The sequence below is a fragment of the Euprymna scolopes genome, chromosome 3 (assembly GCF_053919585.1).
Source record: "Euprymna scolopes isolate OS-2025 chromosome 3, ASM5391958v1, whole genome shotgun sequence".
NCBI classification, from domain to species: Eukaryota; Metazoa; Mollusca; class Cephalopoda; order Sepiida; family Sepiolidae; genus Euprymna; species Euprymna scolopes.
In genome coordinates, this window is record NC_136484.1 from 27,497,382 (window position 1) to 27,641,560 (window position 144,179).

Here is a 144,179-nt window from a genome sequence, read left to right on the forward strand (position 1 = left end):
AACGGATATAACGATAGTGATGATGAGGGAGAGAAGACATTTATACAGTTCTGGAATACTTGGGACTTCATATATATATATATATATATATATATATATATATATATATATATATATATATATATATATATATATATATATACTGACTGGAGATGTATGCGAGTTCTTAAAACAGAGGTGGGGAGATGAATAATCCTCGATGGGTTACACAATGTTCATTGTAGATAATGATTATAACAATTACCTTTTCTGTTGTAACTGAATGACATCACGAGACAACACGTACAAAACATGATGATGACCTCTTTATTTATCTGATCGACCATCATATATATGTTGTCATAGCCCTAGTGATAAGTTCACAAAAATGACAGATGGTTATCGCCAATACAGGGGATGCATATTGACCTTAGTCTTGAAACTATAGGTAATAGAAAAACGGTAATCAGGAAGAGAGTGCTTAGAAAGAAGATGAACAGAAAGGTGTATTACAATGAAATATCCAAACATCGAATTGATGGAGATTACTAGACCATTGTTTTATTCTTATAAAATGTAGTCAGTGTAAAAAGTATTAAGACTTAGATCATACCATTGTACCGCTTAGCTCTTTTTGTGACAATGCTATCTTATTAACTCATATCCTAGAATAGTAAAATCACGAAAAACACTCGTCTAGCTGAAAACACTATCAATAATTTCCCCCACTCTTTATCTGTCCCTAAACCTAAACGTAGATTCAATGAACAACGTTTCGTTCTTAGAACTGCACGCCTGTTGAGGTATCTTCCGTTTGCCAGCTTTCCAGCTGACTACAATATGGTTGTCTTCAAGTGCACCGTAAACAGGTTCTTGATGAGCTGTTCCACTTAAGTTAACAAATTTACCAAATTTCCATTACTAACAATAATATATTGTCCAATTTCTACTGTACACTCTTTAACCCTTATCCTCGTGTGGCCTCTTGGCCTTGATAAGTGGTTATATCTGTGTGAAATATAAAAAAATAAATTAATCCTCACTATCAGATTTTTCGGTAATATACTCACCCTTTGAGAAAAATATCGTGAGAATATTTCCAACCTAGTTTCACAAAATACATAATGTAGCCCTCTTTTCGGAATGTTTTCTTTGATTCATCTGATTTTGGCTTTTCAATTTGGGTTCGTGTTTCTAGGTTTGTGAATGAGAAGCTCTGAATATCTTGTTCCAGTCCACTGATTATATGACGTGGGTGATGAGGCAGAACCGTAAACGAGTGGTGAAAATCATCTTGAATTATGTTTTTGAATTTATGAGATGAGGGTTGATTATTCTTATTATTGATTTTTCAGACTACTGTCTTCATACTGAATCTTAGTTTCACAACGTTTCGGTCGATATCACCCGCGACCTTCTACAAGTGCATTTTTCTGTCGAACTTAGGAATCTTTATGTCGAACTCGGGAATCTGCATGAAATTTCGCAAGGCTCAGTAATGTAGTTGATAAAGTGCGTGGTAAAATTCAGCTGTAAGTTACATTCTTCTGGAGGTTGAATGTTCAATCGAACGACATTCAAAAATACAAGTGCGAATTATTTTGGACTTCCACCCAGTCATGGCTGACGTAACACGAGCATGCTATCTCCACAAAGGGTTCAGTTCGAAATTCCGCGCAGATTCCAGAGTTCAACAGAGATTCCCGATTTATATAGAGAGATTCCCGAGTTTGACAGAAACATATACAAGTCGGAGATTAAATCGAGACCGATACGCTATGAAAATAACATTAAAATAATAACAGTAGTCCGAAGAATCCAATTAATACGAATAGCTTTGACTTACTTCATCGACGCCATAAAGATGTAAAAAAATAATACATATATATATATATATATATATATATATATATATATATATATATATATATATATATATATATATATACGATAACTTAATTTAATCACATAAATTAATATACGAAAGTATAAATCTATGCGTAAACTTGAAGTATTTACTTCATCGACGCCATAAAGATGTAAAAAAATAATATATATATATATATATATATATATATATATATATATATACGATAACTTAATTTAATCACATAAATTAATATACGAAAGTATAAATTTATGCGTAAACTTGAAGTATTTACTTAAACAGTGCTCAATACGTAGGTAGAGCTAGGTAGTAAGTTATAAATAATATATGGCAATTGAGCTTAATTGTCATATATATTTTATACCTTACTACTATATATATATATATATATATATATATATATATATATATATATATAGGGTGTCTACAAAGTCTGGTTACATTATATAGCCAGACTTTGTGGAAGCATCCTGTAGATTATGAAGCCAGACTTTGTGGGCACCCTGTATATATATATATACACACGTGTGTGTGTGTATGTATATATGTATATATATACATATGTATGTGTGTGTAGATAGATAGATACATAACTGTAATATGCATTTTTACAAAAACGTTTAATATTACAAATATTAGCAGGTTCATAACAACTAATTATTGATTCAACATTTAACTAAAATAAAAATGATTAGAATAAACATGTGGATCACATTTCTAATGCCTCTAATCAAGAAAATCCATGCATTTGTGTAAATTTTGTATTCGCATTTGTTTACTGCCACAAATAGGCGTTTTTGACATATGGATCTACCATTCAGTAGTTAGTAGTCGACCAAAAGTATAATGCAGGAAAATATCGACTGTGATGTGTGCGTGCGCGTGCGCGTGCGCGTGTGTGTGGTAATAGACATTTTTAGATGTTTTTCAAGTAAACACAAATGATGGAAATTATTCGTGTTTTGCTAAATTAAGGTGATGATAACAAACGCATAGATTTAAAACAATAAAACACATTCAAAGCCACGTAGCAATTACACCAAATTTATTTTTTCTATTTCAAATATAAATAGGGAGGGAGGAGTTGTAGACGTAGCCATTTTGCATCCACATTTTTCACAGTAAAATTCCAGGTTATTGCTCACATTACCTCCATTTTTTTTTTTAATTTTTTTACTTATTAAATTTAGTTGGAGTAGGTTCATAAACTTTTTGAGTGTGAGGAGGGAATAGCGATTCAGTGAAATAAAATATCGACCGTGACGGAGGAAGGGTGTAACTTTTTTTTTTAATTCAGTTAAAGGGTTACGGTTAGGGTTAGGCTTAAATGATGAAAAATATTCGTGTTTAGCTAAATAAAAATGATGATAAATAGATCTAAAAGAGTAAAAAAAAAGAAAAAAAAACAAGAAAAAAAAACAACAGCAACAATAACAAAACACGTAAAACATTCCAAACCACGTAGAATCTACTCCAGTTTATTTTTTTGTTTTGTTTTCTATTTCAAATATCAATGTGGGGCGACATTATTATTTAGAAACTCATTCTAAATATGGAAGGGGGATTTTATTAAATATTCTGTACTTTCACATAATAATTTAATAGATAAAAGATAGGGTAAAAATTAAATTTAACTTGAAAATCCTATCTAAAAATAGTACATGCATAAACTGCAGGAATACTACACAGATAAAAATACAAAAATGTAATCGCCCTAAAAAGAAGAATCTGCTTTTTTTAGGCACAGCAGTAGAGACTCACCCTAATTATTTATGTTTTAATTATTTTTTAACAAAGCAACACGTACCCTACTCACCAAAACATTATGACCTAAATTAACTCACCCATACAGCACAAAATATAATTTCGCTCAACATTGATAAAAAAGAAGTTGGAAGCTTCAATCGATTAAAAAATACACTTAACACATTAAACAAAAACTAGGAATACATCCAATTTAGAGACGATATATTTGATACGGTTTCTTTTTCAAATTATGATTATTTTGCATAAATAAAATTCAGACAGCCAAGTAAAGTTGAACTATTTTTTTCTTCTGTGAATATGAAGTTATCCGTACGGAAACAATTTAACTTTTAGTAAATGTTGCATCAGTCTAGATAGATTTCCCTTATTTTTACTTTTTCGTAAATGATATTTTTTGTATTTATATTAAATGGATCTTTAAGTAAACGCTTCCCAGAGAAAATTCAAATAGCCTCAGCACAGAGGGATGAAATGCTAGTGGAAGTAAAATTAATCTTTCGTTAACTTTTTTATTTACTTATTTTTTGAAAAGGGGAATAAAAATTTAAATTAATTCGTCGTAGTTAAAAGACATCGTTTTATCACTGTGTTTCTCGAGTTAGTTGTTCTTGTTATTGCAGCTTTTAAATGAATAAACTTACTTCCATTTTATTATTATATAAATAAAATGAACTCATTTCTCCCCCTCTGAATTTGACCTTAATAGGATTAAAAATCAGGACATTTCATGCGAATGTAATATGCACGAACTGCAGCACAATATCACTGGTGTGTTATAGGCCTATTATCTATCCACTTCCTCGATAATCTTAGATCCCTATATTTTTTCAGCTGAGAGTTCCCTGCCAAAATCGGTTAAAATCAGTGGAAGTTGTAAAATATTTTCTCTCTATTACATTCATGCCCCCCCCCGTGACCACTTAACACCGTTGCGGATACGTCCACACGGGAATTTACGAGGAAACACCGGTTAGAGTTCTTATTATTTAAAAGCTGTCAGTTTTAGCAAGTAATTAAAACTTAATTAGATTTAAAATAAATTAAGCAAATTAACTTTAACTTAAAATAATATCCCTAAATAGAAAAATTAAAACAATTCTCTTTCTAATATCCGTAGAACCAATTATTAAAATTCATTTTATTTAATATAATATGTAAATAAGATTACTTCTGAAATGTAGATTACTTTGAATAAATATTATATATAGGTCTGATGGAATAAAAATGCATAAAGTTCATTTTCAGTATTAAAATTAATTTGTGAAGTAGTGTACCTTTTGTATTAGGTTGGTGCAAAAATACTGTCATTTTTTTGACGTTATATATATATATATATATATATATATATATATATATATATGACATTATTTTTGCACCAACCTAATACATATTAATCAAATTGTGAACAAACAAACAGACAGGAATACAACTTTATTATAATACGGAAATTTAATGGAACATACTACACAATATTTTATATTAACTATTTTTTTTCTCATTTTTTATTTTACAGGACTTTTTGTCCGGCCCCACGCAACAAACAACGGTTCTGAGCTGAAGGCCCATCAAAATATGGAATCTCTGGTAAAAACTGGAACGAAAGGTTTTCTCACTCTGACAACCATTCAAGGAATTTTATCGAGGCCGTCGCATAGTAACAACTACGGTAATTACGTGAAGGCTAGCTATCCGAGTAGAAGTCTCTTTTTGATTGAAGAGATACAAAACTGGTCCGAGAAGATAAAGACCGGTCATAATATGCACAAAGTATTACCACTTATGCGCCAATGGTCATCACCTGCCAACATGAGGTCGGCAAGTTCTCATCATTCCAGAACGAGTAGCAATTTGGAAAACGATAGAGCAAGCTATGTTATAGCTTCCGGTACACCTGAAACCACAACAAATATGGCTGTTCCCGCCAGAAAACATGTTAACGTGAAGGAAAATGAAAATGTCGTTTTGATGAAAATGGGAGAGGAAGATGATGTGTTTGCTTTAGACACGCCCCCTGGATTGGGTGTGATACATCGACCCCGGAGAAGTCGATCAACCTCCGCCGAATCGAGTTACATTTCAGTGAATGGTCATTTTGCTAAATGTAAAGATTCAACTGGTAAAATTGTATATTTCCCCCTGTCTGCAACCGGACTTTTCATCCAGATAAACAATCACCCGACAAATAAGAAAAAGCTGTCACTGACTGTACCCGAGTTGCTCAACAGTGATACACTTCCCCCAATCATCACGTTTGTTTACGGGAAGAAAATGCGATTACTTATGGCTTCTGGATTCTTGAAGCCCAAACGCGTGGAGGAACACCGATCGGTCCTTGCTTGCTCCTTAGGCAAAACGTCCTTTGTGTTTTTTGAAATACCATTAGCATCGCCAATGAAATTCTGTTTGTCGCTAAATAAATCCCTATTGAACTCACCGCGTATCCGAAGTGCTTGGCGTCTCTGCGCAAACAAAGGCAATGAATTTGCCACCGACATGAAAGTTATTATCAATTTATCTACTAAACACCGGCGAAAAGACATTAAACCAAGCGGCTCCGAGAGCTTAAGTAAACTCGAAGATATTGCTGAAGAGGATTCTTCAGACATAGATGAGGCTGACTGCAAAAACAGCAATCAAGACGTAGACCAGCTCTCGAAGGAATATGCTGAAATGTCACTAGAAGGAACAATATATATTTAGATAAAAAAGGGTTCGTGATTGATGTAGCGAACGTTGTTATATGAACCGCGACCGCTGATATGTTATTGTCCGATTCCATTTCGTATGGACAAGAGTTGAAGTTGTGGATGACTGGTATACTCATGAAGAAGGAGACTACGACCATTTTCACTTAATATATATTTTTATTTCACTAAACCGTGAGTGGATCAATTTGCCCTTGAGTTGATTTTGGCTAGATAATTCAAAATCTTGCTGGATCATGTATTACGTGTTCATTCACTAAACTTTCTTCAACAACTGAAAATCTACCTTTAAATCTCTTATTATCTTCCTTAAAAATTAAATCTGACCAATCTCCGTACATGGGTCAACAGGTGAATTCAAGAGAAATTCCTGTGAAACATCTAATAACTCAAACAATATCCACGTTAACCATCCGCGTATTAAAACAAAGCAATATATTTGTAATCCGATCATGGAATACCGATTTCAAATCATGTCAGATTGTGCTTAATATTTTACTAATATTTGTAAGAAAGATATGACGCCATAAAATAATGACTTGTCAACTAATCGGATGTAAATTATACATTTACATATATTTAACCACAAAGTATGTATAAATGCATTTTCTTTCTGAAGAATATATATATATATATATATATATATATATATATATATATATATATATATATATATAGTAATTTATAAAATATATATGGCGATTAAGCTACAATGAATATTCGGCGTTTCATCCACTCTAGGATTCCTCAGGCTTATGCGTAAAATACTTACTAGCTCTACCTACGTATTAGCACTTTTGAAGTAAATACTTAAAGTTTACGCATAAATCTATACTTTCGTATATTAATTTTATGTGAGTAAATGAAATAGTTATATATATATATATATATATATATATATATATATATATATATATATATATATATATAAGGGGGGTGCTAGGCATATCATTTGAAACCGTTACTTCATAATAGAAAAAATAAAACACTTGAAAACAGGGTAATGATGTATCGTTTTATAAAAATGGAAATGGAAATTATTTTTATGTAATAAAAAATATTTACAGCATTACTAGCTTTTCAAACGTTTGGTACAGATTTTACATCTAGTCTAATTCTTGAGACTTGTAAATCTTAAGTAAGTGTAGCACATTGTAACGCCAAGAGATTTTGTTAAAAGTTACGAAAAGGCCTAATTAATGACCGGCTGTCGTTTCAGTTTTGGACCCCCCTCTTCCTCACTTCTTTTCTTTCTTTTTATTTCATCATTTCAGCTTTTATTTATTTTTTTTTTGTTTTTATTTGAAATTATTATAGTCTTTCTTCTCTATTTCTTAATTTCCTATTTTAATAACCTTTTTGCATTTTATTATATATTTTTTATATAAATTATTTAGATTCCTCTAATTTTTTACACATTCTCCTCCGGCTTTTGTTTATAACTTATCCGCTCCATCTCGCTTTCTTGTTACCTCTCACTCCCCCCTTCCTCTGCAACCCAACTAGGATCCCTTCTCTACTCGGGTATTCTCTCTCAACTAAATTGTTCCTCTTCTCTCTACCCAATTAATATATACTACGACTGTAAGTCAATCACTTAAGTCAACTACAGATTTAGTTCGTTTCGTTCGATGAGACCCATCCTGGGTTGAAATAAATTTATAATGAAATTGGACCGTTTGTGTTGGATTTTTTCTTTTTACCTGTATGTATGCTCTGCTCAGAATTGGCCTCTTATACAAATTTCCTACAGCAATTACCTGATTTATTTTTGACCACACACACACGCACACAAACGCACACATATACACACACACTATATATATATATATATATATATATATATATATATATATATATATATATATATATATATATATATACTAGCATTTCAGCCCGGCTTTGGTCGGGCCCTATGTACTGTTCATAACTTGCCTTACGTGTGAATTCACTTTATGTAATATTTCAAATGTTTAGACCAAAATTTGTCTGAGTAATTTGGTAGAGACCACAGAGGTCAATTTTTTTAAAATTTGACACCAATTTTGACCCATTAGCATTTATCATTTTGGTCTCAAATCAAAATCAAAAGTTTTACCCATGTCCATTTTAAATGGATAGTACAAGTCAAGGATCCGTCACTTGACACTCAGATCAACAGGTGAGGGGCCGGGGACCGGCCCAGCACCTGTTGGACTGAGGTACACCGCCTGGGTAATACCTAGGAGGTTCGCCCTCCCAGGCCTTGCCACCGGGCTTTCCGGTGGGGCAAGTTTATTGCTTGTTGCCTGAGGCGCCCCGACCAGGGAATGCCGACGGGGTTACTCAGGCAATTTTTAAAATTGCAGGAGTGCCCCTCCTTTAGGGGAGCCTGCTAGGTTACCACTTTCCGGCCTTGTGCCACATTTTGCTGAGTGGACAGCAAATAAATATAACCCATGTCCAATTAACCTACATCTAAAATTTTAAGTCTTTAGACCCAAAATGGGTGGGGGAATTTGGTAGAATCTACAAAGGTCAACTCTTTAAACTTTGACCTTTTGGCAACGAAATTTTCGCCCCCAAACTGATTTAAATGCTTGCCCTCTCTCTGAATACCCTTTATGTAAAATTTCAAATGTTTAGACCGGAAATTGTCTGAGTAATTTGGTAGAGACCGCAGTGGTCAAATTTTTAAAACTTTGACCCCAATTTTGACCCCTTAATATTTATTTATTTGTGCTCAAATCAAATTTAAAGTTTGATCCATGTCCAAGTAACCTACATTTAAAATTTCAAGTGTTTTGACCCAAAATTGGCGGAGGTGTTTGGTAGAGTTTTCAAAGGTCAAATCGTTGAACTTTGACCCCATTGCCAGCCAAATTTCTGGGCGAAAACCGATTAAAAAGATTTTCCCAAATCTCAATACTCCTTATGTCAAATCTTGAGACTCTAGACCGGAAATCGACAGAGTTATTGGGAAGGGAAATATACACAGACACAGTCTGACGAAGTTACTGGATCGTTGATACGATTCGGTAGCGGAAACATGTGTAACAAAACGAATCAAACGGTAATAAATTAATATATATATATATATATATATATATATATATATATATATATATATATATATATCTGCTCTGTAAAAATATTGAGCACCTTCTTGAAGTTTTACTATTTACCAGTTCTGCTATATATATATATATATATATATATATATATATATATATATATATATGTTATATATATATATATATATATATATATATATATATATATATATATATATAAACTTATTAAAATAATTAACCAATTCAAAAAATATACACGTTAAGAAATTACATACATTGTTCAAAATCGGTTAGATTAATCTATTACTGACGATGAATCCAGAAGGTTTGGAAAGTACTCAAACTTACGATAAGTATGGTGGTTACATCAGTCAGTTCCTACCAGAAGTGAAGACCGTTATTCGGAAGTTGGAGAAGATGAAAAATATAATTAATAATAAACAACAACAACAACAACAACAACAACAACAACAACAACGACGACGACGACGACGACGACGACGACAAAAAAAAAAAAATAAATAAAAAAAAATAAACGTTTATCTTGTTGCATATTTATATAGGATTCTTGCATATGAGCAAAAATCACTCCGCTGAAATATACCTTTTATATTTTCGATTTTTCTAGTAATCATTTTAGTTTCGAAATTAGAAAGATTAATAAATGTTTAAGACGTATCCTTCGATTCTTTGTTGAATCATGTTCAGTTGAAAAAATCAATAAACAAAAAACTCGCGAAAAAAAAAACTAGCAAGAACGCCATCTGTAAGATAGAGGTCGTAAAACGTCATCAATAAACAGGTGTTGCTTCTAAAAGAGAGCTTTAGACTTTATGTTCCAGTAGCGATAGAATTAGCGTCTACAGATAAATCGTATTGATATAAAAAATTGAAAATATTGGTAGCAGTTTCTTATGTCATGTGGTTTACTGTAGGATGCTGGGTTTAAATAAAGATACGTTCGAGTATTTTTAATTTTTTACTATTAGTTTTGGATTATTTCTTAGGAAAATCGAATAAGAAATAAAATATAATATAATCCATTAGAAAGCATCTGTTGTGTTTAATAAGGTTTCCGGGCTACATACAATAATAGACACATATATAACAATAATATACTTTCAAATAAATATTAACCATTATTTTTATACATGCGAACACCATTACTTCATTCTTCTGCAATCGTAAATGTGGGAAGTGATAATTACTGCAGGTCTGGAGATTTGAACCCAGTAACAAAGCCACCTTTACCTTTTTCTGCTAGAATATTTACGTCGTCTGTCAGAAATTAAGATTTAAGGATATAAACAACCGTATATATATATATATATATATAATTATTTTATGTATACACAAATTATTATTGTAATGGTATATAATATTTTATGCATTAATTTTCAGTATTTACATCAACACTGTTCAATATATATATATATATATATATATATATATATATATATATATATATATATATATATATATATATATATATACTAGCAAAAGTACCCGTCGTTGACTGGGTTCAAAAACAGCCTACAGAAAATTGACTCTGATTTATGAAAGTATGAGAAAATGGACTCTGATTTATGAAAGAATGATAGGTTATGAAAAGGAAGGGTTGTAAAGAGATAACTTCGAATTTGGGGGTATCAAAACCAAAGCAAAATATGATGAAAGTAAAAATAAAATAGACAAACCCCATAATTTATTATACCAAAGCTGTTCACACTGAAACACTTATCACAATATTCTGTGGATCTATATTTAAAAACCTTGTTAAACTTTGTTACATATTTCCATTCTATGGAGGTCAGGCGCGAACGGACACGCCATAATTTTATTATACCATATTTCTTCAAACTGAAACATAATTGTCAAAGTATACTTACGCAGATAGATATGAAAAGTATTTATTAAAGTTTGTGCCTATTTCCATTCCATGATCGATGACTTCCAGGATCGATGACTTCTCAATCCCACTTTCTGACCCTGGTGTCAGTTCTTGTAGAGGGAGAGAACTAAATGCCATTGGCTACATATGTGCATACATGTTTCTGCAATGGTTCGTTTTAGAGACATTACTTCATCAGGCCGTGAGGTTGACTTTATGTATATACATACATATATATATATATATTGACCGTTTTTTTTTTTTGCTCAGCATACACCTCCAAAAACCAGGGTAACTACAGGCACCCATGCTAGTATATATATATATATATATATATATATATATATATATATATATATATATACTACTTTTTTATTTAACTTTGACCCCTATTATGACCCCTTAACATTTATTGTTTTGAGCTCAAATCAAGTTTTTAAGTTAGATTCATGTCGAAGGAACCTATATCTAAAATTTCAAGTGTTTAAATCCAAAATTGGCAGAGGACTTTGGTAGAGTTCTCAAAGGTCAAATCGTTAAACTTTGACTCCTTAACAGCCAACTATCTGGGCGAAAACTGATTACAACCATTTTCCCAAATCTCCATACCCTGTATATCAAATTTCCAGTCTGTAGATTGAAAATTGACAGAGTTATTGTGTAAGAAAATGTACACAGACAGACAGATACTTTCGCTTATATATATATATATATATATATATATATATATATATATATATATATATATATATGTATGTGTGTGTGTGTATGTATATATATATATAAAGAGAGAGAGAGAGAGAGAGAGAGAGAGAGAGAGAGAGAGAAAAGGAAATGTTTAAAGACAATTTTACATGCTCCAATATTTTTCCCGCCTTCTACACAGTGTCTTGTTCTATATCTTCTAAGTGATTCAGCCGCTTTTTTGATAATGAATTTCATCCAAGATTCCCGTCTCCCGATTAAAATCGGCTTCTGTCATATTGATTATTACTAGGGCTAGGACAACAGCGTATTCCTTTCATATTGTTTTGACTCTCGAGTGTGTATCCGTTGATATATTACATGCTTTTATATAGAGTGATGTAGTTCTCGGTTGATTAACTGTGTCTAACTGTATCGGATATATACTCGAGAGTCAAAACGATGATAAGAATATTCTGTTGTCATGGTCCTAATTATTACGCATTAAATGTTGGTCAATATTCAAAGATGACAAACTCTACATCATCATATTGTAAAAACCAATTTCATTCGGATTATTCGGACTACTGTTCTCATTTTACAGATTATTCAACTGCAGATTATCGAACCATACACATCTTTATGTCAAACTCGGGTATCGATACTAAATATCGAACGGAACACTTTTTTTTTTATCTATGACGTAGATAATTCTTATTTTGCCAGCCATAAGCAGGTAGAAGTTCAAAGTAAGTAATTATTATTTTAGTGTTTGTTAGCGCCGCCTCTTCTGAGAATATCGTCCAAGATGAGAGTAATAGTTTCAATAATACAACTTATAAATCCCCATAAAACAACTGGGAAACACGAATTTAATTGTTTTCCTTTAACTGATTCCCCCATAAAAAGAAATAATTGCTGTATGGTTGAGTGATTTTGATAGAAGACGTTGGCAATCTATTTAGCGATGCTAATCTTCCGAATTCGTAACGTTAGCCATAATTACTTTACGTTATATTGCTTGGACGTAGTTTCGCATTTTCTTGTTTACTGGGGTATTGATTTTAAATCCTTGTTTGGCCGTCCACTAATTTAAAATATGAGATTTGCTTGAAATAATTAATTTTACTCGCATATAATTTTTTTTGTGTGTGTGGGGGGGGGGGGTATAAATATATGTTCAACTGCAATCGAGGAACACTGCTGAATCTCACGATATTAAAAAGAAAGACTATTTACTGACACACACAAAATTAAAATCTCACTCCTATATGAATAAAAAAATGATTGATTAAATACATCACAGTTATGACTAATAAGATTTTTTGTACTGACACGTAATATGCATAACATCAACTAATATAACTAGCAACACGCCGCTTGCGAACTTAATAAAAAGAAATATTGTAATTGAATATTCAAAGAGATAGTTTACTTAACTGCGATAAACATGTATTATGACGAACAATATACGACATAATCACATTGACACATCGGTTCTCGCTAGATCACCGAAGTTAAACAACGGTGATCCCAGTCAGTACCAGATGAGTAACTATTTGGGAATATCAGGCGCCGTATGTAGGAAGACGTTGACACATTTTTTCAACAACTACAAAAACATATCATCTCTCCTGATCAGGGTATATATGCGACTGGAAACGCTTGCGAATTTGATATTCCCACGAAATTTACTTCTTCGGAGAAAGTCGGTGCAACCCGGCGAAGATGATTGCCGCTGGCATGGCATAGCTGGCATCTGATCAACCATAACTTTAAAAATAATCTTAAAAACAATGTTTAAATATTGTCAAAAATTAAGAGAAAATCGCTTTTCTAAAAATAAATAAGATTATTAAACTATGTGCTCTTACAAAAAAAAAAAAACTTTAAAAATACTGCAGTTGCCTTTCTTATTGAGTAAAAAAGACGCATAGCGACACCATTCGTCATGAAATAGTAAAACGTAGTTTGGAATTTTATAAAAATGTAAATATTCATTTCATGTAATCAAGGTAAGATTTCAGTTTTTATATAAAACTGAAATCTTACCTTGATTACATGAAATGAATATTTACATTTTTATAAAATTCCAAACTACGTTTTACTATTTCATGACGAATGGTGTCGCTATGCGTCTTTTTTACTCAATAAGAAAGGCAACTGCAGTATTTTTAAAGTTTTTTTTTTTTAGATAACTAATAGCTAGATAACTAAAATTATTCTGAAAACGCATGATTTAGCAGCGACCATTATTACAGACGTTAATACCTGAGCTATAAAGACATGTTTGCTGAAAGGCTAAAAATTAAAACATGAATCAATAGCTAATACGTTATGCATGTATATTCGTAATTTTTCGACTCTCACCTGACAAATTCCATTTTTTTTATTTATCACACTTTTGCATCGATTTTTCCAGGCTAAAACCCAAATATAAAGTTTCGGATAGGTTCAATACCCTATGCATTAACTTTCATGTCTGTAGACAAAAAACTGATGGAGGAGTTTGGTAGGCAACATTTTTTAAACAAATATATATAGAAAGAGGTTTGTGTTTACTATAACCTTTTTACGCAAATATTACGCAAGTATAAATCATGTAGAATATCTGCATGAATATAATTACACATAATAGTTAACTAAAGATGATCACCCCATAAGAAAACCGAAAAAAACTAAAAGGGAATTAATTAAAACGAATATTGAAAAGAATATGCAAATTAGCTTGGTCTTTTGCAGATGAATGCAATTCCACCACCCATGTATAACAAAGTTGTATTTTCTTTTTAAATATATAGAAAAAAGGGGTTTTAATATGAATATCAATACATAAAAATATAAGCGTATAGATATGGGTAATTCAATATATAATAGGAGTTTTTCGGTATAAAGTCTTCTAATACAGGTAGAAGCTTACTATAATTTTAATTTTCAACGTAGTCTCTCAGCAATGCCACACACTTTTTCCATTTGTGTACACGTTTTTGTATTCCCTCAGCATAAAAACTTTTGAACTGGACTTCATCGTCGCTTTCAAACTTAGTGCCTCTCGTGAATGCAGGTAAAATTCCGAAGGGGCAATATCGAGGCTAAATTAGCAATTCCCAGCTCGACTCGTTGATGGTCTGCACCATTTAGTCTGCTGTGTGGGGCATTGCGTTGTCATGATGTAATATAACTCCTTCTGAAAGATGACACCCTGCGTTTGTTCTTTATGTTTTCTTTGATCTGCCTCAATAGTTCAGAGTAGTCAGCATTGTTAGCAAGGAATGACATTCTTCCTTTCTCAAGAAATGAAATGGTTATTGGGCCTTGTATATCCACCAAAAACCGTGAACCTGATCTTCCTCGACCGCTAGGACTCGCATTTTTTCTTCACCAGAGAGCCTACATGCTTTCACTCCTTGGACTGCCGTTTCGACTCAGGCTCATAGTGCCACACTTATGTGTCGTTACATGTCATCACCTTCTTCAGAAACTCATCACCATTCTTCTTATAGCGAAAGAGACACAGCTGGGATAACTCGACCCTCCTCCGTTTGTACTCTGCAGTAAGCATCATTGGCACTAACCAGCAGCTGACTTTCGAGTAGCCACGTTCATCATGGACAATTTTGTGTGCTGTCTCAGATAATCTCAAAATTCTTCCACTGTTTTTCTTCTGATTGGCGCCATTGACTGATTCGATTACTCCAGGAAACGTCCCAGACCTGTTTCCTCTTTAATACTGCTCCGTCCTTCTTTAAACAATTTAGCTCAACTCTAGACATTTGTTCGGCTGAAACATTCCCCATATACAGTTGACATTCTTCTACGAATTTCAACTGGTTTGCAACCTTTCAGCAAGCAAAAACTTGATAATTGACCGCTATTCAATCATGGAGTATGCTTCTTGGTCGGCCATCTTTATTAATTGCAAAAACTCTCAAAGTATTTCTTGAACAGAAATGAAATCCATGTGAAAAAAAAAAACAAACAAAAAATTAACAAAGTAAACTCAAATATGTATTAGACGTCCTTATACAAAAAAAAATCACGTTATTTATTAATGCCATCGTATGTAGATGCCAATCATCGTTTTTTGTCTCTGTGAATCGTTTTCATGCTGATGCATTTAATATTCTCTGTAGTTAATACGATATCGAATTTTAGGCTGTGGAATATCAGCATATTGATAGGCGATCACGAAATCAATAAAGGTATTCATTTAAAAATCATGTCTTTTTTTAAAATAATTTGTGAAAAGTTTTTTTTGTTTTAACTTTTTCAGTGTTATAATATGCCAAAAATACGATTCCTGTATAAACGCAATTTATGTTAATATGTTTACTTTCTGTATTTATTAGATTATCCTTTGTTAATAATTGTTAATAATATTGTTTTAAGAAATTTGTTGTTCAGAAAAGGTGATTGTATGACAAAATGGTACCTAACTACAATATTATATATATATATATATACGTGTGTGTGTGTATATATATATATATACGTGTGTGTGTTTTAATGTGTCGGTTCTGATTTATGTGTGGGTGTGTATATGTGCATGTGTATGGGTGTGCATGCGAGTGTACCTTGCATTTCATGTTTTTGTGTGCTGGTATTAGTGTTATATATTCGTTATCATTGAGAGTTTTCACTGGAGTTATCATTGACGGGCACGATTTAAGTTTGGGTGTATACACTATATAACATCAAAAGATTCCGTGTGCGTATGATTGTCTCTAATATAAATGGTTGTCTGTTTGATTATCATAAAGGGAATCGTGTGTGTGACATGTATTTTCAGAACCTACCTCTGCTTCTTCGATGTTGGACCATCTGGAAATTTCTCATCCTGGAGGGAGACTTGATACCTGTTTGACGAAGATTTATCACTCCAAGACGATGAATGGGTTTTATAGTTTTTATTCCACTTTCCCCAGAGGTCCTGCAGGAGGTGGAAGTGAAATCGGCTTGTGTGGGTTCTTCTTCACACACGTCAGCGTTCGTCTCCCCCTCCCCATTTAAATGGGGGGGAGACAACAGAAAACCGTCCGTCTTCTTCAAAGCTCAAATCAAATCTCCCCGATCTGCTGATCACGTCATTCATACGTAATCTGGTCAGCTGACCTTCGGTTCTGGTAAACGTGTCTACCTCCACGTTTACTCACCTCTCTCTCTCTCTCTCTCTCTCTCTCTCTGTAACATTCCTTCCCCCTTTTTTTATCAAAATGTATGGCGAAGGCATACATTTTCTACTTCCCACATTTACTAAGAATGGGATATATATGCTCACCCCACTGGCAAAGAAAACTGTCATACCTTTATTCAATATACTAAGTAAAATAATATCAACAAATAATACCATGTGGCGCTAAACCTTGCGCCCTCGAAGGTCAACAACTCCCTGTGACTCCATGGTCTCTTCATAATTTAAATCAGAATTTCGGAAGCATCCTTTACTCCCGTCGACACTACGCGTGATCGATAAATTCTTGGCAATCAACCGAATAATAAAATCGAGGTCCATCTGCCTCTTCAAAACGGACTATCATCGTCCTTGGCTCTACAGATCAGCTTTTCTTCCCATAGGTAGCACACACAAAAATTTTTTTTTCCATCCCAAGCCTTATCCTATTCATCATACGCCTACTCTTATTACTAGTATTTTGTGGGAAACAAAAAACCTCTTAACATTCCATATGGTGGGTAGCCTTCTATTTTCCTAAGTACTTGCATACATATTTCATTCATCTTCTCTTGAGCGATTCGTCACATAATGGCCACGTCAGCCATTGCACCCCCTCTTCCCCTTACACCATGTCAGAGGGCATTTCATTTGCTCCCTGAAGTTGATTACAACTAGATCCGCTCACGCTAGACAGAATACATTCCGTTTACTACTATGTCAGAAAAAACTTTTTTTTTCCAAAGTCGGTAAGCGTAACCTGCCTTGAAGACACATAGCTTAGCTTCACGGAAAATATCGGATTTCCACACATGAAGTACTCAAACTTGCTCCATGTTGATTCTACTCGAAATCAATAGAAATCACGGTAAAAAAAAAATTCGAATAATTTCTCGAGAATAATGAAATTAATAACTACCCATGTAATTCAACACCTCTCCAACATTCTAACATGCTTGCCACAGAAATTAAATTCCATTCACGCCCCACTTTTTTCTTTCATTTCTTCATATAGTTTATTTAACCCTATATTTATCTTTTTTTTCTACCTTACTTATGTGGTCAAAACGTCACTCATGTCGAATAGAACATTTATTCTACTTTTCGAAAATTGAAATTAATACCGACTGAACCTTTGACTCTTCCGAAACTTTTTTTTTTAATTATTTATTACACTGTTTAAATCTTATTTCTTTCTCTTTTTCTCTATTTTATTATTACTATTATGATTATTAATTAATTAATTAACACGTTCTTTCTTTTATTAATCATTCTTTCAATAGACCCCACAAGCAAAGATTTCACCTCCCCATTCTGCGAAAAAAAATACATGTCAAAGAACAAGAAAATTCTGCCAATACCGTTTGACAACACATCAATTACATAAAAATAATAAATTAAAAAATACAAAAATATCCTATAAGCAATCACAAAGTCCCATCTCACTAACAACAAAATTCCAAATAACAAAACACAGATTCGTGGAAACCCATTTGACCACGTCATCAACTAGGTCGTCTGCATAGTGCATCATCTTTTACCATTCCACAGAATTCAAAATTAAAGAAAAAATCACAGTCGTTTACAAAAAATACCTAGACATTTACAATTAAAATACAGTCGTTTCTAAAATAAAATAAAACGACTCACTTATAAAGTCTCAGACAATCCTAACACTCGATGGAACTAAAATTGTCCATGTCAGAAAAAAAAATTCCTAAGAAATAAAATCGTACAATTAGTGAAAAAGGAAAAAAATCACATTTCAGAACCTATCCATTGTTTTTCATCAAAAGTACTCATTGTTTTTCCTTAAAAGTTACACTTAGTTCACAGTTTAAAAATGCAACAAAAATATTCATAACACATATTTGTGATTGACGCGTTTATCTTTTGGTAAAGGCTCATTCCTGACGCACACTTACTACAGTCATATGTTCTATTTCTTTTTTTTTTCTTTCTGGTTTTCTCACTGGCTGTTGTTAAAAATTTACAGAATAAGGCCATTCTTTGTTTTTCCCTTCTAATTTCGACATTAAGTGATATTTTTCTTCGTTCATAACGAGCTAATTCCTAATACGATAAACATTTTTTTAACTATTTTCTATATATAAATTTTTACATCTGTGTGTCTGTATGTCTTCCTTTTCTTTCTTCGTGAAAAGGTTGTACGCGTGTATTGCTTTTCTTTTTTTTTCTAATTATTTTTCTAATTCGTCTAGTATTTTAATGGACCCTACGTTGTGTGTGTGTTGATTTGTATTTTTTTTCTACTGTTCTTTCTTTTTCTTTTTTTTCCATACATTTTATTGTTTTTCTTGTCCTTTTTTTTTCTTTTTTTCCCCGTGGCAACCGAAGTCCTCTTTTTTTCTTCTTTTAAACCCACCCTTGCTAGGTGGTCTAGTCAGTTACGGCTCCAAATTGAATATGTTATATATTCGTTATCATTGAGAGTTCTCACTGGAGTTATCATTGAGGGGCACGATTTAAGTTTGGGTGTATACACTGTATAACATCAAAAGATTCCGTGTGCGTATGATTGTCTCTAATATAAATGGTTGTCTGTTTGATTATCATAAAGGGAATCGTGTGTGTGACATGTATTTTCAGAACCTACCTCTGCTTCTTCGATGTTGGACCATCTGGAAATTTCTCATCCTGGAGGGAGACTTGATACCTGTTTGACGAAGATTTATCACTCCAAGACGATGAATGGGTTTTATAGTTTTTATTCCACTTTCCCCAGAGGTCCTGCAGGAGGTGGAAGTGAAATCGGCTTGTGTGGGTTCTTCTTCACACACGTCAGCGTTCGTCTCCCCCCTCCCCAGTGAAGGGGGGAGACAACAGAAAACCGTCCGTCTTCTTCAAAGCTCAAATCAAATCTCCCCGATCTGCTGATCACGTCATTCATACGTAATCTGGTCAGCTGACCTTCGGTTCTGGTAAACGTGTCTACCTCCACGTTTACTCACCTCTCTCTCTCTCTCTCTCTCTCTCTCTCTCTCTCTCTCTCTCTCTGTAACATTAGGTTCTGTTCAGTTCAGGAGTGAATTTGGTGATGAAGTTTTTTTCCTGTGTAAGTAAATAAAAATAATTATCTGTTTGTAAGATTGGCATTATTTTGAAACTGTTTCCACTGCATGTGTGTACGTGTTTTGAAACATAGAGGTGTCTGTTATCTGCAATTTTGATGTTGCTCTTATGTAAGGCCACTCTATTGCTGAAATTTTTGGTGGCGCCTATGTAGGATTTGTTGCATGTTGTGCATCTTAGTTCATATACTATATTTCTGGAGGTGCAATTTAGATCCTTTTTTATTTTGAATCTTTGTGCTGGGTTTTTGAATGTGTATGTGTTACCTTCTATTATTATGTCACATACTCCACATCGCGGTTTGTTGCATTTTGTAACTCATTTTGTAGTATGTGGGACGAGTTTTGAGGAAGTTAGGATGTGTTTTAAGTTTTTGGGTTGGCGTTTGCTTTTTATTATTTTTGTTGTTTTAAGTATGTTGTTTAGTTTGTCGTTCTGATTGAGGAGGATAAGGTTTTTTGTTATCTGTGTGAATAGTTCTGGGTTGTTTGTGTTGTGTGTGGAGACGTATGCTAGAATTTGTTCTTTGTTGTGTTCTTTTGGGGTTCTTAGTTGGTCTATTGGAATTTTTTCAGCCAGTTCAATACCTTTCTGTATTAGTGGTAGTGGGTATCCTCTTTTCCGCAGTGTTATTTGTAGTTCATTCAGTCTAGTTGAACGGAGGTGTCTGTCTGTTACTATGGTGCAGACTCTACGTGCTAGGGAATAGGGTATTGATTTTAGACAGTTTTTAGGATGGTGGCTTTTGAAGTGGAGGTATTTTTGAGTGTCTGTGGGTTTGTGGGAGATGTCTGTGATTATGTTGTTGTTTTTTATTGTTACTAGGATATCTAGGAAAGGTAGTTCTGTGGGGCTTTGTTCTAGTGTGAAGTTTATTTTTGGGTGTAGATTTTGTAGTAAAGTGTGGAGTTCTTTGATATCTCAATGAAAAACCAAGACACGGAATAATAAAATAATGTTAAAAAATACACATTGTTGGTGACTACTCCCTTATTTAAATATACATCTTTCTTTCGTTGGAATTTATTAACCCATTTTATATATATATATATATATATATATATATATCTACTAATTAATGTAACTAATATTTATATATCTACTAATTAATGTAACTAATATATATATATATATTTAGAAATTTGTTGCTCAGAAAAGGTGATTGTATGACAAAATGGTACCTAACTACAATATTATATATATATATATATACTAATTAATGAATATATATATACCTACTAATCAATGCAGCTATTATATATATATAACTTATATATATATATATATATATATATATATATATATGTGTGTGTGTGTGTAGGCTCATAAGGTGTACATGTGTAAACTTTTTAAAAAATCGGCCCAATAGCTTTGGAGCCTATAGGGAACGAACTCTCACACACAAAGTGCCTTTTATATATAAGTAGATAGACAGATAGAAGATTATATATATATATATATATATATATACACTCATTCACATACATTATTACTGTTTCGGTGTATCACTGTTCATCAATTCGGCTAGACCAGCAACTACCTCATGTTCGGACTGAAACTCAACCGCCAATATCTTTCCAAACGTAACGTCTTCTATTTTTTACTTAATAAGTTGAAGAGCTACGAAAACGGAAGTTGTAACATTAAAACGCATTAAGACGAGCGACTTTTTGTGCTTCAGAATTTAATTTTGTACTTAGTAACCACCAAATTCTATGCAGCTTTTCCAAGGATGAATAACAGCTGTACAATGGCGCCCTGGGTACGCTTTATCATACAGAGGTCGTTTCAAAAGTAAAGACTCCGATTTTTATCTTTACTCAAAATGTTGAAGAGCCACGAAGATAGGAGTGATACCATTAAAATAAACGATATTAAGTACTCCAGAATCTATTTTTCTACATAGTCACCACCATTCTCAGTGTACTTTTGCCAGAAATTCAATGACGAATCTTTGCTCTTGACGCACGTCCATTACATGGAATGCTTCTTAGAGTTTTACACCGTTAATATCGTAAACAGGGACAAAACTTTTCAAACATTATGCCATTCAAAAATAGCCACTCTTCAGACGACAAAATACACTACTTATACATATAAGAAAATTCTTCTAATCTTTATTTAAGATAGCAAACAGTTGGACATACCTCCGTCCAACTTTTCTATGTTTTATTGTTTAATTATTTTCCGTTAGTCATGAAATTTATAAATCGTTCCGTTTTCGTATTTCTACTTTTTAAATTATATTTCAATCAATTACCACTCTTAATATTACAATAAATCAGTGTGTGCTTTTATTTAAGTAATTGATTTTTCTCCAAATTATCTATTTCATTGTTTTTTTTCTAAATACTAAACTATACTCTCAAATTCTATTCTATATATGACCCAACTATATTCTCTTCAGTTGACTTTGCTTAATATCTTATTTCGTAAGATGAAATTGTAATTAAAAGGTTAATTTAAAAAATATTAATTAAAACTCATTTTTATTCCATACTCATGTCATTAATTTAAAATTTATGTTTTCAATTTTTATCCATATATAAGTATTCTAATACTTTTATTTTCCTCTTCAATAACATTCTTAAATGCTTCACATTGTAAGGAAGATAACCATGTTTAATAAATTTTTATCAATTAGCCAATTTCTCTAAGCTTTTTAGGCACTTCTATCTTAATATTTTGACTTATATATATATATATATATATATATATATATATATATATATATATATAAATAATTTGAGACTGCTATTTTTCAGAGGTAGGGTAACCAGTGAAATATAACGGGATCAATACAAGAGTACTCAATACGGAAGTAGAGCAAGTTACACTTTCATTTCTTCTTTAGATAAGCAGTAATTTGTTGCTACACTGTAATGAGTTTCGGTCTTCTAGTATTTAATAACTATATATACAGTGCCGGCAAAAAAAGTCCGCACTTATAATTTTTTCAAAATCTGCAAATTTGATGTAACTGTTTAAACAACCTATACCTCATTTTATTTGCCTTATATTCCTCTATACTTTGACCTCTTTATATTTGACTTTTAATTGAAGTATTCTAGTGTTCACGCCAATAAAAAAAATAACTTCAAATTGAGGAGGCAAAAAGAAAGTCCGCAGCAAAAAATTCGCTTAAAACCAGCTTAAATTCTCGCCCATAAGTCAGTTTAAAATATCCATCAACAGGCCATAAACCATCTCTAATCGTAATTGTTGTTGTTCCAGGTTATACAACGTAATATTTAGTCCATATGCCACGACTTTCTCTTAGTGATTGTCAAGAGCTCATTAATCTCCACCTTTTTGGTTTATCCAATCGAGAAATCAACCGCAGATTGAAATGTAATGAGAAACTGGTACGAAAAACTGCAGAAAAGCACCAAAACACCGGCAGTGTTTGTGATGCTTCTAAATCTGGTCGTACTAGAGTTACTTCTAACAGGGAAGACGATGCTATCAAGATCTGCAGCCTAAGAAACAGATTTGAAACGGCCCCCCAAATCCAACAACAGTGCAATCTTGTTAAAAAGTGCTCTATTTCTACTGTCAAGAACAGATTAAAGGAATTTAATTTGCGAGGATATGTTGCAAGACTCAAGCCAATGTTTTCTGTAAAGAACAGAAAGCGCTGTCTGGACTTTGTCAGATGCAATGAAGATCATGGCTCTTCATATTGGTGAAAAGTGCTTTTTAGCGACGAAAGCAAGTTCAATAGGCTAGTCAGTGATGTTAGGCAGTACGTCCGTCGGAGGAAAGACGAAGAATTTAATCATAGGTGCTCAGTTTCAACGCTGCAAGGTGGTGGAGGTTCAGTTTTGGTGTGGGGCATTATTAGTACCAATGGTCCAGGTCCTATAGTTCGCTTGCAAGGTCGTATTAATTCGAACAAGTACGTTAATATGTTGACTGAGCATTTTCTACCCTACTTTGATCGGAATTTGGATGATAATCCCATCTTCATGCAGGATAATACTCCCATTCACACCGCGGGCAATGTCAAGAGGCTCCTGGAAGAGCATAATATTCTCGTGTTTGGATTGGTCTGCACAATCTCCATGCCCCAATCCTATCGAAAACATATGGCATTCCATCAAGCAACAGCTATGAAATGGTAAAATCTGAAATTTGGAAGAACTTTGGACAAAAATTAAAGAAAAGTGGGATGCCATTTCTCCGGAGTATTGTAACAGTCTAATTCAAGGAATTCCCAAAAGATTGCAGGCTGTCAAATTGCAGAAGGGCTATGTTACTAAACATTTACTAGTTCATTGTGTTCCTCTTGTATTTGTGTTGCATTTATGTCCTAAAGTTACATTTAAATAACAATTTTCCATTGTGTGCATTTTCTTTGTGCCTCCTCAATTTGAAGTTATTTTTTTAAATTGACGTGAACACAAGAATATTTCAATTAAAAGTCAAATATAAACAGGGAAAATTATAGAAGAATAAAAAGGCCAATCAACTGAGATATAGTTTGTTTAAACAGTTACATTAAATTTAGCTTAAATTTGCAGTTTTTGAAAAAAATTACAAGTACGGACAGTATTTTTGCCGCCTGTATATATATATATATATATATATATATATATATATATATACATGCATATATAAATATATATATAAGACAAATAACATGTATCTCTCCCTCCCCCCCCCCTCTCTCTCTCTCTCTCTCTATATATATATATATATATATATATATATATATATATATATATATATATATATATATAAAGCTGAATGTCTTGTGTGTGTGTCTGGTCACGAATAGGCTCCTATATGGTTGACTATTTTAAAAAACTGATTACATATAATGATAGAAGATGTATCGAGACATAGTAATGGGTATGTTTTATCTGGCAGAACAGTGGTTCATTAAAATTGTGGGATCTGCGTTCGCGCCTGGTCCACAAAGTATGGAAATAAAAAATCAAAAAATTAAAAAACCGTTTACAAGTGTTTTTGATATAGATGTACATAAGAATACTTTGATAAGTATGTTTTAACTTAAATAGGGATGGTATAATAAAATTGTGAGGTCTGTGTTCGCGCCTGGCCTCCATAGAATGAAAATAGGCACAAACTTTAATAAAGACTTTTCATATCTATCTGCGTAAGTATACTTTGATAATTATGTTTCAGTTTGAAGAAATATGGTACAATAAAATTATGGGGTGTTCGTTCGCGCCTGACCTCGAAAGAATGGAAATATGTCACAAAGTTTAACAAGGTTTTTTAATATAGATCCACAGAATATTGTCATAAGTGTTTCAGTGTGAACAGGTATGGTATAATAAATTATGGGGTTTATCTATTTTATTTTTACTTTCATCATATTTTATTTGGTTTTGATGCCCTAAATTCGAAGCTATCTTTTTACAACCCTTCCTTTTCATAACCTATCAGACTTTTATAAATCAGAGTTCATTTTCTGTAGGCTGTTTTTGAACCCAGTCAACGACGGGTACTTTTGCTAGTATGTATATATATATATATATATATATATATATATATATATATATATACATATACAGAGAGAGAGAGAGAGAGAGAGAGAGAGAGAGAGAGAGAGAGAGAGAGAGAGAGAGAGAGAGAGAAACTCGTAGGCAAATTGAATATGGAAATGCTCATATCTTTGCTTCAATGGGGCAGAACTACATAAAAAAAATTGCAGGTTTTTTTTAAGATTATGATACTATTCTATGGTGATAATTTTATGATAATTGGTGAAAAAAAACCCTATATTTTCAAACCAATAATATATCCCAAATTTGCCTACATTTGTATATATAGTGTCCTGGCAGACCAGCTTCATTTTTACTGCTTAAGGATGAATTTTGCTCGGCCTTTTTTGCTTGGTTTTCTACTCTGTGGCTTTGCCAGGCCACTAAGACACACACACACATACACACACACATAAACACACATACACACATATACACACATACACACATACACACATACACACATAGACATATACACACATACACACACATATATGTATACTGGCGACTCTTACGGTAAGTTAACTCTGAATGAGTCATCGCTTTAGATTTTGAAATATTTGATTATGTCTTCTCATAACTTTCAAGAGTGGACATTCTTTTAACACATAATAAACTACCGATATTGGAAATACCAGTACATTAATAATTTATTTTTGTCATATCACGATAAATTGAATATTCGTTATGCGCGCCTATGCACCCGCGCTTGAATACTTTCATTATTTTTCTCTTAAAATGCATAAAAAATGTTTTATGCAGCGAATAACCTCTGCATAATGTGATCAAACACTTACACACACACACACACACACACACACACACACACACACACACACACACACACACACGCACAAAAAAAACACACACACACACGAACCTCCAAATACAATCCTGATATTATCATATTTTATGAAGATTCTATTGTTAGCATTGGTTTCCCTGATATTTTTCTAGTCAGAATTCTTTCTTGAAAGATATTGGGTACTTATGGGAGGGACCAGGAGAAGGTTGTCAACATCCTAACAGAAAGCGACTTTTGTGAAATGAATTGGATTCGAACTTGAAACATCCAGGTCGTCAGTTCTTGTCGCTATCCACTTGACCACCGTCACGTCCCGTACATTGCTCACTACAGACTCGTCGTATTCAAGTTCAATATCAACAAATACTTGTAAAGCAGTCCTCTTTAGTAATCATATTATGATCGTTCCATCTATCCATCATTTCTAATCCTCTCATAATAGTATTCATAATCCATCTGACAATCTCAATAACCGTTATACTGGATTGTTTTTTGGTCTTGATAAGTGATCACTCATTAATATATAAAAAAACCCTTATCATCTATAATATAAATCTCACCTGTCTGTTTAAATGTATGTATGTATGTATGCCTAAAACTTTCGACAGAGGCCACGGATTTACACGAGATACATATCGATTTGGAGCTCGACCCTTCTGACGACAAATATAAAAAATTGGCTAAAAACATTTATTCCTTCATCCTCAACTATGCACTTTTCTACAAGAAGGGGGTCGCTTTTTCGCCGATATTTTCGAAAGTCATCCCCTCTTTTCGATTGACTAGCCTTAATTTAAGTCTTCGCCACTTCCGGTTAGGCGATGGAAGCAACGGCAAAAACGTCACGTTTTTTTCACGTTCTTTCATCCTTCGCGGTACGGGGTCGAGCCTACCTACCTAATACCACCTTTTTTTTTTTTGCTCAATACACACCTCCAAACCTCCGGGAACCCAGGCTAGTTACGTATATACGTGATTTTAATCAAAATTATTTAATGTGATCTCATTCAAATTTACGTTTTGTTTCCATTTACCATTAAAACGTTGGGTTTCAATACTGTTTTCCGTATTTAATCGTACATTCTTCGTAATGAACAGCTGGAATGGAGAAAATCTTAGATGTTATCATCAGTAGATCTCTGGAGCAGCTAAGCTCTGAACAAACAAACAGTCAGTACCAGGAAAGGTGAAGAAATCCTCAGAAAATAGAAAGAGATGTTGCTATAGCCAATCTTCCTGGAAAAGGAGAAGAAAGAGTGGGAGTTGAACGTTGGAGAGCAACAAGTTTTGGAGAGAGCTACCGAGGCATTTCGGACGAGAAAGCCTGTCTGGCCGATTTGGTTTCTTAGGGATTCTCAGCCAAGGGGATTTATATAGTGACATATGTTTCGGTCTGAACAAGCAAAGATTCAATGCTACAAATCTGTCATTCACCTTAGTAAATGGGCACCAAGGGTAAATTAAAAAAAAAATATCTATTATTATTTTTTTAAAAACTGGATTACAGGTTTTGCTTGACGTAAAGACTCCTCATTATAGCGCCAACTGTAGAATCAACAAACGGCCTTAGCACGGAACAACGAAAGAGACAATCACAAAATCTGAGTACACATGGTGCAATGAGTTAGTACTGTACATCATCTCACAGATAATCCGACGTTTGCAGCTGGCAAAACTATTGACACTCAAACCACGCCAAATATCCAATCTACACTAAATTTGGACATCTCTAAATCCTCGAACACAAAGCAAAAAGCTTTAATCTTTGTCTTAGACACACTAAAATTAAACAAAATATTTTCTTTTTTTTCTTTCTCTATATCCATGTGGGCTAATACCATCATCTTACACTTTATTTGCATACATATTGGTATATGCATACATGCATACACCAATATAATCTTTGTTTGTATGCAGGCACATAGCTGGAGTGTGACAGATACGAGCAGAGCTGAGTTTTTTCTAATAACGATTATATCAGTTTTGTTTAATTATTTGTGCCTATTATACTCCCGTCTTCTTACGGTGTAATGTTCATAAATATTGATATGTTTTTCCCGTATTCAACCAGGATTGTTGTTAGTTAACCTTATTTGGATTATTCGGACTACTGTTCCATCATTAAGTGTTATTCTCACAACGTTTCGGTCGATGTAACTTCCGACATTTTAAGGTATATATTGTCAAACTCGAATCTTCCTGTTAAACTCGGGAATCTCTACGGAATTTCGGACGGAACGTTTTATTTAATCCCCCGAGGTTGCATGCCCTCGCTCCGTCATTCATAATTGGGTCGAAGTCTTTAGTAATTCGCAATCGCTCTGAAGATTGAACCTTCAACTTCCAGAAGCGTGTCAGTTATAAACTGAAATTACTTAGTACTTTATCCGTTACGCCGCTAATCCTTGTTGTTGAATTAGATGTGTATTGTGCATGTCGATGTATGTACTTAAATATGATGAATTAGTGATTTTTATCCTATTTTTTTTAAAATTAATAAACGGATATAAAATTTAACTTTAAGCATGACGAATGTAAAAATTAAGTAGGTAAGAAACATCAGCTTATATTAAATATTGAAGTTGCGTCAACTCATACTCATTTGGGGATTTAAGTTTACACGGAAAATGTTGGCACGTAAATAAGATGATTCTCTGTGCAGTGTCTCGGAGAGGGGGGGTCAGCATTGAAGACATAAGATATTATTGAATTGTATAGTTTATAATTTGTTGGTCGCATTGCCATAAGGTTGGTGCAACAATAATGTCGTTTTTTGACGTTAAACTTCAAAAGATCATAACTCCTTTCATAATAAACTTTATTAATCGAAATAAAACCATTAGAGTCGACACATTTTTACCAATGAGAAACAAGCTTATTTATCCCTTTAGTATAGAAATCTGGAGTTCTGGAAGCGATGACGTCAACGAAGGCCGATTCGGCATCATCTCGGCTTTTGAAGCATTTTTCACACAGGAAATTGTCGAAAAGTCATAAAGGTGGGCGAGAGGTCCGGTGAATATGGCGGATGAGACAGAGTCTCGTAGCCCAATTCCTTCAGCTTCTTCAAGGTTAATTGAGACACTTGTTGGCAAGCGTCATCCTGGAAGAGAATTGGTTCCTTCATATTGATCAATCTCGCGCACATTGGTGCATTTCGTCAATTTGTCGGCAGTACTTCGCCATAATCGTTTCACTCGAATTCAATAAGCTGTGATAGATGAGACCGGGCGCAGAGCACCAAACAGTTATCATAACCGTTTTTTGTGCAATTTCGGTTTCTGGTAGTGTTGTAGAGCGTCTCCAGCATCCAACCACTGTCGCCGGTTATCGTAGAGGGTCCACTTCTCATCACACCTCAAATCAGCTCGAGAAATGGGTCGTTTTTGTTGCACAGAAGGAGCGTAGAAAACACCTTACAACAACGATTTTTTATCATCATTAAATTCGTGCGGCACTCATATATACAACTTTTTTGACTTCCCTATTTGCTTTAAATGGAGAACGTTGAGTGACCAACCTTGAGTTCAACAGCAACTTCTCGTGTGGTTTTGCGAGGATTAGCTTCAATTAAGACTTTCAAATTAAATTTGATTCATACTTTTATTTCGTGCTTGTTTTAATTTTATTTTCATTCTAATTAATTTTTGTTATTATATTTTCCACACTAATATTTATATTTTTTGTTACATTTATTTTTTCATACATATTCAAATAATGCTTTTGGCCGTTTTTTGTTTCAAATAAACTTTCAAAAAGTTTTCCTGATTAAATAAAGCAATGAAAACCTTTTGCGTATGCTCTTTTTAGGGAGCAACCATTAAATTAAAACCTGTTTACGCAGAGTCCACGTTCCCCGTGAAGTACCTGCTTTATTATTGTTGTTGCTATTATTATTATTATTATTATTATTATTATTATTATTATTATTATTATTTTTATTATTATTATTATTATTATTATTATTATTATTTTTATTATTATTATTATTATTATTATTATTATTATTATTATTATTATTATAATAATAATAATAATAATAATAACATTAATAATAATAATAATAATAATAATAATAATAATAATAATAATAATAATAATAATAATGATAATGATAATAATAATAATAATAATAATAATAATAATAATAATAATAACAGTGCTTGTGCAGTGTACGCATCATGCTATATTTTAGATAGGATTTTCAAATTAAATTTTATGGTATTTTTTTTTTTCATAAAATCGTTAGGTGAAAGTGCAGAATAGTTAAAAAGCCCCCAAATAAAATGTTATACAACAAACAAACAAATAAAAACTTTTAAGTTTTAAATATATTTCAAAGAAAATAACACCCGGTGCTAAAATATTGAATTCATCGATCGTTTTAGTTAAAAACAAAAACAAAAACAAAACAAAAAAAGCAACAAAAGAAACCGTCGTGAAAAATGCTTCTAAATTAAAATGTTTGGAAATACCCAATGAAAAGTTTTATTTATTATTAAAAGAACGGACTGAAAAATATTCTAATACAAAAACTGTTTGTTTTGCAGTAAAAAAATAAATGAAATGAAATATTCGACTTCCTTCAATAGACATAAAATTAAAAAAAACAATCCACTTACTGTTATATTTTGTTGGATTAAAGTTATCCCAATAATGGATATAATTGGATAATTATCCCAAGAATGCATATAATTATACAAATGAAGAATTGTTTTTCTCTTTAGGAGAATAAAAAACATGCACAATCTAAGGCAACGAAAACTATTTTTATGGCTATGTAGTTGAACACCGGAAACTTTATTTACTTCATTCGTACCTACATGTTTATCTGGTAATGACGTCACGCTGTCATGTTAATTGGCCTACTCTCTCGGTAGCCGTGTCAAGAGCCGCGGGGCTATATACCAGAAATTGTATTTAAATTATAAATGACCAAAAAATATCCTTGGATTATGCAGACGACACCACAATCTATGGCAATGCTTCTAAGGCCAACAATGATCAAGATATTTCTGATTCTTTCTCTTCTGATCTTGAACACGTGGTGCAATGGGGAAAAAGATGGCTTGTTAATTTTAATGAATCGAAAAGCAAGCTTCTCTTCTTTCATCATCATCGCTGTATTCGCCATCACTCCCCAGATGAAATGATTGGCTTCCGTCTTGGTAACGCTCCATGTCTTCTGGGTCTGATCTTTACTCCTGGACTGAAATGGAACATGTGTATTAAATCTGTAACTAAGATCGCTAGAAAAATGGTTGAATCATTCCACTGCTCCAGTAGGTATCTCACCACTGATGCAATTCTCTATCTGTATAACAGCCAGGTACACCCTAAAATGGAGTATTGTTGCCCCATCTGGGCATGAGCTGTTTTCCGGTTGAATATAATATGGTAACTTTCAAATCCAATATAAACCAAATCTTTTTAAACAGTCTCCATAAATAATCAAATTCTACACAATCTACACTATTAACGATTATTACACTACCGCCTTACATTCATTAACCCTTATCCTCGAGTGGCCTTCGGACCATGATAAGTCGTGACTCTCAAGTAACAAAAAAAAAAAAATACAAAAAATATGTTTGTATAATAATTTTTTTTGTGTGATTTATTTTAATTTAAAGTTCACCGCTTCTAAAAAAATGTATACGTGATTTGTTTTCACACATGAATTTTTACATCAATTTTTATCATATTAGACAGTGTTTATATTATTTAATTGGAATTCATTGTTGAGATGAGTATTATTTATTAATTTATTTATTGCGGACTATTATCCTCATCTTTCTTAGTTGTTTCAAGAGGTTTCGGCCAACTGTTCTGGCCTTCGTCAGGTGGTAACCGCGACGGGATAGGAACTCCGAATCTCCTTACTACATTCTCAGCGATTACTGCTACCCACAGCGTTTGTAGTTTTACCACGTTTTGGCCAAGTAAGCCTCTGGCCGGCTTTGGGTAGGATCGAAACCGCTATCTTCAGACAATTCTCACCAGGGGCCACTTCGCAGTGATAGTGACGGAATTTGATGAGTGACATTATCATTATTATTTTTTATTTTTATTTTTTTGCCAACCGGGCAAATACTTCCTCATACTATATAATAATCAATTGAGGAATGATTCTATAATAATACATACGCAATCTGCGTAAATTAAGAGATTATGTTTAAGCGTATTGTACGACCGGGCAACGCTGAGCTGCAAGCTAGCTAAAATATAAAATTTATTTGAATGCCACCTTAAACTGTTTATTTAAGCAAGAGGTAACCAAGTTGTGGACAATTCCGACGGTCAGATGATTTTGGTCGGTTCGCAAGTTAAAATAAAAAAAAAAACATGAAGGAAAAAGGAAACAGGCGAAAAATAAAGAAAGCCATTATCAAGATTAATACATCTATATATCAATAGGATAACGTGTGCGTTATTTTGTGTATCATGCTTACATCTTTTTTCTTCTGAGTGGCTGTTGTCTAATTGTTATGACATTCTATTTCTTGTAATGGACAAAACAGGGGAGGGTAGAGCAGTTGCACGAGATATATCTAAGGCTTTTGACAGGATATGGCACGATAGTCTTCTCACGAAATCAGATCATACGATATCAGTGGACGAATACTTAACATAATAATTAACATAAATGACGATTCCAGGTTGTCCTCGACGGTCGTTCATCTAAACAATATAATATAAATGCGGGTGTACCTCAGGAGTTTATCCTTGGACATTTATTATTCCTAATAATCATGAATGACCTCCCTTATAAAATTGTCTCTGGGATGGATGTATTTGCTCTATAACAGGCGTGAGAGGAAAAAAAATGAACACATATCTAAGGAAATGGCAGAAACACTAGCGAAAGACTTCCAATCTGTAGTTAAATGGTGACAAAAATGGATGGTCACATTCAATGCTGCCAAGACTAAGCTTGTTTCCTTCAACAACTACAAGAAACCTTCCCAACCACAAATAGCAATGGCTAAAGATACATTACCTAAAAAGTACTTCTTTCACACTTCTCGACTTAACGTTCATAAGGAACATGAGTTGGAGCAGATACATTGAGAGCATTGCTAGGGTTACTACTACCGTGCTAGAAAGTTACTTACGCTTGAAAGTATCCTGTACGTTTACAAGGCCACTATTCGCCCATGTATGGAGTATTCTTGTCACATTTTGGCTGGTGTATCTGCCCCTCGACAAGGTTCAAAAGAGAGTTGCCAACCTGATAGGTCCTGAACTGTCGTCTAAGTTTCAACTTCTGTCCCATCGACGAAATGTTGTGCCCCTCTGCCTATTCTACAAGTATTTTAATGGTGGCTGTTCTGAAAAAGTGCAATCCCTTATACTCACTCGACGTAAATACCTTTGACAAACCCGACAAGCAGCAAAATCCCACCCCTAAATAGTAGAGATTCCTAATTTGTAAGAAAGCCTTTTACTCTTATAGTTTAATCCCCAGAGCTGATGGACTTAGTAATATCTCTTCTCCGGGTCTATGGTTTTCCAACTGTACTGACATGCAGAAGTTCAAGTGTAATGTGAACAGTCATCTTGCTGTTAAGCTCCCTACATAGTATCCATGCAACTTATGTTCCCGATAGTAGCCCCTTACATCAAAGTGGCAATGTGCATTGTTTGGGTTGAAATAATAATGTTACCAAGAATTCTTTATAAGTTTTAGTTTCGGTTTCGATTATAGCCATCTTTATGTTTTTATAAATAACTTTACCTAAAATTCTTCATAAGTATTGGTTTTGGTTTCGATTATAGCTGAAGGAACTCATATTATATATATATATATATATATATATATATATATATATATATATATATATATATATATGTTCTTCCTAAGTTTTGCTTTCAGTTTCTATTCAAGCTGATGCACCCAAGTCATATGCATATATATTTTATTTTTGAAATCAAAACTTTATAATATGTAAGAATCGATAGAAAATTGACTCTATAATAATATATACGAAATATACATACATTGAAATATCATATTTAAGCGTATTTTACGATCGGGCTACGTCAGGCGTCCCTATCAGCTTGGATAAATACTTTTGCAGTTTTAACAAAAGAGCTACAATAATATCAAGGCGTCTCAATTAACGCTTCACATTTACAGAATGCTAACATCAAAATATTACATATGAAATAGTTCGTTGGGGAATTTCTACAGATCTCGTTAGTCAGAATCATTACATGAAATATTATTAGACTTGTAGTAAAAAAAGTATTTTTCATATAAGTATTTTGAATATAATTAATACAGGGTTTGAAGAGTAATACTGTTCTACATCTTAAACTGTATTCAAGCCGGATAACACCATTTATAGTTCAACAGTTCTTTTTGTTCCAAATCAGAAAACTTGTTCTATATTTTCATTTGATCGGTAGTCAGCTAACAATTTAGACTGGCAAAGTTTCTTTTTATCGGTTTTATTGGCCGCCTCTTCTTTTAAGAGAGTTAAAAAAGCCGTCGATCAACTTGTCAACCTGGAATGCAAAACCCACGCAAAAATAGAGAAATTTTGGAAAAGAATGATATTAAATACCTAAGGGAAAGTAAAGTTGCTTTAGCAACTTTATTTTATTCGAGTTTCGGTTTCTTTAAAATCACACGGTCATGAAAAAGGCTTTCTAATTTATTCTGACCTTCCATACTTAAAAAGATATCCAACTCTCATCAGAAAATCCTTGTCTGATTAAACAAATGTTGTTATACACTAAGTTCCCGTCTTTCTATTTGTTATAAGATTTTTCAAATTTTGGAATGTAGTTTTTGTCCGAGAATTACATTTTACAATCATTTTGTAATCGTTTTTGATTTCGAGTTAATTTAAGTTAATTTCTACTTTATTTTCGTTTCGATGAAATAAAATGTCGAATTAAGAAAAATAAATCTTTTCAGCAACCCTCCTTTTTGGCTATTGTTCATAAGCTTTTTCAACGATGTATTATAAATCATGCTGAACATTTGTAAAACGTTGATTTTTATTGAAAAAATCTAGTTATTTTTATTAAATATTTTAATATAAAATTTAAAATATTGAATAATTATCGTTACTTTTACTGAATGTTTAAATATAAAATTAAACTATTAATTAATTATTGTTATTTTTATTGAATGTTTAAATAAAAAATTTAAGATATTGAATGATTATTGTTATTTTTATTGAATGTTTAAATATAAATTTAAAATATTGAATAATTATTTTTATTTTTGTTGAATGTTTAAATATAAAATTTAAAATATTGAATAATTATTGTTATTTTTATTGAATGTTTATATATAAAATTTAAAATATTGAATACTTATTGTTATTTTTATTAAATCTTTTAATATAGAATTTAAAACATTTATTAATTATTGTTTTTTTATAAAATCATTTAAAATTAAATAAAAACAAAAAAAACATTAGAGAAAATACAATGTATTAAAATAATGAAAACTGCAGAAATATTAAAGAAAACCCTTGAATGTGGAGACTAACACCACACATAAAATACACACAAACTGGACACAGAAACGACTGCAGAAACAAACACAAAGAAACATCACATCGAATCACGAAAACTGAAACTGTATAATTGAAAAATACCGCTGCCCTTTTTTTTCTTTTTAAGTGCCACCATAAACGGGCACCACACCAAATAATGAGAGCCAAGGAGGATGGAAAGAGCGAGGAGAGGAAGCACTAAGCTGATCTCCGCCGGATGAGTTCAAAGAAGACTGGGACCTTGAGGAGGCCTATTACCACGCAAATTGGTCGCCGCTAACGGGAAATCAATGGTAAGCGGTTGTTGCGTTAACGCAAATTCCTTTGCAAAGGTTATCGAAAGAGGTGTAGAGTACTAAAAATGTGGGGAGACTTGTTGTCTCTTAAACTGCAGGGAAAACCACAAGTTCTTCTCAAAGAGCAATCTTTGATGATGGCTTGTGTGAATACTCCTAATGAGTAAATAATAATAATAATAATAATAATAATAATAATAATAATAATAATAATAATGAAACGGTATAATTGTAAGATAGCGCCCCTTTTTATTGTTGTTTATGTGTCACTATAAACAGGCACCGCAATAAATAAGTGAGGATGATCAAGGAGGATGGAAAGACCGAGGAGAGAAAGCACTAACCAGACCTTCGCTAGTTTAGCGCAAAAAGTACTGAGGCCTTGGGGAGGCATATTTTCACACAATTTCAGTGAAGACCGATGGTCGCTGCCAAATAGAAATCAATGGTAAGCAGCTGTTGCGATAGTGCATATTCTTTTGCAAAGGTTATCGAAGGACGTGGATAGTACTGGAAATCTGGGAAGACTTGTTGTCACTCAGACTCCAGTTAAAACCCCACAAGTTGTTCTCAAAAAGAAATATTGGATGATAGCCTGTGACTACTCCTAGTGAGTAAATAATAATAATAATAATAATAATAATAATAATAATAATAATAATAATAATAATAATAATGCAATAAATATGAACATCTGAGAATAGGAAGGACTGTTCTGATAAAGCCAGGTTGTGTGGTATACCTCTAGAAACCGTGTCACACATTATTAGTGCGAATTCTATACTTGCTTAAAAAGAATACAAAGGTCGCCATGACAAAGTGTGTACAAATCTGCACTGGAATTTGTGCCAAAAGTTTGGAATCCAAGTGACGTACAAATGGCACCAACATCATCGAGAAGGAGTAGTGGAAAATGAGAACGTAAAGATTCTCTGGGACTTCATGATTCAGTTTTTACCGAGAGATAACTCACAGGAAACAAAAAATATTGTAGTTTTGAACAAAAAGATCAATGAATGCCAAAATAATGTATGTGGCTTGCCAAAACGACATCAACTTAACAGACAAGAAGAATGAAAAACTATGGAACCATCAGAAACTGAAGGTGGAGATTGCTAGATTGTGAAATAAGAAAACTTCCATCTTACCAATAATCATAGGTGCGTTTGGATCAATTCCTGATAATCTTATGAAAAAGCTGAACTCCTTGGGAATCAAATACAACCTCACTATACTCCAAAATTAACTGACTATCCTCGCTAGCTTTAACGTAAGAGCCCGCTCTTGAGGGGGGGGGCAACAGTGTAAAACATCACAACACTGTGAAGTTAATAGAATAAATATGATAATAATTATAATAATAATTTACTGCCACTGTCTATGATTTCTTACGAATAGTTTAGTAATATAACTAGAAAAATATCACGTGCAAACAAAGCATACTTTTGGTCCCTCGGAAAAAGGAGGTTGGACCTGTAAATTCACCCTTGTCCGTTCGTCTGTTCGTCTGTCCGCACTTCTTTAAATAACTACGTCTTGGAATTTTTTGAAATTTTGCACAAACATTAAACATAATATGAGTAAAAAAATAACAGAACGGATTTTCCGGGAAAACTCCGGTTGCCCCACTAGGGGTGCCTTTCTGGTTAAATGGCTAAAATTTAAACTTTTGTGCTTATTAAAAAAAATCGATGCCTTGGATTTTTATAAAACTTTCTGAAAAGTTGTAACTAACTGATCTCTATATAATTTTGTTTGTCTATACTTAGCGAGAACTCTTGGGTGTGCCCCAGGGTCTCTTTTAGGGCTAATAAAAACACTCCATTTTTGGGACTATTTTACGATATTTGTCCAAAATTTTCTGTGTATGTCTATTTAGCAGTTTTGTATTGTGCTGAACTCAAATTTAAATATGTAAGGCCTTGTGGACTTTTGGAGCAAAATGGATGGGGGGGGGGTGACTTAGCCATTTCTATTTTTGCATGGTACAGAACTATATACGGCATAATCACGTTGACACACCGGTTCCCGTCAGATCACCGAAATTAAGCAACATTGAGCCTGGTCATTACTAAAATGGGTGACCAATTTGGGAAGTCGTGGTGATATATGTAGGAGGACGTCGACACCTTCCTGCAAAAAGTTGCAAAAACCTAACGTCGTTATCTCCCCTAAAGGGGATATATATGCGACTGGGGACCGCTTGTGAATTTCATACTCCCATGAAATTTCCTCCTTCGGAGGAAGCCGGTTAAACCCTGAATAGGGTTGGTGCTGACTGCACACATAGTCAGAACTCAAATTTACATATGTTAAGGCCTAAAACTGCACGTTTTGTTCATTTTCACCAGGATTTGTCTCCTGAGGACTTTTGGAGCTAAATGTAAGGGTGGGGGGGAAAGAATGCTGAACTTAGTCATTTTTTTATGCCTCGTTCACTGTGCACAGGGGACCATGCATGTTTCACTTGTTTTTATTATTTTTGACGAAGGAGGTACACTAGTATCTATATAATAAACAGGTTAACATAATGTGTAAAAATATCATAAAGCTGAATGGGAATAAAAATGCTGAATCACAAATATTGATTCTCACATGAAACAGCGTCGTTATTGCATTCGAAATATTTATTACCAACTGAAAGTTAGTCACATTAAATACATTAGAAGAATTTCGTTGCTTTCAAGAATTACAATTTATTCTAAAGTCGTCGAATGAGACTTTTATTTATTTTTTTTAACCGAAAAAACTGAATTTTTTTTCAAGCTTTAAACAATTATTCATATTACGTTTCTGAATTTTTTAGATGAGGATTGATTATTTGTATTATTCTGGATTCTTCAAACTACTGTTACCATCTTGAATGCCATTTTCACAACTTTTCAGTCAATGTCCGCAAGAACCCGTGACGTAATGGATAAAGTACTTGGTAAAATTCAGTTGTCAAGTTATACTCTCCTGGAGGTTGGAGGTTCAATCTATTAGCGCGGGCGATATTCAAAATACAATTGCGAATAACTGATAATTTCTACCCAGTCATGGCTGACGGAACGAGAGCATGCTACCTCATGGATAAAGTAAAATGGTTCTGTTCGAAATTCCGTGTAGATTCTCGAATTCGACAGAAATATTCTTGAGTTTAACAAGATACAAATGAAAAAGGTCGGAGGTTACAAAAACCAAAAACGTTGTGTAAATAACATTCAAAATGAGAACAGTAGTCCGAAGAAAATAAATAATACGAATTCAAAGGCCACTCAAGGTATGGGTGAATCGATATCTGCTACCCTTATTTCACCCCAAACAAGGCACAGTGTTACTTTGACGTAAGGAAATACCATTTGGGACAAAAGTTATAGGAATACGTTTGTAGGGAGGTGATCCTAAGACAGGTAAAATTAATTCACCGAACATTTTCCCATCACTTTTTTGTCTTCTTATGAAACATTAAATGCCCCGCCCTTTTTATTTATTTTTGTTTACTTGCCTCCCCCGCAAGAGGTCAGTTTTTAATGTAGAGGGAAACCAGCTCTCCAAAAAGTGTCAGTCTGGTCAGTAACAAAAATAAAAAAATGTAACAGTCATGAAGGAGTTCTCCTCCATTAACTGCGACCAAAAAATGAACTGCAGTATCAGAACAGATTGTACACTTTGATCTTGGCTCGAAGGAAACCATATCGCTGGATCTGTTATTTAATTATTTATTAAAATCCATAACATAATTTTGAGTTTATAAAGTATTTAAAGCTATGAGGTCTTAAGAAAAAAAATATTACTGGGAATGTTGGTTAATTAGTGTCTAATGATGACAGATTAATTTTAATGCAAATCTGAAATACTTGAATTTTTAAATGGAAGATTGTACCCATATTATGATCATAATTAAAATATAGAGAATATTTATGAATTAATGTCAAATATCTATTGTTAAAATTTCACAAAGATCAGAGGTTTACGAAGGCCTTCCACTTCTTTCTTTGTCTCTTTAGCATAAAAGTAAATTAGACGACATATAGCTTATATTACCTATCATTACGCGTTCAAAAATTAATTCCAAATGATCGGTTAATTAGTTTAGGAGTGATTCATATAATACAAATATATAAACATATACACATACCCAACTTTATATATAGGTATAGATTTTATGCCTTTATAGGTGTCAAAATGATTATTTTTCTCTGATAATTATCCGTTGCGTAAGATACTACCCCTCACCTCACCCCTCCACCACTACTCAATCTTTTTCAAACTTTTTTACACTTATATTTTTCAAACTTTCTTTTTATATTTTGCCTAGCACATTTCACAACCCTACAAACTACTCTAAGTATATCTACCATACCTTACCTCTGTCCTGGATTTAATCATGAATTGTGTATTCTACAACGGCTCCAGTATTGAAGCTTTCAGAAGTGTACATCTATCCATTAGTTGTTATTACTCGAACTCAGAGTGGTAGTATCCGCCAGATTATGATCCTTGGTTTAACTTGAATCTATCATTTGCAGATTATTTATTTATTAAACGAACTAATCTATTAATATTTACTAGCGGGACTTGTGGAAATTCCACAGGGAACTCATTCATATGTAATATATTGATGTTGCTATTCGGGAGATGTTCATGTTTATGAAGCTCTGATATTATTGTAGCTCTTTTGTTAAAACTGCAAAAGTATTTATCTAAGCTAGCAGAGACATCCGGCGAAGCTTGGTCGAAAATGACGCTTAAATATGATATTTTAATTCTTGCAGATTTTGTATATATTATTATAGAGTTAATGTTCTATCGATTTTTATATATTATAAAGTTGCGATTTCAAAAATAAAAAACTATATCCATATGAATTAGGTGCATTAGCTTGGATCGAAACTGAAATAAAAAAACATGTATATATATATATATATATATATATATATATATATATATATATATATAATTTGAGTTTTTCTAGCCATAATCGAAACCGAAACCAAATCTTATGAAGAATTCTTGGTAAAATTATTTTATAAAAAAAAAAAAATAGGTGATTTAAGTGCCATCAGCTATAGTCGAAACCGAAACCAAAACTTATGAAGAATTCTTGGTAAAATTATTTATGACAAGAAATAGAAGAACATAACAATTAAACGACCCGGATGTAAGCGTGACACACAAAAGAGCATATGCGCTATCATATTAATATATAGGTGTGTCAGTTTTGGTTTTCTGTGTCGTGCATACTTATTAGAGCTATGACAATAGAATATTCTTTTCATTGTTTTGACTCTCAAGTATATATCCGAGAAAGTTAGACACAGTTAATCAATCGAGAACCACATCACTCTATATGAAAGCATATAAGATATCAACAGATACACACTCGAGATTCAAAACAATGGAAAAGAATATGCTGTTGTCATAGTCCTAATATTTATACACCCGTTGTCGTCGCCGGGAACTCTTCATCGATTAAAAATGCAATCGTTTGGAAGCCGATGTTTTGTTTTTAAGAATGTTTATTAATTAGAAAGAAACAATCATAGAGAAACTAGAGTGATATACTGTTGTTTTAAAGTAACGGATTACTTGCGCGTGTGCACGAGCAAGATAGATCGATAGAAAGATAGATGGAGAAAGAGAAAAAGAGAGAAAGAGAGAAAGAGAGAGAGAGAGAAAGAAAATTAGGAATACTTATAGATTGTCTTGTTACGTTAGTGGCATTGTGCACCTCATTCAGGGTTGACACCTTTTAGCTAACCCTTTTGTATGAAGTATCGCCAGGAAGAGAAAGGTCATCTCTGTCTGAAAGTCTTGAGATTTCATCGATTTCCGTTTATAAAGTTACCTATGACTCCTAGGTGTCACTGAAACTTTTCAATTCAAATAATAGCAAATGTTATGCAACATTTGTAGATATTAAGAACTTGAAGCATAACAATCTTCTACTAACTTTACTGAATTCGGAATTGCGTAACTACAAAATATTGATTGAAATAATTGGTTTCTGAAATTAAATTTACAAAGCAAATTTGTTATTGATCACAGTGAATTAGACAAGAAAAGGCGCTTATAACAATGAAAAACTAAACAAACAAAATAAAAATAAAATAAAATAAAATGTGCCAATTTTACAGCCTTGTCCTTTATCTATTAAAGGGAGATCACCCATTAGATATTTTTGGCGTCATGTCCATCACCTCTAACCTACACCACGCATGTACGGTTATCTCATCCATAAGAGACAAAGAAAATCTTTTTTAAAGGAATCTTTCTATGGTGTCACTATCATGCGGTAGAAGGAATTCAGTTGTGCCCCAGGGGTTGATCGTTAAGTCTTCATTGTTCTTGATTGTGTAATGTTGAATTAACTTGAAATAGGGCGTTTTGACTTTACTGTTAGTGTGAGAAATCTCGTATTTATTCATTTATATATACACTAGCAGGGTGATTCTACGTTGCCCGGGATTGAATAATGATCAACAAATGTTTCACACTCCCATATTTTTATCATCATCGAAATCGGTGAAATCTCCCATTTTTTAACCAAATTGATTGCCTGCTCTAGTTGGGGACACATCGCGTTTCACCGCGAGGAAGCTTCACATACTTCCCTGCAGTGACTTAGTCCACAATACACTGTAGTTTATATTACACTGTAGAGAATCTACTGTTGATTCTATAAAATTATTTTTTTATATATATAATGGATTGAATTAAAGCTTAAAATGCAAAAGTCAATTATAATGCGTCAGTTGTGCTCTAAATAGAAACATTTATTTCGAACACGCTCCTGTCATATCAAAGAACATACTGTTGATTTTATATGTCAAACCTTACTGCTTGTGCGGTAAAAAAAATCTCAAATGCGCTTGTGAAGTTAGGCTGCGTAAGGTATGACCTTGAGGGAAAATCGCCTGTTCCTTCTGACATCCGATTATTTCGATTATCGGTTATCAATACTTATTGAAGACATTCAGATGCAAAACCTATCTAAGAACATTGCAAGGCACATAAAGTACTTTCATGTAAAATTTCATAAAAATCGTTCAAGTATTTAAATTTTGATAGTAAAGTTCCACTTACGGTTTTAATTTTCTTTCTCTTATATATATATATATATATATATATATATATATATATATATATATATATATATATATACTAGCAAATCCGGCTAGTTTTGCTCGGGCTCTATGTAATGTTCATAACTTTATGTGTATATGTATATATTAAAAACTGTGCATATGTACGGTAATGCCTTTCTATGTAATAGGCTTCCTTAACAACCATAGAAAAAAGTTAGTAGAGACCGCAGACGTCAATTTTTTTTTAAATGTTGACCCCAATTATGACCCCTTTACATTTATTGTTTTGGGTTCAAATTAAATTAAATTGTTTGACCCATGTCCAAGTAACCTACATCTAAAATTTCAAGTGTTTAAACCCAAAATTGTCGGAGGAGTTTGGTACAGTCTGCAAAGGTTTAGTCTGTAAAGTTTGACCTCTTGCCAGCCAAATTTTTGTCCAAAGATTGCTTAAAAAGCTTGCTGTTGGTCTGATTAGCCTTTTTGTAAAATTTCAAAGGTTTAGACCCAAAATCAATACTTTGCTAGAGAAAGCAAAGGTAAAATCTTTTGAACATTGACACATTGGAAGACAAATTTTCAGAAAAAAAAAACGATTAAATAGCTTGCCTATGTCTGAATATTCATTATGTAAAATTTCAAATGTTTAGACCGACAATTGGCTAAGTAATTTGGTAGAGACCGCAGAGGTCAATTTTTTTCAACTTTGATCCCAATTATGACCTCTTAATATTTATTGTTTTGGGCTCAAATCAATTAGAAAGTTAAATCCATTTTCAAGTAGTCTATATTTAAAGTTTCAAGTGTTTTGACCCAAAATTGGCGGAGGATTTGGGTAGAGTTCTCAAAGGTCAAATCGTTGAACTTTTACCCCTTAACAGACAATTTTCTGACCGAAAACCAATTAAAAATATATTCCCAAATCTCAATACCCCTTATGTACAAATCTCGAATCTGTAGACCGAAAATTGACAGAGTTATTTAGTAGGGAAGTGTACACATACATACAGACAAACAGACAGACACACGCAGATATTTTCATTTATATATATAAGTTTTGTGGTTAAATTTTAAATTTTGAAAAAAAAACAACATATAGACACATATATTCGAATTAAGAATTTATTGTTTGACAAAAGGAATATATAGAAGGGGTTATGTTAATTTCCTTAATCAATGGATTTTCAATAATGGCTCATATCATCAGAGGAAAATCACCCTGAAATTGTTACTTCAAGTAATATCTATCAGGATCTTCATCTGAATGCTATCAGTGTCTTATCTTGCTTATCATTTATATCTATATCTATATATCTATATATATATATATATATATATATATATATATATATATATGCAAGTACATATATATATACAAGTATATATACACGCAAGTATATATATATATATATATATATATATATATATATAAATATATCCCTGTTTTTTTTTACCAAATATACCTCCTAATATATATATATATATATATATACATATATATATATATGCAAGTACATATATATATATATACACGCAAGTATATGCCAGTATATATATATATATTATATATATACACACACACACACACACACATATATATATATATATATATATATATATATATATATTAGGAGGTATATTTGGTAAAAAACAGGGATATATATATATATATATATATATATATATATATATATATATATACAACACAAGTTGAATTCATAGAGAGAAGGCAAGGAAGGGTGAGAGTAGCAAATAGTTATATGCAATAACTTGTTACTCAAGATTAAAATAGCAAATTGTATGAGTGAAAGTATATGAAAATTAATATTTAAGACTCGTTATACTTAATAATTTCTTAAACTTGCTCGGGTGTTGCCAGTGCAAAATTATATTGAAACAATTATACTAGCAGAACCCGTGGAAATTCCACGATAATTGAAAATTTTAAAAACACTTTATGAATAAAATGAATTAAAATAAAACAAATAACGGCGAATTTAAAACCACTTTTTAGCAAATTCTTTTTTTTTTTAACCTTTTAAAGCTGAAAAGAATTGATTTTAAAAATTTACATTTTTAATGCAGATTCAACAAAGCCAATTTAAAGCAGTTAACAGACACCTATGTTTTTTTTCAAAAATTTAGAGAGGAAATGGTTTCATTGATTTTTAACTGATAAAAATCGACTATTAAGGGAGGTAATTCATTTCTCGTTAATTAATGTTTACCATGATGATTTTTCTGTGACACTGGACATACAAACAAGTAAATAATTATTTAGATGTTTTACTTCGGTTTTAAATCTAGTTGAGATTAATATAAAACATATATACATAATATATTATGTTGTAATATCTATTATAATTAATCAACGTGTGTTTCCACAAAGCTATTGTTCTGTATATTGCAATCAAACAAAATTCATACAGTGATTAAGTTATGTTTACAAAACATATTTTAATTTTTATTAGCCGTAATTTGCAATTAACTGAACAAGTCTCCCATCTCTCACTTTCAAGTCCAATGTAAACAAGTTGTTTGGACCGTCCTCTTAGATAATCAACTTAAAAAAGTGCCACTATTACTGACTATCACTGTTGTCTCACTGGCCACCTCAAACTTATTAGCCTTTTCATTGAGTAGCCTTCGACCCTTGATAAGTGAGGACCCTGAGGCTAATTGAGTATTTGTTGGTTTGCAGGAGTTGGGATCGAAGAGTGTGTAGTCTTTTGATGGCCTCATCTTAGATACTCACGTTCCCTGGGTAAGTGGGAATAGAGACTTTGAGCAGTGGTGAGAGGACCCGAAAGATTTTATGAAGCGGTCCTTATACACTTGAGACGATTGATCGTATTTGTGTAGTTTGGCATCGACATTGTCTCCCTATACACATCCGTACCAGCACGATCAACCGAACCAGCGCACTCAACTGTAGACCTCATCACGAACTGCATCCCTGACAACAATCTCTACAGTTTTGACCTCAGTACTACCGACATACACCAGCTACTATGCGTAATAATAAACAATACACATTTCAAGTTTAAACAGCAAGCATACAAACAAATATCAGGTTTACCCATGGGATGCAGCCTTTCCGGGATACTCGCCATTATATATATGAACAGGCTGGAACAACGTGCTTTGCGAAACTGTTACTCCAGCATATTCTTCATAAGTTATGTGGACGGCATCCTTATCCTCTCATCGTCACGAGAAGAAACCAACAAAATTCTCACCACTTTGAAAAACGTTGACCCGTGCATAAAGTTCACCCCCACAGATCTAGACCCCTTTCACTTCTAGTCTTCCCTCTTAATATTACCGAAACAGGACACATACACACAAAATTCTATAGGAAGATCGCATGGTGGGCCATCTTTATAATGTACAAATCTGCTCTCCCTACCAAAGTTAAAAGAGTATATGCTATGAATGAAGCTAATCGCATCCTTAGCAAATGCACTAGTAACATAGACTAGGCTACCTCTATTAGACTTTTTCAGGAAACACTCAGACAGAACGTATACACTCCACACACAAAACACCAATCCAAGACACCTCGAAAACAACAATAATAAATACACTCGAACACCTGCTTCTTAAAAACAACCACACTTCAACGATAGAATAACATCAGCCACATCCAATTCACCCACTCCAGACCAACACTGAGACAACACTCATCTAGGAAATCAACCGACAACGATTCATGCACTCTACCAAATTTCCCCGTCAATAACATAGAATCATGTAAATTCACCTATTCAGTATATCAAATAAAATATACGGTATGAGGTGAGTTCTATATCGGCAGACACAGACATACGCATAAAAGAACATATTACAACAAAGGCGTTCCCATTTTCTTCCTTTCTAACAAACACAACTTCACCAAGCGCATACAAATAAAAAAAATACTAAACACAGAAAGAAACCAAATTAATCTGAGACTTAAAGAATCACTACTAATAAAGAAATATAACCCAAATAAACAACAAAGCGGAACTAAACTGCAGCTTCCTTATATTTACATAAAGACACCTAATATGCATTCACTTCTTGTAACAATAAACAAATAATTCTATTATGATCGTAAGAACTAATCAATAATAACATAAAATAAATTAACAATAAAATAAATTAACATATAAATAAAGAACTAGAATAAACAAAGAAATTATTATAAAAATAAATAAATAAACAAATAAAGATGTAATACAATACACAAATTAATTCATAAATTAATTAAATAAATATATATATATATATGTGTGCATATATTTGTATATACACATCTGTGTGTATATATATATATATATATATGCATATACATATGTATGGATATATACGTATGCGAGCATGCGTGCACTTGTATGAATTAGCAAGGGAACCAATCTAACAACACGTAATTATCTTCCTATAAACTATTCTCATTATACAAGACGGATATTTTTTTTATTACATTTTCACCCCAAACAATGCACTGTGCCACTTTGATGTAGGGGCCTACTACCAATGACTTAAGTTGCAGGGATACTATGTAGGAAGCTGAGCAGCAAGATGTGAACTTCTGCATGTCAGTACAGTTGGGAAAGCAATAAAACGGAGCGAAAATCTAGCAGTTCTAGGAAAGAAACTATTAGAGTAGAAGGCTTTCTTACATCTAGTGATCTCTACTATGTAGGGGTGGGACTTTGATGCTTGTCGGGTTTGTCGGAGGTATTTACATCGAGGGGGTATAAGGGCTAGTAGTTCATCGGGGTATTTACCATTAAAATACTTGTAAACAGGCAGCGGGATGCAACATTTCGTCGATGGGACAGAAGTTGAAGCTTAGATGACAGTTCAGGACCGATCAGGTTGACGACTCTCTTTTGAACTCTGTCCAGGAGTGAGAGATTAGTAGTAGATGTATCAGCCCAAATGTGACAACAATACTCCATACATGGGAGAATGGTAGACTTGTAGAGGTATAAGATACTTTCCCGTGTAAGTAACTTTCTAGAACAGTAGAGATAGCCTTGGCACTGCTCTTAATGTATCTGTTCCGACTCATGTTCCCTGTGAACGTTAAGCCGAGAAGTTTGGACGAAGTACTTTCAGGTAATGTATCATTAGCCATGGCTATTGGTAGCTGAGAAGGTTTCCTGTAATTATTGACGGAAACAAGTTGAGTCTTAGCAGTATTGAGTGTGACCATACATTTTTGTCCCCATTCCACTACAGATTGGAGGTCTTCCTATACTGTTTCTGCCATTGCCTTAGATATGTGTTCATTCGTTTTCCCCTTGTGTCTGTCATAGAGAACACAGCCGGCATTAACAATGCCAAGTACACATTTGTAAGCGTAATACGGAACAACTAATCCTTTATATGCATAAAAAAGGGGAACCAGCTACAATGATACTTAATATTCATCACAATTCGTATTCTAGAAATTGATTTGATAGCTCGACTGCGTGACTGATTTCCGGCCACCGATACAAAAAATAAACAATAAATAAATAACCGACAAAGGAAACTCCCCGAACAGTTGCCGACGTTTTTTTTCTCTCTCCTGACGCGGATATTTTAATCTGGAAAATTCGATATGTAAAGACCTACCATCTTTTACGAGACATTATGTTGGTAAATAAACATAATATAATTGAAAATTATTAGAATTTCTTTCAATACTGCCATACTCGTGCCCACGGTGTTTCCCACAAACTGCATTGTCATGGCCTTCAAACGGAATTCCTTTAATATATATATATATATATATATATATATATATATATATATATATATATATATATATATATATATATATATATAGTGCTTTTAAAATGATACACGTAAAACCCCTAAAGGCCCATTCCGCCAATAAACTCATCAGAAGTTGATTATTGGTATAACACAGAAATCCAAAACCGAATTAAATTGTAACAAAAGAGCAAACACTCGGGGATATACGAGCAAAAAGAACACCGAATACGTTTTATTTTATTTTTATTTTTTACTCGTATACTCCCAAGCATTTACTCTTTCGTGAGAATTTAATTCGGTTTATTTTGATGAAGTGTTTACTTAAGGGGGCGGTTCATTAGGAATTTGTTTACGTTGGACTTGAACACATCCAAGTTGTAGTTCGGTGGGAAGCAGGCAGACGGAACAGAGTTCCACAGGCGTGTAGTTCTAAGAAAGAAGCTTTGTTCATGGAATCCACGTTTTGATTTAGGCACAGATAAAGAGTGGGGGAAATTTTTCACAGTGGGTTCAGCTAGAGGGGTGTTTTTCGTGAAAGATTGGCGAGGGGGGACCAGAGATTGGAGTTCAGACGAGCACCTGCCATGGAAATAACGATAAAACAAGGATAGGCTCGCAACGTCTCTTCTGTGGGAGAGAGGTTGCATGGTAGAGAAAAGGGCATCCCCCACTAAGCCACGAAGTCTATTTTGTACTCTGTCAAGGCTGGATAGGCTGTTTTTAGCAGCTCCTGCCCAGATATGGCAGCAGTATTCCATCCTTGGACGTACTTGGCTTTTATATAGATAGAGAATTGCATCAGGTTATTTAGTATTTGTCTCTTCGAAGTCCAAAATATAATATTAATTTCATTAGTTGTACTATTGTACTACTTTTTAACACGTGAATCAATAGTGGCAGTGTAGTATCTGGTCTATTATTATGATACTTACCTCTCAGCCATTACCTCTTCCTTTTAATGTGGTACTATAGTATCATTTCTGTTGTCATTCGATCATCCTCCTAGGCATTGCCTTCTCTTTAGATGGATCGTATAGTATGTTCTGTGTTCATAAGACTGTTCTTCCAAGCATTTCCTCCTTCTTCTTCAGAAGAGAATAGTATATGTCGTTCGTCATGACATCATTTTCCTAGACAGTAAATCCTTTATTTCTAGAAAGAGTGGTGTAGTACCTGTCTGTGATTTGTCCAGATATAAATCGAGTCTAATTCGAGGATATTTACATTATCCTATGTTCAGATTTGGAGTATTGTATTTTATTAGTATGTCAACACTCTGGGTTGTTTTTGTTGCAAACTGTCTTAATAATATATTCTGACAAGATTAAAATTGATAATTAAAATATAAACACATTAGATTTTGTGCTCGTTAAAATAGACGAAGGGTATAGTCTTTTGATTTAGAATAAGTGCGTTATGCCAAATTACTGGTGTAATATGGTTAAATTTGTGTTCATTTGTACATTAAATACTAATCCTTATTTATCACTAGCAATGCATTGGACGTATACCATAATACCTAATTCTCTGCACCTTATCATAGTTAATGTCTATACAAAATTTCAGCTAAGTCGGCCTATTAGTTTCCAAGAAAAAGTGAAGGGAACAGCCAGACAGACTAAGAGAAATATAACATATCAATCAAATTTTTATTTATTTATTTTTTTTTAAATTACATATTCGCCCCAAACAAGGCAATTGCCGCTTTAGTGTAGGAGGGCTACTATCAGGGGCAACAACTACTGGGATACTATGTTGGGATTTGGGCAGCAAGATGTCGGTTCACGTTACACTTGAACTCCTGCATGTCAGTACAGTTGGGGAAGCAGGGACCTGGAATGGAATTCCAGAGTCTAGCGGTTCTGGGGAAGAAACTACTGGAGTAGAAAGATCTTTTACATCTAGGGATCTCTACTGTGTGTGGGTGGGATTTAGCTGCCTGTCGGGTGTTGAGGGTGTCTACGTCGTGGGGGCACAAGTGTCTGCAGTTCGCTAGAGCATTCACCATTAAAATACTTGTAGAACAGGCAGAGAGATGCAACATTTCGTCGATGGGACAGAGACTGAAGCTTAAATGCCAGTTCAGGGCATATCAGATTGGCGACTCTCTTTTGAACCTTGTCTAGGAGCAAGAGACTAGTAGCAGATGCACCAGCCCAAATGTGACAGCAATATTCTATACATGGGCGAATGGTGGCCTTATTGAGGTACATGATACTTTCGGGTGTTAGTAATTTTCTAGCACGGTAGAGAGAGCCTACCTTCTTCGCAGCGGCCCTGGCAATGCTTTCAATGTAATTGTTCCAACTCATGTTTCCTGTGAACGTTAGGCCAAGCAGTTTGAAATATGTACTCTCAGATAAAGAGTCACTGGTCATTGCTATGGGTGGCAGAGAAAGTTTCCTGTAATTATTGAAGGAAACCAGTTTAGTCTTGGCAGCATTGAATGTGACCATCCATTTTTGTCCCCACTCCACTACAGATTGGAGGTCATCCTCTAGTGTTATGCCATTTCTTTAGATATGTGTTCATTTGTTTTCCTGTCGTGCCTGTTATAGAGTGTGGTGTCATCAAATGTAAAATAATATATATAAATATATATTTATAAATAATATATATATATATATATATATATATATATAGTATATATATATATATATATAGTAATTACATAATTATATATATATATATATATATATAGTAATTACTATATATATATATAGTAATTACTATATATATATATATATATATATATAGTATAGTATATATATATATATATATATAGTATATATATATATATATATATATATATATAGTAATTACTATATATATATATATATATATAGTATATATATATATATTATATATATAGTATATATATATATATATATATATATATAGTAATTACTATATTACCAACTAGCTCTACCTACGTATGGAGCACTTTTAAAGTAAATACTTAAAGTTTACGCATAAATTTATACTTTCGTATATTAATTTTATGTGAGTACATGAAGTAGTTATATATATGTGTATATATATATATATATATATATATATATATATATATATATATATATATATATATATGTATATACACGCTGAAACATTATTATTCATATATTTACACATTTTCTCACTCATTTAAAAAGTCTAATCACAAAAACATCATTTTCTAGCTCTTTAACCTTTTTGGCGAGCATTAAAATCTAGTATCTGTTCTCCACAATGTTAACATCATTTGACGCAGGAAGTTTCATGTTAAAATTACAAATTTAATGCTATTTTTGTTAAAGCTCTATCGTTTTTTTGTTTTTCTTTAAATAAAAATCTCTTTAAAAAACTATATTAATAATTACTAGCAAAACTCGTAGAAATTCCACGGTAGTTGAAAATTTTAAAACACATTATAAATAAAATAAATAAAAAATAAAATAAAACAAATAACGACAAATTCAAAACAATTTTTAGCAAATTATTTTAAAACAATTTAAAAAGATTTGATTAAAAAATTTCGATATAGATTTTTTCAATGAAAATTCATAAATTATAAAGGAACGGATGTCAATTCACTTTCATATTTTTAAATTTTAAAAAGAAACTATTCTAAAAAATTACAGTATCCTCTCAACATGGCAGTTTTTTAAATTATAAAATAAAATAGACAGCTGAACACACACACACACACACACACACACACTCTCTCTCTCTCTCTCTCTCTCTCTCTCTCTCTCTCTATCCATCTATTTCTTAAACTGTACACTGCGGATATTTTCTATTCTTAAACCGCAAAGAGACAACCATTTAAAAGTAATTTAATTTAGAGAGAACATGGTTTTAATAACTTTCAACTGATAAAGAACGACTATAAAGGGAGGTAATTCGTTTCTCATTAAGTAATATTTGCGATGATGGTGGTTCTGTTTGCCACAATGGAAGTATGGGCAAGTAAATTAATATTTAGATAATAAAAGTACTACAAATGGACTAATTGCACATATACAATAGTATTCATAGTACCAATTATAAATGCATATTACATGATACTAATTTATTAGAAAGTTTTTAAAAAGTACATATGCAAATGAGCCATATCGAGTTTGATCGGAGTTTAAGAATATATATATATATATATATATATATATATGTAGTGCCCCAGGGATCTATCCTTGGTCCTCTGCTGTTCCTGATATTCATAAATGACCTCCCCGACAAAACTGCCTCTGAGATGGGTATATATGCTGATGACACCACACTCTATAGCAGGCACGACAGGAAAACAAATGAACATATATCTAAAGTAATGGCAGAAACACTAGAGGATGACCTCAAATCAGTAGTGGAATGGGGACAAAAATGGATGGTAACGTTCAATGCCACCAAGACAAAACTGGTTTCATTCAATAATTACAAGAAACCTTCTCTACCACCTATAGCAATGGCCAACAACTCTTTAGCTGAGAGTACGTCTTTCAAGCTCCTTGGCCTAACGTTCACAGGAAACATGAGCTGGAACAATTACATCGAGGGCATTGCCAGGGCCGCTGCGAGGAAGGTGGGCTCTCTCTACCGTGCTAGAAAACTTCTAACACCCGAAAGTATCATGTACCTCTATAAGGCCACTATTCGCCCATGTATGGAGTATTGCTGTCATATTTGGGCCGGTGCATCGGCTACTAGTCTCTCGCTCCTTGACAGGGTTCAAAAGAGAGTCGCAAATCTGATAGGCCCTAAACTGGCATCAAAACTTCAGCCTCTGTCCCATCGTCGAAACGTTGCATCCCTCTGCCTGTTCTACAAGTATTATAATGGTGAATGCTCTGAAGAACTGCAAGCACTTGTGCCCCCACGACGTGAACACCCTCGACAGACCCGACAAGCTACACAATCCCACCCCCACACTGTAGAGATCCCTAGATGTAAAAGATCCTTCTACTCCAGTAGTTTCTTCCCCAGAACTGCTAGACTTTGGAATTCCATTCCAGGTCACTGCTTCCCCAACTGTACTGACATGCATAAGTTCAAGTGCAACGTGAACCAACATCTCGCTGCCCTAATCCCTACATAGTACCCCAGTAGATGTTTCCCTTGATAGTAGCCCCCTACATTAAAGTGGCAATGTGCCTTGTTTGGGGTGAAAATGTAATAAAAAAAAAAAAAAAAAAAAAAAAATATATATATATATATATATATATATATATATACGATATAAGCGAGAGTTGATTTGAAGTCATAGAGACATTATCAGTCATTCTTTAGATTTATTATTTTCATTTGTAAAAGAAGAAATAAAATTGAAAAAAATACTTTATATATAAAATATACTATATCTCTACAATTATATAAATGCAACTTTGTCTGTATGTGTGTCAGTTCGTTTCTTTATAGACTCCGAAACGGCTTAACACATTTTCTTTAAAATTTACAGAACTTTAGTATATAAGTCTGGGAGTGATCTTCATTAGGTTTGTCTCAGAATACCCCCGATAATTACCGATAATCGATAATCGAAACCGTTATTTTAATTTATCTATCATCGGTGAAGCTATTTTTTCCATGTTGTCGTTTATCAACTATGATAGAACAACGGGCTGTGTAAATTCTACTGTGGGTAAGTTGATAGCGTGGTCTGTAGTTTCAAACTCCGCACGTAAACTTCTTAATGTTTTCTTTTCGTTAAGTGAAAAGAAGTTTATATAAAATAAATTTATAAAAGAAACAGTAGGTTCTCTAGAGTGCAATGTAGAATGACATATTTTTGACTAAGTTACTGCATGGAGGCATGTGAAGCTTTCTCCCGAGTGATTTTACGAATTTCGATGACAATACAAATTTAGGAGTGTCAAATATTCGTTGATCATCATTCAATCCAGGACAACATCAGGTCTCCCTGCTAGTTATATATACATACATAGCCACATACGAACTCATGAGAAATATAAGATATGATTACTATGCTAACGTAACTTAAAATATTAATCAATGTGTAATATACTTTTAGAATAGAGCATTGCTTTAGAATATATTTCGTATACTCAGGAATATTATGATTCATCAAATTTTAATTGACATTTGTCATAAGCAATAATATAAATGAATTTACTTCAAGTTTGCATACCGAAGAAATGAGATCACGTACACCTACGTATAATGAACAGTACGTTTAACATAAGAACAAATGTATACGTCCATTGCATATCACGGTGTATTCATACTTACTTTTTTGTATGTGGAAATAGTTCGATTGGTTGAACAAGATAGAGTAATAGGCGTACAATGATTCCCAGGACACACACACACACACACACACACACACACACGCACACAGACATAAACACACGAACAAACACTCACATGATCACACACGCGCACACAAATGCAGAGAAGAAACGAGAAAAACACAAGCATACACAGACAAATGTGTATGCAAAAACAATATTGAAAAAAAAAAACTCTCGTAAAAGCATACTCACAACAAAACTTACATGTCTACTGGAGAGAACTTGAATTCCTACTTAGGGAGAACTTGAATGCAGATCAGACACTTTCTCTGAGTGTCTAAAGTCTCTCTGTGCAGGAATTTGTCAGGACAACCTGGCATAAGGATACTTTCCCTGAAAGTAGATCCTGGCTAAATATTTTAAATAACAAAATATTGGCCACCAAAATAATATCCCCGCGGTATGGCCAACCTACACTGGCTTTTAAGAGAAACGGTGTCCCTTCTTCGAGTGATGTTATCTCACGTAACAACCCTAAGCTGGATACACCAAACTAGATTAATTATTGTCCTATAATCCATTAAGACCAAGAAACTACAAAAAAGATATACTATAACCTATTTAAGTTGTCGATTGGGGAGAAAGAAAATGTGTTCTCAACTAACTCAGTGTTTGAGCGGTAAAAAAAGAATTAATGGAATATTCGAATATCTGTGTATCTCATATAGAGATCAAGTGTTAGTCCCAGACGGGGGGGGGCTTTACATTCCTAAGAACTACGATTGAAGTTAAATGAAACACCCAGGAAGAAACAAAGATTGCACTGAAAGGGGCAGTTAGAATCTTAAAAGTATCTCTCAGTTGGAATGTATGAGATAGCGAATGAATGCCTGGGATCCAGTAGGATGCCCCATCACAAGCCTAGGCAACCTAATGTTTTGATGCAAAACCATTTTAGCGATTATTTATGATACTGTTCGCCAAAACAAAGTATGCAGATATCTATATTAAAAACGTTTCAGCCTGAAAGAGGGATAAACAACTGGGAACATCAAATGGACAGGCAACAGTGTTCTATGATAAAGACATAGAGGCGAGTAGATTCATAAAAGAGACGCCATCAAATCAGACATTGACATCAGGAACCAGCATGAAAAGACTGTACATCATTGATGTAATCATCTCGAATATCTATGGCCTCAATAGAACCGAACGCAGAAAGCTAAGTAAATATCAAGACATCAAAAATACTTAAAGTTAAAATGATCCCTGTGAGAAAGAAATATCAGATCAGTTATGGTAGAGGCAACCGGTGTAATGTAAAAACGCTAACAAACATCAATCCCTATATAATGTAGAGAAGTACGGATAGCAGCCATTAAAAAGACATCTATCTTTAAAAGAGTCTTCGGATAGATAGATAGATAGATAGATAGATAAAGAGAGAGTGTGTTGATTTAGGCAGCATATTTTCATTTAATAAGTCTTATAATATAGCACCTAACATTTCCGTTTAACTGATAAAGGAAATTAACCGTTAGCTCCAAAAAGCCACTCCTTGATCTTTTCAAACTAACTGGGCTAAAATAATAATAAAACCACCAAAATACATATACGTAAATACAAACCTACAGGACCATAAGACAAACGCGCGCATGCAAATACACAAATACTCGCAGATGTACTTTCGATGCACACGTAATATATTTCAACATTAAATTAATAAAATATTTAAGTAATACTTGAAATGAATTAAACGCAATAGATTCTCTTATTTACCCCCTTTAATATTCGTTAGTTTTTAATTGGTTTGGTTTGTCGATTTGTGTATTTAAACCATTACTTTTATTAAATTTAATGTTGAAACACAATTCATATTGCAAACAATTCATTGTATCTAATTACTTTAATTATCAGTAGTTTTACTATTACCAAGGCAAAATTATGCTTTCAAATTTTCTCAATTATATGCGTTACATTACAAATTTTCTTGCCTTACAAATTCTCTCGCAATTGAATACAATACATCATGTTACATTATGTTGTTCGAAAAAAACTTCTATTTGAACATGTCTTTTTTTTATCAAATCAGTATTTGCTAATTTAAAAGCATTTAGTTTTTTTTTTAATTATGGAAGACCTTAATGACTTATTATCGCGCATATTTCTCCATTTTAGCTGAACACTAGTTTAATGATATTTATCTAGTAGTGACAATTTTATGCATCTATAATATATATCTCAATGACTTACCATAGAGTTTTCATGTGTTAATTTTTACACTATACTTCTCTTCGCCTCTTCTGTTGGAGGCTTCACGGATTTTTTTCTTAAAAATTTTGGAGCGATTGCCAGGATTGATTATATATATATATATATATATATATATATATATATATATATATATATATATATATATATATATATATATACTGTGTAAGCAAAATCAAGACATTCAAAAAAGGTGTTGATGGCAACAAAAAGTGTATTTAATTTTACGTTACAATTGTTTCCATGCCCGGTCGACAATTTCAAACATTATATCGTTTGAAAATTATCAAAAAAAAACAGCACTACTTCAGACTTTATGAATAAAAACACTCTTGACAATAGAACATTGTTTGAAGCAAAAGAAAAAGAAAGAAAAATTCCCTTAACGGAAAAAGCATGTGAGAAACATTTACCCTTGCGGTAACCTCCGCGTAAAGCCCATTTAAATATTAATATATCACCTAATTTTCGTATCCTTATTTAAGAACAAAGTCATAAGAAGTTTTCACAAAAAACCCTTAGCCATTTTATATTTTTTTTTGTATATCCCATTCGTTCCTAAATTAAATTTCACTATTTCTTTATTTCACATAATTATTTTTTTATAAAGAATTTTTTAATTTTTATTTCTGTATTTATAATATGGCCATAACAACCTAGCATTAACGTTATGGTTAATTTTAGTTTCGTATTAGTGGCAAGTTATGTTTACAAATTTTCGTTATTTTGGTACTTAGATTTAAGACCATTTTAGGTTCAATGTTTAATTGAATATGCGAATAAAAAGACTGCATTACATATATAAATCCTTACACATCATTTCGAGTAAAGGATTCTAATCTATTTATCATTATTTAATGTTGTAAAATTCATTATCATTCTAATTAAATATGTTTTCATATCGTTACTAAAAAAACAATAACGAAGGGAAATAATCCAATTATGTTGTTAATTGCTAATAGTTAATTCTGTTGGAAAAGAGTCAATTTTATTTCCCATAAAAGCTAAAAGGAGATAATTCAGGCCGTTTGATGTTTTCGTTCTAGTGATTACTAGAAAGCGTCTATGATTTAATAATTAATTTAATCAAGCAGATCCAGAACGTGCTACGATAACTTATTTAACAAATTAAATATATAAATTATATTTTTAATCTTAAAAACTGTTTTTCCCCCATGGATTTTACCCACATCTGTTATTAATCCACTAACAACTTAGGTTGCTCATGTCTTCAAAGCCAAGATTATAATTTGTGTGTTGTATTCTTGGGTATCTAAAAAAATGGTATATGTCCTCTAATTATTATTCTGACAGCAAAACCACCCAATAGCTACAAATGTGTTTCACTCTGATGAGAAGATGTCTGCCCCTGCATTTATGAGTAAAAACATTTAGAACAAAGAATAAAGTAAGTAAATAAATAAACCAGCATGGATTCTGCAAACTTAAGGTGCCAGATGACAAAATCAATTAAATTAATTTCCAGTCCCCAAATTGCTAATTTAATTTTTTTTTTTAAATAATTGCTAGTTTATTGTTAAGTTGTTTTATTGGTTTGAAGAGGGTATCACTTATTTCACCATCAATACTGCTACAGATGAATACAAAAAATGTTCACCTTTATGGAAAAAATTATATTCTTAGATGAGCTTTATTTATATTTCTTACCCAGTTTAGAATAGTAGAACCTATATTTACATGTTAGATTTGGATCCTTCATATAGATTATATCATTCCCAGCTGTTTAACTCTACATTAAAGTTTAATCCTAGCATCCGAGGATCCTAATTTTTGTAAAAAGTTATACCTCAGTTACATTTAAGGCGTGATAGCAGAAACCTATTCCTGTGGAGACATCCCTGTATGGCATCTAGTCTTTTATGCAAAATTTTCTCTTTAGAATTCACTATGTAAAAGGCTTCCAATAAACATAGATTGCACCTTTTTGATTTCCCAGGGCTATACTTCCTCCTCTGTCCAAATGTAATTGCAGAATACCTGGGAATTTTCCGTTGGGTGGGAAATGTCTAACCTCGGAAATAGTGTATAAATGTGAGATAAAAACCGACACCACTAAGAAGATATATCTGGGGACCACGGGAAGTGTGTTTAAGGAGAGATACAGAAACCACGTAGTATCGTTTAAAAAGGAACCTGAGATAGAAACTAATAGAGTTGGCGCTAACGATAGCAGGGGGAGGGTACAAGAATCACCATTAAAAATAAAAACAAAAAGAGGAATACAACTGCATTAGGTGATTGGGTTAGGGAACTTAATAGAAATAATGAAGATTTTGAATTAAAATGGGCAGTTTTTTAGTGCATTGTTATAAGTATTCTTGTATCTATTGAATATTTCTCATTGGACAAGTTATTATTTATTCTACGTTTGATTGATTTTAGTATATGCTTAGAGGGTGGTTGGTTGGAGTGTGGGTAAATATATGTGGAATTTGCGTTTTCTTTAATGTATGGTTTGTAGGTATTGGTAGGCAAATTAAAGCTTACGTCCAGAAAGTTGACTTGTTTAATATTGCTGGTAATTTCTAACTTAAGGTGTATAATTTTCATAGCCTTATGTATTTTTCTTCTAAGTCCGTCACATTTTATGCTTGTGGCGTCCTTAACTATCACCAGGCCGTCGTCTCTTTAGAAGCCTATATCCTCCATTTTTATATCGCTATTTTAGGTGATGCTATGCAGTATAAATAGTTCAACTAGGTCTGTGGCTCTGCTGAGTCCAGGGACCTATGGCTAAATCAAAGAAGCCATTTAGGCTCTTGATTACTATATCAATATCACTGTCTGAGACACGAGTGGAGTTTTTGGCAAAGATACTTTGTGATCGACGGGTAGTAATCCATGATGTCGAATTGCACGAAGAAACATTTTTCTTCTTAGTAATATTGGTGAACCATTTGATCGAGTTCAAGGTGTTAATCGATTGGTTGAAGTTGTATTTTCTTTTAATTTTGAGGTTGATTTTTTTCACAATTTTCTTGCTGATTTTGCTAATTTTCGGTCTAATGGAGTTGATTAATCTGATTGCTGTTTTTCTCAGGAAGTTGGACTTGTGATCTTTCAGTAAGATGTATGCTTCATTTTCCTTGAGTTTACTAATTCTGCTGCTGATATGCAGATCTTCTGTAATTTCTCTGTTCTCATTGGTGATGATGTTAGGCTTTTGGTAGTTTTTAGTTAAGTTTTTTATCATTAGGTCTCAGTATTGTTGTTGGTTAAGGTAATAGAAATTACTAGTTTATCAGCTTTTAGTATGTTTGTATAATAAACAAACTATATACCAGCTTTGTCCTGCATCTAGCTTTACTAATCACGCGAGTCTCATTTGATTTACATCTAGGAAACCAATCGATACAACAACTACATACATATATATGTGTGTGTGTCTACGCCTATATTTTTATTATCACTACTGATTCATACTAAGATAGCGTTTCGCTCGTAATATATTTTAGATTAATCTGAATTTATAGGTAGTAGCCTCATAGTTGGTGCGAAACAATATGAATATAGCCACCAATTTGAGAACATTATTTATTTATTAAAAGTCGCTATTTAAATACACCTGTTCGCCTTCGCTTCGATACACTTATAAGGCATCGTACATTTTCATTTGTGCGTGGGTGTATTTTAATTTTCTTTGCTTTGCTTTTATGTCCCGTTTCCATTTAAATACATTTATTTCATTAAAGTGTCTCGCCATATAAAATCGTATTCCATATGAATAGCAATGCGTATGCATCGATATGATACGATTTCTTGACTTGCTTCATTCTCTGCTTGTCATTGGTTAGTCTGAGGCGTTTTAGAATTAGGTACTCACAAGAATTACCACCTAATAGCTGAGAATATTCATCGTGAAAGTGGTTCTATGTATCTGAAAGAACTCTTCATCGATATCCATTTGACTTCTTCTCATACACACGTGGGTGCATATAAGGAAATATATAGGAGAGAACTTGAATGCCTGCTAGACACTATCCTCTCGTGCCTAAGGTCTCTCTGTACAAAAGTTTGCCAGGAAAACCTGAAATAAGGATACATTTTTCTACAAGTAAATGCTGATTAAATATTCAAAATCATATAGTATTCGTGGCCAAATAAGATCTCCACCAGACAAAGGGAATTCTTGTCCTTGAATCCATTAAGACCAATAGACCACCATAAAGTATACTACAACTTATTTAAATGGTCAATTGAGAAGAGGAAAATTATCTTCCCAACTTTTTTACTAATTCAGTGTTTGATAAGTTTAGGAGAATTTTAATGGAATATTCAAATATCTATGCATCTCAAATAAGGATTAAGTGCTAGTCTTAGGAATGGGTCCCTTGATTTCTGAAAACTTCAAATAAAGTAAAATGAAATAACACAAGGTAGACACTGTACTCGCGTGTATGTAGTCTTTCTTTACAAGTACCTTAAATAATCCAATTTACCAAATTTCCGCTAGTAATGATATCGTCCCAATGACTATTGTACACTCTTTAACCTTTCTCGAGTGGCCTCTTGGACTTGATAAGTGATGACTCCTATGTAAAAAAAGTTTGTTGGCATAAGGATACTTTTCCCTACAAGGAAACCATGATTGAATTTTCAAAATATCATAGTAAATAAGATCTCTTCAGTATGGCTAACCAACATAAGCTTTTACGAGAAATGGTGCACCTTCTCCAAGCGATGTTATCTAATATTAACAGCACGATTCTGAATACTCTATCAGATAAATATTTGTTCTGGAATCCAGTAAGACGAAAAGACTACGAGAAAGATATATTATAACTAGGACTATGGCAACAGCATATTCTTTTCATTGTTTTTTCTCTTGAGTATATATCCGACCCAGTTAGACACAACCGAGGATCACATCACTCTATAAAAAAACGTATAAGATATCATTGGATATATACCTGAGAATCAAAACAAGGAAAAGAATATGCTGTTGTCATATCCCTAATTATAACATACTTAAATGGTCAACTGGAAAATTATGTTCTCTACTTCTTTACTAACTCAGTGTTTGAAATGTAAAGAGAACTTTAATAAAATATTCGAACATGTGTCTCATATAGAAATCAAGTGAATATGGACCTTTTATAACTTAAAACTTGGAAGTAAAATGAAACACTACAAAAAATGGAGCAATATTTTGTATGTATTCTTATATTTAAGCCTTATATTTAAGACGAATATTATAATATTATTTGTGTTGGTGAAACTTTTAAAAACTATTTTCTTAAGTCTAATAAAATAAAAAGAAAATTGTGTTTTATTATCTACAAGGACCTGTGGCGTAACGGATAAAGTACCTGGTAAAATCCAGTTGTAAGTAATACTCTTATGTAGGTTGAAGACTCAATTTCCAGTGCGGACGACACTAAGAGTACAATTGCGAATTACTTAAAACTTCTACCTGGTCATGGCTGACAGAACGAGAGCATGCTACCCCGTGGACTAAATAAAGGGTTTCGTTCGAAATGTCGTGTAACTTCTCGAGTTCGACAGAAAAATCCCCTAGTTCGACAGAAAGATTCCCGAGTTCAGCAAGATACATCTTAAGAAGGTCGCAGGTTACATCAGACGAAACATTGTGCGAATTTTACAAGAACACTAATCCGAATAATCCCTATATTTTTAACATTATTTTCGCAGTTCAACTCTTAAAATTATTTGATTTTTATGTCTCTTTGGGTATAATTAAAAAGGTATGTTATCAATTCAACCGTTATGCAATTCAGCGTTATATATAACGCAATGAAGGTTACCTAAGAATGATAAATCTTCTATTGTGTAAGGTCTTATTATTTTTTAAATAACATCGAAATAGAAAATGGATAAAAAGGTTGATATGCTGTAAACAAAAACAACTCGTTACCATATACAATACAAATAATCAGAATACTTTTTAGTAAAAATAAGGAAGTTCATCCGCTCAGGTGAAATAATATTGTGCAATGTTGGAGGTTTATGTTCTTCGAGTGCTGTGCTCACCAGGTTTTAACTCATTGCTGAAATAAAATATTGCTTTTTAATCAGAAACATAAAAGTTTTAAGCAATTTGAGCTTGAATTCCAATTCTGTTGTATGTTTGTATTTTGCCTGATAAAAGGCCAATTGATGGGCTGAAAAAAAAATTAGTCGTTTCAGTTATGGATATAAATAAAAGCTTTAGAAACCAGTCGCTTTACTAGTAATTAATGTAGTCTATAATTAAAGTTTTTTCATTTTTTATTTACATTTTTTTTAAATATTTCTATTGCATATAAAATAATGTCTTAAAGATCAATAATTTAAAAAATATTATTAACTAACAGATCCTACCCGGCATTTATTGTGATCATCTTATTTAATCATGTTTGGCGATATCACGTATTCTTGTATGACACCAACCGTAACGACACACACACACACACACACACACACACACACACACACACACACACACACACACACACACACACACATATTTAAACAAACATTATTAAATACTAGCACACAGAAACTGAGACATGTGCATGCAAGGATTATGTTTTTTTCTAAACAGTTTGCTAGTAAAAAAATTACTCGAGCTGAGATCGAAACAAAACCTAAAGCCAGTGAGTTAAATACGGGTACAATTGTACCAGCTTGACACGATTTTTAAAAAGTGATTTCAAACCTATTTATTCTTAACATAAGAAATCTGTAATGTGAACTATTCACGCATGCGCAGTCGTAAAACAGTTAGCAAACAGTTAAAAATCCGATGACCCTCCCCACCAATTTCTCAATTTTGACCCCTTAGGCGCCCTTTTTCCAGGTGATAACTGATTAAAAAGTCTTTCACAAGTCTGAATAGCCTATATACTAATTTTCAACTTTGTAGATAAAAATTCTTTGATTATACGGGTTGAGAATTGTCCTCGCACACACACTTACTTTTATAGATATATAGATAACGGGGCTGTTGTTTAATTATATATATATATATATATATATATATATATATATATATATATATATATATATATATATATATATATATATATATATATATCACGTTGTTGCATAAGTTCCCGCCGTTTCATATAAAATTCTTGTTCTAAAACTGGTTTTGATATTTGGTAACGTGTTATACAGGATGCCCCCCCCACAAACGGGTCCCAACTCTAATTAGGCCCTGTTTCTTAGTGTTTTGACCGAATGAAATGAAACTTTGGTCATAACTAGTTTATTATATTCAAAACATCACATCAAAACACTAGGGTCTTTGGTCTTTTTTTCTCCGTTGACTGTAAAATGCTCAGAAAAACAATCGAATGCCCTCTGTTTTTTTTTGTGTCACCCTGTATATCATCAGAAAGCACGTATTCTGTTCTACAAGATAATAGTCAACGTTTTTGCTTATATAATTTTTCTCGTTTTTCAGAACCGTCAAATGCATTGTGAAGTTGATGAAATATATTTTCGACACCTTCTTTAATCAAGCTCAAAAAGCAAGTGAAGTGACCAAGGATATTTTGTACATGGAGAAAACACGATAGCTGAGAGAACTTTTCGAGATTGGTTTACTAGATTCAAACACAGTAATTTTGACCTTAATAACACTCCTCGTTCCGGAAAACCAATCAAGATAGATAAAGACCAACTCAGGTTTTTTGAAGGAAGATGGCCATCAGACATGTAGAGAATTAGGCGAAAAGATGAAGTGTGATTTTGCGACAATTTTACACCACCTTCAGTCAATGGGATTCACACAAAAACTTAGAACTTGAGTCCCACACGAACTTTTGCTGTTAAAATTCTTGGATCTTCTTTATATAAACCGCAGGAACTCATGCAACAACCTAATATATATATATATATATATATATATATATATATATATATATATATATATATATATATATATATATATATAACGGTGACCATTATCTTGTGAGGTAATATTACACTCTCATCGCATATCCCTATCTTAGGTCTTTATGAGTGTTGTTTCGTTTGTTTCGTTTCTGGTGGCCCCTTCCTTATCCATCTATTTTATTTATAAAATCAATTCATTTATTTCATTCTTTGCTTTTTTTTATCCGTTCATTTGTTTCTCGTTTTCAATTTATTTAATTATTAATTTATTCGTTTATTCATAAGATATATGTCAATATGATCAAATTAACATTTAGTGAACAGATATAAAGGCTTATTTATATGATGCAAATAAAGGTGGGATACTTGGAGTTATATTTTCCACTCTTCCGTGGTGTGTGAAGTGGTTACAGCGGCAAAGGTTTTTATATCTATATATAAACCTCATTTCAATGATTGTCATTTTTTCATTATGGTTGTTTATCTTTTCCTCAATACTAGAATAGAAATATATTTCATAAATTTATATTCTTTATGATAAAGATGAGTATTCCAGACCATATACATGCAAACAGGTACATAATAGCACACATTTATTTATATTATTGATATATTTCGTGCCCAAATCGCTCAAGTTAGAGTACTTAGTTATCGTTTGGGACCAATTATATGGTTGGTTTCCTTTTGTAACGCTGCTTTACGATAATACCTCTCGTAGGAATATATCAACATTCCAATTAGAAGCGTGCAAGACCCATAGATTGTTTTTGTTAATCGTTTTTCGATGTTTAATTATTAAGTATGCAAAGTGCACTCACCTTTATCTAGTTATTGGCATATTGTGTTTCTATTCGTTTGGCTTAGTATTTAACGGTAGCGCTTGATATGGTGTTGAGGGATAACGAGAGGATAGCCCCTTCCTTAATTTAGCTAAGTAATTTATGCTAGCATATTCTTCGATGCTTTTCGGTGAGTATAGTTATAAATTAAAGGTGTGTCGGTTTTTAGTAAGAATAATTAATCATTTTGGTGTGTCGGGACTACTTTGTATCCTTTCAACTCTTCCCGTGGTTTATTAATTGAGATATTAGGAGTGAATGGTTATGAATTGTAGTATTACTACTATGAGAGGATCACTATTCGTTTTGTTTTTACATCTTATTTAAAGCGTAGCCTCGAAAGCGTTTGCAGCTTATAGCCGATTCTATATTTGCATTTAATAATTTATCATGGTCCTTAAAACTAATAATCTCATTTTTCTCTACTAAACATATATAACAGGTTGAAGTTTATGAGCTATACATTTAGCCTTCCTAAATATTTTCCATTCGACTAAAGATGTTTTGTTCGCCTCGATTAACTTCCAGTAGTGTACCGAGAGTGTGATGTCCTTTATTATACATTAACAGTGCATGACCGTAGAAGAAATAAGTGTTTAAGGTCATTGAGGTTCTACCTATGTAGAATTTTTCTTTTTACTGGGTTTTCTACGGTACATATTCTAGCCTGGTATACCACTAAAGACGTGAGTAAATTATTGTTTAGTGGACATTCGGTTGGTCTTTGGTAATTGCAAATCATTCTGTTATCACTATTATTAGTATCCGTAGTTGAATTATTTCTCCTTAATATTTTATTATTGTGCTTTTTTATGATACTTTCTTGGTTTCCAGTAGAGATGTAGCAAAGTTTATCAAATATTTTCAATGAAATTAATGGATAATGAAGTCGTAACAAGAAAAAAATAAAACCATAAAGACCTCAGATGGGGAAGTAACGGCGATAAGAGAATAATATTACTTCAGATCAAAGCGAAAACTTCGGCCAATAATCAACCGCAAAGTTAAAATAATATCAATACCTTATCGCTGCAACAGCTTGACCACACATGATCGTACTTCCCCCTTCTTCCTTCACCACCCACCCCTACTCCTTTTCTTCCACACATCTCCCTCCAAAACCTCTACTGCTCACATTCCCAAACTATACACCCCACCTGCTTTCAGAACGTAAACCAGTGTTATAAGGAGAAATAATATTTTATGTATCGATTTTCAGTATTTACTTAAACATTCATCCATAAGTGAGCAGAACTAGGAGTAAGTTATGAAAATATATATCGGAACTTAGCTACACAATCCATACTGTTATAAAATGTGTCTTATCTAATTGTGTATTCTACTCTTATATAACGGTTTATTTAACGGACTATATAAATATATGTATCTACGTTGTTCTTAGTATAACGGACTATTGTCCTCGCCCCTAAATGTCTTAATGGCCAGTGACTCATGGTCATGTGGAGATCTCGACAATCATCCTGTCACAGCTATAACGCGCTTTGCCATTAGGAGATAAATACTTTTTCTTATAACAATACGAGAACATTTTCTTATCCCTCCCGTCAAATCTACGCGAATTCGTGAAGAAAAATCCTACGAAAAACATGCATAACTGACTGGGCATCAGCTTTGGGAAATGGATTTCTCCAACGCAGACGTATGAGAATAATGGCAGTGACGTCATTGGTAGGCAAATCACTCAGATAAAGTAGTAAGGGGGAAAGTAACAGAATAATGATGTAACAAGATACCTTATAATTTTTTAGAATGAATCAATATGATAGAAAGTATTGTGTATAATTAGAAGCCGACCACTAAAAGTTTTAAGTAAATGTGTTTTGCTGTAGGTCCCCAAAAGTAGTCTAAAACATCTAAAGAAGTAAAATAAGGTGAAAATTAGACAAAACTCTTATTAGTAGTAACAACCATGGGGGAGAGAGCGTCAGAGGAGATATCGAAACTGTCGTCGAATTTTACGGTAAGGCGAAGGGCGCATGTGATATATATATATATTTTTTTTTTGGCAGTCAATATTAATGGTGAGGTGGGTTAACTCATATCTCCGCAGAATGCCATAGGGTGCCGAAGAGGAATTCCGGCCGAATAAAATTATGACAACTATATATATATATATATATATATATATATATATATATATATATATATATATATATATATAGTCTTGGGAGTTTTAACCTTTAAAACTATACAAAAATTTCATTTTTATCATTCGTTAGAAAACTATTTAGTCAGTAAGTCATTTATTAACCTTCAATCAGTGCATCAACTTGCTCTCTCGAATTCACTATAGTACCAATGAAATTTAAGGGATCATCAGTTGTTTAACATGAAACACTTTTTCGGGGATTTAAAAAGAAAACAGTATATTACATCATGGCTCCCCAGCAGTGTTGATCAAACACACCCTCCCTTAATCTTAAGACGAAGACATGTTACAAATATTAGATCTAGTTTCCTATTCTCAATTAATTTATCTAACCTATTCATGTTATAGAATAACCTGTGAGATTCATCTTTTCCAAATTCAAAATGGATATATTTTTTAATCTACCAGTCTTGTATTTATAAGATTATGACACACACACACACACACACACACACACACACACACACACACACACACATATATATATATATATATATATATATATATATATATATAATAGTAATAATATCTGGGTCCTGGATATGACTATATCAAGTGGTGAGGCCCCAGCTTGCGGGATTTGGGGAGTGTGGATCCACCCTTTAATTGCCATTGCTCCCAGGTCCACTCTGACCCGGAGTGGTAATACCTGTTAGGGTCTCAACTATGGGTTAAATAGAAACCGACTTGAAAACAACAAATATATTCTATTAAAAAATTTTTCTTCAAAATCTTTGGATTCGGCATTAAATAACTTGAAAAGGGTTGATATGCCGTAAAACAAAACCAACCGACCAACCAACTAATAATATCTGGCTTTTTACTCATCCCGAAGCTGTGTGAAATCTAATTGTAGAAATAGTGAGTAGTAGAAAAATGTAAGAATTTATTTTTTTGAAAAATGGTAAGAAAGAGGTATTGTATAGAGCTTCCCGGGAAACACTGATTGTGAATAACACTAGTGACCTTGCTAGGCTAAGAAGAGAAATATTGTTTAGGTAAAATAAGTTTAGCTGAAAGTTTATTATGTAAATAATATTAAGTGATATGTTTATCGATTTACATGTAGTTAGCTATAAACATATGAATGTAGAAATCCAAAACAATAATTGATAAGTGACATTGATCACGCCACATTTATATAGGTGAGCGGAGGTCACGTAAGAAGACATGTCCTTTAATCGTAAGAGAGAAAACAAGAAGTTTTAGTCAGTCAAGGAGTATTCAAAAAAATCAGTGGGACGTGAGAGAACCTGCTCCAAACTCAGCCTAGCCTTTCGTTTTTGTTCTGTGTTTTTCTTTCTCTTTTTTCGTTGCATTCTATTTCATATCTTTTTAAATTCCTTTCTTAGCTCTTTTGTGTGTGTGTTTGTGTGTGTGTGTGTTTGTGTGTGTGTGTGTTTTCATTATAGATTTATTTTGCCTATTTTTCTTCTTTGCATCTAGTATAAAATGCGACCCCTATTTTTTTTTCGTTGTGTTTATATATTTTTTCTTTGCGTCTGGTTCCACATGATATCTATTTTTTTCGTTCTATCTATATTTTTTCTCCGTTTGTTTGTTTTATTCTCTTTTTTAACCTGTGGTAACCAGGTTCCTTTCTAAATCTGCGACTTGAGGTTACAGAAGTTCACGCGGCAACCAAATGTTATAATGTGCGTGTTTTTTCCAACTGTGTATTTAACTGCTTATTTAACGTCTTATTTAACGGACTATACAAATATATGTATCTACGTTGTTCTTAGTATAACGGACTATTGTCTCTAAATGTCTTAACGGCCCGTAACTCATCTAGTGGTGTTGGTGCGTGTCAGAACATATAATGCACGTAATATGACAACAACAATGTTTCTGCTGCTGGTCGCTTCTGGGGATTCGCCGACCGTCATTGCGGGAGCTGAAAATAGTGTAAAGGAAACGGTTCAAGGCAGGGACCCAAAGTGAATGTGTGTTTTCGTATATATTCGTTATTCACTCCCAGGCGTTTCGTCACAGCAGAATTGGAGTAAACGACGATCTTGTGGGGTTTATTTTTCATCTCCCTCATGGGAAGACCCTCTTAAAAAATTTTGCTTGTTTGTTCACAAATCCAACTCAAGTCAGTTCCGGAAACACTGATACGTAACATCCGGTTGCCATTCGGATACTTCCGGTGCAAACTGATCGGTCAACCAAGTTTGATACATGTTACAATATAACCTTTTGACCCTTTCTGCACCTGCATTCTCGCTCAACTTATTGTTTCTCATGATTCAATCTCTGTTATTTACTCCGCCAGACAGATAGATAGATAGATAACTGGATAAATGCGTTCTACTTGGCGTTTACCTTACAATACCTACCTTTGGCGTTGAAACGTGGACAATCCTGTATAGCTTAATTGCCATATATATATATATATGCACATATATATATTTCAATCCTGGCTTAAGGCGGTTGCCTGTCTAGCCGCACTAATGAGCTGTGAAACAGCGAAACAGTACTGTATGTGGATGGCTATAATGCTCCCTATCTTGGGTTGAGCATATTGGGAAGTGATATAAAAAATGCCACTAGCGTATTAAGCGACGCTCTTTGTGTAAACAAATCGAGCAGAGGCATTTGGACGATGTCAAAACATCGTTAATTCATTACCCACACAGCAGCAGACGTATAGCGCAATAGTGAGAAGCCTTGACTGTCATTTGGGCGGTCGGGGTTCGATCCCGGCTTTAGGCAATTATCTGTTTAGCCGCACTAATGAGCTGTGAAACAGCGAAAAAGTACCGTATGTGGATGACTATATATATATATATATATATATATATATATATATATATATATATATATATATATATATATATATACGTATTTATTGGAAAAATCGAATGTATCAAAAATCCAATCCAATCATACGTTGAGATTAACTTGGTCCTTTTTATCAAAAGTTTTTGTAAAAATGACTGAGAACTGTTAAAATATCTTTTTGGTAGGATATCTAAGATACAATAGAATAAGGGTAAACAGAAGAAAACGCAAAGAGAATGGAAGGGAAAATCTCATGGTATTTGAAAGTAAATCAAAAAGTAATATTGCCATTAAAAAAAAGAGAAGAGGGAGAAAAGAACAAAATACCTATTTATCTCTTTTCTTTTGATTTTAATTTTATTTTTTCCGCTGATTTTTTCCTCTCATCTTTTGCAAAACGTTCACGGCAATTTCTAAATTTAAAACAACAGATGTTACGTTTCTAATTTTTTGAGATGAGGATTGGTTATTCGTATGATTTGGATTCTTCGGGCTACGGTTCTCATCTTTTGTGTTATCTTTACAACGTTTCAGTCGATGTAAACTCCGGCCTTTTTAGGTGTACCTTGTCGAACTCGTGAATCTTTCAGTAAGGGCGACACTCAAATTCCAATTGCGAATTACTTAGGAAATCCATCCAGTCATGGCTGACTAAAAGAGAGTATGTTACCTTTGTGGATTAAATAAAACGGTTCCGTATGCAATTCCGTGCAGATTCCTGAGTTCAACAAAAAAAATTACCGAGTTTGACAAGATACGTGTGAAGAAGCTTGGAGCTTACATTGATCGAAAGTTTGTGAAAATAATATTCAAGACGAGAACAGTAGTTCGAAGAATCCAAATAATACAAACTTTACTAAATGATCCGGAACTGAATTGTACAAACGGAACGATTTTGAACCGAATGCCGATAGCCGCAAAGACTAACCACTGACATTTTACAAAAAAATCCAAAAAATTAATTCTCAACACCTTCCATACTGCTGAAGAATAGAAAGGCGACCTTGGGTTTCATTTCACTATATTAGTCGTCATCACAATATGTCATTTAGTCCTCACATTCCATGAGCAATATTTCTGACAAAGGGGGAATAACTGTCTATTTCTAATATGATGAGATCTAAAGTTCTAGACAACTACATAATTGTCATCTTTACAAACTAATAAATATAATAATATGTATATATCTATCCGAGTTATCTACCCTTAAGTATTGTTTGAATTTAGCGTGGGTTAACTTTGAAAATTTAGAATTTAATCAATAAGGTTCCACTTGTTTTTATCTTTTATATCAGTTACCAGATAATGAATATATTCACACATATCTATATGTGACTTAACAAAATAACATCTTAAGTTATTGATGAGAACAACGCGTGGTTTAACACACATGGTTTACCGGTATTCTCTTATTTTCGTAAATTATGTTTTTTAAAAGAACTTACGATTGGTTAGTGGATCTAATTAAACTTTACTACTCTCTTTTGTTGTTATAAATAATTTAGAAACAACATCTCATTGAGTTTTGTTTGATAATATTTATTAATTTTATTTTTAATTTTATTTTTAACTAGAATATTTATACAAACCTTGGAAGTATAGAGTCAACCCTTTTCCAATATTAAACATTAGCGACTTATAAACTTGAAGAAGGTCGAAAGTTACATCGATCAAAACGTTGTTCAAATAATTCTCTAGATGAAAAAAAATTAGTAGGATTGATACAAATAATGCAAACTACTAAATATAACATTCTTAAAAAATGCTACATCTGCATCTTTACAAACATTCAACTGTACAGCTTTTCTTAAAAACTACACAACTCTTTCTTCACAAATTATTAACTTCGGAAGTTTTCTGGAAAATTAAATAAATTCTCATTGACAAAAACACTAAATGCAATTGTCTTGTACCTACCATAATTGCATACTATACACACAGTGTTTGGATTTATCTGGGCCCAACTCTTTTCGTGATCTACATTAATGATCTCCCAAAACACATACTTAAATCATTCGTTGACATATATGCTGATGACACGACCATCTATGGCAACACATCAAATGACGTAAATGACAAAGTTCTCTCTGATTCTCTCTCTCCTCTGATCTTGAGCGCGTGGTTACAGTGGGTGAAGAGGTGGCTGGTTACTTTTAATGCATCTAAAACCAAGCTCCTATCTTCACATCATCAACGCTCTGATCCCCATCTGGCATCAATTGAAATGGGTGGCTCTCGTCTAGGGGAGGCTCATTGTTTTGATAAGCTTTTGGGATTGACCTTTTACTCCTGATCTGAAATGGAACACGTACATCAAATCTGTTGTCAAGGTTGCTGGAAAAAAATGGAGGATCCTTCTACTGCTGCAGAAGATATCTCACTGCTGATGCAATTCTCTATCTATATAAAAGCCAAGTACGTCAAAGGATGGAGTACCACTGCCACATCTGAACAGGAGCTGCTAAAACAGCCTATCCTGCCTTGACAGAGTACAAAATAGACTAGTGGGTTATTCGCTTTTCTCTTCTCTGCAACTTCTCTCCTACAGAAGAGCCGTTGCGAGCATTTTTGTTTTATCGTTATTTCCATGGGAAGTGCTCGTCTTAGCTCCAATCCCTGGTCCTCTCTCGCCAATCTTTCAAGAAAAACACCCATCTAGCTTAAACCACTGTCAATAATTTTCCCCATTCTTTATCTGTGCCTAAATCAAAATGTAGATTCCATGAACAAAACTTCTTTCTTAGAAGTGCACGCCTATGGAACTCTCTTCCGTTTGCCTGTTTCCCACCTGACTGCAACTTGGATGTCTTCGAGTCTAACATAAACAAATTCCTGATAAACCGCCCCCTTAAGTAAGGCACTTTATCAAATCTCCATTACTAACGATTGCTACGATATTATCCCATTGATTACTGTACACGCAATAACCCTTATCCCCGAGTGGCTTCCGGGCCTTGATAATTGGTAACAACAATGTAAAAAATAATTGCGATAAAAAACTGTCACTTGAAAAGATTTGATTGAATATCTGGAAAAATTGAACATAACTGGATTGTGTGAAGTTACGGTTATCTCTCTATTTATGCATTGTGTTATAAGCTATTTATCGGTCTCTTAACTTATCATCACACTTCGATAACGGAGGTAAACAAAACAAAAACCAAATCTGAGCTAAGAGTATAATGTGCATTTATTTATGTTCACAAGTAAATAACGGCTAAATTTAACACATGTCACGAATTTCTATGAGATACAAAAAAGTGTACTTACAGATGTATGTGAGTGTCAGGTCAGATCTACTTTCTTACCTGCTGCAATACTATGTCAACGAGGACTACATGTTTCAATTGTCCTGTTGTCGACAATTAAACTGCGTCGCAGTAGACATAACTTAGCTTTTATTAGCAACACAATAAATAAGGGTTGCCAAAAGAGTGAATGAAACTTATGGGATACAACAGCCATCCATACTGCTGAAGAATAGAAAGTGGACACTGGGTCTGATTTTATCTTATTTTGTCCTTTAGTCCTCACATTCCATGAATAATATTTCTGACAAAGTGGGAATAATTACTGTTTTATGGGCCCACTGTTGTTTTACAGTCAGTTACATGTGGAATTTACCAATCGTTTCATAATATTTATCATGATTCAGCTGTCAATCTATAGACTTCATTAACCTTTATCAACGAATGTTTTCTTGGATTTGATAAGTTGTGACACAGTATTCAATCACGTTAACACACCGGCTCTCGCTAGATCTCCGCAGTTAAGCAACATTGAGCCGGGTCAGTAACAGATGGGTCACCAATTCAAGAATATCAGATGTGTGACCAGTTTGGGAATATCAGGTGCTTTATGTAAAGGGGGCGTCGACACGTGTCTGCAATAGTTGTAAAAACCTAACGAGGATAAACATGCAACTGGGGAGCGCTCGTGAATTTCATACTCCCATGAAACTTCCTCTTTCGGAGGATACCCGTTAAAGCGCATTAGGGTTAATGCCGCAGCGATATCTCAAAAACAAAAACGTGGTGAGGAGATGAAAGTATATTCTTGAGTTTTGGACAAATGAATGTATAAAACAAGGAGAACAAGATTAGGACAAACATCTAAAGTAGCAGTAAAGATGAAGTCGACTTGTGAATTACGCATTTTATATCAATGACTACACGTCTAAATCAACCAATGCTTGACTGACCCGTTGCCATGTCATCGGGGTCTCCATGCACCCAAAACAAAATTTGTGAACAAAAACAAGCCATATAATATTGCTAATGTAACAACTCCTTAAAGTAAAATGCTTATTTCCTCTTTTTTACAGAAAGCGCTTCAGCTAAGGCATAAAGGCACTTGATGTAAGAAGCTAAAAATACTGTTCCAACGTAAGAAACTAGCAAAAGGTATGTGTTAGACGGATAAATTTTGAGCCAGAAAACAGCAATTCTTCCCACTTTTCCAGAAAGATCACTCATGATGACTAAAGAACAAAATAAGGGAAGCAAGAGTTAAAAGGCAGCCGAATGTAAACCAAAGATTTACTTCCAATTCTCCTCGTTCTATATGATTTTTTTTCAAAATATCAAATGCCAGCAGACATGTGACATGCCATTTGTCATGCTATTTATTTTAAAAGATGGTGCAATAAGGTTCATGTATCAAAATTTAGAAAACTTATGAAACAAATTTGTGTATTAGAAATGACCGAGATTTAAAAAAAAGTTTTTAAATAATTAATGTCTATCAAATGGGTGCGTTCGGAGATAAAAATGCTATTTCAGGCCTAAGCGGAACCAACTAACGTGAAGAAATAACCTGTTATAGACATATAGAAATTGCCATTTCGAGCAAAAACTTAACAGACGAACAGAGAGACAGTACCTCCTCGAGAAATGTCTGAGCACGTCTAAAATTAAACGCATTTATTCAGTCTGCATTATCTCAAACTGAAAAGCAGAAGACCAACTTCGGATAAAAAATAGGGAAATGTACACAGACACACAGACACACAGATACACAGACACGTTCACTTTTTTCTATCTATATATATCTATAAAAGTGAACGTGTCTGTGTATCTGTGTATCTGTGTGTCTGTGTACATTTCCCTGCGCAATAACTCTGTCAATTTTAAGTCTACAGACTCGAAATTTGATATACAGGGTACTGAGATTTGGGAAAATCTTTGTAATCCATGTTCGGCCAAAAATTTGGCTGTTAAGGGGACAAAATTCAACGATTTGACCTTTGAGAACTCTACCAAACTCCTCCGACAATTTTTGGTCTAAACACTTTAAATTTAGATATAGGTTCTAACTTTATAACTTGATTTGAGCCCAAAACAATAAATTTTAAAGGGTCATAATAGGGGTCAAAGTTTAAAAAATTGACCGCTTTTTTTTTTGCTGAACATACACCTCCAAACACCCGGGCGACGCCGGGCTGAAATGCTAGTACGTATATATTTTTGTTGCATCTATAAAAGTGAAAGTGTCTGTCTGTGTACATTTCTCTACGTAGTAACACTATCAATGTTTAGTCTACAGACTCGAAATTTGATATACAGGGTACTGAGATTTGGGAAAATCGATATGATCGGTTTTTGGCCAGATATTTGTCGATTAAGGGGTTAAAGTTCAACGATTTGACCTTTGAGAACTCTACCAAACTCCTCTAAAAAATTTGGGTCTACGCACTTGAAATTTTAGATATAGGTTCCTTGGACATGGATCTAACTTAATAACTTGATTTGAGCCACAAACAATAAATTTTAAGGGGTCATAATAGGGGTCAAAGTTAAAAAAAAATTGACCTCTGCGGTCTCTTCAAAATTACTCATACAATTTCTGGTCTAAATATTTGAAATTTTACATAAAGGGTATTCAGAGATAGAGCAAGCTTTTTTATCAGTTTGAGTCGAAAATATTTAGTTACCAATATATAAATGTATGTATGTATCTATGTATGTATGTTTGCATGTCTGCCTTAAACTTTGAATAGAGGCGACGGATTTTATCAAGATCAGTATCGTTTAACAGTTTGACCTTTCATACGACAAATATCGAAAAATTGGCTAAAAACATTAATATCTTCTCTTTCAACTAGGCACTTTTCTACAGGGGGGGTCACTTTTTTCGCCGATATTTTTGAAAGTCATCCTCTCCTTTAGATTGTCTAGCCTTAATTTTAAAAAATGTCGCTTCCGGTTTGGCGGTGGTCGTCACAGCATAAACGTTAGGTTTTACTCCGTTCTTTTCCTCCTCTGCGGTACGGGTTCGAACCTGCCTTCCTACTACCACTTTTTTTTTTGCTCAACATACACATCCAAAAACCCGGGCAACGCCGGTCTGAAATGCTAGTATATCTATAAAAGTGAACGTGTCTGTGTGTCTGTCTGTGTGTCTGTGTACATTTCCTTATGCAATAACTCTGTCAATTTTTCAGTCTACAGCCTCGAAATTTGATATACAGGGTACTGAGATTTGGGAAAATCTTTGTAATCCATGTTCGGCCAAAAATTTGGCTGTTAAGGGGACAAAATTAAACGATTTGACCTTTGAGAACTCTACCACACTCCTCCAATAATTTTTGGTCTAAACACTTTAAATTTTAGATATAGGTTCTAAATTAATAACTTGATTTGAGCCCAAAACAATAAATTTTAAAGGGTCATAATAGGGGTCAAAGTTTAAAAAATTGACCGCTTTTTTTTGCTGAAAAAACACCCGGGCGACGCCGGGCTGAAATGCTAGTACGTATATATTTTTGTTGCATCTATAAAAGTGAAAGTGTCCGTCTGTCTGTGTACATTTCTCTACGTAGTAACACTATCAATTTTTAGTCTACAGACTCGATATTTGATATACAGGGTACTGAGATTTGGGAAAATCGATGTGATCGGTTTTCGGCCAGAAATTTCGCTGTTAAGGGGTATAAGTTCAACGATTTGACCTTTGAGAACTCTACCAAACTCCTCCTACAATTTTGAGTGTAAACACTTGAAATTTTAGATATAGGTTCCTTGGACATGGATCTAACTTAATAACTTAATTTGAGTCTAAAACAATAAATTTTAAGGGGGTATAATAGGGTTCAAAGCTAAAGAAATTGACCTTTTTTTTCTCAGCATACAGCTACAAACACCCGAACATCACTGGGCCGAAATGCTAGTATATCTATAAAAGTGAACGTGTCTGTTTGTTTGTGTGTGTGTGTGTACATTTCCCTACGCAATAACTCTGTCAATTTTTAGTCTACAGACTCGAAATTTGATATACAGGGTACTGAGATTTGGGAAAATCGATGTGATCGATTTTCGGCCAGAAATTTCGCTGTTAAGGGGTCACAGTTCAACGATTTTACCTTTGAGAACTCTACCAAACTCCTCCGACAATTCTGGGTGTAAACACTTGAAATTTTAGATATAGATTCATTGAACGTGGATCTAACTTAAGTTATTACTTAATTTGAGTTCAAAACAATAAATTTTAAGGGGTCATAATAGGGGTCAAAGTTTAAAAAAATTGACCGCTTTTTTTTCTTGCTCAACATACACCTCCAAATGCTAGTAGATATATAGACTTGAAAAAAATCGATTTTATTAAATAGCGGTATCTTAGTTAATGTTTCTAGCGAGAGAATAGTTATAAGTATTCTATTTAAAATTGTTATTTAATAAATTTTAAACAATAATTATATTGATAATATATTTAATCATATTAATAAATTTCTAGCTTGAAAAAATAATTCCGAGTAGATAGAAAAATATTTGGCTTTTATTTTTTTTTAAATATTCCAAAAAAACAAACAAATAAAAAACACTTACGAAAACCTGAAAAGATTTCATTTGTTTGTTTTTATTATTCTTTAAACAGCTATACAGAAATCGGTAAATTTTTACGATGTGACCAAGCGTCGTTTAACAACTAAAAAAAAAAAATAAAGATTTATTACCCCCCTCTAAATACCAGAATTTACACTTTTTTCCTTTTTCCACGTTAAACTCATCAAAATTAAACTCCTTAACTTTCTAATAAAAAAGGTAAATTTTTACGACGTGACACAGAGTCGTTTAACCCCTAAAAAAATGAAGACCTACTTTGTTTTTGGCTTAATACGTTTAAACAGCCTAATATGAAATAAATTTTGAAAAAGAAAAGAAAATTAACATTTTAGAATGGGGGATGCTACTATATATTAATCGTTCTGCCTACTTGGCTATTTTTTTTTTTTTTTGTGATCGTACGGGCATTCACTGCCATTTTATTGAAACAAAAGTTGTAATGATTTATTTTTAATTATTTATTTATTTTTTTGGAGGGGGGAGTTTTCTTTCCAGTGCTCAATATGTGGAGAATAGTTTCTTCTCTTTGTAGCCCTTCTGTCGAAATATCTGGTGGAGAGAGTATCACGTACTTCTTTTTTTTTTGTGGCGATTACATTTACATGTTTTTATCCGTTCTTTTAATTTTGGAATTGTTGTGGGGGTATCCACGTTGCCCATGATGAAAATGATTAGTATAGCAGGTGTGTCCCAAACGAACTTCATGTCAACCCAGGCAATGCCGGGTACACATGCTAGTATATATATTATTTAGTGGTTTATTTTCCTTTCTGTTCGATACGAGCGCGTCTTAACTCGGGGAGTGTATGAGACACAGCCGTTCTACTTTTGAGCATCACGTGAAACTGGCCCGTTGATCGAGGCATGAAATGCTGAAATCATTAAAGGTCCAGTTTTGAGTCCATTGAACTGTTCAATTAAATGCAATGCAAATAATAGCGCCTCAGATCAGTAAGATGGTTCGATATGCGAAAAGAAAAACCCAAAACGTAGAAAAGTGAGCCCCGAAACGGTGCATATTCTCTCCTGACGACCCAAAATTATCTGTATACCGGAATGGATTACCTCACAACGAAGAAAACGATAAACTTTATTATATAAACGTATACAGGTAGAGGTAATACGGCATAATTATGTTGATACACCGGTTCCCGTTAAATCACCGAAGTTAAGCAACGTTGGGTGATTATTTTGGAATTCCAGATTCTGTATGTGCTCTCTGCTTATCTCAGCATTGTTTCTTGTTTACTTGACGTCCTAGACTTTTCCTTGCCATTGGAATCTAGCAGTGCTGATTCAGGAGAGATGTTATTGGAGATTGCGGAACCGTTGATTCACAATTTCACGTGCAGCTACGCTTTCGAGACTGAATGGAGGCTTTCACAGGGAGAGGTAGGCTCCGGAATGGTGCGTATTCTCTACTGATTACTGGTCATTATTTGGAGACCTGAATGAAATACCACACAAGTTAAAACATCTAATAAACTTGATTATATAATACCTGCAAGGTAAGCTGTTCATTCCAAGCAACAATATCTTCTATAAGCCGTTCGCCTCATTGCGAGTTTCTACTACTGTTCCGATAGCAAATATTCTATGATCTAGCAAGAACTGGCATGGACTCACAAGGGAAATTTTAATGCATGCGAAAATATTTTAATTTTTACAATCAAACAATCAAAGACTGCCTTTGAGAATAAAAACATCGATTTTTGACGAAGGAACAGTTTTGTTATTTTTACTCAGTTGCTTGTTTGTTGTATAATTGTGGAGTTGATGTTTTATTCTTGTGATATGGCCGACTTTTATTTTACATCTGTATTTACAATAGTATTCGTTGTAAGTGTTGAACTTTGGATTTTCAGGATGTGTACCATCTTTTTAGTGATGATCTTGTTCATAAAATGCATAAAATTACTTGGCTCGGCGATACAGAATCCGACTTTATATCTGAACTTAAAAGAACATTACTGAGAATACTATAATTGAAAAGTCAAAAATCCGGTTGTCTTTAAAACTAATTTACTTAAATGTAAAACATTCACTATCAAATTACATGAACATTTCGTCATAAGAAATTACTAAAAGGAAAAGAAAGAATTCTGTTTTTCAAACATTGAATTATTTTTCCAATGAAAAATTACATCATTACTTTATTTTGAAGTACGTTTTAATAAAGATATTTTACAAAATATTGTCCCAAATGCTCTTAAACACTTGCAAAAATCCAAAATTTTACTCAATAATTTATTTTAATCAATAACAAATAATAATAAAAAAAATAAAATAACAATCCTCAAAATAAAGACCATCATTTTCCAAGACTTTCTGCCATCGATCTGCAATCTTTCGGATTTGGTCAAAGTATTATTGAATAGACTTCGAATCAACGAATTCTTGACACGCTGCCCCAGTTTCATAAAACGACGCGAATCGGCAGCCTTTCACAAAGTGTTGCATTTAGCATTGGTGAGTTTGTGCGGATGTTGACGCGAATTTGTTTTAATAAAATCATGTTGCTTCAAGTGTCGGTAAATTGTCGATTTGCCAATTCCAAGCTCATCAGCCAATTCTCGAGTGCTCGATGAAGGCATAATGTCCAACCCGGTTTGCAAGTCTCCATCATCCAACTTTCACAACTGTCCCGAACGAGGCCTATCTTCAAGACTCATGTCGCCAGAACCGAAACGCTTGTACCAATTAAAGATCATCGCATATGCAATTGTTCCTTCACTTTCGACAGCACAAATCTCTTCTGCGGAATTCCTGGCTGAAGGACCTCGCTTCCAGCAGTAACGAATCAAAACTAGCAGCTCAATTTTATCACTTGCCATCTGGAATAGAAAGATAAAGGTCACTATAATAACATAAACGCGAAAAACAATTTAAAATTGCATAAAAATTCGATGTTTCGCAAGTTTTTATGAACTTTTGGGGAAACAATTAAACATTTCATCTTTCTAATTATTTTTGAGATGACGATTAATAATTCGAATTATCTGGATTATTCGGATTACTATTCTCATCCACAACGCAACAGATAAAGTAGTAAGTAAAAATCAGTAGTAAATGACACTCTTCTGGAAGTTGAAAATTCAATCCTCAGTGCAGCCGATACGAATAATACAATTGCAATTTACTTAATACCTTTATAGCTGACGGAATAAGAACATTCTATCGTCGTGAATTGAATAAAAGGGTTCCGTTCTAAATTCTGTGCAGATTCCCGAATTCGACAGAAAATTTCCCGAGTTCAACAAGAGACAGCGTTAACATGTCGGAGGTTAAATCGACCGAAATGTTGTGATAATAACAGTTGAGTTAGAATATTGTCTGAATAATCCAAATAATGCAATTGTATATCTATTAAACACAGGTTTATATTAAAAAGATATGTTTCTTACTATTTTGCTTCCTAGCAAAATCTTTCTTAAACTTTCAGCGCCCGATACAATAGTAGTCTCGAAATACGTTTCCTTTTCACCGTCCGTAAGAAATAATATATCTATATATTAATACGATAGCGTGTGTGTTATTTTTTGTGTCACGCTTACATCCGGGTTCTTTAATTGTTATGTACTTCCATTTATTGTCATAACTAATTTTACCAAGAATTCTTCATAAGTTTTGGTTTCGGTCTCGATTATAGGTGATGCCACTTAAGTCATATATGTTTTTTTATAAATAATTTTACCAAGTTTTTTTAATAAGATTTGGTTTCGGTTTCAATTATAACTGATGGCACTCCAGTAATCTATATTTTATAAATAATTTTATCAAGAATTATTCATAAGTTTTGGTTTCGGTTTTGGTTATGACTGAAGAAAATCAAGTTATATATATATATATATATATATATATATATATATATATATATATATATATATATATATGCATATATTTTTTTCATAAGTTTTTATTTCGGTTTCGATTCAAGCTAATGCACCTAAGTCATATGGATATATTTTTTCATTTTTGAAATCGCAACTTTATCTCTATCTATCTATCTATCTATCTATCTATCTATTTATCTATCTTCTCTTCTCTTTTCTATCTCTTCTCTTCTATATAAATAAAATTAACTCATTTTCCCGTGCGAATTTGACCTTACTATGATTAAAAATCAAGACATTACATGCAAATGTAATGTGCACAAACTGTAGCACAGGATCTTAGGTGTGTTATAAGCCTATTATCCTTACACTTCCTCGATAACCGTACATTCCTATATTTTTCCCGGTGAGAGTTCACTGCCAAAACCGCTTAGAATCACTGGAAGTTGTAAAATCTTTTCTCTCTATTAAATTCCTACTACTCCTGCTACTACTTAACACCGCTGAGAACGCGTCTACAAGGAACAGTAGGAATAAACACCGGTTTGGTATCGTAAAGTGTTATTAAAGCCATTTTTATCCTTTTTTCCTCTATTTTTTTTTCGCTTCTCTCCCATAAAAAAAAGAGTTACGGCCCGATTACCATTATCTTTTTGCTTATCTGCTCCCCCCTTAAACGTGCAACGCAAACTGCGTGACTATTCGGATTTTACTTCCGGTTTTCACAACTCTAACCGCTGAATCTGACTATGAGCTTTGCTTATTAGTACTTCCCACTAAAAAAACATATTATTACATAAACAAACAATTTCTTAGTTACCATTTATTATTCGAATGCAACGATACCGTGATATTACTTGCATTTTACTTAAAAAAACAAAACAAAAAAAAATTAATAAATAAACGCGCTAAACGTCCGATTAAGATTAGATTATTTTGTTTTGTTTTGCATTTCTTTCTTCCGCGAGACTACTAAGTTTATACTTCCGGTTTTGACGACTCCAACCGAGGAATCTAACTATGAGCTTCATTTATTACCGCTTTCAACTACACAATTTTTTTAAAACTAACAGCTCCTTTTTACAAATTACTATTACAACGCAACCATATCGTGAAATTACTTGCATTACACTTGAAAATCAAAAACAAAAACAATACCATTAACTGCGCGACTACTCGGTTCTTACTTCCGGTTTGGACGACTCTAACCGACGATTCTAACTATGCGCATTTACTATTTAATTTTATTATTTACATATTTAGATCGTTTAATTACTTGCATTCAAATTAAGAAACAAAAACAAAATAAAGAACTTGATAAAGGTCTGATTAAGATCAGAAAATTATGATTGCTTCTTCGTTGTTAAGAATTCTGTACGTGTTTAAATTAACATTTATTAATGCTTCTTCTTCATTAACGAAATTACATTTGCTACATACTGAGTTTCCCACAACTTTTCCGTCAAACTCTTTCTATTTAATGTAACGTTTAATCGGTTCGAAAAACAGTCTTTACCTGTATCTTTCAAACATACAACTGCTGGCGGACACCGTTGATTACGTTACGTTCGCGAAAGTCAGTTCAAACTAAAAGACTCTGACATTGTTTTATATAGTTTTTAACTTATTTACCAAAACTTAGCATATTCAACAGAGTCCGTGACCATTTGTCTTCTCCAAATACAGACATAAACACTGTGTTCTTCGAAATGATTAAACATTTTACATTAAATAAAAACACTAAAATATCTAACCATTACGTACTGCAAGAGTACCACTTCTTACATTTTCGCATTTTTTTTTGTGGGAGTCGATTGCTGTACTAAGAATATAAGAAACATGCATTTTCTCTTTTAATTAGATTTTTCCATTACACCAAATTGAGCCACAGCAACGCATGGCATGGTAAAGCTAATAATATATAAAAATCGATAGAACATAAACTCTATAATTATATACGCAATCTGCAAGAATTAAAATATCATATTTAAGCGTAGTTTACGACCGGGCTTTGTCGGGCGTTCGTGCCAGCTTAGATAAATATATTTGCAGTTTTAACAAAAAAGCTACAATAATATCAGAGCGTCTCCATTTACACTGAGCATCTACAGAATGCCAACATCAATATATTACATATGAATAGGTCTCGCTAGTTAATTCATATGATACATTTAATTATTTAAACCACAATTATCGCATGTCACGTCATTATTCCAAATGATTCGCATCTATTTTGCAAAAAGTTACTTATGGAAAGCTTGTCTTATACAGGTGTTTATTTTAGAGGCGACGAACTTTAAATCGACTCTGATTGCCGATTCAACAACTATTGGTTATTTTGCATTCAGCTTTGTCAATTTTTCATAAAGAAACCGACACCCGAGAATCATTTTTTTTTTACATAGGCATCACCACTTATCAAGGCCAAAAGGCCACTCAAGGATAAGGGTTAAAGAGTGTACAGTAGACATTGGACAATATAGTAATCATTAGTAATGAAAATTTGGTAAATTTGATAACTTATATAGAACAGCTCATCAAGAACTTATTTACGTTAGACTTGAACACAACCATATTGTAGTCAGCCGGAAAGCAGGAAAACGGAAGACAATTCCACAGGCGTGCAGTTCTAAGAAAGAAGCTTTGTTCATGGAATCTACGTTTAGGTTTAGGCACAGATAAAGAGTGGGGGGAATTATTGACAGTGTGTACAGCTAGACGAGTGTTTCTTGTGACAGTTTGGCGAGGGGGACCATAGATTGAAACCCAGTTAAACACCTTCCATGAAAATAACGATACATCAGAGACAAACTCGCAACATCTCTTCTGTGAGATAGAGGTTGCAAGGAAGAGAAAAGGATATCTCCTGCAAATCGTAACTGGTACAATCAATTTACTAAGACTGTCAATTGTTCATTTCAATCTAATCATTGCAATCTAATTCAGTAATTGTTCATATACCAATAAATTTAAGCCAGATAAAAGAGAGATGGTTTAAAACGTAGGCTTATATAATTCAGTAATTGTTCATATACCAATAAATTTAAGCCAAATAAAAGAGAGATGGCTTAAAACGTAAGCTACAAAATTATCGTATTTCATAATTGAGCATTCATATACTGTTTTAACAAAAACCAAGATTTAAAACAATGGGTTGATAGCAATAAAAAGTGTATTTCATTCTTATGTACAATTGTTTCAAGACTATTTGGACGAATTCAAACAATATGTCGTTTGAAAAGTTTCACACAAACAGCCTTTCTTCAGACTTATTAAATAAAAACATTTAAACAATAAAACATTAAGGAAAAGAAACATTTCCTTTATAAGGAAAGGCAAACAAACGAGAACAATTTTCCTTTGTCGCATCTTTGATGTTGTATTGTTAGTGTTTTTTTTAATTTAATATGTCCGAAGAAAGGCCGTTCGTAAATTATTCTCTTTGCGGATATGTAAAGTTCTATGTCTACTTTGATATCAAATCAGAAATATTAGATATCTTGGAAAACATTCGACGCGTTATTTCCAAAGTATAATCTAATTTTATGCGTGGACTTTGTGAAAAGTGGATCTCTAGATTACATCATATTTACGCGAGCCGCGGGACTATATTCCAACAGTTGTATTTAAATTATAGTTGAAAAAAAAAAAATATTGGAATAAATCACCTATTTATATAATACAAATAATTTTTCTGTGAATTATATTAATTTCATTTACATTTTATGCGGATGTGCGAGTATTATTTTTGAAATAATATTCTTCTTTACAATATTGTAAGGTTTCTTTGGCCACGAAGCAACAAATCTATGAAACTGTTAATTCACGGTTACATAATCTAAATTACATATCTCATATTTGCATAACAACAATATATTACCTTAGATGAAATTCGACATTAAATTACATCTTTAAGCATAAATTACAGTTCAATTGTTACTTTATTTCGATTCAAATGACTGTGATTGCCCAATATGATCAATATACTTGCTGCGTGCCACTAATATGCTTAGTAAAGAAAAGATAAACAATATGTTAGCAATAATAATTTCCTTTGAACATCCTTTTAATTAAACGAAGTATTTTTACTTAACTACGGGAAGTGGAGTTTACCGACGCGGTGTTCCCTTATACTAAGTCATTTAATAAAGTGTAACCCGTAATGCATAGAAATGTATATTTATTAAGTTATATATATATATATATATATATATATATATATATATATATATATATATATATATATATATATATATATACACCGTTTTAACAAAAACCAAGACTTCAAAAAATGGGTTGATAGCAATAAAAAGTGTTGTTAGTTACAGTTGTTTCAAGACCATTTGGACAAATTCAAACAATATGTCGTTTGAAAATTTTCACACGAACAGTCTTTCTTTAGACTTATTAAATAAAAAAAACACTAACAATATAACATCAAAGAGGCGACAGAGGTAAAGTGTTCTCGCTTGTTTGCTTTTCCTTATAAAGGAAATGTTTCTTTTCCTTAATGTTTTATTGTTAAAATGTTTTTATTTAATAAGTCTGAAGAAAGGCTGTTTGTGTGAAAATTTTCAAACGACATATTGTTTGAATTTGTCCAAATAGTCTTGAAACAATTGTAACTAAGAATGAAATACACTTTTTATTGCTATCAACCCATTTTTTTTAAATCTTGGTTTTTGTTAAAAAAATATGAATGCTCAATTATGAAATACGATAATTTTGTAGCTTACGTTTTAAGCCATCTCTCTTTTATTTGGCTTAAATTTATTGGTATATGAACAATTCTTAATTATATAAACCTAGTATAATTCGGAATGCTACAAATTAGCTTATATATATGTGTGTATATATATATATGTATATATATATATATGTATGTGTCTGTGTGTATATAATAGTAGCGGGGATTACAAAAGATCTTACAGTGTTTTAGCAAACTAAACACCATATGTATATATGAATACAGGTGTAAACATTAATCCCAGGCATTAGCCTGATAAATCCTCAGTGGGATGTGTTATTTAATTTACATTTACCATAATTGCGCCGTTTATGTCAAATAGAATTTAATTAGATAGAGAAAAACATTTTAAGAAAAATAAAACGTAACATAATAAGCAACAGTTTAAACGATCTCTACTTTTTTTCTCTACTGACCTTCGAGGTAAAAGGTAAAGGTAAAAGTTAATTGGGACCGCGATTTATACAGATGTGATCTCGTCATTTCAGAAAGAACATGAGAGTGACTGGTCTTTCAGAAGATGAAAATCGTTGCAATAGACGAAGAGGGAGAAAAAGACAACCATATAAAAAGAGAAGGCAAGAAACAATAACATTTGTGAGAAAAATGGCGGAAGATTAGGAGAGTAGAAAAGTATAAGCGGTTTTGGGAAAATGGTTAAAAGCAGATATAGTTGAAATATGATAGGAAAGAAATACAATAAATAAACGATAATGAAAAAGAAAATGAAAACTAGAAATATAAAAGAAGCTCTCTCTCTCTTTACATATATATATATATATATATATATATATATATATATATATATATATAACGTTCTCCCCTTGATTCTTTGACGTTTAGCTAAATCGTTTTGACCATGTTTTGAAGATATCTTCATCACCTAGTAGTTACAGAATCCAGTTGATTTCTCAAACCGGTTCAGGACATTATGGAAGTTAATGCATCGATCATCTAAAATCTTAATAATAATTTTTTTGCTAACAAATAAAGGGGGCCATATTATCTTCATTCAGCAAGCCGTGCTAATCTTGGATCTAAATTGTGGTAACATGCATCATCAAGGCTGAAATAAAGAAAACCGCTCTTTTCTTAAAACAATGAAAGCGGCAATTTTTGCTCAGCGGTACTGGATTATCAATAAAATATTTACAAATTTCAATTAGATTACACATTACTTGTGCGAAGGTATCAACTTCGAAAATAAGTTCGTAGCTCAAACTCTCATTAGCGAATTTAATAGAGTTAATTTTAGACTGATGCGAATTGCGTTGTCTGTTTACAGTATTCTCTCGGCATCCATCTCCTTTTGCCCTTTCCCGCCGTCTGTCTCAGACAGGTGAGATCAAGATGGTATCATATTCAGCGCAACTATCATATTCATCAGTCGCTAACTTTTCAAAACCGTTTAAATATATTTCACAATAAAAATTTCAGGTTAAATGCTCACTCCATATCATGTTTATATGTTAATTGTTCTAAAGCAGATGTTTCTCTTCAGTATTCTAGTTTTCATGGTAAAATTCAGATTCATAATTAAATTAGAAATGTATCTTTCTTTACTCGATTGCTTAATTCTTTTCCTTTGAAGTGAGGAACTGAATTTCCCCACATCATTTAGCTCATGAAAACTACCAACAAGGCTGGATTTTGACATTTACATGGATAGAATGTACATGGAACACTCATGTGTTTTTGCTCAATTTGAACAAGCTTAATAGAATTCAATACGACATTAACATGAAATGTTTCAAACTCGTCAAAACATGTTTAGTTTATGTCGCTCTGTATAATATGTATCGGGCGTCTTTTAGCATGAAATAAAAATGGAAGAAGGAAAGATATTTAGCTAGTATCGCCTGTAGCGGGGATTGTAGTGGCGCAACGGATAAAGTGTTCAGTTATAATCAAGTCTAACTGATAGTCCTTTGGCGTTTGTAGGTTCAATCTTTACAATATAGGATAATAGCTAAAATAAATATAAAACTTACTTAAGATATTTACCCAGTCATGGCTGACAGAACGAAATCAATATATACCCGTGGACATAATACAGGGTTGAGTTCCAAATTCCGTATAATTTCCTGAGTTCGATATAACGATTCTCAAATTTGATACGGCACAACTGAAGAAGGGCGGAGTTCACAATGGCCGAATCACTATGAGAATAACATCCAACATAATAGCATCATTCTGAAAATTTCAAATAATTTAAATTCTTATTTCTTAATAAAAAAATATTTTTTGCGTGTTTTTTGGCGTGGGTGGGTATGAATAAACTGAAAGTATTTCTGAAAATTCCGGAATAGCAGAGGAACAGACTGCTTTTAGACTAGGGAAAATAACTAGAGACCAAATACTCAACATAAAAATGATATTTGAGAAGAACAGGGAGGTAGAAACAGATGTTTATCTCTGTTTCATTGATTATAAAACAGCTTTCGACACATTGGTACAAGAAGTCCTTTGGAATGTGATGGCAGCTATAGTATTTCCCAAATACATAATTGATCTCATCAGAACCCTATATATCTTCCAGAAAGCAACAATAAGAGCAGCTCACGGGATGACAGACTTTTGAAATTGGCATCCCACCTTTTTAATATATATCCCTAACAAGTAATGCGAGAAGCACTCGAACATCACTCAGCAGGAATCAAAACTGGTAGAAGAACAATCAACAACCTGATATGCGCTGACGATGTAGTTATAATTGTAACATGTATGCAGGAACTACAAGACTAAACCAACAAAGTAAAAGTTGCCAGCGAAGCAGCAGGACTCTTCCTCAACGTCAATAAAACAAAAGGTAATGAAAGTAACACAGCCACCAAATGATGCAAACCAATTGTAGAAATCAAAATGTTGAAAATGTAGAAGACTTCAACTACCTGGGTGCAGTTTTCACAAATAGAGAAAACTCGAACAACTACCTAGGTGCATTTTTCACAAACCAAAGAAGACGACGTATTGCAATGGCAAAGACAACAATGATTGCTCTTACTAATATCTGGAAAGACAGATCCATTTCATAACACACAAAGAAAACACTCCTGCAAGCTTTGGTATTCTCAATAACAACATACGGGTCTTGAAGAAAGTCGACAAGAGGAAAATTTTGCTTTTGAACTGTGGTGTTACCGTAGGCTTGTTCGTGTAAGCTGGGCGGACAAACGCACAAGCAAATGGGTTTTGGAGGAGATTGGACTATGCCAATGATCGCTGGACAACATCAATGAAAGGGAATTGCAATTTTTGGGATCTGTGGCCAGAACAGACGGCCTAACAAAAGATCTGCTCTTTGGTACAACCCCTGGCAAAAGAGGACGTGGAAGACCAAAAACAAGAATGTCAAACAATGTGAAGCACGTACATTAGCATGACTAAGTTACTCAGAATGGCACAGAACCGGAGTCAATGGCGAAGATTCGTGAAATATGCCACATGTAACTAGGACTATGACAACAGCATATTCTTTCCGTTGTTTTGACTCTCAGGTATATATTCGTTGATATCTTATGTTTTTATGTAGAGTGATGTGATTCTCGGTTGATTAATTGTGTCTAACTGTGTCGAATATATACTTGAGAGTCAAAAGCAATGAAAAGAATATGCTGTTGTCACAGCCTTACTAATAACCATTCCGTCAAAGAGAGAGGGATACAAAAAGAGAGAGAGATATCCGAGTTTGTAAAGTAAACATTTTCACACTATTAAATATACTTAATCAGCACATTACCACATTTTACACAGTTTATTCTTAATCTGTTTAATCTTAAGTAACATATATTTATATATCTAGATATTTATAATTTACTTCCGCCATCGACGATAAGAGGCTTGCATTGAGCACAATGCTATGTGGAATTGTTGACTTTTACAATCAAGATGTTTTAGATAAAAAATTTTCAATACCAAAATGAACTATAAATAATCTGTCTTCATTATTCGTTGGAGAGAGAATAAAAAAGAGTTCGTTGATTTCCAACCGTTTGTAGAAATTTATTTATTTTTATTAATGACGAGCCTAGCATGTATTGACAAAATATCTATATTAACAAAAGTATGAACAGAGACATAAAATTTGTAACCAAACTTTAAAAAAAAACAGAATTTAAAAGTTTTATATCGACAATTAGAAAACCAGCATCCCCCCTCCCAGCTCAGTTAAGATGTAGAAACCAGCATAGAGAAACATAGAAAGACTCTGAGAAAGACTTGAAAACCAGCACTGCACAAACTTCGAAAGAGATAATATAATTTCTCGCAATGTATACAGGAACGGAGAAATAAAAATAGAATCCGAAATTTTAAAGCAGGGCTAACTTTACAAAATCGGAAAACAAGTTTACTATGAGTAAAACATTTGTTGCCGTGAATATGAACGCCAAAAATATTAGACACAAAATTCCACTTGATAATGAAAGATAATTTATCCCGCATAAAATCGGCAGACAAATTTCAATTACTTAAAATAAATCGACCACAGAACATAACTAGTAAAACTTAAAACTTTTAAGTGATTGCTATGCTAACGGGTTATCTATAATAAAAAAATAACTAAAAGATTTTTCATGAATCGATGTCTAAATCTGAATGGGCAAGAAATAGTTATTTGATTTATGGAATTTGTCAATAAAGAAGTTTTATTATAGCATAAAGTAACATCATATAAAAAACAAAAAAATAATGCTTAAACGATTTAAAACTAAGAAGACAACTATTATTTGCAGTGTAGGAAATAACAAAAAGAACTGAGTCGTTTAGCAGAAAATTAGCGTTTTAAGTAAAACAGAATGTAATGCTTGGGTAAGTCCCACAATTTATATAAAAAAATCCAAAATTCGTGCGTGTGCTGATTATTCAATTGGATTAAACTGTTGTTTAAAAATCTTACAGTTACCTATTATCTAGAACATGCGGTATGTCCGCAAAATTAAATAGAGAATAATATTCAGAAAACACGATTTATCGGATGCATATCTGAAAGTAAAACTGGAGGAGAAATGTACAAAATTATTAACTTTAAACGCAGGGAGGTTTATACACATTTTACAGACTATTTTTTTTTTACATAAAAATCAAGAATATTTCAACAGATAATGGACGCCATGTTGATTTTTCAGTAGCATACAATATTTTGATAAAAAACTAAAACCGAGTATAACCGTCATTACCGACAGATAAGATCGACTAACTATGTTTAGGTAGCGGCTAGTAGGTAATAGTCAAAACAACGGACATAATAGGCAATGTTGTTGTAGGTTTAACTTATGAATTCGACACTATTTTTTCAACTGAATAAATATGTTAAAATCAGTTAAAACACAAAACATATCTAGATAGGTAGAAAGTAACTTATATTGCATTTGGTAATATTCATTTTTTATGTATTTGAACCTTTTTACCCCTTTTTATCCTTTTTAGGCTTATCTGCTAACTCCCTCAAATATTCACATATATTTATCGGATAAAGTTGAAAATTCCATGTTATATTTTTCTTAGGTTTGAAAATCGTAAAACAAAGAATGTTTTACATCAGAAATTTTCAATTTTTTGTTTTCATAATAAATATAGGTTTGCATTAAGCATTTCAAAATATTTTAATTGGGTGTATTTTTTCAAAGACGTTTTGTCTTGAGAACGAAAGCGTAACTGTTACACGGTGGGTAACTGCCATATTTTATCCTCGAGTTTTAATAGTTATAACTTCATTTGTTTTGTTGACATATATTTGATTACGTTAATTTTTTTGGTTGTCTGTATGTTATTATACTGTAGCTGTAAAGGTAGGTAACTAATATAGGAATTAATTGTAGAAAAAATGCTCTATTCCATCATCGAAATTTGAATAGTTTTTGGTTTAGTTTTTATAATTGTAAAAATAAATAATTTTTACATGAGAATTTTTAAAATTCTTTTTTTTATTAGTAAATATAAGTTTTTTATTGAGTATTTCCAAATATTTTACAATTACGTGTATTTTTTCAAACACATCGTGTCTTGAGAACGAAAACGTAACTTTGATTTTTCTCTAAGTCCGATTTAAAAAGCAATATTTCTGCACTAGTAACATTTATTGTTGTTTGTATTTAGATTTTTTGTTTGAATTAAATTTGTTTCATTCTTTATTTTTTGTATTTTATTCTTTACACACACGCATATATATATATATATATATATATATATATATATATATATATATATATATATATAGAGAGAGAGAGAGAGAGAGAGAGAGAGATACTATGCACACATCAATATAATATATATACTCTATATATACACACTCTCTCTATATCTGGCCAAAATGGCGGAAGGAACGATGCTGGTGCCTTCCACAATTTTGGACTATACTTTTGTTTTCTTTTTGAGAAGAGGAGGAGTTCGCCGAAATTAATCAAAGTTCCATACCACTAACTGACTTTATATATCCCGGACAAACCAGCAACTTGGTTTGCTGATGTTTGTATAGTGAGAGGATGAATGAGAAATGAATGAGTAAGTAGACATTTCTCGACCGTTTTTGCTACACGACTATACCTGTCTATTTGTTTGTTTATTTTTCTTTTCTTTTCCTTTCTTCTTTTCGGTTTTCTGCATTGCTCTCACCTTTTATAAACTTTCACGTATCTATAATATATATATATATATATATATATATATATATATATATATATATATATATATATATATATATATTACATTGCTTGATTTGTTTCTGTTTATTTTCATTTGAATAAATATGTAAAAATTGTTTTCAAATTGTTCGCAATAATAATAAATGAATTTTAGTTTTTGGAATCCATGATAAACCGCGATGTTTATCTTTTAACGCAGGGACAACGTACAACTTTATTTTTTTAAAATTAATTCTTATTTTTCCCTTTTTTTGAGTATAAATCGTGTTCGTTACTTTACTCTATTTTAATATATTTACAAACATGTTTTCATCCTTTTTTTTTCCAAAAAAAACTACAGTCTGACTGCATGACAGACCTTGATTTTGCCTACTATGCGTTACGTCATTTTTCAGTTAACAGGGTTTGTCTCTCGGTCTCGAAACTAGATTTTTGCCAGGGTTTACTCCAATGTATCCACAAAATATAAAAATATACGCTTTTAATAACATAAGTAAATATATTGTTAAAATTAAATACCAAGTTCAATTTAATAAAGTTATTGCAGAACAATAAAATAAATTATTTATTTTATTTTATTTTGTATTAATTGAACTATTGTTCTCATCTTGGGTTTTTTTTCACAGCGTCTCGGTCTATATAACCTCCGACCATCCTCAGGTGCTGGAGGTTATTGGTGAATAGTGAAAAAATGTTTGGCTTATTTGCTTTCCCAACGAACACTACCGTTAGAAATTTAAAATTCAAATAGCGCCAAGTCTTTTGTTTTATATTAATAACTCCGGATCCATTCTGTTTTTTTGATATGATGAATTTATATTTTTGAGATGAGGAATTACAATTATTTTTTTGTATTATTTGGACTATGATTCTCATCTTGTTATTTGTTTTTTTTGTTTTGTTTTTTTTAAATAAATGATTAGCTGTCAAAAATGAAGTAAAATCAGGACAAATTTTTATCTCCTTTTCTTAATGGTATTTTCTTAAACGGTGATATCGCTGTCACCAGAGAAGAATATTAAAAGATTTCCATACGGAATATTCTGTAATAATCAGGATCAAAATCATTATGACGAGTTACGTTTATTAACTTTGCACAATATTGTTTAAAATATAAATCAGAATTTAATATTGCCTCCGGCGTTATGGGGAAAAGAGTAATTACTGGGGGGGGGGCAGGCCCATTACATCTTGGGCGTCGATGTGTTAGATTCAGCATCCTATTTTAGATTTAAGCCGTATGGTCTGTGTAAACGATGAAACTGTAAAAGAGTGGAACGTAATGGAAATGACGGTTCTACGATGACAATGCAAAGACCACAGAACGAATGAGTAATGCGCTGATCTTAGCACAGGACTATGTGATATGAAATAATGTTTGATGATAATGGGGAGGGGGGCGTGTTGTTTAAAAAATAAACGAGGATTAAATGTTGTCTAGCATAACAATAGAGAAGAAATTAAAGATTTTGTACCGGAATACCTCCGATAAGTATCGAAAATCGATAAGCGAAAAAAATCCCATAAAAGAAGGAATAGTTCGATTTTGACTAAAGTTTACATTTTTATACAGCTTAAAATCACAAATGCATTAGAGAAATTTTACTACCGCACAAACAGAAGGGCTCGGAGTTTAAAATCAACAGAAGGTTCTTTTAGAAAACAGAGGCACGTTCGAAATAAATCTTTCCGTTTAGGGCACAATTCAACCATGATATTAAACTTGTGCATTTTAAAATTTAATTCAAGTCATATAAAAATAATCTTATAAAATCAATAGCAGGTTCTCTACAGTGCAATGTAAAATACACTGTATTGTGGACTAAGTCATTGCGGGGAGATATGTGAAGCTTTCTCCATATTCACCGCGATGGATTCCCGACTAGAGCAAGCAATCAATCGATTTGATTGACAATGGGTGATTTCACCGATTTCGATTACAATAAAAGTATAGGAAGTGTTGAACATTCGTTGAACTTTATTAAATCCCTGGCAACGTCGGATCTCTCTGCTAGTTTCTTATGCAGTTGTTTTTGAAAATGGCACTAAATTTATAGCTAAAGAATTGCGATTTTTACAAAGATATTTCGATTAGATAGGTGACAATAGCTCCATTCTATCCAAGATCTAATTGTCAACCGAAGGCTAAGCAGATAATTTTACGCGATTGTTTAAGAAAATCAGATGGGAATGAAACTTCATACAAATTATTACAACAGTCTCTGTGAATGTATCGAATAACTTCGAACCTGGGCACAGATTCAGTCACGTGACCAGCTGAACTTATAGTCGCAATAACAACTCGATCGTATTTGATAAATTGATACGTAACAAAATCAAATAGTTTTTAAAATATAATGCCGATACAAAGCACGTATTTGCATATTATCACGGTGGAAATGTTATTTGAGAAAGAAAATGGAAGACTAATGTATATCATTCAAATCCCAAATGGCTTATGACAAACTGCTGTAAGCAGATTGGAGAGACGTGTACATCTAAACGAGTAATCGATATGAAGGTAATTTCTTACTTGTTTAACGTACAAAGAATTCGGATGACACCAAAACAACAGCGCACTTTAAAGCGTAAAAGATATATGCACATTTGAACATTGATCAAGACAGTTATTATTTTATTTGAATTCATAATTTCAGTAATTCGTTGTAGACAACTATTTAAAGCGCATATTTAAAAATAAATATCTACCGATATTGTACTTATATTGATACAGAAGAGTGCGTTCATACCTTTCTGAAATATAGTAGCGTATAAGTGAACGTAGTCAGACTCGAACCTCACTCGTCAACTTTTCAGATTATTGCTCTTAACATAATGTAAAGATAATGCGGGGTTATTTTACATATTGACTCGAAAAATTAGTCCAAATTTCAAGTATATCACAAATAGATATCAAATGCAACCGATCTGGAAAAGATTTAGTGGTTTTGCTAACTTTAAAACATTTTTCGGTTAAAAAACAAAGCGTCTAGCGTTTATGTGAGAAAAAAAATGGCCGCGAGTTGGCTCGTAAAATTCCAAGTTTTGAAAATGATTTAAAACTAAAAAAATATACAAAATACTGTTAGAAACCCATGCAATATATGTTACCGTGATATATATTGGGTGAGTTTCTAATAGTATTTTGAATAAAGGTAAGGTTTTATACATGGTGATATTGGTGCTTTATACCTGGTGATATTGGTGCTTTATACCTGGTGATATTGAATGTGTTACTATTAGTTACTGACAAAAACGGTTGCATGCGATGCGTATGTTTTAGATTTGTGGAAAATCAAATGTCAAACAAGACTTAACCTTTCGTATTAAAACTTTAAAAATGCAAACTTATGTATATTTTTTGGCTTTGTTGAATATTATTTTCAAGAAATGATTAGTTTTATTCGGAATCTACGTGGCGCCATCTTGAATTTCATATTTGCGTCTGTAATCCCCATTTCGGTGAATTCATGACTATGAAGACTATAGAATATTTCAAATATAAACTATTGTCATATTGACTATATGTTCATACAATTTCATATTGTTCATTACCTTCTGTGGGTTACTGTGGTGAACAACGTAGTAATTGGCAAATTGTGTTATATAGTCATATCTGATCACGCAAACATACTATCTTTATTTTGTCTCAAACGAAAACGAATTATTTGTTGAGTTACAATAACCACATAAACAAATTCTTTGGTTTTATATATTTATTATTATTTTCTAGATTCAAATAAAACATTGTGCGTGGTGTTGATAATCATTTCCTTATCTGCTTAAACAATATCTATTTAACATGAAAAATTTCTCTTACATGAATAGACTATAATTCCAAGCTAGAATTGCCAGAAACTTGGATATATATATATATATATGTCGATGTATGTGTTCACGAGTATTAGTATCTGTATGTGCGCATGCGCTTGCATGTATGCGTGGAGGTGCAGGTGTGTCTGAATCAATATGCGCATATAGGCCCGTGTATACGCCTTCTTGGGGGTATGGGTGTCGACGTGTGTATGTATCTGCGTATGAGCGCATCCATGCTTACGCATAGTACCCAATTTAGCACCTTAAGGAAAATTTGACGTCAGCGGGAGCGGCGCGGGTGTCTATGCATGCATGCGCGCATATGTACATATATTTGCACGCCCGGGCGGATATGTATGTGTACATGTGAACGTTTCTTTAAGTATATATGTGTGTACGTGCGCATGTGTGTGCTCGCGCGCGCGGCCGCTAGCTAACCTTCTCCAAACAATTAACAACAAATAAAAACCAAATGAATAAACCGAATCATAGCCCCCCCCCCTCCGAACCTAAGCGAACACCCAACAGGTCAAGAAATACTTATCAAGAAATCATCTCGCCAACGAGAAGCCAAAAACTTTAACATTAAGACTCGAATTTTAAAGTAACCCCCTCCTCCTACCCCCACATATCCCCTTCCCCCTCCATGTATCCCTATGCCCTCAGCCACACCAGAAATGAACTTCCCAGACCCTCCCCCACAAGGTCCTTAAACTCCCAAACTAAAACATTACCGACATACCAAACACCCCCCTTTCCTCCTTGTTCCATTCCTCTTTTCTCCGCTCTTCTCACACCCCTCCCCTGACATCATTCACTCTTTCATCCCATCATAACAAACATTTCTGTAAAAGTCTGAGGAAGCTACAGACGGCAAAAAAAACGGCCGGATAGCTGAAACAATAATGTAAAGATACGGTAATAAAAAATAAAACGCATATTTACTCTATAACAGTATTGAGTATTGAAGAAGGCTCAGGAGATCCAGCAGTTTGCTGACTCTGGGGACACCAGAAGATTCTTTGAAGCCACAAAAGTGGTATACGGCCCCAGCTACCGTTCTCTGACCCCCCTTCGGTCTAAGGATGGGCTCACGCTGCTCAAAGGAAAGAGAGAAATAACAAATAGATGGAAAGAGCATTACAAGGATCTTCTGAACAGGGACACCACTCCAGAGATGGAGGCCCTTGAAAAACTCCCCCAACAGCCCATAATTGAGAGCATGGGAGAACCACCCAGTCTGGAAGAGGTGCGGGGTGCAATTAGGAAGATGAAAAACAATGAGGCGGCTGGTTCTGACGGCATCCCAGCAGAAATCCTGAAGAAAGGCGGGCCTGATCTTCTCAGACACATCCATGACCTGCTGCTCAAAATATGGGAACAAGAGAAAATCCCTGCACAACTTAGAGATGCCCTAGTTGTCTCCATCTTTAAGAAGGGAGACAAGGCAAACTGTGGGAACTACCGGGGCATTTCTCTCCTCTCTACCACAGGGAAAGCCCTAGCTCGGGTTTTGGCCAACAGGCTTACACCCCTTGCAGAAACCATCCTTCCCGAGTCCCAAAGTGGCTTTCGACCAAATAGAGGCACGATGGACATGATCTTCACTGCTCGTCAACTCCAAGAAAAGTGCAGGGAGCAAAATTTACCATTATACATGGCTTTTATAGACCTTACTAAAGCCTTTGACTCTGTGAACCGTCAAGCCCTTTGGCTGGTTCTTGCAAGGTTTGGATGCCCAGAGAGGTACATTCGGGTACTGAGACTGCTGCATGACAATATGTCAGCTACAGTCCTCAGTAATAGTGGAGATGAAACAGAGCCCTTCAGGGTTGACACGGGAGTGAAACAGGGATGTGTCATTGCCCCAACCCTGTTCTCCATCTTCATTACTGCTATCCTCCATCTTACGGACAAACATCTTCCCCATGGAGTTCGGATTATGTACAGAACCGACGGCCGACTTTTTAACATCAACAGATTTAGGGCCAAAGGTCGAACGAACACCATATCCATTATGGAGCTACAGTATGCAGACGATAACGCCCTTGTAGCCCTCTCAGAAGAGGACCTACAGTGTACACTGGTTGCCTTCACGAGGGCGTACAAACAGCTAGGACTAACAATTAATATAAAAAAAACCCAAATCCTCCATCAATCACCACCAAACAGTACTCCAGTCTCACCCCCAAACATCTCCATTGACAACGCTAGACTGGAAAATGTGGACCACTTCCCATACCTAGGCAGCATCCTATCATCAAAAGCCGACATAGATGATGAAATACAACACCGTCTCAGCTGTGCCAGTGGGGCTTTCTCAAGGCTAAGGAAGAGAGTATTTGAGAACCGTGACCTTCTGGCAAAGACCAAAATCATGGTATATAAAGCTGTCTTGCTGCCCACTCTTCTCTATGGATCGGAGACCTGGACCACATACAGGAGGCACGTAAAAACCCTGGAGACGTACCACCAAAGATGCCTCCGAAAAATCCTCAGAATTAGTTGGAAGGACCGACGCACCAACACCAGCGTCCTGAGTGAGGCTGACATTCCCACTATCACCGCTACTGTTGCTCAACGCCAGCTCAGATGGACTGGTCATGTTGTCCGAATGCCGGATCTCTGCCTCCCAAAACAGATTTTCTACTCTCAGCTTGTTGAGGGAAAGCGTGCCCAGGGTGGCCAAAAGATGAGGTATAAGGACAACATCAAAGCAAATCTAAAGCGGTTTCACATCGACCTTAAGACATGGGAGGACGTGGCTGGGAGCAGGTTGGCATGGAGGAGCGCTGTCCACAAAGGTGCTGCGCTTTATAGTAGTGACCTAAATAAAGCTGCTGAGGATAAACACAAGCACAGAAAGGACAGATTATTAACCAGACACACCCAACCCCACCCCACCACCACTACCTTTATCTGCCCAAATTGCACAAGACAAATTGGGTCTAGGATTGGGCTCTATGCTCACCTGAGGACCCACAGAAGCCACAACGGAGGACAGTCTTACTCGGACACGAGTGACCGCCGATGATGATGACACTTGCGAAAATACGTCGTTGACTGGATCAGAGAGTGTTCAAAAATGACTCTGATTTATATAAAAATATAAATAACTTTAAAATTCTTTTAAACTGACATTTATTTTCTATATACTATTTATATCTTATAATCTCTTTCGTCTTATAGATGTACAGGAACACAAACACGCATACGTTGATCTTTATTACATCGTCCTATAAATATGCAGACACACTGATAGACCAGCATTGCTCGGATCATCCTTTTTTTTGGCGGGAGTTGCTCCAAAAGCATGAAGGGGCAATGGTGTGAATTTTTATTGACACAAACGTATAAACACTAATTAGGGTTCTTCATTATAAGTGCCCCATGTGGTCTCATCTCACTTAAGCGTGCCCTTCCCTTAATATTGAGCCTGATTGATGGTCGGTTTGTTAATGAGGGGAAGGCACGCTTAAATGCTTTTAACGATTTTAAACTATTTTGATTGACTTTTGAAATAAATTCACTAAACGCAATTTTTTAGTTCATCACTCATCTGATGACGACTCATGGAAGTCGAAAAAGTTCGTGACTATGGCAATTTTTTAAAGATTTGTTGTTGGCATTTTTTTAGCGATATTAACAACTTCGAAACGCTGTTTTTTCCGCTACCTTAGCGATTTTTTAAGAGCTATAAGCTCTTATTGTTATTCATATATATATATATATATATATATATATATATATAGAGAGAGAGAGAGAGAGAGAGAGAGAGAGAGAAAGAGAGAGAGAGAGAGAGAGAGAGAGAGAGAGAGAGATCGTCTTTACTTTTTAATGGGACGTATTTATTTATTTTTATTATTAAATATTATTTATTATTTTATTATTATATAGGTATACTTTTATAAACGTAAAATAATAAATAATATTTAATAATAAATAAATGTATATGTGTGTGTGTGTGTGCGTGTCTGCACGCGCACGTGCAGGTGTGTATGTGTGTGTAATAAAACAGGTAAGAGTTTGTGTATTGATGGTTCTTGTTGTTGTGCGATATTCATCCATTTTGAATGAATCAAACGATTATTGTTGACATTCTTTTCCCGGATATATTTCTAGTTAGAATGTTTTATAAAAAGATATCGAGTACTTACGTGAGGAACTACGTGAAGGTTGCAAAGATTCCAATGTGAAAGCGTTTCTGTCGACTGTGAAACAAACTGGATTCTTACTTGGCACAACCAGTTTGTCAGTTCATGTCTTTAACCACTTAGATACCGTCACTTACCCGTGGTGGTGGTGGTGGTGTTGATGATTATGACGTTTCTAAAAGTATTAAATCTGCTCAGATTAAAACCCAAAGTTTAAAGAGAGAAATAAACGATATCTCAGTTCTCGTACGTGACAACACAATCACTTGACATATCCCCTTTTCTCGCTCTCCAAACACATCTCAATATTTAATACAAGCGTCGCTCCTCACTCACTATCTTAGCGTAACTGATTTTTACAACCTAATATAACACATGATCTGTTTGAAAAATTATATTTTTCTATATCTGTCAGTCTTCTTTCGTTATATAGATATAGAATATAATAGAATATATATAGATATAGGATATAATAGTTTTCTAGATTATTTAAATATCAAAATCATTTTTTACCAGATCGGAAGGAAGTCTGTGGCCTATCATCTGTACACTGACTCTGTCAAAATAGCCTTCAAGCTAATCATGCGTGACCACTATATAAAAGAACGCAAATCACATGTTTCCGTTTCTGTCACGCACCGGGTAATATGTACGCTTATTAATTTACTGGTGAAAAATTATAGATTATTTTTCGTCTGATGAATATTCAGAAGGCGTGTACATCCCAAAGCTCTCCGTCAAATCTGCTTCCGTTGTTCACATCATGCGCTAACTTTTCTATTCATCTATTTAATATTAAAATTTACTCTTACCTGAATGAACTATAAGTCTAACAAAAAAGCGTGATACTTATATATATATATATATATATATATATATATATATTAGCAAAAGTACCCGTCGTTCACTGGGTTCAAAAATAGCCTACAGAAAATGGACTCTGATTTATGAAAGTATGATAGGTTATGAAAAGGAAGGGTTGTAAAGAGATAGCTTCGAATTTGGGGGCATCAAAACCAAAGCAAAATATGATGAAAGTAAAAATAAAATAGATAAACCCCATAATTTATTATACCATACCTGTTCACACTAAAATACTTATCACAATATTCTGTGGATCTATATAAAAAAAAACCTTGTTAAACTTTGTGACATATTTCCATTCTATGCAGGTCAGGTGCGAACGAACACCCCCATAATTTTATTATACCATATTTCTTCAAACTGAAACATAATTATCAAAGTATATTTACGCAGATAGATATGAAAAGTCTTTATTAAAGTCTGTGCCTATTTCCATTCTATGGAGGCCAGGCGCGAACACAGACCCCACAATTTTATTATACCATCCCTATCTAAGTTAAAACATACTTATCAAAGTATTCTTATGTACATCTATATCAAAAACACCTGTAAACGTTTGTTTTTAATTTTTATATTTTTTATTTCCATACTTTGGAGACCAGGCGCGAACGCAGACCCCACAATTTTTATGCACCATCGTTCTGCCAGATCAAACATACTCATTCCTGTGTCTCGATACATCTTTATAGGTAATCAGTTTTTTAAAATAGTCAACCATATAGGAGCCTATTAGTGACCACACACACACATACACACACACACATACAGACATTCAGCTTTATATTATATATATATATATATATATATATATATATATATATATATGTGTGTGTGTGTGTGTGTGTGTATACACTTCATTTAATCGCATAAATTAATATACGAGGATATCATTCTATGCTTAATTTTTGGTATTAACTTCAACAGTGCTCAATACATAGCTAGGTAGTAAGTTGGAAAATATATATGGCAATTAAGGTACACAGAATATTTCACGTTTTCTTCTTCGTCAGGCGTATATATATATGTGTATATATATATATATATATATATATATATATATATATACTAGCGGAGGGAGCGCTTGGTTTTGCCCGGCATAATATACGCTTAAATATAATATTTAAATTTGTTCAGATTTCGTATATATTATTATAGAGTCGTGATTAAAAAAAAAAAAAAAAAAAATCAGCTAGAATAAAAACCGGAAGAAAAACTGTAACACTTAAGACTAGTGACGTTACCACTGTACCAAAGTGACACGCATAAGAACTGATTAAAAATAAACTAAGATGTATGTAAAGAATGTATAACGCATTTTTTCAATTTTCACCCATTTTTGACCCCTTAAAAACTACTTAACCGGCTAAAGACCCATAAAAGAACGGCCTCTAAAAATCCAATCATTTGAGGCTCCTAGCTCCCCTCTGTGACTTTTAGTTTCGAAGGAGATAGAGTTTGAAAATATGGAAACAGACAGACAGAATATATCCTTTTACATTATAAATATATAGACGGTTTTAAAACTATGATAGAATTTAAAATATAACTGTTAAAAATATGTTTAGTACTGAGTTCTCTTTCAAAAATAAACATATTTATTAATTAAAATTCAACGGTTCGACTCATAAAAAATCTTTATCAGGAAAATTCAAACAATATTTTTTATTGTTACGTACGATGTTGATGGTACTGTTTCCAACGCCCTCAGATGTCGTCGTGATCCAAGTTTAAATGTCCGAGTCGGCGCCCAAGTGCTCAGTCATGCTCACATGTGTTGAAGTAACATCGCAAGAAAAAAGTGTTGTCTGAACCTTCCTGATCCAGGGCTTTAATATAAGTCGAAAATGATAAATTATAAATAAACAAATATTTATAAAAAAAATATTGCACATGACTGATCTTTAACCGACGCGATCGAATATATATATATATATATATATATATATATATATATATATATATATATATATATATATATATATATATAATGATTTAAATAAAATGTACGGACATTTCTCGAGAGCTCTTTCGGCTATCATCTCGTCAGGGGGAATTTGAATGTGCCAGAAATAAGAAGAAAAAAAAGATTAAAAGAAAGATTTAATCTGAAATTACTGCGTTTAAAACCGACTAAAACTAAACTTGACACAACGAGGGGAGAAAAAAAACGGGGGAGAAACGGGTCAAAGTTCCCCAAAGAGAAATAACGTTTTCGTTGTCTCCTTTTTCCGGCATAAAGAAGGTTTTCGAACCGCAATAGAGACAGACTCAAAAATCTTTAAATGGTTTTTGGAGTCTGCTTTGTGTAACACCTCGAACCACTCTATTTTATATTTATCAGCACAGCATGGACTGTCACCTAAATGTCCGCCAATAGCAGAGTCTAAGGCTACGGAAGGAGAAACTACTGGATCCTACCCTCCCCTGTCTGATTTTATATGGAACGTGCTGGTTTATACGAGTTAGCAAATGCAAAGACGTTCGCCCAACATAACCAGCATCGCACTGGCATTTAAATTGATAAACAATATTACTAATTTGGGTGTAAGTCAAACTATCTTTGCGAAAAGAAGGAAAAGCAGGTCTCATAATGTATACGAAACGCAAGGAAACAGAGTAGAAACACTTACAAACACTTCTAACAATCTATTTTGACAATTTAAGACTCTTATCCACAATCCACGGTAATTTTAAATAAACCGGGCGCTTCGCGGGCCCAAACTTTTTAGGAGATTTGAAATCATCAACCTTCTTGTCAATGCAGTCTTCAATAAGGTTTTAGGGATAACCATTATTGAAAAATATTTCTTTGATCTTATCAAGTTTGGAGTCTAATCTATTAGGTGAACATATCATGAGAGCTCTATGTATTAACTAAGCCGACCTTGCGTTATTTGGGTACAAAGGACGACCAGTTCACATATAAGCCAGTAAAACTAGGCTTCCTATAAATGGTAGTGAGAAAGCCCCCTCTTGAACATTCAAGAAGGGAAGAGAATTGTCTTTCTCTTTTTTCATAGTGAACTTAAGAGCTCCATACAAGGAATTCAACCTATTAAAAATGCTGATGCTTCACTTTGCGATGAAAACATAGCAAAAGTGTCTGAAATATGTGGTGGGTTTTGTTGCAGAATTAAACAAAACGGATTCGTAATAACCGACAAAAATATCAGCTAAAATTGGGGCTAAGAGACTCCCCATTGAAACCCCTTCGACCTGATAATACATAATGTCACCAAAGCTAAATTCCACTGATTTGGTGCACATTAAAATAAGTTCAGTAAATATTTCTTTAGGAAAGCGTGGAGAAGTCAGGCGATAACCATAAAGTCCATCGGTACAAATATGTATCGTCTCATCTAACGGTATGTTAGTAAAAAGACTAGAGACACCGAAAGAACACATAAAGGATGTCTCTACATTCGAATTCAACCCACGTAGACATTTTACAAACCGAAAAGAATCAGAAATACAGTGCGGGCTGTATAATTCACGCACAGGCTGTAAAATTTCGACATGCCACTTGGCCAAAGAATGTTGAGCAGAACCTATCATAGATAAAATATGTCTCAGTGGCACAACATGCTTATGAATTTCAGGGAGACCATGCAATCTGGAACGCTGTGACCCGGAGGGTTTAATCTTGTCATAGACGTCCTTGCAAAAAAATTCTTTTTAAATAATAAAAGTAGACGTCTTTGCATTTTGGCCTTGTTTTTGCAAGTATTATCCGCCAACTCGACAGGGCCAAGTTCCCGGAATTTAGAAACATCGTTGAGAATCAAGAGCATTTCTCAACTTAATCGGATTTATCCATAATTACAACTCCTGCTCCTTTGTCTGGTTTGCATATATATATATATATATATATATATATATATATATATATATATATATATAATGTCAGCATTTGATTTTTAATTTCGGTTCGCTGAAATTATTTCAAGTAAAGAACATTAAAATCTATTTCAAAACAAACAAAAAAAAATGAACTGAACTTTTATTGACTATGGTAACATTTATTTCTTGTATATTTATTTTTTCGGGTAGTCGTTTGTTGGCTTTTCTGCTAAACACTCTTACTAAATAATATCGACGAAATATCGAAAAACAAAGAAACAAAAACAGTTTTGAAAAATAATGAAGCTTTACTTACTTAAGTAAAATAATCCGAAACAGCAAAATGGGATAGTAAAAAGTAAGCACCTAATTACTTTAGTTTTTTAAAGAAAAGAATAGGTATAAATATGAATAAGAAGAAAATGGCGCCCTTTTCAAGCAGAACAGCTTTGTTTCAGTTTTACAGTATTGAACGGTGTCGTATTGCGCCGTCGGATAAAGGGTTGTACTATTGTAATGTAAAGAACACGCAGAAAGGGTTGTAATCAACTGAATTCTTTCTATTATCTTGACAAAAAAGTTTAAACAGATATATAAATAAAAATAAAAATGTTATGTAAATGTTTTTAAAAAGACACGTAATCACACGAGCAGAATTTTTTCCTTCTTTTGAAAAGTAACGTTGTTATTTTCTATTATTTATCTATTTATCTATTTTCGAAACAATGTCATGTGCAAGTGGAGAAGGAAAAAACAGTTATGCAAAATTTGTGTCGAGAATTGTCTAAAGTTCCGACTTTTTTTTTGGCTTTCACTTTAATAAGAACGTGAATTTATGAGGTGAATTTATTCGACACAATATGATTCAATTCAAAAAAAATAAATAAAAGCTAACGTGAATTAAGATTAAAGTTAAGGTGTTATTGTGGACCCTCACCCCTTTAAAAAAAAACTTGTTAAATTTGTGACATATTTACATTCTATGGAGATCAAACGCGAACGAACACCCAATAAGTTTATTATATCATATTTCTTCAAACTGAAACATAATTATCAAAGTATACTTACGCAAATAGATATGAAAAGTCTTTGTTTAAGTTTGTGCCATATTTCCATGGAGTACAGGCGCGAACGCAGACCCCACAATTTTATTATACCATCCCTATTTAAGTTAAAACATACTTATCAAATTATTCTTATATACATCTATATCAAAAACACTTGTAAACGTTTTTTTTTTTTCATTTTTATTTCCATACTTTGGGGGCAAGGCGCGAACGCAGACCCCGCCATTTTTATGAACCACTGTTCTGCCAGATCAAACATACCCGTTCCTGTGTCTCGATACATCTAGCATTATATGTAATCAGTTTTTTAAAATAGTCAACCATATAGCAGCCTATTCGTGACCAAACACACACACACACACACACACACGTTCAGCTATATATATGTGTATATATATATATGGTTAAGTGTCAGTTTTAGTAATTTACAACTGCTTTAAAGCTCCACCACTTACTTATTTTTCGACTAAATTTAAACAGTTATTACAGTTTGTAGATCATCTTCTCAACTATATTGTGAAAAAAAATCAATTTTCGTTCAGTAAAACAATAGTTATCGTGAATTTACTGGTGTTCAAAATCAAAAAAAGCGTAAGGAAGTGAGCGACGTATTTTTTTTTACTGGTTTCCATAGTAACCACATCACTGCAGCGACTACTTTCTACCAATTTACCGCTCTCACGAAAAGAGAAATAATAAGTGAAACAGAGAGAATGAAAGGGAGATAATTGAGGGATTTTATTGAAATCAGACGAGTTCCATACGTTGTTATTACATAGGTGTATGTTATGTTTATAGGAGCAAAACGATAAGACTGAAACTAAACAAAGAACAAGTGAATTTACTTGCAATAGAAAAAATGCAAGCATAATATGGTTAAGCTTAAACATGGAAAAGTAAAGGACTAGTTGTAAAAACTGGAAAGTAAGGACAAATTATTCTAGTAAAAAATGTAATAAATTTGTAATTTAAAATATTGCAGCAATAAGATTTTTTAATTCAAATATTTAACATTATATAATCAATACAGTCTAACGTCACAAGTGCATTTGAGAAGTTTTACTACAACAGAAGCCGAAATGCCTGGCACATAATATCAATAGTAGGTTCTTTTATATGACAGGGGAGCGTTTGAAATGAATGTTTCTGTTTAGATCACAATTGGACCATGATACTTGACTTTTGCATTTTAAACTTTAATTCAAACAATTATATAAAATAAGTATAAACTACAGAGTAATGTAAACAACAATGCATTGTGGGCTACGTCACTGCGGAGAAGAATGTGAAGTTTTCTCCCGGTGCGCCGCGGAGGATTATCAATTAGAGCAAGCAATTATTCAATTTGATTGAGAAGTGGGCGATTTCACCGATTTTGATGACACTAAAATATAGCAGTGTGAAAACATTGGTTGATTCTCATTCAATCTCGGACAACGTCGGATCTTCCTGCTAATATCTTGATAAATAGCGCGTGTGGACGCTGGCGAAGAATATTTTTTCGGTCATTATTAACAGAATCTGTACACTAGTACAGATATCTTACGGTTTAAAAGCAACGCCAGCTTCCTTGATTTATGCGATCCTATTTTCTGAACCATTCATCACTGATGCATTCATAATTACATCTTTCAATAAAACGAATAGAAAAATAATATGATAGAAAAATAAATGGTAAATTATGCATTGGAACCGTGTTTTAAGCACTTAAATACGTGAAAAATAATCCGCATGTCCTTGAGTTGCCTTCATTATATTCCACTTTCATTTTGTACGGTCGGGCAAAAGTCTTTCTCATTAATTCTCTATCCAACTGAATCAAATAACTCTACATCGGTGGAATTGAATGTGTGTTTATTATGACAAAGAAATGCATGGCTTACGCCATTAAGCCGAGCAAAAATCTTTATCTCTTTGGAATGTATGTTTCATTGTTTAGCAACTGCGTTGGTTGCAGATAAGTATATCTGGTAAATCATAAGAAATCGTTTCAACTATCGATTGTCATGAGAATATCCTTCCCAAGAGTCCAACATCGACTTTATCGGTCTAACAACCATGGGAAACGGGAATTGAAATAAACATAGAAAATGCTGCCAAGTCTGTCGTGATGAATGTAGATATCCTCTACCGGACAAGAAAACTTCACACGTGCTTGTATCGTATATGCCTATAAATCTACCATTCGCTAAGGTACGAAGTAGTTGCAACATCTGGGTTGATGCGCGAACCATTAGTTTCTCCCTTAAATTTTATTTGTTGACAATACATTATTACATTTATAATTGTATTATAAAAACCTACAACCGTGTTATTTAGAGAATATGAAACTTACATATAGTTAGTTAGAAAATATGCATGTATATATAATTATTTTCTATAATAATTATTAAATACCTATAAAATATATAAGACGAGTGAAAACGAATGGTGTAAAAAGCAGAATTTAATATCTGAAAAAGACAATTCTATAAGTATTTATTGACATCAGACTTGTATACGGCCTTGTTGTAGTCAGCAGGTAAGCACAGATGGGATAACTTTAGAAGGAAACCGTTCATTGAAGCTCCGTTTGGTTTGAGTATACACAGGAGAATAGAAAGTGTTTTTTGCAGCGGTGATAGCTAGACTAGCTCTTGGCTCGAACTTAAAAATTATGAAAGGTAGAGGTCAAGAGGTTATATTTTATGGAAGTATGTTTCCAACCAAAAGTTTACAGTAATATTAAATATGAAATACCATTTCAGATAAGAATGATTAGGACAAAAGAGAATGCTTACTTTTCATGAACATCTGGTTCCACGATGTGATCTAAAAAGTACAAGGGAGGTTAACCACACTTTGGGAAGCAAAAGCAATGTCCATTATTTCTTAAATTATTTTCAGAGTTTTGTTTTGTTTATTATATACTTATTATTATTACTAATTGTTTCTACTTTTTTGTTCTATTTATTATGACTAAAGACAATTTTGATAACAACTTAAACTTTTCATCGACCCATGGGATTTGTCGTAAAAAATTAGTTTGATTAGTACTCTTGCATTGTGCTGCTCACACCTTTCTCCTTATTCTTCTTATTTTATTGTAAACATTCTTATTATTCTCATTGGTATTTTTATTTCTACGTTTAAAAATATCTCCATTCGTTCCCGGCATTCAAATCTACTTCAATGTTTTCTTCGCTTTCCACAATAGTTTACATCTTTATATGGATTGTGCACGGCGTCAGGGTTCAAAGTCTCTTTTCGAAAGCAAACCATTTTATAAGTTTTTTTCTGTAGTTTAATCACCACATTTACATTTTAAGGTTCCTGCATATATATGCATATATTTATTAAGATATTTATTTAAATAAAAAATATACTAGCTAAACACACACACACACACACACACACACACACACACACACACACACACACACACACACACACACATATATATGTAACTACTTCATTTACTTACATTAAATTAATATACGAAAGTATAAATATATGCCTAAACTTTAAGTATTTACTTTAAAAGTGCTCAATACGTAGGTAGAGCTAGTTAGTAAGTTATAAAATATATATGGCGATTAAGCTACACTGAATATTCCGCGTTCTCAATACGTAGGTAGAGCTAGTTAGTAAGTTATATATATATATATATATATAATATATATATATATATATATATATATAACTTACTAACTAGCGCTACCTACGTATTTAACTATATATATATATATATATATATATATATATATAGTTAAATATTAATCGCCATATATGTTTTATAACTTACTATATATACACACACACATATATATATATATATATATATATATATATATATATATATATATATATATATATATATATATATATATATAATAGCAGGCCCGAAGCTGTCAGGATTGAATGAGCATCAACAAATGTTCCGCAATCCCATACTTTTATTGTCATTGAAATTTTCTCAATTTTTAACCAAATCGATTGATTGCTTGCTCTAATTCGAGATTCCCCACTAGGAGGAAGCCTCATATGCCTCCCCGCAGTTACCGACCACAATACTTTGCAGCCTACGATGCACTAGGTGTGTCAGAAAAATTCTGTGAAAATAGTGAATAATTCCACCCCATCTTTCCAAGCTTATAGCTCCTCGAAAAATGCAATTCAAGCCCTAATTTTTTTTTCAATTAAAGGAGCAAGGATCAAGGTTTCATTAAAAAAAAAAAAAACAAAAAAAAAACAACGTGTTTTTTTTTTAAAAAGGTTTTAAACTTCGGACTTTACAGGTAAATTTCTAAAAAAACAATACTTTTTTTTGTTTTCAATTTGAATATATTATTTATTGACCTTTTCTCTTCAATTTGTGATATATAAGACTTTGGTACATAAATAAATTAGTTACTTTTTAATCGACATTTCAAAATGGGAGGCGTGAATTATTCGACCCCCTGTCTTTCCAAGCTTATAACTCCTCGAAAAATGTGATTCAAGCGCTAATTTTTTTTCAATTAAAGGAGCAAGGACCAAGGTTTCATTAAAAAAAAAAACAAACAAAAAAAACGACGTGTTTTTTTTTAAAAAGGTTTTAAACTTCGGACTTTACAGGTAAATTTCTAAAAAACAATACTTTTTTTGTTTTAAATTAGAATATATTATTTATTGATCTTTTATCTTCAGTTTGTGATATATAAAACTTTGGCACATAAATTATTTACTTTTTAATAGACATTTCAAAATAGTGGGGGGGCGTGAATTAAAAAAAAACGTTTGTCTAAAATATTATATTCGATTTATTGGAAAGAACATAAAATTTCACATTGACCCTGAAAATATTGTAAAAATAGAATCAATAGAAAAATTTTGATAGATTTTTAAAGTTTAAAAATTGAAAAATATTGAGTTCGGAAAATTCATTACTGTTTAAAAAATATTTCTATTATTTTTAAAACAACTTTAATAGTTTATTTTGGAAGTATAATCACTAAAGAAAATAAACAACCCACTTTTAAAAGAGAAATTACGATATTTTTATATTTTATTCGCAGTTTCGTGTTAGAGGTGTCAAAAATTCCTACAAAAATTCTGATACACCTAACGCTGCACTGTGTACAACATTCTATTGATTTTATCAAATTATCTGTAAATAATAGCCTGATTTAAATTTTAAAATGATGCAAAAGCAAAGTAGCATGGTTCAGTTGTGCTCTAAACGCAAATATTCATTGCGAACGCTCCCCTGTGTCATCAAAGAACTAACTGTTGATTTTATGTAATTTTTTTTTACATAATTACTTGAATTAAAGTTAAACGTACAAAAGAAAAGTATTATGGTTCAATTGCTATCTAAAAAATAAATATTTATTCTGAACGCACCGCTGTCTAATATAAAAATTCTACAGTTGATTTTATAGGTTGAGTCTTTCTGCTTATGCGGTGATAAAACTCATTGTCTAGCGCCTCTCGCCCTAAACTGAAACTACGAATAAAAATGAAATTACGTTCAATCCAAAACAACGATCAAACCAGCCACACATTCGAACAACGAGTCGCCCTCCTCCATCGAGGTTTGCACTTACAAATATCCGTGAACTTAGAACAAGCTAAAATTCTCCTACCAAACTCCCCGAATATCTTAGCACTTAGTTAAACTCCTCCATCCCTTATAGCATCTTTAACATGTATGGTTATGTTTCACTTTGCCGTAAGGACTCTGACAGACACATGCACGGATTAGAGTCTATATTCGTAACAACTCCCCATGACTAGGAAATCTAAACTAGAATCAGATGACCAGCTTTAAACTAACTTTATAACATAGCGTTAGCTACCTATATTTTTATCGCTCTCTCTCTCTCTCTCTCTCTCTCTCTCTCCCCTGTGACTGTACTCTAATCAACCATGCATCTGACAGCATAGATATAGCACTATTCCTTGACACTAGCGCCCAAATACATATACTTGGTGACTTTAACGCCCACCACAATAATTGGCTTGGCTTCTCTAACCACACAGTCACAGCTAGTAGCATCATCCATATTTTTCTACATTCTATTCCTTGACACAGACAGTAATGTTCCCGACCCGACTACCAGATCGTCAGGACCAGCAAGCCTTACTTCTGGATTTTCTGACAACAGTTCCCTAGGATTGTGTAACAAACGCTCATTGTACACTCGGGAATGCTGATCACTCTGTGATAATGATAGACGTCACTCTTAACTCTCGACCCCAAGTTAAAGAGACATTACTCAAAACGACAAGGTACTACAATAAGACTGACTGGGATACCATTAGAGATCACTTCAGAGATGCCCCATGGGGAAATATATTTTCTCTTCCTGCAGAACAGTGTGTAAATAAAACCATTAAATGGTTCAAAGCAGCAATTGAAGCATATGTTCCTACGCGAAAGTTCTGTGGTAAATCCCGCCCTCCTCAATGGTTTACTTCTACTTGCGCAGCAACCATTGCTCAGAGGCAAAAGTTTATAGAAGCTAGAAGTAATTGTAAGAAAGAAGTAGCAACAGCTAAGAGAGAATACACCGAAACCACCAGAAAACGCATTGAAGCGTAGAAATTACGAACTTGTGATTTCTGGAAAATCTACAACAGTGTAGTAAATAATGGGCAATCAACACTCTCCCACCTGTCCAGTATCATGAGATTGCTTGCATGGCAACCGAGAAGATTAACATGCTCTCCCGTCAGTTTGCCTCAAGCTCTACAGACAGAAACCAAATTAGATGGCCGAAAAATCACCCCATTCCGAAGTACATGATATCTAAGAAATGATATCGAAAGCATGTGGACCTGATTTAATGCCGGGTGTACTATTAAAAAAATGCCCCGCTGAGGTTGCTCCAGTTCTCTCCAAACATTGTATTCCACATCATAATCCGATAAAAAATCCTAGGGATATCGTATCCTGGGGTTCTACTGTATATTTATTTTATTAACTGTTAGTGTACGATAAAACAAAGATAATATTTTTCGAGTGATAATATATATATATATATATATATATATATTATATGTCTGTGCATATATATATATATATATATATATATATATATATTGAAAGAGAGAGAGAGAGAGAAAGAAAGAAAGAGAGAAAGCTATAGTGAGATAGAAAAGAATAAAAAAGATTTATTATGAATAAAAATTTCATTATGATTTATAAAGCGATGGTATTAGTGCGGTCAATTACACGGATAGTTTTTTTTTCCATATCATTTGTACATTCATTATAACATGACATTTTATTCAACGTTGTCCGATTTCCACACCACGTATTTTTTTTAACATTAAGCAATATTTTCAAAAGATCATTGCATAATATACATCTCGGATTAAAATGACATTTCCTAAATCAAACGCCCATTAAATATCCTGGACATTGACACATACAATACTATAAAATAAGTGCATACCCTCAAAATTTAACTTTAGAACTGTGCACAAAAATAAGTGCACAAGCCTAATTGTTGATCCAATCTGTTCTGTAGGTTCAATGCTATCACGCTGCCCCTTTTAACCAGACTGCTATATCATAAAAGCTAGTTCAGGCTCCTAGTAGCGACTATCAATAACACACGTTATTTTAACTGTTCGAAAGCACCGGTAATTCATGACATTATAAACCCGTTATATATTTGCTAAGCTTGGCTGTTCTTTTTATTTTGTGGAGTTAAAAGTGTAAAAGTTCGTGGACACCTTGCTGGTATAACCTTAACCCTAACCCTAACTTTGCTGATATAATATGGACAACCAAAGCCAGATGCCAACCGTGTCGGACGGCCCACGTTGTTTAGCGGCACAATGTCAAACATGTTGCTAATTTCGCCATCTTTAGTCTTATAACAAACATCAAATATAATAATACGCATATATACAATAATACTACGTATATATATATACAATACTTCCAGGGAGACCTGATATTGTCCGGGATTGAATGAGGATCAACAAATAACCCCCTATACTTTTATTGGCGCCGGAATCGGTGAAATGGCCAATTTTGTAAAATAAAATCGATTGCCAGCTTTTGTTAGGGACCCCGCCCCGCAACGTACCCAGAAGAAACTTCACATGCCTTCCAAAGTGACTTAGTCTACAATACACTGTAGTTTATATTGCACCGTAGAGAATCTACTGTAGATTTTATGAAATTATCGGTAAATAAACGCTTCATGTAAAGTTTAAAATGAGAAAGTTAAGTATTATGGTTCAGTTGTGCTCTAAAGACGAGCATTAATTTCGAAGGCACCTATCAATCAAAGAACTTACTTTTGATTTTATGAAATCAGATTTACATACTCACTTAATTAAAGTTAAACGTACAAAAATCAAGTATTATAGTTCGATTGTGCTAAAAAGAAGAAACATTTATTTTGAACGCACCTTTGTCTTATAAAAGAATTTAGGGTTGATTTCATAGACGGAGCCTTTCTGCTTGTGCGCTGCTAAAACATCTCAAATGCAGTTGTTGTACATTAGGCACCGCCAAAACTGGGGGGGGGCAGGTCAGTACTTTTTGACGGACTGTCTTTTTAAAAATCTACCAAAAATCAGGTAATCATCCGATCAATACGAAATTTTCAGCGATTATTAAGAAAAGAATGAACTTTATAACAGTGTACTTATTTTTCATAAACGATATTATATATATATATTTTTTGCTTACAATCCCCCTTGTTTTGAGGGGGTACAAATATGCTTAAAATAATCATCTGAAACTGAACACGACATATTGTGTTCTTGTAAGGGACAGAATTATAGATTAAAAAAAAATTGTTTGCATACCTTATTTTGACGTCTGAATATCAGCACTTCGATTGTGTTTAATTATCCCGCTTTTGAGTTTTGAAGTGTGAAATTCGGTGAATATGTTAAGTAAAATAATTAATTTAAGTTAAGCAAAACAAAAAATCTTTATTTATTATTATTTATACGAAAAAAGCCATTTTAAAATCTTTGATAAATAAATTAACAATTTTTTTTAGCGAGCCGAAAATTTTTTTTTTTTTTTTACAAAGGCATCACCACATTATCAAGGCCCAGAGGCCACTCAAGGATAAGGGTTAAAGAGTGTACAGTAGAAATTGGTCAATATAGTAATCATTAGTAATGAAAATTTGATAAATTTAATAACTTATATGGAACGGCTCATCAAGAACTTATTTACTTTACACTTGAACACAACCATATTGTAGTCAGCCGGAAAGCAGGAAAACGGAAGACAATTCCACAGGCGTGCAGTTCTAAGAAAGAAGCTTTGTTCATGGAATCTACGTTTAGGTTTAGGCACAGATAAAGAGTGGGGGAAATTATTGATAGTGTTTACAGCTAGACGAGTGTTTCTTGTGAAAGTTTGGCGAGGGGGGACCATAGATTGAAGCTCAGTCGAACACTTTCCATGAAAATAACGATACATCAGAGACAAACTCGCAACATCTCTTCTGTGAGATAGAGGTTGCAAGGAGGAGAAAAGGACATCTCCTACGAGGCTACAAAGTCTATTTTGAACTTTATCAAGGCAGGAAAGTCCTTTCTAGCAGCTCCTGCCCAGATGTGGCAACAGTATTCCATCCTTGGACGTACCTGGCTCTTATATAGATAGAGAATAGCATCAGCAGTGAGATATCTACTGGATCGATAGAAAGATCCCACCATTTTTCCAGCGGCCTTGGCAACAGATTTGATATATGTGTTCCATTTAAGATCAGGAGTAATGGTCAAGCCCAGAAGCTTGTCAAAACTTGAGGCCTCCTGAAGACGAGAGCCATTCATTTCAATTGATGACAAATGTGGATTAGAATGTTGATGATGTAAAGAGAGAAGCTTGGTTTTAGATGGATTAAAAGTAACCAGCCACTCCTTTCCCCATTGTACTACGTGCTCAAGATCAGAAGAGAGAGAATTGGAGAGTACTTGCTCGTTTACTGTCTTAGATGTGGTACCATAAATGGTAGTGTCGTCAGCATAAATGTCTACAAATGATGTAAGGATATGATTTGGAAGATCATTAATGTAGATCAGGAAAAGAGTTGGGCCCAGGATGGATCCCTGAGGGACACCGGCATTAATACTGTGAGCTTCTGATTTTTGCCCCTCAACTACTACTCTTATGAACCTATCAGAAAGAAATGATTTAATAATTGAGAAGACTTTTCCAGCTATACCATAGCTAGCGATCTTATGAAGTAAACCTTTATGCCATACCCTATCAAAGGCTTTAGATATGTCAAGAGCAATTGCCCTAGAAAGATTGCCACCGTTGAGAGATTTGCTAATCCTATGCGATATAACTGTAAGGACATCTGCTGTAGATCTAGCAGAACGGAAACCATATTGAGTGTCACTAAGAAGGTTATTTTTGTTGAGATGTTTGATTACTTCTGTATTTAACACAGATTCTAGCAACTTACTCATGACGCACAGGAGACTTATTGGCCTGTACTGAGAGGGGGATGAGCGATCACCTGAATTCTTAAATACAGGGCATACTGATGAGATTTTCCAGGGAGATGGGAAACTATTCTTCTTAAGACAACGTTTAAACAGTTTTGTAAGTATGGGCGCTAGTTCAGGTTGAAGTTTTTTGAGTACTATAATTGGAATACCATCAGGGCCAGTTGCTTTACTCGAATCAAGGTTTTTGATTAGCTTCGCAACATCACGTACAGATATACGTATATCACATAGCGTGTTTTCTGATACAGGAGGAAATATTGGGGGTTGGCGGTCTTGGTCGCAAAGGGTAGAATTAGCTGCAAAGTTCTTGACAAAGAGTTTGGCTTTGTCTGATGCTGACGAGATTACCTCAGGCCCATTGATAATAGTTGGGATGGAGCACACGCTTCTGTTCAGGATTCTGTTTGCTATTTGCCAAAACTGGTGGGAACCAAGCCGCTGCTCAGCTACTTTGGACTTAACAGATTGAGCATACAACTCTCTTGCGTTCCTTATTACTTTCTTACAATGGTTGCTGGCAGTCCTGAAAACGGCTTTAGTTTCCATACATCTATTACGTTTGAAGCAGTGGAAAAAGTGATTTCTGTGCGCAATGGCAGCAGCACATTCTGGAGAGAACCATGGCTGGCTGTTAGGTTTTTGCTGAAACTTTTTAGAGGGTATGAAATGGTCAATACCTACAATTAACCATTCAGTTAGGTCTAATACTATAGAGGACACATCCGTTTTAAACATGGAATGCAGAGGTAGATCAGATATAAATGTACGGAAGCTATCCCAGTCAGCCTTAGTGTATCGATATACTGTACGATGAAGAGGTACGTCTGGGGACTTATTACATTTCATTTTTATCTTAATTGATACAACAGAGTGGTCGGAAGATCCAAGAGGCGACAGAACAGAAACTGAACATAGTTCAGGGCAAGTTGTGAGAAAAAGGTCTAGTAGGCTCGCATACTGGCCGTCATTATCGGGCACACGGGTAGGTTCCTGAACAATCTGAGTGAGGTCATAGGCAATGGAGAAATCATGACAGAACCTCCCCTCATCATCAGTCTTGTTTGAGTGGGTCAACCATTCGACGTTGTGAACATTGAAGTCTCCACATACGTGAATGTTAGCTGAAGGATAAGTAGAAAGGACTTGGTTAATTTTCTCAGATATGCTTTGAAAGATAGTAACTCCGCTGTTGTGGGGGCGATAGAGAGTAAATATAAATGCAGTAGTGTGAGCTAAAGCAACCCGGAAGCACATATAGGGTAAGTTAGGATCTTCCCTGGAGATGTCCCTCCCACATGGAAAGCTATCTTTAATATAGGCACATATTCCATGCCCATGGCGATCTTGGGGGTCAGATTTAGAAGTTAAGTTAGAGTATCCTGTAATTGTAAACTCATCTAGGGAAATAGCCTGTCCAATGCCAGTTTCACTTAAAAATAAAAGGTCTGGTTTAGTCTCCTGTAATTGGGTTTCAACCTCTGGAAGGTTAGAACGAAGACCCCTGATGTTGGAGAAGGAGACATGGTAGTAGGGGTCTACGTTGGAAGTTGGAGAACCGGGTTTAATCGTGTATTTTTTCTTTAAACTTGTCATGATGAAATTTTGGAATTTGTGGACTAGGTCGACAGATTTACTTAGAGCAGGACAAGGAGGGGAAACTAAGAGAGAAAAAGAAACGAAGAATTTTTTTTTGTAGCACATGATAAGGTAAAGCCGTAACAATTACCCACTAGTATGGCATCGAGAGGCCCCACCAGAAGCTACTGCATGGTCCAGATTCCATTCACCAAATGGCAATACAGCACACACATACACATTAAATACCAAACTCATACAAATGGTCACCCATCTGGTACTGGCCAGCCTCAGCTTAATAGTACATTGAAATATTCGTCACTGAAAAATAATTTTTTTTTTGCCTGTTTGGTCTTCCATAGTTTTCTTTTTCTCAAATGCAAACGTAAACAGTGTCGATCTAGACTCTAGATCGATGCGAAGTAACTGGTTGACTATATGAATAAGTGGAATTATTTGAAATCTAGGTACTTATATTATAATATTTTTGCATATTCTCATAGAAAATCATCCTAAATCTTAGACAACAAATAAATAAATTAATTATTTCAAAAACCTTTTTTTTTTTTTTAAATATTTATGTACGTTTTTTATGCAAGACAAAAAATGTCAATTGTTAACTTTTTGGGAAAATTTAACATTTAAAATTTAATTAAAAATAGTAGAAAAAGTTTTATATTATTCTGTTTTCTATATGATAAAATTCAGGGTTTTATCGTTCTGGAAAAAAAAAGTTACTCAGAAATAATGGATTTTAATAAATGTAATTTCGTTTTAAAAAAAAACAACTTGATTTTTCGGCCATTTTTGGCGGTGCCTATTGTACATGTATTAAAGTGTAAAATTTTTACAGAAATGTTCGCTTTTTTGGAATGAAAGAGTGAAAGAGTGAATGAGGTCAGGGGGTGCGAGGAGGGCAGAAGAAAGACGTTGACCTCACTCACTCTTTCACTCTTTCATCCCAAAATAGCGAACATTTCTGTAAAAGTCCGAGGAAGCTACAGACGGCAAAAAAAAAAAACAAAAAAAAAAAAACGGCCGAGTAGCTGAAACAATAATGTAACTTAACAGAAAGATACGGTAATAAAAAATAAAACGCATATTTGCTCTAAACAGTATTGAGCACTTTCTTCTGTTTTTATCAATTACCATTTCCACTATACACACATATATATATATATATATATATATATATATATATATATATATATATATATATATAGTTTTTTAATTTTTTTTCATAATATTATTTTGTATTCCTGTACGTCACCAATTGAAAACGAATAAAGAAAAGTTATAAGCTTTTATACTTTTCGTATTCTTTTTTACACACACACACACGCACACACGCACACACACACACATATATATATATACGTGTATATATATATATATATATATATATATATATATATATATATATATATATATATATATATATATATGACCCGAAACTAAAACTTATGAAGAATTCTTGGTAGAACTATTTATTGCAAGAAATAGAATGTCATAACAATTAAACGGTAATCACTCGGAAGGAAAAAAGTGTAAGCGTGTCACATCAAATAGCACACACGCTATCATATTAATATATAGATAATGTTTTATATTTGAATGTTTTAAACGTGTTATACATTTACTAAGCTTTGATGTCCTTTAATTGTATTATTGTCTGTCCTCTAGCCTTCCTTGCAAATATCCTAAGAAAACTTATCTAAAATTTTAAATTTACAATTGTGCTCGTTTTACAATAATATATATTGATTATTTGGGAATATTGAATTATGAACTAATATAAATCGAAAAAACTTAAACCCAATATATAAATATACGATCATCGATTGTATTGGGCAAGTTAAAACAATGGAATTGGCACTCTTTGTCTATATTTTAGTCTAGAGTTTATTGCAAATTCTTACATTATTTAAATGATTTCCTATATAGTTTTTATTAATACTGCTTCTCGTAATATCGGGTTTCTCCATCACCCCAAACACTTTCTCACATGTGAGGATATTTTCTACGTGGTTATAAATACACTAGTGGGGTAGGGGGCTTTGCCCGGACGTAAAATACCGTTTAATATTTTTTTAATTTGCCCAGATTTTGTATATATTATTATAGAGTCGTAATTTACAAAATTTAAAGAAATATTTGGGTGCCATCAGCTAGAATCGAAACCGAAACTGTAGCATTCAAAGCTGGTGACGTTTCCACTGTATCAACGTGGCACGCATATAAACTGATTAAAAATTAAAAATTTGAAATTAACAATAAACTAAGATGAATGTACAAAATTATAATAATTTGTTAAATTTTAACACATTTTTAACCCCTTAAAAACTATTTTCACCGGCTAAAACCCCATTAAAAGAATGGCCCGTAAGAAATCCAATCATTTGAGGCCCCTAGCGCCGCTCTGCGACTTCTAGTTTCGGATGAGATAGAGTTTGAAAATATGGAGACAGACCGACAAACAGACAAACAGAAAGACCCATAGCCGTTTATATATTAGATTTATGTTAACTTTGTCTCTTTGTATATGCATGGAGGGGGCCGCAATGAATAAAGCATAAAAAAATAAATCAGCAATAAAAGGGTCGATAGGCTAATGCTATTAATAGTATGAATATAATTATTATTGCATTTTTATTTGCTTGCCTTGTGGATTTCTATGCGTAATGCATTTATTTTATTTATATATAATTTACTGCTTCATTCTATATCTATCTATCTATCTATCTATCTATCTATCTATCTACCTACCTACCTAATATATAAAAGGTCATTTGTGTGTTACTATGCTTGAGTTCGTTCTCTATAGACTTCGAAAGGATGGCGCCGATTTTTTTTGGAAATGTCATAAAATGTACCTCATGTGCTGGGCAGTGTACTAAGATAGGCTTTGTACCAAAAAGTATTCGATAAGTATAGATAATTGATAATCGATATTCGAAAAAAAAATTTCGATGAAAGAAGGAACAGGCGATTTTGACTAAATTTATCGCCTTATACAGTCTAACAAGTGCATTTAACAAGTTATATCACCGCACAAGCAAGGAGGATAGGTATATAAAATAAAGAGTAAGTTCTTTGATATGACAGGAGCGCGTTTGAAATTAATGTTTGTGTTTTGAGCTCAATTAAACCGTGATACTGCCTTTTGTATTTTAAAGTTTAATTCAAAAATAAACTAATTTTATAAAATCAAGAGTAGGTTCGCTACAGTGCAATGTAAACTACAATTTATTGTGACCTAAGTCATGATATGTGAATCTTCTTACCGGTGTACCGCGATGGATCCCTAGCTGGAGCAGTCAATCAATCGTAAATGACAAAATTCTCTCTGATTCTCTCTCTTCTGATCTTGAGTGCGTGGTACAGTAGGGGAAGAGGTGGCTGGTTACTTTAATGCATCTAAAACCAAGCTTCTATCTTTACATCATCAACGCTCTGATCCCCATCTGGCATCAATTGAAATGGATGGCTCTCGTCTTGGGGAGGCTCCATGTTTTGACAAGCTTCATGGATTGACCTATACTCCTGATCTAAAATGGAACACGCACATTAAATTTGTTTCCAAGGTCGCTGGAAAAATGGTAGGATCCTTCTACCGCTCCAGTAGATATCTCACTACTGATGCAATTCTCTATCTATATAAAAGCCAAGTACGTCCAAGGATGGAGTGCTGCTGCCATACCTGGGCAGAAGCTGCTAAAACAGCCTATCCTGCCTTGACAGAGTACAAAATAGACTCCGTAACCTCGTGGGGTGCCCTTTTCTCTTTCTTGCAACCTCTCTCCTACAGAAGGGACGTTGCAAGCCTGTGGTTGTTTTATCGTTATTTCAATGGGAGTGCTCGTCTGAGCTCCAATCTCTGGTCCCCCCTCGCCAATCTTTCACGAAAAACACCCGTCTAGCTGAAACCACTGTCAGTAATTTTCCCGACTCTTTATCTGTGCCTAAATCAAAACGTAGATTCCATGAACAAAGCTTCTTTCTTAGAAGTGCACGACTGTGGAACTCTCTTCCGTCTGCCTGTTTCCCATCTGACTACAACTTGGATATCTTCAAGTCCAACATAAACAAATTCCTGATAAACCGCCCCTTTAAATAAGACACTTTACCAAATCTCCACTACTAACGATTACTACGATATTGTCCCATTGATTACTGTACACGCAATAACCCTAAGCTCCGATTGGCCTTCGGGCCTTGATAAGTGGTGACTTCCATGTAAAAAAAAATCGATTTGGTTGAAAAAAAATGGGCGATTTTACCGATTTGGATGACAATAAAATATGGGAATATGAACCATTCGTTGATTCTCATTCAATTCCGGTCAAAGAAGAGTCATCCTACTAGTTATATATATAATGTATTCTTCGATTATTATGTTTATGAATACAATTATGTTAATTTTTCCATTTCAAATCTTTGAAAATTCTTTTAGAATTACAATTACATTTTGTGGATGACTGAATCGCAGACTAAAAAAGTGTTCATCGTGTTTTGGCATCGATCAGAGATATATTTTGATTGAAATATATTTCAGGAGTCGAAAAACAAAATAAAATATTTATGCGTCATATCTGTCAATGGAATTACTCCTTAGCATTTATATTGGCTAGCTTCGTACCTGTCAAAATGATGCGATTCTTTTACGTATGGAACGTCAGTTCAAGTCTGAATCAATTTAGCACTCGTGTGAACTTGTGGATGCGCCGTTCACTAGCTACGATCGTTTGGTTGGAGTTTTCGCCCGAATTCTACCTGATTTTTATACTGGCCGTACTCTCAGCGCTGTGAGAAAGATGATTTTCTGCCAAATGAAATCAAAATTCGTAATTTGCAACATGTCACATGGTTTTATTTGGTGACGTCATCCATCAACTGAAGAAAAACTTATGAGGCCAACAGAATCACGTTCCTGTGACAATGATAAAGAGAACTTTCTAGAAGAGTACGGCATGTCTAAGAACATATTTTATAGATGTTTTAGATTTTGACCGGGCAACGCCGAAAGGTATGCTGATTGACGATTTTTATGATTATTCAAGCCTAAAAGTTTTGTTAGCTAAACTATGTTTTAGAATAATAAAAGTATTTAGAATAAATATCATTTTACCGTTAATAGCTCCAAGAAATGTTGATGTTAACTTGATGGATGAAATTTGTTTAAGGAGTTAATCATATAAGCAAAGATACGTGACTAAAAAAAAAAAAAAAAAAAAAAAAAGCAGGCAAAGATCTAAATGATACGTGTATCTGATGACGTAATAAAAAAGATAAATTTTGAGACACACGATTTTAGTTATGAAGAAGATCAGTTCGATACGCAACGCGTTAGCGGACAGACGGGGTTTTGGAAGTCAAAACGGGACGACATAGTTATCTCATACGAAGCGTGCCAACTTTGAAAAGGAACCCAGCAAGAATAAATGAAATATCCATATATAATTCCGGCATTGGCGTTTTCACATCTCGGAGAAAATCACTTTTGATTTCTGTTAAGTTTGCAGGTTGAAACAAGTAACGTAGAAATTAATACAAATGACGACTCAACAAACAAAGGTAGATCAAATAAGAAGTGTATTAGGAAAAGGTATATTTACAGGATATTTACATAATGGTGTCAAATAAGAGAGTCTTTGCTGGAGAAACATATCTGCTCTCGGCGGCCTTCGGTGGCTTCTGGTGAACACACACTCAGACTAACTGAGTCTTCCTATTTATGTGTAATTACTATCCACATATGCAAATGAATGTGTGCCACCACAACACCCTCCTCCCAAGATTTGAAGTCGCACAGATTTCAATATCTTTTTCTCTTGGGATTTAACATTAATGGTTCATTAAACTTTCTTTTTCTACCTGATCTTCGGGGTTCAGGTGTATATTGAGGCGGTTCCAAATTAAAGGATTCGTATACGATGTCCATGGTTTCCTCCTCATCGACTGCTGTTGTATAATCACCATCTTGAATGTGGCGTTTTTTTTATTTGGTTCAGGTGCATTTTATGTATATTTTGTGGACCTTTAATCATGTATGTACAATCACCAATGCGTTTATCAACTACTCCACATTCCCAGTAAGAAGTGTTATTCCTGTAGTACTTGAAATATACTCGATCTCTCGAGTTATATTTCTTTCTTATCATGTGTGTAGTGTTTCGGACAATTGCCTGTCTTAGCAATAGTTTATCAAACGCTGATTTCACCTTTCTGGCAAACATTAAATCAGCTGGTGATATGTTTGACTGGGTATTAGGGTGCGTAGTTATCCTATATATATGCAAAATTTGTTGCAAAGCTTTTTCCGTTGGTATCCCAATGGATTTTTTCAACGCTCGTTTTAACGTGTCCACGAACCTCTCCGCGAGGCCGTTCGACCTTGGATGATACGGCGGAGTAGTGATATGCTTTACTTGGAACGTGTCACAAAATTCCTTAAAGTCTGTGGATGTGAATTGAGTTCCATTGTCAGTGACCAGTGTGTCTGGTACACCAAATCGTGCAAATAACTCGTGTAGGAATCCTATTGAGTTGTTCGTTGTTGGATTCCTGCAACGCATTACCTCAGGCCATTTTGTATACCTATCTACTACAATTAAGTAGTAATTTTCTCCTACTGGACCAACGAAGTCCATGCGGATTCTCGACCATGGGTGGTCGGTTTTCGGCCAAGGTTTGTGTACTATAGGTGGGGATTTTACCGCTAACTGACATCCTTCACATCTATTTATTGTTGTAGCTATGTCGACGTCCATGTTACGCCAGTATACGTAGCTTCTCATTAGAGACTAAATCCCATTTATCCCAGGATGTCCTGTGTGGAAGTCTCTAAAAATCCTCTTCTGCAACGTTTTAGGTATTACTACTTTCTCGCTATATAATAACACATCGTTACATATGGAAAAAATTCCTGAACCTTTTTATCATTTATAATTTTTTCTTTTATATCATTTATATATTCATCTTTATCGGCTTCTCTTTTAATGTCCGACAATGTTACCGGTAATTCTTTAATCATGTTTGCTACCATATTTTTCACTTCGACGTTTGTTCGAATTGCTGCAATCACTGATTCTTCCAAATTATGTTTCTGTGGTATCAGTCTTGAAAGTCCATCGGCATGGCAAATCTTTTCCGATGCTACATGTTGTAGCTGGAAATCGTAATCTAGCAGGATCGTACCCCAGCGTAGCAATCTATTTACGGTGTATACAGGCAATCCTTTTTTTGTTCCGTAGATTGTGACTAATGGTTTATGGTCGGTTTCAAGTATAAATTGTCTACTATATAAATATCGGTGGAATTTAGTCACTGCAAAGATTATACTCAATGCTTCTTTTTCAATCTGTGAATACTCCTTCTCTGCTGGAAGAAGCGTTCTCAAAGCGTAAGCTATCGGCTTTCTAGATCCATTAGGTATGATATGTTGAATGCATGCTCCTATGCCGTAGGAACTAGCGTCACTAGCGACGACTATATTTACTTTTGTGTCATAGTGAGTTAGAAATAATCCAGATGTTAGTGCGCTCTTTATTTTGTCAAAAGCGGTTTGACATTCTTGCGTCCAGTTCCAAGGTGTGTCCTTTTTTAGCAGCTCATTTAAGGGAGCTCGCAAATTATGCATCCCTTCAATAAAAGATCGGTAATAATTTGCGAGTCCTAAGAAACTCTGCAAGGTTGTTACGTTATTAGGTGCTGGCATGTTTCTTATTGCCGCAGATCTTACTGGGTCTGGACGTCGCTCATCTTTATTTATTATATGTCCAAGATACTTAATTTTGCTTATACAAAAGTCGCATTTATTTTCTTTTACTTAAAACCCGAATTCTTGTATTCGAGTGAATACTTGTTTTAAATGCTCCTTATGTTCTTCTATGGATTTGCTCCTGATAACAATGTCGTCCATGTATGCACATGTGCACTCAATACCACAGGATGGTGTCCATCGGTTGTTGAAAATGGCAGGCGCTACTTTGATGCCAAAGGGCAACCGGTTGTATTTGTACAATCCCTTATGCGTGTTGATGCGTAGTATTTTTGAGCAATTCTCCTCGACCGGTATTTGTAAATACGCATCGCTCAAGTCTATATTGGAGAAGATATTACCACCATTCAACTGTGTGAATATTTCCTCTGGGCTTGGTAGAGGGTAATGGTAATCTTGTAATATGGAGTTTAGACCTGTCGAAAAGTCTGCGCAAATGACGACTCAACAAACAAAGGTAGATCAAATAAGAAGTGTATTAGGAAAAGGTATATTTACAGGATATTTACATAATGGTGTCAAATAAGAGAGTCTTTGCTGGAGAAACATATCTGCTCTCGGAGGCCTTCATTGGCTTCTGGTGAACACACACTCAGACTAACTGAGTCTTCCTATTTATGTGTAATTACTATCCACATATGCAAATGAATGTGTGCCACCATAACAATTTCAGAACCCACGAAAAAAAAAAGATTTAAGATATGGTATTTTGTTGGTGTTTTCTTTTAATTAAAAATTTTTTTTACATACGTATCACCACTTATCAAGGTTAAGAGGCCACTCAAGTATAAGGGTTAAAGAGTGTACAGTAAAAAATAGGCAATATAGTAATCGTTAGTAATGGAAATTCGGTAAATTTGTTAACTTATATGGAACGGCTCATCAAAAACTTGTTTACGTTAGACTTGAAGACAACCATATTGTAGTCAGCTGAAAAGCAAGAAGACGGAAGAGAATTTCACAGGCGTGCAGTTTTAAGAAAGAACTTTGTTCATGGAATCTACGTTTAGGTTTAGGCACAGATAAAGAGTGGGGGTAATTATTGATAGTGTTTTTTGCTAGGCGGGTATTTCTTGTGAAAGTTTGGCGAGGAGGCCCATAGTCGAGCAACTGCCATGTTTCAACCAACAACGATTTTCATCTCTTGTTTATATCCTGTCGATAAACTGTTAATATATGCATACACTCATCAACACACAATAGAGAATACTAGAAAATCATAAATCACAACATGGTTAAAATGATCATAAATGTTATATGTGCTGTTATAAATATACACTAGACGAATCACATATCACAAACGTTTAACACTCATAAGTTAACAAAGCCACGGTATATATATATATATATATATATATATATATATATATATATATATATATACACTCACAATATTGTAATACACGATTACATTACGGATGACTATGTCTTTTTTTTCTCCTTTTATTACGCTGCAAAGTTGTTTATTTAAATCACGATAACAAATTATTTATGGATAGAACTTTTATTTAAACTCTGCTATAACAAAAGAAGATATATTTGAACAAAATGGCTAATGCCACTTAATAGAGTCTTTACAGTAGATCCAAGATTCCAGTCTTTACTGGAAAACCGTCCCACTTAAGGCAATAGCTAGCAGCTCTGAAAAAAAAAAAGAGAGCGGGTCTATCAGCTAACTGATTCAGAGTTAGTAAATTTGCCATACAACTTTTCGGACGAATTGTGCCAGTAAGAATTTACTCTATCAAGTAATAGCCCAGTACGGCAAAGTACAATGTCACTGATGCCGCTATAGCTTTAATAAAAATAAAGCAGAATCTAAGAGAAGTACTCAGACTTAGCAAAGAGAATTTACCAATTTGCTAAGTTAGTGTACAGGGAGGCATTGACGAAAGAAGGTTCAAGTGCGCAAGTGCATTTAGCTGGATTTTTCACAGAGTTTTTACTTTATCTGTTTATTAAGGAGGGAAGGTTCAGTTGTGCAATTATATATAAAAAACAATCAACAGTAGGTTTTCTACAATGCAATGTAGACTGCAATGTATTATGAAAGAAGTCACTGGGAAAGATATGTGAATCTTCATTCAGGTGCACCACGATGGATCCAGAATAGAACAAGCTATCAATCAATTTTATTGAAAAATAGGCGATTTCACTGATAATAAAAATATGGAAGTGAAAAACACTTATTGATCATCATTCAATCCCGTGCAACGTCAGGTCACCCCGCTAGTCTCTCTCTGTCTCTCTCTACACACACACACACACACACACACACACACACACACACACACACACACACACACACACACACACATATATATATATACATATATATATGTATATATATATATATATATATATATATATATATATATTAGTAATGTGTTTCACATCTTAGAAAACTTTTCGTAATGTTAAAATTGTAAAATCTTTGAAAACAAAGAAATGTAAAGAAAATATTTATTAAATGATAAAATCATATATTTTACAGAAAATTAGGACATTATATATATATATATATATATATATATATATATATATATATATATATATATATATAAACGATTTTATCATTTCAATAAATATTTTCTTAAAATTTCTTGGTTTTTAAAGATTTTCAATTTTAACGTTACGAAAGTAATTTAAGATGTGAAACACATTACTAATATGAAACTCTCGTTCGATCTAGCGTATACACATCGAAGTTTAAAGACAACTACAATCGACAGTAAAACCAGGCGTCATTTCTCTCTCTCTCTCTCTCTCTCTCTCTTTCTCTCTCTCTCTCTCCACGAGGCATCCGGCCCTCCTGCGGCTAATACCACTAGAATATGAAGAGAAAAAAACATTTTAACATGGACTGTCTTCTATCCTGGATAAAGGTATGTTTCTACACGAAACATTTTGACATTATATATAAAAAAGTGATTTTAGCATTTAATAAATTAATTTTTTTTATATTTCTTAGTTTTTAATATATATATATATATATATATATATATATATATATATCATAAAATAAACTTCTCAAAAACTGAAAGAGAATCGAATCCAAATAACAGAACGTACATACACAAAGGGAACTAGATCCCTTCAAGTAGAGCTTTACAAGAATCATAAGCAATTAAAGGTTTTTTATTTACTTCAGTTTCGCTGCATATCCAATTGTCATGAGCGCATTATTATCTCACTTAATCCGTTTATTAAGGAAGATGTGGCAAGATTCAATTCAGTAACCTTATCGAGAGTTTTGTCTGCTGCGAGACAAAAACGAGTGGCTCTATGAGCGGCTCCAAAGTAGCCACAAGAAAGAGTAGACTATCCTAGACTATCCTAAATAATAGGCCATTACATTTCTATAACACGGACACACGAAGATACTTTTCCTGTCAAACGATTGTGTCATATTATTATTGGATACAAAACAACACCTCACCTTCCAGGTAAAGCTGCAAATCTCAATTTCTTGACTGTCCTATTCGCCTTGTCTTTATAGACATCATGTGTCATTTTGATTGGCTACCTAATAAGTTTATGCTCTGGGGTAGTTGACATCTCATATATCCGTAATAATATACACCCGTCTGGTACCATGTAAGCCAGACATTTCTGCTATCGAGTGAAGAGCAGTTTAACCACTCGTAGTGAACACCAGGACTCTTTCACCTTAATATTGTGACCGCCTAACCAGGACCACAACATTGGTGATGTATGGATTCGAAAAAGAACCAACAAGCATCTCTTTTGGATAAGCAACCAATTTCTGGTCAACAAACTCGTATTTCTACCTTCTTTGGAAAAGTAAATGGTGCCTCCACTAAGTGTTTTTAACGCCCCCCCCCGAAAAACGACCCCACCTCTGGAAAAATATATTTTCACAACCCCCGTGAGTAGAAAAAATACAACGTTTGCTATTAAAAATTTTTAGTTAATTCATTTCTAACGTTCAATCATATTTTTATTGCCCCATCATTTTTTTCTTCATCAAAATGTCTTTAGTTGTGGACTGTTTGTTAAAAGTTAACGTTTTCTTTTGTTTTAATCAGAGAAAAAGAAAGAAACAATTTTTTTTCTTGTGGGCTAACCCATTTTCGCGTGTGCAAATATCTTAATTTTCCCTCTTAGCAAAAAGCCATATTCGGTTTACAGTATATATTTGATAATGAACAAGTAGCAGAGGTTTTCTCAACATGCGACCAAGTATTATTAGAGAGAGTAGTTGTTTCAGCGACCTTCCAAAAGAAGTTTTAGAAGGATTTTCACACAGGACATCCTGGCGCCACCAGAATGAAAAGTTCAATTGATTCATACGTGTACTTGAAAAACATGAAGAAGGATATTGAAGAAAAGGTGAAAGCATGCAGAGGATCTGCACTAGCTGCTAAAGTGCCACTAATTCAATTTAGCCCATGTCCCAAAGCTGACTACCCATGGTCACGGATACACGTGGACTACGCAGGACCACTAGATGGACAGTATTACCTCATAGTAGTGGACAGTTTCTCCAAATGACGATAAGTCTTTAGGGGCAAAAACCCAACTACTGACTTCATTATAAAAACTTTCCATGAGTTATTCGCATGGTCGGAGTTGTCGAATGTTTAGTGCCAGATAGCGGCACTCAGTTTACATCCCGGGACTTTAAAAAGTTCATGGAGGACTTCCAAACTGACCACATTACAACCCGGACAGGCCGAAAGATTTGTAGATATCTTGAAAAGGGCTTTGACGAAAACAAAGGACACTCCACCCGAAAAAGCGTTGAAACAATTTCTTCAGGTGTACAGCATAACACCTAACGAGAATAAACCATCCCAGATGTCTCCGGCGGAAGTGATGTTCGCGAGAAAAATAGGCCAGTCTTTAACAAATTATTGTCAAAACAGGTTAAACCCTCAAAGACAACTGTTCCCAAGAAGAATTACGCGCCTGGAGAAAAATATTCTTCCAGATGCACAAAGATAATAATACTTTCTGGTAGCAAGGAACAATCAAGAAAAGGATCTGTCATATGGTCTACTTGGTGGAAGGACCACATTCCATGCATAAGAAACGAACCAAATACTCAAACGCACTTCGAACGAGTTAAGTGAAACTCCACCAGAAGAAGAGACGTTGGATCGACTGTATGACGCATTTGACCTGGAACCCCCTCAAACTAGTACCAAAATAGTGGTTCCAGCAGAAAAAAGAAACTGACGGACCCCTTGGAGGTCAACCCGAGAAAGAAAAATTATATTTCGCAGAAATAAATCTTCGGAGGAGGGGTGTTCTCGGGTAGTTGAAACACCTATATTCATGATAATATGGACCTTACATAGTGCCAGACATTTCTGCTCTCGAGCGAAAAGCACACACGCAGTTTAACCGCTCATAGTGAACACCAGGACTCTTTGACGTTAATATTGTGAGTCCTAACCAGGACTGCAACAGTTTAGTTGAATTTCATCAACTGTTCATCGCATTATCATTAAAATCTGTCTAAACATGAAGGGAAGTGAGCATAACAAATTTTAAGCGGACTTTATTCTCAATTGGTATCTGTTTTTCTGTGATGCAATTACTTTTAAATGTAGGAAACTAAAAAACTACAACAACAACAAAAATTGGCGTCATCCAGCGCAAACGGAAACAAACAATATAACTAATTTCTCTCGTGAAAAATAATTGTTATACGTTTTCTATCAAATAGAAGAAAACCCGTTCTCAACAACCCTGTCGTAGCGCATTAGTGTAGCGTGAAATGATTACGCGAGTAAATTATAAGAGGAAGTTACAGGTTGTTATAGAAGAAAACCACTTTAATATTGTTATAAACGGAAGTTTTTGTATTAATAAATATCATTTCACACATTATTATAGATTGATGCTTTAATATCAACAAAGAAGAAATAAAATGTATAATGAATCGCTTGTTAAACATATTGGCTGTTTTGAATGGTCCATAAGAATAGGCATAAACATTGTTAAATATTTATTTAAATATTATACTTTGTGATAGATGTAACGAACAAATTTAAACAGCTCAATAGTGTGCCGTTATGTCAAAAATCTTGGAAACCACTTACCTATGAAAACAACATGCGGCCATTTTTGTTTTTGATAAAAAAACAACTTTATTATAAAAATAGATTGATAGTTACAAATTAAACAATTCATGAAAATTAATTCGTATCACCTCTCTAAAAGAGAGAACTTGTTTTTCAGTGGATATGATACATTGTTACTTTCGAGTAAAACAAATCAAAGAATAGCAAAAATTCGTGTGTTTATTACAATTTTAAATAGCTATTTCACGTTTTTGGTATGACAAGATTTGGTATAAAAAACAATAAAACAGTCTATCCTCTGGCAATCTTGAATTCGTTGCAATATATTTCAGAGAAGTAACAAGGATAATAGCATATCTAATTGGTTAAATCTGCTACGAGATTATAAAGAAATAACAATGCTGATGTGGACCAAGTTTGGAATCACGGAACTACAGCATTACGATACTGCTCCCGAGAGTGATAACACTCTTACAATGATAATACGACATCGTAATATCGTACTGGAAGAGTCTATGATGCATATAAGTTTCGGTTTTACAATAAATGCATTATGAGTAAATTTTAATTTGAAAACGAAGCTAAAATCTGGTGTGTTCTTTTCTTTGAAGCGGATATGCTACATTGTTACGTCAAAGTTTAAAAAATGGCTAAAATGTACATATGATCAAAGTCTTCTCCCTAACGTCACTGACATATTTCATTATTCATGTAAGTAATCTAGAAGATAAGAGAGGGTGAGGAAGAACGAAAAGATTAGAGATGAAATCAGAGATGACAGACAGCTTTAGCTCTTACATAAACCTGAAGCTGTACAACAGGAATGAAAAATGTAGTTATAATAATGAAATCTGGATAATATATTCGGTTGAAATTGAATGAAAATACGACGAACACTGCGAAAAAACTGGATGATGAGGAAAATGAGATCTGTTAGGGTTAATGGAAAACAGAAATGTTAATGAGAAGACGAAGTATACGAACAACAATTACTCGGAATAAGTATAGAAAGATGAAGAAATTTTTGTCATCCAATTGGCAATCTCGTTAACAATTATTCTCAAGTAGCTTTTCGCCTTCCTATATGATAATTAATAATGTCCGACCGTCTCAGGTGTATTAATATGCCAATTTCCAATCAAAAATGTAAATGTATAAAGGTAAAAAAGATAATAATGAACTTCTGACAATAGGATACGCTGCGAAACTGCACTAAATACAAACCTTTAATTTTTTTATAATTCTTAGAAAGCTTTATCTGAAAGGATATAGGTCCCTTTGTGCGTGCACGTTCTGCCATTTTGATTCGACCCTCTCCAGTTTTTGAGAAATTGATTTATATGATATATAGACATATATATATATATATACATATATATATATATACATATATATATATATATATATATATATATATATATAGAGAGAGAGAGAGAGAGAGACGGAAAGAGACAGAGATACACACATATATAAAAATACATCTATTTATATGCATATATATAGACTAGCAGGGTGACCCGACGTTGTACGGGATTGAAAGATGATTAACGAATGTTTCACACCCATTGTTATCAAAATCGATGAAATTTTAAATCAAACCGATTGATTGCGTACTCTAGTTGGAGATCCATCGTGGTGCATCAGGAGGAAACTAACATACGTCCCGGAGTGACTTATTTAACAATGCATTGTAGTTTATATTGTACTGTAGAGAACCTACTGTTAATTTTATAAAATTATTTTTTATATATAATGGCTTGAATTTAAGTTTAAAATGCAAAACTCAAGTATCATGCTTTTACTGGGCTCAACACAGAAACCTTCATTTTGAAAGCGCCCATGTCATATCAAAGAACTTACTGTTGGTTTTATACGTCTGGCCTTACTGCTTGTGCGGTAATAATGGCTTGAATTAAAGTTTAAAATTAAAAAGTCAAGTATCATAGTGGAATTTTGCTTTAAACAGAAACATTAATTTCGAACACGCCCCTGTCATATAAAAAAAACTACTGTTGATTTTATATATCGAGTCTTTCAGTATGCGTGGCAATGAAACTTGTTAAATACAATCGTGATGTTAGGCTGTGTAAGGTGTTAACTTTGGTCAAAATCGCCTATTCTTTATTTCACTGGGTTATTTGGATTGTCGATACCTATCGAAGACATCCGATACAAAACCTATCTAAGAACATTGCCAGGCACATAACGTACCTTCATGTAAAATGTCATAAAAATAGGCCATATATCTATATATATATACTGGCAAGGAGACCCGACGTCATCTGGGATTGAATAAGGATAAAATAATTTTCTAGCCTACTATACTTTTGTGCGATGATAAAACTTCTCAAATGCACTTGTGATGTTAACTTTGGTCAAAATTGGACTTCGTATTAACATGAATTTTCAATTATTGTTTTTCAATACTTATCAGTTTGAAAATGGAAACAACTTTTTCTTGAATGACAGTATTTAATTAATTCTTTTTTATTACACAGTGTAGAGTGTGAAAATCTGTTCTGAATTACGAAAGATAATGTCTCTCTAACGTAGCCTCCATTTTCGACTTCGCAAAGTCGAACGATTTCCAAGCAATTCTCTATGACAGTTCTAAAAATCGGAGGTTTTAGAGAAAGAATTTCCTTTCGTATGTTTGTCGCAAGTTGTTGGATGGTTCGAGGCTTATTTACATACACTTTGTATTTAAGATATCCCAAAGTCAAAAGTCTGGTGATGTCAAATCAGGTGAACGTGAAGGCTATTCAAAAGTCGGAATCTCGAAAGATTTTTCGATCTTGAAACATCACAGTTAACAAATGAATTGTGGCTTTAGCTGTATGTGTAGGTGCTTTATCTTGTTGCTTTGTGGCATGTTTGCTAACTGATGTTGAACAAAACTCACAAACACATCTCTATATCCATCAGCAATTACAGTCACAGCATTTTCATTCGCCTTTTCAAAGAAGAAGGGATCAGTAATCCCTTCTGAGGTTACTCCACACCACACTGTGACTTTAACTGGATGCATTGGATTGGCATGTATTTTTGGTATTCCATAATCTTGTATTCCGATTATTGAAATACCCATTCAAATGAAAATGAGCATCATCTCCCATGATCAACTTGTAAATTATCATTTCTTGCAGTTTCCCGAAACCTTACGACGTAATTTAATCATTTCCGAAAATCTGGTGGTTGTAAAGATTGCACTAATTGAATATTGTAAAAATACATGTGCAAGTCTCTTTGAACGCGCTTTGGGGAAGTCCATGAGATAGCAAGTTCTTGAGAACGCCTTCGAGTGAATGTGGTTTGGTTCTCTTTAATGCTACGCCTCACATCTTTAGTAGTTTCAGGCGCACGTACTGAGCGACCTCGTCCACGACTAGACCTATCATTTACAGAGCCCTGCTCTTGAAAATGCATCGCTAAGTTCATCATTGCAGACCTACCAAGAGGGTGTCGAACATTGAAATGGGGTATCTAAGATCTTTGCGTTGCAACAATTGACCGCCCATTTTCAAAGTAAAATTCAATAACATTCACTCGTTGTTCTGTTGTGAATTTTTCCATACCAAAATTTCAAAAATTCTATTTTATAATTCTGAAAAGAGAAATTTAAATATGCTAATAGAACAAAATTATTTAATTTTCAAAATGTAAATGAGTTATGGGCCACCATACATACATATATATATATATATATATATATATATATATATATATATATACATATATATATATATATGTATATATATACATATATTTATATATATATGCATATATATATACGCATATATATACATATGCACGTATATAAATATATATCTAACGATAACAGTGATGAACTTTCTCTATCTTGATAGGATTGTTTTGTTAAATGTATACATATATATGTATATATATGCATATATATGTATATATACATATATATATGTATATATACATATATATATATATGTATATATACATATATATATATATGTGTGTGTGTGTGTGTGTGTGTGTGTCTATATATTCCTTCTATTACTCTTCTCTTGCGTCTTTGTACTAAATTTGGCATGCTTTATTTATTAAGTTTTTAAAATTTACAAATGTTTTAATGTTTAAAATTTTAAAGTTTTTAAAATTATTTTTTTTTAATAAATATAGTGTTCTTTTCTGTCCCTTCTCTCTTTCAACCCATCATATAATCCCCCCCCAAATAATTATATAACAATTGTAGTTTATAATTTTTTTCTGATCTGGATATTTTCAAAGTCGGTGTCGTCTTTTTACATTTACTTTTGCATTATGTCGACTTGAGAAGCAATTATCTTTAAAATGTTATGATCTAAGAGTTTTGTCCCTTATTCCATTTTCTTTAATCTCTGTTGGCTTGATAATGTAATAAAATTCCTATGTAAACTCATGCTTTATCTTCGTATGTTTAAATGTTTACATATTTGATATTGATATGATCAAATATCGATTTGTCAAATGCAAATTTATAGTAGTCTAACATACCAAAAATCTTACTGATCTATATGTATGTATGTGTGTGTGCCTTCCGATCAAACATATTGTAGGGGAAATAAACAAATAAATTACGTACAAAAAGCAATACAATCAATGCTCAGCGGTAGAGCTTCAGGCACCAGATTTTGGTATCCTGGTTTCAAATCCCACTAAGTTCAGTCACGCTGATGAATTGTATACCAATGGAATAAATTTCCGTCGATAATTGTATATATATATATATATATATGTATATATATATATATATATATATATATATATATATATATATATATATATCACATGGGCACATCACATTGTTGAAGGAAAATTATTCCCAATTTGCATTTAGATAATGTCTTTCTTTCAAAAGAATCGCAGGCAAAATAAAGACATAAATAACACAGACACACAGACACACACATATATTAATAAGTGGAAGATGATCTATAGATTTAAGTTTTACTGACAGTTTATAATCTATAATCATTAAATATTTATCATTTATAAACATTAAATATTTATCATTTATAATCATTAAATATTTATCATTCCATCATTAATACGAGCTATACAAAATAAAGTTTAAATTAAAAAAACAAACAAATAAAATCAACGAAAAAAATTTTTTTTTGTTTTTTTAGAAACGAAAAGTAGACACAAATTTTTCGATCCTGATACCGGTTTCCATACCCCAAAGAGATCTGCTTTTTTTATTCCCGATTCCGATAAATCGTCCCAACACTAATACATATGTATTTATATGTTATACAGTTACCGTCAGTGCTACGCATCGTTTACAGTAATTCCTGCTAAAACACTATGAGTACGTCTCTTTTTCCCGAATCATGTATAAAATTGTAGAATAGTCTGATAAACTATTGATGTTACAGGGAAAGGTTGTTCCCTTTCCATGTAAATAAGAAGAATATTAAATACGTGAAAATGAGATAAGGATAAGCCTAGAATCGAACCTTGTAGGCAAAGTTAAGAAATAGAATGTGAGAAATTAAGCCTATTGTTAATTCTGAATATTAGATATGTAAGTAAAAGAATGAACAATGAAATTAAAAATATATTGTTAAAAAATAGTTAGGTTAAAAATAGGATTGTTTTGTTTGCAGAAGTGTGTTTTGGACAAACATGCATAGCCACGTGAAATTAGTAACGTTTGAAAAACACACTTCTGACGTCATATACAAAGGACATTTCTCCATATTATGGGTTCGAATTTCAGTGAGTTAGTCAAGGAGTCAGTTAGCTAGTCAATCAGAGAGAGAGAGAGAGAGAGAGAGAGAGAGAGAGAGAGAGAGAGAGAGAGAGAGAGAGAGTTGAGAGTCAGTCAGTTGGCAGTGGTCAGCTGACCCTTTGGAAGCGAAGGGTAGAAGATTAACCATGTAGATACAAGTGAATTCCTGACGTTCATCGACCGGTCGATCCGATAAATAAAGAAGATACAAGTGAATTCCTGACGTTCATCGACCGGTCGATCCGATAAATAAAGAAGTCATCATGTTTCGTACGTGTTGTCTCGTGTCGTCATTCAGTTACAACAGAAACAGGTAATGTGTTTATCATCAATTATAACGAACTTTGTAAACTCTTTCAAGTATTATGTGTCCCCACCATCATCATAAGTGAAGTGTCTCCCTCTCCTCTAATATATTTTAAGAACTTGTATAAATCTCCAGTCAGTATATATATGAAGTCCCAAGCATCCCAAAACTGTATAAATGCCTTCTATCTCCCTCATCATCGCTATCGTTATATCCGTTATATTTATTGTCCCAATATGAATCCCCCGTCACATCTCTTTAATATGAAACCCCACTATACAACATTGTATTAAGTTGACAAGAAAGTCTTTGCGGAAATTTTAATTTTGATTTCAAATGATGAATTTTCAAATAAGTTTTCGTTAAAATACCTTTATTTTATATATCATTTAAAAGAGCGTTTATTGCCCTATCTTATCGTTTAAATTAAATTCGTTTTAAAACAATTATGTCTTCTTTTAAGAACGTTGAAAACAAGATATAAAAAACAAATTCCTATAATTTTCTTATTTCAATTCAAGCTAAACCAAAAAGCTGCTGAAACAGCTCACTGTATCATGAAGCGTTTTGACAGGAACAACTACTGAACGCACATAACAATGGTTGTTTAAGAAATTTTGTGACAACGACCAGAGTCTTTAAGATGATAAGCATAGTTGTCGACCATCGAATGTTGACAACAATAAATTAAAAGCTTTAGTCAAAGCCAATCCACACACAACTGTTCAAGCACTTGCTTCTGAATTAGACGTGACGTATGCGACGATTTCCAACCACGAGAGAGATTTGAAAGACAAAAAACTTAAGAAATAAGTGCCTTGCAAATTGAACGACAGCCAAAAAAAAAAAACGCCGTTATTAAATGTCATCTTCCCTTCTTTTATGCAACAAAACGATCCATTTATCGACCGAGTTATGACTTGCGATGAAAAGTGGGTTATTTACGGTAACCAGCGACGCTCAGCTCAGTGGTTAGACGCTAACGAAGTCCCACAACACTTTCCGAAGCCAGAAGTATGGCAAAAGAAGGTCATGCTGACTGTTTGGTGGTCTGCTACCGGTCACATCCATTACAGTTTTTTTGAATGCAGGCGAAAACAGTACGGCGGAGAAATACTGTCAATAAATGGATGAAAGGCACCAGAAACTTCGACGACGACGACAACGACGATGACGACGACGACGACGACAACCAGCATTAGTCAACAGAAAAAGCCCAATTCTCCTCCATTACAATGCCGCACAACACGTTGCTATACTGACTTTGCAGAAGTTGATCGAATTGAGTTAGAAACTCTGTCCCATTCGCCATACTCTCCAAACCTTTCACCTACCGACTATCAGCTTTTTAAGCATCTCGACATTTTTCTACGTGAGAAATATTTCAAAAATCTAAACGATATCAAAAAGGCCTTCAGCGGCTTCATCGCCATCAGAACGCAAGATTTTTGCGTTGTTGACATAAATACATTTGTTTTGCGTTGACAAAAGTATGTTGATTCTGATGGTGCTTATTTTCGCTCAATAAATTTTTGGTTTCAGCCGTGACGTGTTCATCTGAATTTAAAAGTTAAAAACTGCAAGAACTTTCTTCTCAACCCGATGAAAGCAATTCTGACTGAACAAGGAAAACTGCGAAGTTACACGAGGGACTCTGTGCACCTGCCTAGTAATTAGTTGCTTGATAAAGAGATTCAGTATTTTTTCTTTACCATGTATCATCCCTTTTCACACAATTAATGTATGAATGGCGTCTGATAAGTCAAATAGTTATTTTCGCGATCGATCAACTAGTGTCGTTCCTACTAGTTTTCTGTCCAAAGTTAGTTGATGGACATTTTTGTGTTTGTTTTCACTACACTATTTGAATTAATAGCGCTCCGAAGGAAGAGAACGATATAAGAGAAATGAAAACGAGGGAGACAGGAAAATAAACGAGAAACAATAGAATATAAACGTATAATGAACTTAGAGGAAATTCATAACGGAGAGGGATGGGAAGGAGAGAACGAGATAGGTAGATGTTAAAAATGAGAAAAATAATCACCTTTGTTGTAGGCAGTCCGATGGGAAATATGTTAGTTCGCTTAATATTTCATTTCTTGTCTTAGTAGGAAACAATCGCTAGTTGATATTTATCAAATATAGAAACTATTCAGTTTTATGTATAAAAAGAAATATAACTTAATAATATTACTTGTTAAAAAAGAAATATAACTTAATAATATTAATTGTTAAAAAAGAAATATAACTTAATAATATTACTTGTTAAAAAAGAAATATAACTTATTAAGTTATATTTATACTTACGAAACTGTTTAAGCGTTGCCTTAAGGAGAAGTGCTTTCCGACTCCCTGGAAAACCTCATCAGTATGCCCTGTATTTAAGAATTGAGGTGATAAGTCATCTCCCTCTCAGTACAGACCAATAAGTCTCCTGTTTGTAATGAGTAAGTTGCTGGAATCCATATTAAATAGAGAAATAGTAAACCACCTCAGCAGAAACAGCCTTCTTAGTGACACACAATATGGTTTTCCGTTCTGCAAGATCTACCGCAGATGTGCTAACGGTTATGTCTCACAGTATTAGTTAATCTCTTGACAAAGGCTTCCTTTCTAGGGAAATTACTCTTGACATATCAAAGGCCTTCGACAAGGTATGGTATAACGGCCTACTTCACAAGATTTCCAGCTACGATATAACTGGAAATGTTTTCTCAATCATTTCTCTCTGATAGGCTCATAAGAGTAGTGGTCGATGGACAAAAATCAGAGGCCTGCAGTATTAATGCTGGAGTCCCTCAAGGGTCAATCCTGGGCCCAACTCTCTTCCTGATCTACATCAATGACCTCCCTAAACACATACTTAAATCATTCGTTGACATCTATGCTGATGACAGGACCATCTATGGCAACACATCAAAGGCTGTAAATGACAAAGTTGTCTCTGATTCTCTCTCCTCTGATCTCGAGCGCGTGGTTCAGTGGGGAAAGACATGGCTGGTTACCTTTAATGCATCTAAAACCAAACTCCTATCTTTATATCATCAACGCTCTGATCCCCATCTGGCATCAATTGAAATGGATGGCTCTCGTCTAGGAGAAGCCCCGTGTTTTGACAAGCTTCTGGGTTTGTCCTTTACTCCTGATCTGAAATGGAACACGTACATCAAGTCTGTTGCCAAGGTCGCTGGAAAGATGATGGGATCCTTCTACCGCTCCAGAAGATATCTCACTACTGATGCAATTCTCTATCTATATAAAAGCCAAGTACGCTCAAGGATGGAGTACTGCTGCCATATCTGGGCAGGAGCTGCTAAAAACAGCCTATCCTGCCGTCACAGAGTACAAAATAGACTTCGTGGCTTAGTGGGGATGCCCTTTCCTCTACCCTGCAACCTCTCTCCTACAGAAGAGACGTTGCGAGCCTATCCTTGTTTTATCGTTATTTCCATGGCAGGTGCTCGTCTGAACTCCAATCTCTGATCCCCCCTCGCCAATCTTTCACGAAAAACACCCGTCTAGCTGAATCCACTGTGAAAAATTTCCCCCACTCTTTATCTGTGCCTAAATCAAAACGTGGATTCCATGAACAAAGCTTCTTTCTTAGAACTGCACGCCCGTGGAACTCTGTTCCGCTTGCCTGTTTCCCACCTGCCTAAAACTTGGATGTCTTCAAGTCCAACGTAAACAAATTCCTAATAAACCGCCCCCTTAAGTAAACACTTCATCAAATCTCTACACTAACGTACTGTACTTGCAATAACCCTTATCCCTGAGTGGCTTCCGGGCCTTGATAACTGGTGACCACCGTGTAAAAAACCCCCCAAAAACTTAATAATATTGCTGATTAAAAAAGAAATATAATTTAATAATATTGCTGATTAAAAAAGAAATATAATTTAATAATATTGCTGGTTAAAAAAGAAATACAACTTAATAATATTGCTGATTAAAAAAGAAATATAACTTAATAATATTGCTCATTATACTTGAATATAATTTATTTTCTAATATATAAAGTTATCTTGTTGGAGTTTCGAAATTTATATTTTGGTCCGGTTTCTTTTAAAAACGTCTATTCCAAGTTAAAATGTATTAACTATTTTATAACTAATCG

The 144,179-nt window shown here is 33.5% G+C and overlaps 1 protein-coding gene across 2 annotated transcripts in view; it reads left to right on the plus strand.

Annotated features, from left to right (window-relative positions):
• Positions 1–6,620, plus strand: part of LOC145254310 (uncharacterized) — a 169,339-nt gene extending 162,719 nt beyond the window's left edge. Inside the window, exon 3 of one of the 2 annotated variants that reach the window (XM_080113015.1) lies at positions 5,148–6,482. In XM_080113015.1, the coding sequence (XP_079969141.1) occupies positions 5,148–6,334 (1,187 nt within the window). In that variant the 3' untranslated portion in view covers positions 6,335–6,482. Of the gene's footprint in view, positions 1–5,147 lie in introns of both variants that reach the window. The other variant, XM_080113013.1, reaches the window with a different exon arrangement.
• Positions 6,621–144,179: the final 137,559 nt, after the last annotated feature.